The 122,272-nt window shown below is 48.5% G+C and overlaps 2 protein-coding genes across 4 annotated transcripts; one reads left to right on the forward strand and one right to left on the reverse strand.

The window, feature by feature from the left end:
• The first annotated feature begins 262 nt into the window (after nucleotides 1-262).
• RAB24 (RAB24, member RAS oncogene family) lies at nucleotides 263-5,658 on the forward strand. Its single transcript, XM_034778161.1, has 8 exons — nucleotides 263-561; nucleotides 1,114-1,182; nucleotides 1,492-1,570; nucleotides 2,058-2,125; nucleotides 2,583-2,682; nucleotides 3,315-3,365; nucleotides 3,961-4,023; nucleotides 5,158-5,658. Exons 1-8 carry the CDS (start codon nucleotides 445-447, stop codon nucleotides 5,220-5,222), a joined length of 612 nt encoding a protein of 203 aa, XP_034634052.1. The 5' UTR covers nucleotides 263-444; the 3' UTR covers nucleotides 5,223-5,658.
• Nucleotides 5,659-16,640: 10,982 nt separating this feature from the next.
• Nucleotides 16,641-91,235, reverse strand: NSD1 (nuclear receptor binding SET domain protein 1). 3 transcript variants are annotated; one of them, XM_034778163.1, is made up of 21 exons: nucleotides 91,106-91,235; nucleotides 79,767-79,939; nucleotides 75,676-77,491; nucleotides 58,060-58,181; nucleotides 57,590-57,908; nucleotides 52,316-52,425; nucleotides 50,019-50,094; nucleotides 48,494-48,612; nucleotides 42,347-42,490; nucleotides 41,734-41,857; nucleotides 41,292-41,492; nucleotides 39,936-40,115; nucleotides 39,058-39,214; nucleotides 38,494-38,699; nucleotides 37,548-37,660; nucleotides 34,988-35,257; nucleotides 33,257-33,373; nucleotides 29,251-29,392; nucleotides 28,175-28,281; nucleotides 24,370-24,574; nucleotides 16,641-20,420 (listed from the first exon to the last, which is right to left on the reverse strand). In XM_034778163.1, exons 1-21 carry the CDS (start codon nucleotides 91,110-91,112, stop codon nucleotides 19,081-19,083), a joined length of 6,048 nt encoding a protein of 2,015 aa, XP_034634054.1. In that variant the 5' UTR covers nucleotides 91,113-91,235; the 3' UTR covers nucleotides 16,641-19,080. The 3 variants fall into 3 exon arrangements, with proteins under 3 accessions (XP_034634054.1, XP_034634053.1, XP_034634055.1); XM_034778162.1 differs by having other exon boundaries at nucleotides 75,313-77,491; XM_034778164.1 differs by lacking the exon at nucleotides 16,641-20,420 and adding an exon at nucleotides 21,040-22,128 and having other exon boundaries at nucleotides 74,908-77,491.
• Nucleotides 91,236-122,272: the final 31,037 nt, after the last annotated feature.

Genomic DNA, 122,272 nt, shown 5'->3' on the forward strand with positions numbered 1-122,272 from the left:
GTGCCCCCCCCCCCCCCCCCCCCCGGCCCCCCCCCCCCCCCCCCCCCGGCTTCCCCCTGTCCCGGGACCCTGGCTCCCAGGAGCTGTGCGGCAGCCCCCGCGGTGCCCGGCCCGTGCCCGGCTTTGCCCAGCTCCTGCCCCGTTGGCGAGTGCCGGTGCCCGCGGGTGTCCTGCGGCCGTGGCCGGGGGAGGCTGACTGTGGTTTGGCAAAGGCAGCAGTTTCCTGCCCCCGGTCTGTGGTGTCCGCTCATCCCTTCCGTGCTGTCCCCTGGCTGCAGGTGAAATCTCTTTCCCTGGCTGCGTGCGGCGCCCGTGCTGGCCGCGGTCCTGCCCAGGCAGGTGGCGCGAGCTCAGGGCTGGCACAGCTCACCGAAGGGGCCCGGGATCGAGCTGCAGCCCCAGAGGGAAGCCCTCGGTCGGGCCCAGGCTGGCAGGGGCAGGAGAATGAGTGGGCAGCGTGTGGATGTCAAAGTAGTGATGCTGGGAAAGGAGTATGTGGGCAAGACCAGCCTGGTGGAGAGATATGTCCATAACCGCTTCCTCGTTGGACCCTATCAAAACGTAAGCGTGCCCCTCCGCCCCAGCTGCCTCGGGGAGCCCCTGGGAGGAGGCCGGCTGCCCGCCCCACTCCTGGGGGACTCGAATGGCTAAAGGGGACCTTGATCATGTTCACAAGGCAGCTGAGTTGTATGAGATTCCTCACAGCTGGGATGCCAGCAACTGGGAGCAGAACATTGGCCAGGTCCCTGGAGGCGGGTCTGGCTCCCGGGCTGCATCTGGCCTGTCACCCCACAGCCTGGCTTGTCTCGCCTACCCGTAGAAAGCTTTGCAAAGACTCCTTTGAAATTCCAGCTGAAGGTTTTCTTTCCAGCCAAGTCCCTTGGGTCGGTGCTTGAGAATCAGTGACCACAACTAGAAACAAAGTGGAGCTGTCCAAAGAGAGCCACCCGAGGGCTAGTGCAAATGAGCGTGGGCGAGGGAATTGGCCAGTAGGGAGACCAGCCAGGAAACCTACTGTCCCTCTAAGGGGCTCTTGGGATTGGCAAGCTGAGAGGCGAAGCCTAGGGAAATATTGAGCCAACTGCTGCTTCCGTCTCTTCTATTTCTGTTTAGACGATCGGGGCTGCGTTTGTGGCCAAAGTGATGTCAGTCAGGGGCCGGACGGTAACCTTGGGGATCTGGGTAAGTCTGATCTGAAATGGCTTCATGACCTTGCCAGCAGCTCTAGGGGCTTTGAAAGCGGGGAAAGCCCCACAGGTTTCTGATTGGGAACTACTGTGGAAAAGGGTGCCCTGGAAGCTGGGGGCTCTGCATGGAGCGCGTTGAGCAGCTGGCTTCTCACTGGGCCATCTCTAAGTCCTAGCTAGGGTAAACTTCCCTGTTCTCTTGTTGCTGGTGCCTCCGCTTGGCTGGGCGGAAGGCGCAGAGCAAGGCTGTGGGATCTCGCCCATGGGGCACGGAAAGTGATGGCTTTTCTATTGTTCTTCCTAGGACACGGCTGGGTCGGAGCGCTACGAGGCCATGAGTCGGATATACTACCGAGGGGCCAGAGCTGCCATTGTGTGTTATGGTAAGGGCTTTGCCCAGGGCGCCAGGCTGTCACTGCAGCCACGCTGTTCCCAGCACCTCTGTGATCCTCACCCCGGAGCCTGTGCTGGTCACTGGTCTGCAGTGGGGAGAGAGGGAGCGCCCTCTGAAGGAAATGAGGCAATCCACCCCCAGCCCTCTGAGCAGGGGAGGCAGAGCCCCTGGCCGTATGCTGCTAGCTCCCGTCTAGTTCTTTCTTCCCTGGAAGGGGAGAATTTTCAGTGTTCTACCCAGCCCACGACTGGGCTCAGCGACCAGCTGGAGGGTGGCACCTGCCCACACCCCAGCACTGAGGCAGCTTTCTGGCTGCTTGAGAGGGTCCCCAGTGCTGCCGAAGCGTTCAACCCTTAGCCGAACTCCTCCACTAAGCACCTGTTTGTGCTGGCTGGGGGTCTTGCTACGCTCCTTGCAGGCACGGGGCAGGCCGTGGCTTGGGGAGGGGCCAGCGCCTGACTGCTCCCATCTCCTAGATCTCACGGATAGCAGCAGCTTTCAGCGAGCTAAGTTCTGGGTGACAGAGCTGCAGAACTTCGAGGAGGTGAGTTGCTGTCTGCTCCCAGCCTGGGGCCATGGGTGGGAAGAAGCGGGAGGTTCTGAAGCTGCTCTGGGGAGTGGGGTGAGTGCACGGTTTCCTTTTGGAGACGCTGAGCGGGGCGAACAGTTGGAGGGATTTTCCTTTCTTTGAGGAGCTGTTTCCAGGAGCTGCCAGGGCAGTGAGCCCTGACGTACTCAGCCCAGCATGCAGCAGCCAACCCAATTCCCACCCAGTATAAGGCTTGGGGCTTCCCCCCCCTCCTCCTGCTGGCGGGCACGTCTGCCCCAGGCCAGGCTCGGAGACACACGGGTGCTGTGCTCCAGGGGCACATCGGGTCAGTAGGTGACTAAGTGGGGGCAGGGCCGTGTGGTGCGGAGAGGTGAGAGTGGCTGGTGTGGGAAGCGTGTGTGCATGGGGGGGTCCCCAGGGGCGCCTGCAAGCTGTTCTCTCCTTGCTCCAGAACTGCCGGATCTATCTGTGTGGCACCAAGAGCGACCTGTTGGAAGAGGACAGGAAGAAGCGGGGCATTGACTTCCATGATGTGCAGGATTATGCAGACGGTACATCTCTGCCTTTCCTCTGAGCACACAGCTCTGCCCCAGGCTGGCCCTGGAGCGCTGCCCTGTCGCTCATGGTCACCCTCGCGCTCCAGGGGAGGTAGAGCTCTGGAGTCCCAGGGACCACCCCCCGTGCTCTGCTCTTAGCTTCATTTTATGCCAGTCAGGCAGCGTTCACCTGCAGAGCAGGAGATGAAAGAGAAGGGCTTGGCTTGATTCGCCATTAGTTTTCATGCACACCTGGGGGGAGTTAAGCAGGAGCTGGGAATGTCACAGGAGGAGCAACTCAGTGCACTGAGCCTGTGCCCTGCCGCCAAGTTCAGAGCGTGTCCCCACCCCCAGAAGTGTCTGGGCGGGTCAGGGCCCTGGCTGGTTGGAGAGGGTGCTGACAAGTCGCACCAAGCCAGCTGGGGAGTGGCGAGGAGCCGGGCAGAAGCAGCATTTCCTGTCCTTGGGGGGCTGGAGCCAGCTTGTTCTGCCTGCTGGCTGCCTTGGTGACCCTGGCAGCAGCCCTTGCTTCGGGGTGGTTACCAGGAGGAATCCGGGGGCGGGTGGCAGGCAGTGGTGGGGAACCTGCCCTCTCCCCCATGCAGACAGCACAGGCACCCTCTGGCACTAACCTGTTTGTGTTTCAGAGATTAAGGCTGAGCTCTTTGAAACCTCCAGTAAGACAGGCCAGAGCGTGGGTGAGTTACCCCTTGGCACCGGCAGGTGCTTGGAGAACAGCAGCCACAGTGGGGTGGGGAAGGGGGGGTCGCTGTCTTGGCCATCTTCCTACCTACCTATCCCTGCGCATCCACCCCAGGCATGCTTGGGAGCTGCTGCTGCGGGGCTGTGTGGGACAGCAGGGCCACTGCGGGAGGGGAGGGAGGGCAGTTCAGCAGAATTACTTGTCTGTCCTGTCTGGGCTAATGCAGGGAGCAGTCTGTGGAGACCCCAGGTCCCATAATGCCACGCTCTGGCTTGGCTCCATGCTGGGACCCCCGGCTGCAGGCTGCACAAAGGCATTATAGGAGAAGGCCCGTGTGGGTCACAGCTGGCCCTTGGGCCTTGCCCCTTTGGCTGCCTCCATGGTGAAGCAGATTCTGCCCCACTCCTCTAGTGCTGGAGGGTGAGTGCAGTTTACCAAGTGAAGTTCCCTGCAGCAGGTTGTCTGCCCAGGGCTTCGCCTCAGTGCCCACGCTGGGGAATTGTCTGTTCCTGGGAGCTCGAGGGCCTGGCCCCACTACAGCTTGTGCTAGGAGTGCAGAGGAGATGCTCATTCTCCTCTTCCTGTCCCAGATGAGCTGTTCCAGAAGGTGGCTGAGGATTATGTCCAGCTCATGGCCTTCCAGGTGATGACAGGTGAGTGGCAGGAGAGGACCTGCTGCCTTATGTCCCACCCACCGGCTGAGTCAGGGGCAGTGCAAAGCTTTTCCACTCGCTCTCAGCTGGTGTAGGTTTGTCATGCTGCCTGAGGGGAACATACTCATGTAGTGGAGAAAGCGGGTGGCACTTCCCCTTCATTAATGCTCCCAGTTCAGCCCAGGCCAGGCCTATGTTCATGGCATTTGCTTCCTCGCAAGGTTCTGAGGTTGGGGGTTTCCTGAGCTCCCGGTGTGCAGGGAGCAGCAGCTGGCCGCTGAGTCCCACGGCGTCGCTGCAGGGTCTGTTCTCAGGGCCGCAGCAGGTCCAGAAAGGAGATGCTGGGACTCAGCCCAGTTAACATGTGGAAAGCTACAGCCTTCACTGCACCATCAGCACGGCTCGCAGCTGTGGTGCTGGCTCCCCCTTCCCCTCCATCTGTCAGCAGGGACTATGTCCCCACCCACTGCTGGAGAGATGCAAGACTCCTGTGTGCTGGGGTGCGGGAAGGAGGGATCCCCCAAGGGCCAGCGCCGGGGAGAACACTGTCACCAGACACCAACCTGAAGGGGGCATATGCTATGGCGGACGGCGCTGGCCGGACGAGCTGCGAGTTAGCTGGAATTTTAAGGGGCTGCTGTCAACCTGAAAATCCCATTTCCATCTGCACACACTGCACCTGCTGCTGTTCCAGGGTGACTAGAGCTGCAGGCTGGAGAGAAACTCTCTCGAGTTGTGGTTGTGTGTCAGTTGCATTTCCTATCCCATGCTCTACTAGCAGGGGGAGCGCTCGGCCTTGCGCTCCTCAGCCCTGGGAGGGGGGCTGCAGGCAGGCGCGGGCCCACAGGGGCCTAACCCAGAAGATCAGCAGGAAACCCTGCAGGAATTGTTCTTTAGGTTGAGGGCTCCCGCATTCAAGAGGCTGTGATCAGAGAAGTGGATTCTAAGAACTGTTCCACTCGTGTCTCTTCCCTAAGCTCTGTCTGCTGCAGTCTGGCACCCACCTTCACGTCCTTAGTTTAGGCAGAGGCTGGCCAGGTGGTCACGGAGGCTGGCTCTGTGGGCTGAAACCGAGCACCCTGCTGAGCTGGGCACAGAAGAGGCAGCAGCCTCTTTTCACTCTTCTCTTTTCAGAGGATGAAGGCGTAGACCTGAGCCAGAAGAACAGCACCTACTTCTACAGCTGCTGCCACCACTGAGCGCGCCTCCTGCTGCCAACATAAAACCAGCCCGCTGGGTTCGCAGGTCCTGCTCTTCGGACTGTGTGTTTTCTGCCTGCTGTACGTAAGCTGTAGGGAATGCCTGGCCCCTGGCAGCATGGAGTAGGGGATCCCCTGTGCCTGGCTCTCCCCTCCACTGGACTTGACAAGCAAAGCTGCTGGGGTCCTAGAAGAGACTCAGACCCTGTTCCACTTTCGGCAGGACTCGGCTGCCTTGTGATGGACACCAGGTGCCTGCACATTAGTGAAGAGTGTTTGGAATAGCTGCTTTCCCTGGCTGGCTCCTTGCAGCTCAGGTCACGTGTAGCTGTGGCTGATGTGTTCCCTGGGATATGTTGCCTGATGCTTTGTAGGTTATTTAAATGGCTTCTATTAAGTTATATACATGTAAATAAAGTGCATTGTGATCCATGAGGCCAGCTGGGTGTTCTTGGGGAAGCCAGGACAGACAGAGCTGGGGCTGTGGGACCTGTGGGGATGTTCTGCCTGCCACAGGAGGGAGGAATGTGTCCTTTCAGCAGCAGCTGGCCAGGAACCTGCGCCTCCCCCCGTGGCATGAGGACGTGGCCCCCAGGCCCAAGGTTTTCACCTCCTCCAGCTCCCTGTTTGCATTCCTGTCATGCCTCTCTAACCTCCTCTAGTCCCATCACCCTGGCGCTGCTGCACTTGCACCACAGCCAGGCTGAGTCCGGGTAGGAGAGATGCTTAGGCAAAGGCTCTGAAGAGCTTCCCGAAATCTGTCCCTCCCCTGGCAGAAGTTGTGCCTGAACTGACAGGGATGGCAGCTGGGCTGATTCACAGCTCTCCTGCCCCTGGCTGGCTTACAGAAGCCCAGGACTGGCCCAGTGCGCTCTTGCCACAATACTCCGCTCCCACCACTCAGGCCTAATCTGAGCCTTATCCACCAGCTGGTGGGAGGCTGGATCTGATGCGGTGCTGGTGAAATGCAGGAGACCAGCTTAAACAGTTCCCTCCCCGTGTAGGTGAGCCTGGCTGGTGCCTCAGTTTCTCACTGGGTAAGTGTCCTGGAGAATAAAATAAAGCTCAGGCTCAAAGCTCTGTGGCTGAAGCAAAAGCAGAGATAGGATCAGGTCCCTCCTTTAGCCCAAGCTCTGCCTGTTTCTTCTCCAGTACCACAGATAAGAGACGTTCTTGACTGATTGCCAGGCCAGGCCTTAGCTGAAGGCACGCTGAAGCTTGTGAGCCAATTCAACACCTTTGATGGCTCCCCCTGGCCACAGGCCCTTTGCCCGCTGCTTGGCTCTGGGGAGCAAGTGGGAAGCTTACAGTGGTCCATGCTGCCTTCAGCGCACACACCAGGATCTCAGTTCCTTTCCACATACCCGGCACTGTTCTTGATCAGCCAATCTTCCAGAAAACGGCCAATATACCCTCCCACAATGCTGCTTTGTAAACACTGGAGCACAGCCGCCCTGCCAAATGGGCAAGGGTGTTGTCAGTACCAACCTGAGCTGTCTTCTCAGACACGTGAATGGCTGCAGACACCATGAACATTTCTTCCTGAGATGGAGGCTGGGCCCAAGACACCCTGTGAGTACCAGGCAGTGCTGGTGTAGTGGATTCTTTTGTGCACTGGCAGCCTCGTGCTGGTGGCCCCGAAGACCTGGATGTTGTGCTGTTTCTCCCCAGGCTGCTGTGCCTTCTTTCGGAGAGGCAGAAGAGATTTCTCAGCATCTCATTCTGCAGATGTCATCTGCTCTCTCCCACTCAAACATTTCAGTGGGCAGTTGCTGCTGGAGTCGGAGCCTTTGGCATCTCTTGGAATAGAAACCTAGCACCCAGCCCGAGCTCTCGACCCTTGTTCTTGCCTGCACTAGTGTGCCGTGCCTCTGTCCCTGAGAGTTCGCCCAACCCATCTCAGCCAAGAGCAGCTGCTGCAAGACTAGCCTAGACCCCGGAGCTTAGTGACGACTGGCTCGAGGTGTCTGAGCTAGAGGCTAGCCCATCACAGGGGGGGTGCCTGAACTGCTGCCAGGCCAGCGCAAGGTAACTCCCACTCACCCCAGTAAGTCCTGCAGAGGAGCCAACAGGATGCACAACATGGACGTCTAACCCCACTCTTGCCCTTACAGGCTCAATCCCCAAGACCAGCACTTCCTGGGTGTCGACTCCAGCTGGGAATCCCAGAGACTGTCAGAGCCTCCAATTTTCTGGACTCCAACGCATTAGATTAAAAAAATGAAAACTCCAATGGTGGCAGTAACGTGACTCAGACTCACTCAATTCTGCTTTTCGGTTCAGCTCATTTGCCATGTAAACTCGGAGGCAGAGACTCTGCCGTTAGGCACTACAGAAATAACCATGTTGGAATGAGCCTACCATTACCTTCCCCCGAATGGCAGCTTGCCCTACTGGGGGAGCACTGACCATCTCAAAGAGCAGTGCTCTAACCTGGGGGGGGGGCACTTCTTCACAGCGATGTGTCCCCAGCCAGGAGAGTCTGGTAGCTGAGCCGACCTCTCTGGGTGAGACTGGAGGGGGAGATGTCCATCCACTCCCTGGCAGCACTCCTCGCAAGCCGTCACTGCACAGAGATACAGGGAGAATCTCATGCTGCTTGTTAAGCAGCATCTGCCTGACCTCAGTGAGACAAAACACACACGACAAAGTCAAGAGTAAAGTTAAACTTTACTTTACAGTAATTGTTTTCTTCTATATACAAAGAATTACAGTACATGTTCTGGGAGCACCTGGAGAAGGCCAACCCTCTTTTCATTATCATAAGTTTCACATACACAGCCAACAGTCTAAGGGGAGCAAAGTGATATTAATCAATGGTCCGAGACACTCCCCTTCTCCCTCTTCTAAAAATAATAGATATATACTGTAAATATAGACGCCTCTCTCGCTCCATCGCATGTTCTTTGTACAGGACATGGGGCAGGTGAGACCAGGCGAGTTCTGTGTAACACCATTACATTAGAAAATCTTTCACAAACTCCCATGTGCTGTGCTCATCCACCATCCACTGCTCCCTGCGCGCGCACAGTCATGGCAGACCACAGTGATACTTGGCAACCCCTTCCTGCAGTTGTTACTCAGGCACTATTCCCAGTTACTTCAGTGGAAGTTTTGCTACAGCATGGGCCCTGCACAATGTCCATCTCACCAGTCCCAGGCCAACCAGTGTGCGTGTGTGAGGTCTGACATGACGTTCGGGGTAGGAATGCTATCACGTATATTCTTCATTCAGCTCGTTAGCACTAATCACACTGGAGCAATTTGCCTCTGCCGCCCCCCCTCCCTGCTGCGTGACCTTGTGGTGTTAGTCTTAACCTTTTAGTTCCTGGCCCACGGGCGGAATATCGCGCTCCCAGCCGGAGCTGCAGCTAAGGAAGAGGAGTGTCGTTTAAGCACACAGCGCTGGCAGTGCCCCACACGGGGGAGGGGCGCTTCGCTTTTTACAAACATGACTCCCCTGTGCATACAAACCTGATCAATCCCTCGTGTTTCATCATTTATTCCTCCGGGCAAGGAGGGGAACCCCTCCCTGGGTCACAGCAGACAAGGGCCCTGCAGGGGCACATCTTGCTCCAGTTGCTGAACGTGGGGAGGGGTCAGAAGAGCTTTGCCCTGCAGGCTCTGACACCTGTTCAGTCCTGGGGGTCGCACTGCAGGCGGGGGGGGGGGGGAGGAGCTACTGGACTGATACAAGCCTAGTGCAGTGTTTGGGAGAACCAGTGCAACGGGAAAGCACAACTTCTGCCAGTTCTGCCATGGCGTGGGGGCTGCCAAGGGGGCAGGGTTAGGATCTTGTCAAAGCTGTGTGCACTTTACAGCAGGCTCCCACTGTCCTAACCGTGGCAGATTTGGGGGCAGGGGGCAGAGTGCCAAGGCCTCTGCTGCCAAGCTGCTCTGCCCAGAGCTCCGCGAGCAGCTCTCACTTGCTAACACACTAACAGCACTTCCAGCACCATTAGCCCCTGCCCAGCTCAAGGCAGTGATCTCGCTAACGCTCTCATTCTGTTCTCCTGTGTCTGACTGAGTGGTTCTCAAACTCCTGTATCATATGGGTCTGCAAGCAGCTTAATAGACTTCATTCCAACCCTTTATCCTCCCTGCAGACGCCAACCGAGCATGCTGACTGGTCAGTTTGCTTTACAGGTTCCCAGCATAAAGGTCCAAAATCCAGACTCTCTCGGTCAACGGTTCTGAAACACCATAAAACCGAAGCCAGCTCAGTGCCCTACAGTAACACAGAAGAACATGCAAGTCCCAGCCCATGCACAGGTCTTTTTTTTATTTTTTTAAAACACCGACTCGCTGGCACCTTGGTCTGGTTTGAAGGCATCTCAAATCTGGGTGTTCCTGTGAGTCCTGTCCTGTCTGTTTCAGCGACTAACAAAGGCCCAGCCCAGCTCCCAGAGAAGGAAAGGATTCAGCTTGCAAAGGAACTGCAGCCGTAGGGCTGGGGGATGTGAATTCAGCCCGGCTGGGCTGAGCACCCAAACTCTGTACAATAGCACCACGAGAGCCCAAGGCCTTAGCCAAGGGCAAATGTACGATTCCGACGTTCCCTAGCAACAGAACATAGCACTATTCATTGGTCGAGATTTCCCCAAGAGGTAGATCGAGTACTCCCGGGCCTGCCCCCCACAGCCACTCCTCTAGCCCCTGGTGCAGCATATCCCCCTGCTGCCAAGATGGCAGAGGGGTCTGGCTGGCTTCACTGAGAACATCACATTAGGACGTTGCTAAAGGAAGGAATCTGCTTTCACTTTATTACCCAGTTGCCAGGAGCCCGGCTAGCTCGCTACATGCAAGGCTCCCGCTGAAGCCAACAGGCAAGTGAAGGAACAACTGTCGATAATCTCCCCGAGATCTGTCCCTTCTCCAAGGGCGCAGGGAGGCCTGTTACATTAGACAAGTTAGTAACTGGATCCCAACAGCTGCTTCTAATGGTGCAGTACTAGCAAGGAGATGTGCTACTGTAGACAAGCCTCAGGCAACTTTGACAGCACGTGCTGAGCAGCTGTTCAGAACCGATGTCTGCACTAGTATCACGGCAAGTTCTGCTGTAACATTCCCGGCTCTCAGCCAGGTTCCGACGGGGTCAGGCTCAGTGTGCACACGGTAATGTAGGGTAACGTACAGTCGAGAGATGTCAATTGAGAGTGAAGTCTGAATTTAACAGAAATCCAAACACGTTAAGGTATTGAAATGCACAGTTCAGACTCCCATCCGCCCCGTAGGGATGTCAGCCAAGAACCATTCAGTTACCATTGATGCTCATCAAGGCCTGTGATCTCAGATTAAACTGAACTGACTTTTCCAGACAGAGTCTTTTCCTCATTTTTCATTTCTGCCTTTACAGGGATGAGTTAAGGTTGTTTACACAAGTTAACTGTGCATAGTCTCATCGTAACATGCTGTATTTCTTTTATGTTCAACATTAATTCCAAATTCCCTGGGTCTAATAATGCTTGTCTAAAATTAATCACAACATTCCTGTATTTTTTTACCCTAGTTTACTAATATGTATTCTCTACCTTAACTCCATCATACATTTTTCTCTGGGGATTTGTTTTCTTTTTAATTACTAAAGTTTTCATATGTGATCAGTAAACAAAACTCACAAAGCAACAGCTACCAAGGGATATTTTTAATGATCTGAAGATATGTAGCATTAGCCTTAACTACCTTTTAAAACTGTAATTTTTATGTCCAGATTCACCAGTGCGCTGGCTGCTTTATGCACTTGGGAGCAGTGCCGAGGTGGATAATTAAGCTGCATTTTCAGTTGTTTTTCATTATCAGAGTAGTGCAATGCCCCCTACCCCTTCCCTCCATACTCCCCGCTGCGTACACATGCCCCCATTTCTCCTGGCTGGATAGATTTGGTGCAACAGTCAGGTTTTGAAAAGACCTCATTAGTATTAAGCACCATTATTTTGCAGTTATTCTTCATAAAGGAAGGTTACTTATCATAATGGGAGAGCTTCGAGATGGCCCAGCGGGTATTCACCGTGGATGCACATGTGCTGTGTGTGTCCAGGACTGGAAATTCTTCAATAGTGGTGTCCGTTGGGCCACTCACGTGCCCTGCGTCTCCTTGTGCTGTGAACCAAGGGGATAAGGGGTGGCATGGACCGACGGCCTCTCCAGTTCCTACTCTACCATGAATCCCATGAGAATCCAAAGCCGGAAGGGGAGGCTGGGTCTGCAGAGACCACACAGAAGGAAGACCCTTCCCTTTTGGTCCCAATGGCTACTCACTGTGGGTGAGTCCCAGGCAGGTGGCCAGGGCAAGAAGAGTTCTGTACACAGCTCACAGAATGGCTGAGCCGAAGGAAGTGTCCTCAGCCGAGGCCTGATTCAGTGACTAGTGCCCTGTGAACACGTGACCGGAGCGCCAAGTCACCAGTCTACAAACTTCAGAGGGATCCCTTGGCAGGATGCCACTGCGGCACCTTGCGCTCTGGGCGAATGAGCCCTGACAGCCTGGAGAGGAGGGGCTCCCGCCCTCTCAGAGCAGAGAAAGATGCAGCTGGAAATCCATTCTGAGTGTCTTGGAGAAGATATTGCTTCTCCTTTCATCATCACAGCTATGGACACACAACCGTGGAGATCTCCTGCAGGGCCTTTTCCTATCCCGACAAAACAACCGAGCTATGCAGCATCCAGAGAGCAGCTCCTGCCCTCACTATTCCTGTGAAAATCTAGGTAATACATAGCAGGTGAACGGCTGGTTACAGTGGAAGTCAGTTGGAAATTGGGATACAATTTCAAGGACACAGTCTCTGTGAACGACAGGATCAGGCAGGTCTGCCACTGAGCCCAAACTCTCCTGGCCAAGATAACAGCTTTAAGGACGGTTACCTTCAAAGAGTAGGACTGAGGTTGAGGCTCAGGGTTCAAACAGTGCTTTCATGAGTTGGGAATGGACCAAGTTCAGGTCCCAGGACAGAGATGGTCTTGATACTGTGGGAACATTCTATCAATGCCTTTTAAGAACCTGATTCTTGTGGGATGGGTGAGAACTAACCAGTCCTCTACTGAGGATGAAAGGCATCGACAGCTCTAAATAAACCCTTAATGAAATGATGGCTAGGCCTGCTGACTTCCAGGAGAGGAGACAGTCCAGGATAAGAGGAACGCCAGACTCCTCTGGAGGCAAATTGTGCCTCTGACACCTCTTGGAGAGCTGCTTCCACTCAGCAGCGTAACACTTCCTTATAGAGGGTTTCCTGCTACTGAGAAGCATGGATCTTTGAGTAGGATCTCTCTAAGTCTGTTGCCCATCCAAAAAACAGAATGTCAGATGAAGAAATATGGGTTGGGATGGGTGGTCCTGTCCCCATTCTGAGATAGCAGGTCCAGAAATGGCTGCAGGCAAATGTATGGCAAAAGTAATAAATCCGGTACTTCCTGTTGTCCTGGGTTACAAAGAAGTTACAAAATGGGGATCCCAACTGGCAAAAGATTTGTTGGATGATGGACAAGCGGAGCTCCCCTTCATGGGCTGTGTGAGAATGCCTGCTGAGGCTGTCTGCTAGGGAGTTTTCATTCTCCCCCGTAGGTGCACTGCAGAGGATGAGCTGATGCTGGAGGCACCAGCTCCAAGCTGGACAGCCTCCCAGCAGGATGATGCAGACCTTGTTAATAAAGCAAAGAGTGGTCATGTTGTCTGATCGGACCTGGACAGGGTGGGTCTGATACAGGGGAGGACTTGTGTGCATGCTTTGTGGACAGCCCAAAGCTTGAACAGGTTGATGTTGCATGTGAACTCTTGCAAAGTCCAGGAACTCTGATCTGTATAGTCAAGCAGGTGGGCCCCCAGCCAGGCTGCATCTGTCACAAGTGTCTTTGGGAGTGGGGTGGGAGCAAAGGGAATCCCCGTAAATACCAACTCCCTTTCCATAACAGGTGAGAGATGCCCAAATGCTGGAAGGAAGGGCAACTCTCTTGTCTGAGGAGTCCTTGCGTTGACTTTCCTCAGCCAAGCCTGGAGATGGGTGTAGGTGCGTGCCGCCACATGTCCTAGGAGGACCAGACTGCTGTCTGATGCCTGAGAAAAGTTGGATACGGAGGTCTCTCATTGTTAGGAATCTGTCCTGTGGTAAATAAACTCTGGGTGCAAGCAGGTCAAGAACTGCTCCAATAAATTCTGCAGTCGTGGGTGTTAAATGGACTTTCCTGGGTTTACCTGAAGTCCCAAGGAGTGGCACAGGTCAAGCAGGGCAGCGAATACTTTATGCACCGCCTGATACGATCATCCCTTGAGAAGCCAGCCACCTAGACAGAGATGTACTGGCGTGCTGCACTCCTGTCGTGCTGCACTCGTCAGGACTTTTGTGCTGCACTCCTGTCAGAACTTTTGTAAAAGATGCCGATGCTGTGGGGCTGGGCAGTCTCTCGCTTGTGGCAGTTTACAATATTTTGGGAGAGGAGCCAGGGTGTATATTCCTGAGGAACGGAGGGTGGCCCAGGAGTCCTTGAGTGACTCATCAGTTCTTTCACTCAATAAGTTGTTGCCCCCAAATGATAGATCTTCTAGAGTGGCTTGGACCTCCTCGGGGAGACCCGACGCCTGCAGCCATGATGCCCATCTCATGACTGAGGTAGCCACAGAACAGGAAGCCATGTTCACTGCATTCAGGGATGCCTGCAGAGATGACCCCGTTACAAGCTTTCCTTTATCTGGGACAACCTGGAAGGTGGCAGGATTGTGCCAAAGGTTTTCAGAGGCCCCAAGGTGGCCTCATTTATAGAGAGTGCTTTGAAGTGGGTTTCAGAGCGCTGGAATCTCCTGGTACTGCTGGTGCCGGCTCTTGCTCCCTGTGAACTCTGGGTGCACCTGGTCTGGGGCATGGATTCTCACTCACCCCAGGGGGTGGGAAGCCATCCTCTTCTTTGACGACTTATGAGAGGACTTGTCAGTCTTCTGAGGAGTATGTCTTTCCCTACCCTCTTCATGCGTCCTCAGGTCTGCTGGAAAGCTCCATCAGGTGCCTGCGGAGTCGGAGCTCCGGGACTGCCCAGCACAAGGGGGAGAGGAAGGAGAAGCAGATCTCACACTTTGATGGGATGTGAGATTCCTGGAGGAAGTAGAGACAGGTCTTGTGAGCACTGGTTAACAGGAAGACTTGGCATGCAACACAGTGCTTGAAACCTGGGGCCTTGGGCATAAATGCCTTGGACGTAGGGGGAATAAAGTGGAAGGAACCTCCTGACCCCCACTAACAGCTACTTGAAAAGCCCTAGCTAACTAATGAAAAGAGCCACATAACCGATAAACCATTAAAACCAGGTTTAATGTTTACAGGCAACACTGAACTGAGGCTAAGAGACTAACGAACACGGGAACAAGAGGGCCCGTCCCAGAACGCGAGCGGTAGCAAGGAACTGGAAAGACAGCTGATCCACGCTGTCACTTGTATGCCCTCAGTTCATAGCAGAGCACAGACACGGACCAACGGACACGGCTATTGAAGAATTTCTGGTCCTGAGTGCTTGGAACATGTGCACCCCCAGGGCCAGACCACGAAGACGTACTGAGTGTTTTCTCCAGCAGCAGAGGCTGGTGCATAGCATCTTATCCTATAGAGAAGCTCACCAAAGGCTGCCCTTCCAAACAGGCATGCTCGCCCACTGACGACCTTCTCACCGCTCCCATTGCTCTGAATGGCACTGAGGCCACAGGTGGAGCGAAGTCCTCAGGGGAGACAATGGCTCTATGCAGTCAGGGGACAGGCAGCAGCGCTGGGAGGAGCAGAGGTGATGACCATCTCTGCTAAAGGCAGCTAATGGCCTCAGTCCCTTGGAGAACAATGGGAGCCTGCAGCCATTGTGCAAGAGGGCTTTTATTGGAGAGTGTCTATGAACCTTCTTCAGCGTCTTTCAAAGGAGAAACTTTCAGTTACGAGCAGACAGAAAACATGGCTCTTAACCCAAAACTTTTGTTTTCAAAAACCGCCTCTTGCACTAGATCTACTCAGGAGCCACCTCTTGCAGCAACACCTCAGCTGAGATGATTTTGGGGGGAAAAACATCCGCCACCTCTTTGCTATGTAGGTAGAATGTGTTTGTCCTCAACAATGAGGGTGGATTCCTGCTTTAAGTCCAAATCTTAACTCCACCTTACCTGTGGGGCAGCCCCTCTATCTGGTACTGATGTCTCTAGTGTAGGCGCACCCTGAGTCTCTCTCTCTCTCTCCATTAAATCATCTGATCTCATTAAATCAGTGTCTATGGCAAAGGCCAGAATGAATGGCCTGCACACTTCATTTAATTTACTTTAACACTGACCGTTTCTCTCTCTAGCTACTATCCTACATGAGCACTAACATGTTTGCAACGTTATTTTCTATATAAAGAATCCAGTGACTTGAATTATTGATGCAAATTCTAAAAGGTAGCAAAGGAAATAAATGGCATTTAAACAGCCCCAGTACAAATGTCTCCTCTGGCATCCAAGTCAGCAGATGCAGCTGGTTGCCACAATCTCAAACGGTGGAATTCAATTTTGTTTCCTTTCATGTGGATTTACCTGGCAGACAAAGTGTGCCAGTCTGACCCTGAGGCTGCAGTCACTTTAGTTCTCCCCAGATAAAGGCAGCCTTGGTTCCAGCAGAGCATGTCTCAGGGATCACACCTAGAGGCAAGAGAGCATTCTGTCTCAGAGATCCCTTCAGGCCTTGGCCTGTTTGCCGAAGTTGCCAACAGGGTTTGGACATAAAGCTGTTAATTTCTTCTCCATCATATTAACTTACAGAGATGTTCCCATCAGTATCAAAAGCTCCCTCCTCTAGCCTGGGATAACACAGAAGTGGCCAACTAGCCACGGTTCTTCAGTGCTCTACAGCTTGCTACCAAGGGGCTGGGGCACATCCCACTCCCGGGGAGTGGGGTGTTCAGCCCTGTGCAGAGAGGAAAACCCCACTAACTGCACAGCCCCTTCCACCTGATACAGAACAACTGCTTCCTGGTTTCCTCACTTCTCCTAAACACTCTTACACCTAGAGAGGCATTTGTATTAACTTCTAAACTGACACAAACACTGCCTTTAAGTGATATTTCCCAGTGCAGAGTTGTATTTAACCAAGCAGGTGCACAGCTATTCTAAAGTCAGCTCTGTGAAACGTGTCGGTTGGAAGATGGGTGGACTGGAAAACTGGATCTGTACGGAAAAGGTCTGGAGGGAGAAGGGAAGAGAAACAGTGGTGTAGTCAAGTGAGTGGCATAAGGCTGGGGGCTTAAAATATCATGCAATCTACTTTCACTATTCAAACGGGAGCTCCTAAATAACTGCCGAGAGTGCTGGAGGGATTCTGCTGCTGTGAACCTCGCCCTAGATTTAAACACATGATTTATAAGAATGATTCTTCAAACCTGCGCTCACTGAGAACTTCTCCATTGTAAAGATTTAAAATAGCCTGCACCAAAAATATTCACAGTTTATTTTTCATGAAACAAATAACTAGGTAACACATGACATTGCAAAAACAGAGTTGGACAAAGCAGTGCAGATGTCTTTTCTTGTTCTAGCTCCGCTGGCTGCGCGGCTGGCGCAGAGGACACCCTACTCACACAATCTACATGGCAAAGTCCAGCTCATGGGAAGGGCTATCAATGTAAATTAGAGATTTATTTTCCTTCTCACACATGATAAATACTTAACATACGGAACCTCATTACCTTTTTTTTTTTTTTTTTTGTAATTTTTTTTTTATTTTAAAAACTTAATAAAATGCCCTTAGTTTATCCTCTCTCAATGGCTCTGAGGAGACATCCTGATTCCCTCAGTGCAGGAGTCACGCAAAACAATAGCTGCTTGCATCTCCCCCAGCTCAGCAGAGATCAGGGACTGACCTGCAGGTCTTCATGGAAAAACAACACTAAACACTAAGATTCCATAAGCCATAAAGCTTTTCCAAGTCACGAGCTACACAGAGGGGTCTGAAGCGATTCAGACTGGAGAGGAGACACACGACAGCACTGCCCAGAGGGGGACTCTCTTGGGGAGCTGACTTTGGAAAGGAGACTGGAGCAGGATTTGCCTTGATACAGAGATCTCTCTCCCTATCACAGAAACCCGCAAAGCTAATTATCACCCTCTCTTGGAGCAGTGCGAACATGCGAGCTGAACGCCAGCCTTGACCTGTTCCCGAGTCAGAGGAAAGGGGCTAGTATCGAACTAGGGCTCCCCCCTCTGGGGAGAGACCTACTGCTCTCTCTGAAACAATGGGGGGGGGGGGGGACAGGCTGAAACTGGACTCCTGCTGCCCAGGTCAGTGGAGCTCAGGCGTGTAACGTAGGTAATGTGTTGGGAGGCCGTGCTGATCAGACAGTGCTTCCCGATGGCACAGCACACTGCACTAACCGTGGGCAGCACGAATGCAGACTGCCTGGCCACTGCTTCGCAGGTCACAAGTGTCACTTCCTAAGTCCCTGCCTGTAATTCTACCACACACCTTATCAGTGCCATAGCAGAGTGTATTTCTGCCTTAGCAGGCAGGTAATGTCACTACCTCCATCAGGTCTATTCGGAATATCAGCCTGGCAAGTCACCAGGCATAGCTACCTTTAGTGGAAAAGAGAGGAGAGAGAGAGGCCAGCCAGGCGCTAGAGCCATTGTGTTCCAGTGTGAGAACTATTACCTTGAGGGGCTGGTTTTCTGACACACAAACACTTCAACATAGTCCAGGTAATTCAAGTCTCCTGTGGGGATTTTTGGTTGGAAATACAGAGGCTAACCAAGGGGAAAGGGGTTGACATGGTTTTCCGTTCTGGATACACCATGCCTTCTGAAGTAGCTTCTCGACTCTGCGCTATGGAGTGAATTCCACAGAATTCACTCTGCTAGGGCTACCAGCCACTCTGCGAACAGGACTCCTAAGCATGTGGTTGAGATGGGGGAGGAAGAGACTATTTAGTTTGCTAGTTCATGGTAACAAGCAAGGTGAAGAAGGAACTGCCTGGAGCGTTCCGAGGGCAGTGCCTCTACCCTGACAAAGGCAGTGCTCGGCATCCTTACTCACGCTCCACCCTGCTACCGCTGCCTCCAGAGCTCACAGCTTTGTATGTGCAGTGGCAATTCCGCCTGTCCCACGTTACAGAGCTAAGTTCCAAGAGTGAGAATCCTGGCAGATGGGATCTTCAGAGACCTTCTCCCCCCACCCCCAATCACAGGGCCTGCGCAGGAGCGGTTCTCTTGCCCACGCTGGAATGAACTGTACAGTCTGGCAGGAGCAGGCTCTCCACTAACTCCACGGGACTCCGCCATTTTACAACAGCACCTGTGTTTTGGTAAGCCTTGCACTGGTGACACAGACCCATGCGCACAACCAGGCAAACACTTGCAAAGGAAAACCCTGTGGGGAAGGAGAATTGGGCAGCACAAGTGCTAAATCCCTTCCCCTCTTCAGAGTCTAGCAAAGACACATGTCCAATTACTCTGTGCACCATTTAATCGCTGGAAACGTCTGAGATCCCAGTTCAGACTAGTTGTTCTGCTTCCACTCAGAACAGTTAAGAGAAAGGAAATTGCTTCCTCAGGGCCACTTAGCTGTTTGGGAAAGCCCTTGTGGATGCAGACGCGCTAGATCAGGAACGTGACCATTTCAATGGAATTAGAGATTTTATCCGGAGTGGACTCTTTATTTCAACGTTACCGTTTCTAAAAGGAAGAGGAAAAGGTCGCTGATGCTCACTTTCCGTGGCTGGGCCACACTCCGGTTTAGGTAAACGTCCTTGCTTATGTCATGAGAGCGCCTGGGCTTGAGGCTGGGCTCAGGGACGTGAACAACAAACAAAACAAAGAAAATCCCTCTCCCCAAACAAACCGACTGCAGCCTGCCTGCCTCATTCACTGACTTCACTTCGGTTTCGATTCAGCCAATTCCTGACGGGGAGAATCCTGGTTATGGACTAGCACTATGTTTTGCTCAGGCAAAGGGGCCTGCCCCAGGGGTGTCTGTGCTTTTCCAGAGAGCCAAGAGATTTGCTCAAATGTCTGAATGTTCCTGGCAAGCCACGAAGCCTGTTCTGGGGGCACTGGTGCTTCCCTGGCAGGCCGGGGGATCTGTTCAAACGTACGTAACCTCTCTGCGGTCCAAGGGCTCTGCTCTGTGGGTGCTGATGCCACTTCCCGGTCAGCCTGAGTCGGTGGCGCAGGTGTCTGTAATTTCTCTGCAGTGTGAGGGGACTGCTCCGCAGGCGTCAGTGCTTCCACAGTGGGCCAATGGATTGGCTCATAGGTCTGCAATTTCTCCATGGGCCGAGGTGCCTGCCCCACGTGTGTCACTGCCTTCCCTGCAGCCCGAGAGGTCTGCTCCTCAGCTAAACAAGTTCGCTCTTTCTGCTGCGGCTCCACCGCTGACACTACTCTCTCTTTTGGCTGATCCCCGGGCCTCAGCGCTTTCTCAGACAGCAGCAGCCTTGGAGCTGCGGGAGGCCTGTCTACTGCCTGACACTGCAGGGCCCCGGCAGTGGGAGCCTCATCTGACAGCAGGGGTTGCAGGCCCTTGATGGGAGACTCGCCCAACAGCTGAGGCTGTGGGACCCTAGTGAGGGCAGGAGACTCGCCCAACAGCTGAGGCCACTGAACCTGGGTAGCGGTGGGAGACTCGTCCGAGGGAAGAGGATGCAGGCCCTTGGTTGGAGACTCATCTGCGGGAGGAGGCGGTGGAGCTCCAGCAGCGGAAGGAGACTCATCTGAGGGTGGAGGCTGCTGGCCTGTGGTGATGGCAAGAGGCTTGTCTGACTGCTGAAGCCTCAGGGATACAATGGTGGGTTGTTTATCTGACTGCAGCCTCAGAGCAACAGTGGAGCAGGGCTTGTCCGACGGTTGCAGCCTCAGGGCCACGGCGGAGCAGGGCTTGTCCGACGGCTGCAGCCTCAGGGCCACGGCCAGAGGAAGCCTGTCAGAAGGAGGACGCCTGAGGCCCAGGGCTGCAGGCTGATGGTCAGAGGGCTGCGTGTTTTGACGGCTAGCCGGTGGGACTGTGGGAGGCACATACTCACGAATTTCCCCTGGCTCTAGAGGGTTCGGTCCGCAGGGATCATGCTCTGTGCACGATAAGCGTCCATCCAGTTTGGAGATAAAGAGCATGCCCTCCCGGTGCTGCTTGCAGAAGGAGCTGGGACACATCTCACAGAAGGAAGCTGCTTCTTTGCCACACACATCACACTGATGCCAAGGGCACTCCCACTTCCCTGCAGCACAAACAGGAGAAAAGGCACCTTAGGAGGAAATGTAACAAAGCTACCCAGTTGGAAAGCTACGGCCCAGGGCGGGGGAGACCTGCTTGTAACGGCTCTCACTAAAACAGTGCCAGAAATTTCCCTTCTCTGCTCCTGCACCAGTTGCCTTGGAACCATTACACCAAGCACAGAAGGAAACCCAGACTCCCCCAGCACAGGGTAATGCAAGGAAAGTCCTGCTTTAGAGCTAACCCCCCACTGAAAGGTTCCAGATGTTTCCAGTTTCAACTAGGGCTGAGTGAATTTGAGGGCAACTTCCTCCCTTCACACTGATGTGAGAGAAGACACTGGAAGACAAGGAACAGAGGGCTTGTCTACACTACCGCGTGGGGTCAATCTAAGATACGCAACTTCAGCTACGTGAATAGCGTAGCTGAAGTCGACGTACTTAGATCTACTTACTGCGGTGTCTTCACTGCGGTAAGTCGACAGCTGATGCTCTCCCATTGACTCCGCTTGCGCTCCTCGTTCTGGTGGAGTACTGGAGTCGACGGGAGAGCACTCGGCGTGATTTATCGCGTCTAGACTAGATCGATCACTGGATCGATCGCTGCCCACTGATCCAGCGGGTAATGTAGACAAGCCCTGAGTTTCTCTGGTCTCCCCCTGTGGGCATAGGACAATAGTTCTTTACAGAAGCAGTTTGGAGTTTCACTCACTGCTAGTATCAGAACCATCCTGGAGAAAAACAATCACCCCCAACGTGCAGCAGAGTCAATTGCAGGCCTCTCTGGGGATTCAGCCTGTAGCGCTCCCCAGCTGGGCACACACAGCACTGGTTGTCACTGGCTACCGAAAGTCTCTAGTTTACAGATTCATAGAATCTGAGCCCAGAAGGGACCATTAGAACATCCGGTCTGACCTCCTGTGTACCACACACCATTACATTTTACACTGTTACCCCTGTATGGAATCCAGTCACTTGTGTTTGGCTAAAGCATCTTCCAGAAAGGCACCAGCCTGGCTCTGAAGACATCAAGAGATGGAATATCCACCACGTGCCTGGGAGTTTGTCCCACTGGTTAATCACCCTCTCAGTCAAAAAATGGGGCCTAATTTCTCATTTGAATTTGGCTGGTTTTAGCCACCCACCATTAGTTCTTGTTATGCCATTTTCCCATTAGATTACAGAGCCATGTAGTACCCAATATTTTACCTGTGAAGGTACTTATACTCCATAATCAAGTCATCTCTCAATCTTCTTTTTAATAGTCTAAACAATTGAGCTCTTTATGATGAGAGAGTTAAGGTAACTTCTCCAGCTCTCAAATCATATTTGTGGCTCTTTTCTGACCCTTTTCGATTTTCTAACATCCTTTTAAAAACATGGACCCAGTATTCCAGTATCTTCTCAGCGAGGCCATATACCGAGGTAAAATCCGTTGCTGACTCCTACGCACTACTGCCGTTTACGCATCCCAGGATCATTGCCCTGGGAGCTCATGCTTGTTCACTAGGAGTGCCTCAAACCTTCTCGGAATCACAGGCGCCCCACTCGGGAGTGATGGCCTGCCTTCCTTGTCCCTATATGTATAAGGTTGCATTTGGCTGTATAAAAACCCATTTTGATTGAATGGGCCTGCTTACCAAGCAATCCAGCTCCTTCTGTCTGACTCCCTGCCCTCATCACTATTTACCATTCTGCCAGGCTGTGTGTCACCTGCAAATTTTATCAGAAGTGATTTTATATTTACTTCCAGACCGCGGATAAAAATGTTGAATAGCGTTGGGCCTAGTACCAGACCCTACAGCCCACTAAAACACCTGCATTCAGTGACGAGTCTCCATTTATGGTTACTTTGAACTCTGTCAGTTAGCCAGTTCTTAAGGCATTTAATCTGTGCTGTGTTGCTATTGTAAAGTACCCATTTTCAAAAGCAGAATGTCATGTGGTCCTGTAATAGGGTGGCTTGCCCTTGGGATGGAGAGCCTGGGGCTACGCCAACCTGATAACAGGACAAACCCCACCTGTGAGGGCCCAGGGGATTTCCTGTATACAAAAAGCTGACAGGGCCCAGCTGGGGGAAAGAGCTGGAGGGAAGAGCCTGCAAGAACCAAGGTGGTCTCTGTGGGGCCCCGAGTCAGAAGGCCAGTCAGTGCTAGAAAGGAAGCTCAAAGTGGGGAGACAAGCTCCCCAGGCTAGGAGACCTGGGACTGACCTGATCAAAACCGGGAAGAGACTGGGAGCCCCAGAGGGGAAGTAAAGAGGCAAGGTAGGAAATGGCTGAGGGAAAACTGCAACATGGGAAAAGGACAGTACAGGGCCCTGGGCCAGAGCCCAGAGTCAAGGTTGGGACTAGGTTCCCTTACCAGCCCCAGCAAAGGGCGCTGCAGGCCGAACCTCGAAGACAGGTTGAAGAACAGAGCCATAGAGGGCAGGAGAATCGTTTTTTGCATTCAGACATTTTTGGGACTCCTTAGTTTGGACAAGTGTGACACCAGAAGGAGTGGACTTAAGACGGTGACCCAGTGGGAGGGCTGAGGTACTACTCCAGAGCTGGTGACCACTGGCAGGGCGCACGAGCTCCACGGGAGAGCTGAAATGCCGTATCTGGTCCTGACGGAGCGCCTTGGGTGAGAGGACTCGCTTACAGGTACTAAGTCAAACACCTCACAAAAGTGTAAGTATTTTAAACTTACGCAGTTACCTTTATCAACCAAACTTGTAATCTCATCAAAGAATGAAATCAGGTTTGTTTGATAAGACCTATTTTCATAAAACCACATTGACTTGCATTAATTATATTCCTGTCCTTTAATTCTTTATCAATTAAAACCTATATCAGCTTTTGTTTTATTTTGCTAGACAATAAATAGCTACATCATCCCGTTTGCCCTTTTTGAATATAGACACAACAACAGTACTCTTCCAGTTTTCGGCAATTTCCCCAGTATGCCAAGATTTCTTAAAAATGAACATCAGCAGACCAGAGAGATCCTCAGCCAACACTTTTAGGACTCTTGGGTGCTGAATTAAAAATGTTTATCCCTAGCAGTTGTTGTCTAACACTCTCCTCAGTCGCTAATGGATTGGAAAATACTTCATCATCCTCATGTGATACGAGTACATCATCCTGCATCTTTCCAAATACAGAACAGAAATATTTATTAAATACTTCTTCCTCTTCTGCATCAGTATGAACAATTTTACCATCTGCATCAAGTAATGGGCCAATACCACTGCTAGGATTTATTTTGTTCCTGATATATTTAAAAAAGTCTCCTCACTGACCTTAGCCCTGCCAGCAATGGATTTTTCCCTGCTGTCTTTAGCTTCCCATATTAATTTTCTAAACTTCAGAATAATAATATATAAATTAGAAGTTATATTTCCCCCTTTTTTCATATTTGTTATATATTGATTTTTTATTTCTAATTTGCCACTGAACCAGGATGGGCTTTTAACCAAACTTCTCCTCTTTCTTGATTGTGGAGTTGTAGCTTTTGGGCCATCTAATAACTCCCACTTTTCATTCACATTTTATTGCCTAAATGTGTTTCTGCTTCCCCAGCTCCCAATTTTGCTCATAATGTTTCTCTGCTCTGGGAAATGAGCCCTTTTGAAGCACCCAGTGTATATATTACTGGTTGGGACTGTTCTCTGTTAGCTCACATTGAATGTCAACAGTTCATGATCACTGGTCCCTAGGTAACCACCAACTTCCAGTCCAGTGATCAACTCAACTTTATTCAACTGAGGTCCAATATAGAATTGCCTCATGGTGGGTGTGATACCTCTTGTGTTGGAAAATTACTATCTATAATTTTTAGAAGCTCCAATTGTGAGTTACTGCTGGTGAGCAGAGAATGTGCTTTCCCCAAGCCAGGCCTAGCAGTGCAGGTCTATACAGCTCCCTTCCCATGAGCACAGCCCAGAGGAGTCGCCCCAGGCATTACTGACCTGCTGGCCGTTTGGTCAAGTTGAGGCAGTCTGCGTGGTACACTTTGGGGCAGCCTGTCTTCTTACACGAAACTACCTGCCCTCCATCTCCGCAGCTGAAGCACTCGTCCTCTCGCTCTTTCATGACCTCTGCCTGTGACCTGCGCTTCACTTGCTGCCGTCTTTTGAACTTCTTGGACTTCTCCTCTGTAAGGTTAGGGGGGTTCTGCAAGTAAGATCATACAAATTAACACTGGTCTCTGCCCCCTCTCCTTTCTCTCTGCCCCCCTGGCTGATTTAAGCAAGTGGCACAGGCCATGCCGAAGTATCCTGCTACAGGAGAGCTGCCCATCTAGCACACAACTGTCGTCTCCAAAACAAGGCAACTGGGGATACTCTGCATGTTCAAACAGAGGAAAAACTGGAATGAAACCCAAAGCAGAGTAACAATTCCATTTATACACAGCAGGGCCAAGCCACGTGAATTCCTGGGTTTCACGCCAGACTAACCTTCCTCCGTAGGCGTGGACCCAACCTCGTCTTTTTTTTTTTTTTTTGTAAACAAGAATCAAAAACGGATACGTTGGTGATTGAATGACAAACTTCAGGCAGTGAGATTAAACAAATGGAGAGATGTAAGTGTTTTTACACATTAAAGAATTAAAAGTAGATTTGCTTTCATCTTACCCTGAAAAGCATCAAAGCCATGGACAGTGATTCTTGGATGTTAGCCTCCTATTATGTAGTGCATTTTGATACCTCTCATGATACATGCCATGCGTTATGCTGAAGTGAACGTGATGTGAATGGTGCTTTCAACCCCATCTAGGGCAGTGAAAAGCATCCCATTCTGGGAAATAACTGCTTTGCAGAGGATACATACTTAGAAAAACAACATTGCCACTGAAACCTGAGACATACTGGCATCTGACACAGCTGTTTCTAAATGTTTCATGAAACCCACGTTAACTGTCTGTTGCTGCTACCGTATCTGGAAACGGTCTAGAAGCTTTGCACTGAGCGGGTTGGTAAAAATGTGCACTACATTGTATTTCGCAATGGCAAAGTAACACACAATGGAAATAAGATTGAGGATTACCAGACTAGATGGCTCTCTCTGATGAATGACGCTGATCAGAATTTAACAGAACTCAGACTGACGTATTTCATTATTTGGCTATGTTCTGACACGATGAGTCTCTCCCCTTTTCTGGTGTGACCGCTGGGCTATTACACCAGTTGTAACTGCTCTAGGTACAGTTGCAGCGGTTCCCACTCTTACAAAGCCTTTCCTTTTTCAGCTAACATTTTCCATACTTGGATTTTGCCAAAAGGTGATTGTTTCTGGACAGCTTGACATACCCCTGGGAAGTTGGTGAGTAATGAGAGGATTTATTGACACACATTGTTCCCCACTACAAGAAACCTGACCACCATCGAGGGAATAACTAAAAGACCAGCTGAATTTGAAACTTCAAACTTTAATGTAAATAACCCTCTCGGCCAGATTTTGACCTGCCCCTGAGCATGGGCATCTGAGGGGGGGGAAGCAGGAGGTGAATGCCATGCAGGGAGTGACTGCACGGAACACAGGGTATTTGAATAGCAAGGGCAGTTGTGAAAGCAGGTGATCACTCTAAGCAAGACCCTGCAATACTCTCTTGCTGTGAAATATACTCCTTGCTAAAGAATTATTCTGCACATTCCAAGGCCTGGTCTACACCTAAAAATTAGATCTAGCTACATTTCTCATGGCTGTGAAAAATTTTGCACCCTGTGCAACACGTAGTTCGGTCATCCTAGCCCCCACTGTCAACGTGGCTAGATCGATATCAGAATTCTCTGTAGCTTAGACACTTCCTACATCAGTGGAAAGGGGAGAGGTGGATTAACTACGTCCAAGGGGAGAGGTGGATTAACCCTTTCTATCGATGTAGGAAGCATCTACGCTACAGAGGCACAGCTGCGGCACTGTAGCCTCTGCAGGGTAGAAGTGGCCTGAGCTCTGACTTTTTTTTTTTTTTTTTTTAAAGTTTCCAGCCTTTATGGTTTTAAAGATAGCCTTTAAACCAAACAGAAGGATATGGAACGGCTTCCGTATGAGGAGAGATTAATAAGACTGGGACTTTTCAGCTTGGAAAAGAGACAACTAAGGGGGGATATGATAGAGGTCTATAAAATCATGACTGGTGTGGAGAAAGTGAATAAGGAAGTGTTATTTACTTCTCGTAACACAAGAACTAGGGGTCACCAAATGAAATTAATAGTCAGCAAGTTTAAAACAAAGAAAAGGAAGTATTTCTTCACACAACGTAGTCAGGCTGTGGAACTCTTTGCCAAGACTATAACAGGGTTCAAAAAAGAATTAGATAAATTCATAGAGGATAGGTGCATCAATGGCTATTAGCCAGGCTGGGCAGGGATGGTGTCCCTAGCCTCTGTTTGCCAGCAGCTGGGAATGGGCGACAGGGGATGGATCACTTGATGATTCCCTGCTCTGTTCATTCCCTCTGGAGCACCTGGCACGGGCCACTGTCGGAAGACAGGATACTGGGCTAGATGGACCATTGGTCTGATCCAGTATGGCCGTTCTTATGTTCTGTGCTGTCTTCCTGAGTCTGCAGATAGCCTGAAACAATCCCTCTGAGGGAGTGAACGACCTCAGTCATCAGACTGAAATGTTAATTCTGGATCCCAACAATGGCAAGTTAAGTGTCAACACCATTCGCTATTTCACTGCTGATTGTTTTATCAGAAACATCCATAATGTGCTTATCATAAAACTCCAAACCAACTCCTCAGGCCCAAAGCATCAGCTGCTCCCATCCAACTGCCACAACCTCCAACTTCCTCTGATTTCTATGATGCAGCAAAAATAGGAGGCACACCGGGCACTGAAAACGTGGCGACAGCATGCAATAATCTGAACTGAATATCAGAACAAGTAACCGAGGGGCTCACTGAGACAACTGTGCGATTCAGCTCTCCCGGAATGAGTGGACAAGCTGTGGTTTTCATTGAAACGAGGCTGCTGAAGAATTCCCAATCTGCTACACCACAAGGCCACAACACCTGGGATCTCGCTACAGCTTGCTGTGGCGAACACAGGGCCTGGCCTGTAAACTTGTGAGGCTTTGGTGGTGCAGCGTCTAACTCAACTCTCAACGGGGCAGTTTCTTGGTTGCAGCACGTACCCACTAACTCCACAGCACTGAGCTTACACGCTGCTTTGGGGAAGCATGTGGAACTACTCAACAGCTGCGTCTCAGACTCTGCTGGCGAAGACTGCGAGCCAGGCCAACCGGCTCTGCATGTTTTCATTAAGAAGTCCCCATCCCAAGCAAACAGTAACATTCAAAGTTAAAAAATTAATTCCTGTTAGTGCCACATTAAAGTTACGAAATCAAGTGCTCAAAAATCAGGACGCTCCAAAAGCTAACGTTTCCCCTCCGATGTTAGCTCATCCCTGATGCATGTACAGAGTGTTTCTGTTCCTATTTTACTAGTAAACTTTCATGTATTATTGCTAAACCCGTGGAGAAAGATACTTATGACTTCTCTTAGTGCAGACAAGACCTCTGTGTGGGTCCTCTGCTCTGGAATTTGGTTCCTACACTGATTTAACAAAGTCTACGATTCTGTGCTCCGGTAACTTAAAGTGATGTACTTGCATGTTTGCCCATCTCAACCCCAGCAGGATTTTCACAACCACTTTGAAAATACAGTGGCATTTATCATGGCATTTCTGTATCCCTGCAGCAAGCAGGCCACTCCAATTCAAAGAGCGCCCTTGGAATAAAAAGATGCCAGAGAAGGGCTGTCCTACCTTTGGCCGTACTCCTAGGAACCCGCTGCAATTCGGAGCACCACATTTGCAAACTGTCTTTCCATTCCCCAAACATTCCAGGTTGTAGTTGAAAGTCAGCTCAGTCCCTGGTAATAAAATAAATCAGTAGGCAACATCTGGACTGTGACAAACCACACGGCAAAAAGTTCTGCTTCTCCTGCTGAACTGAAGAAACACCAGAACCTACTCACGGCTGGCAGAAATATGGAGGGGCACCAGCTTCTTCCCCCTCCCATAGGGTAGATCTGCACGGATTGGCGACTAGATGTGGACGCCATCACCTGCCACATTCCAGGTTTTGACATTGCATTTGTTTGCTTGCCAGTGGCAACCCAGGAATCATATTGCTGGGCCCTGGGCGATTATAACTGTGCCACTCTGCTCAGGGGCACAGACGCTCACTGAGAAGGGGAGAGGTGGAAAGACAGGGAGCAAGGGGAGCTGCTACGGCTCAATGGGGGCTGCGGGAGCTGGAGCCGGGCTGTGACAGGGCATCCCGACAGTTCTTGCCATTCCTAGGGCAGTACCTCAGTATCTGGCTCCCCCTGCCCAGGTGCCCCTGCACCGTCCCCCAGCCTATCCCAGCTAGCGGGGGGGGCTTACACTGTGTCCCCGCACACCAGCGCTGGCAGGCCCAGCTGCAATAGTCTGCCGGGAAAGGAGAGCGGTTTCTACCTGCTCTCCAGCGGCCAACCCAATGCTGCGTGCCACTGGAGCTGCTCTGGCCCCTCCTCCAGGTCCCTCGCACCTCTGCCCCCCACCACGCATGCGCATGGAGATGGAAACACACCCGGGCCCCGCTCTTGCCTCCACAAGATATTGGGGGGTGGAAAACACGGGGCAGGTGGTGGAAACATACATCAGCCCCCCCCAATATTTCCATTGCGGGGGCCCTTTGCTAATCCCCCAGTTCTGCCGCTCCCGCCACGCTTGTGTGTTCCACCCTTTGCGTACTGAGGCTTTGCTCCAGACCCTCGCTAGAGACCCTTCCCTTTCCTGCCAGAGGCTCCACACCATCAATAACTCTGGGTCAGCAACAGAACAAGGTCCCTTACCAGCTTTGATATTGACAAGAGCAAAGAGCCCAACCCGTGTATCGCCATTCACAGACCATTTCTGAGTCTCACAGTTGGGCTGGCAGCAATGGTTCATAAATCGAGCGTAATTGCCCTTCGGTCCGGCATCGATGATTCGATCCTAAAATCACAAGGAAAAGCAACTTTTCTAATGCAACGTCTCCTGCTCGAGCCACCCCACAAAGGCCCTGCCCTGCCCCCAAAGCGTGTTACAAAATACTCTCAGTGCTGGCTTTAAGTGCCTGGGTATGTGTTTTACAACGCTCTACAGGCAATACCTTTTACCGTGTGCACTTCTGACACCTGGCAGAAGCCAAACAAGCTTCTGCACTCTGTTGTCCTTTGCTGAGGCTTGCAGGCAAAGTGTAAAATGCAGAGAACTGCCCTTCCCCGACCCCCCGAGCATCTCTTCCTCCAATGGAGATGGAGGCCTCCTAAGGAAAGAGACTGCTGTCTGGCACATCCAGCTTTTCCTTCCTCAGAAGGGTAAAACCCAGAGCTCATATCGGGCCAGCATGCTACGGCAGGGCATACCAGCACCACTCCTATGCTGCTCTCTTGTGCTCCATAATCATCTTCTTATTTATTATTTGTATCACTGAAGCACCGAGGAGCCCTAGGTGTGGACCTGAACCCCATTGTGTGAGGCGCTGTACAAAGAAAGAGTCACAAGATGGTCGGTCCTGCCCCAATCTATGTATAAGACAAGAAACAACAAATGAATAGACAGCTGGGGGCGTACAAGTAAACAATCAGACAATAATGGTCAACATGACAGGCGGCGGTCTCCGCGCACCGCTAGTCTAACTCTTGCCAACCTTTTTACAGCTGTCACAGCAAAGGAGATTTTCGAGACTGTATCTGCAGGTGGATAATGAGGTAGCTCCTCCCAGGCATGTGGGGCAGCACAGAGGAAAGCACAAGGGAGCTTGATGGAACATTTAACACGTGGGCAGCGCAGGTCATGGGCCAATCAGAGGTGAGCACTGATGGCTTGATAGCGAATATGAGATGATTGGAAGGTTAGAACAGGCCATGAAGGGCCTTGAAAGCAAAGACAGGCAGCTTGTGTTTGATGCCCTAGAGCAGGGGGAGCCAGTGGAGGGTGCAAAGGGAGATGTGACATGGTCAAGGCCTGTTCTGAATGGGTACGAGCAGAGTAAGGTCGCATTTTTCAAATCCAAAAAGAAGGAGGCTGCAGTAATCGAGAAGACGAGAGCTTGGGATGAGTATTTTAGCTGGAAGGATGGCTGGGAAAGGCCGTCTTTTAGGCGCTACACAGAAAGAAACAGCAAGATTTAGACACAGCCTTGATATGAGGCCCTAGCAAGAGTGCCAAGCCGAAGATGACACCAGGTTATGGGCTGGAGTGACAGGCAGGATAGGACAGTGTGGTTCACAGTGATAGTTTTCATTTGCCTTCCACGATGCCTGTTGGCGGAGCACTGATCAGGTTGTAACAATCACGCTAATGAACACGGCGTGTCTGTGGTGCAATTACCTCTGCCCACCTTCAGGTTTGGGACTGTGCTTTGGTGCAACAATGTTGGTGAAAAGACCTGAGATGCCACTGAAAGAAAGGAGGCTTCAGGTTCCATCCTGTCAGACCCATGCTGCTATGGGCCAGGTCACCCATCAACACCTAACTGGGGAGCTTGACCTGTGCTTCTAGAGACTCTGACGCCTTTCAGGCTTCTGGGTCAGCTCTGTGCAACTACTGGAAAAGTCGAAGCCCAGGAGGGCTTTTGAGGCGCTCACTCTGGGACCTGATTGCTCATGGAGGCAGGTGCGAGCGCGTCTCAGTCAGGGCCTCGAGACGCCACGCACGAGGCATGCCTGTGCACAGAGACACTGCATGGCTGCAGTTGATAAGCACTTGAAAGCTCCTGAGATACTTCTGCTGTCTCTGAAAGGCAAACGAGAAGGACAGAGAAGCAGGCAAGACAGCACGAGTGCAGAGAATGACCAAAGCCTCTGCTTGGTGCTTTGAATTCAAGTCATGAGGAGCCTCAGAAGCTCAATGATGCACCTAATAGTGGAACAAGGGCAGAGCGCGCTATTGATCCCCTGTGATCAAGGGAGGCCTGGAGCCAGTGGAATCCCCTGCTCCCAAACAGTGCCCTAAGGGTCTGTCTACACTGCAATGTAAGCCCAGGGTTAGCAGAACTTGAGTTAGCAGACTCTGGGTTTGTTAACCTAGGGCTTGAACTCATTTGTAACCCCAGGTTAGGAATTGTTGAAACCCGAGTCCCAACCTGGGGCTCCAGCGTCTACACTGCACTATGTGGGCCCGAGTACAAGCACCAGGCTTCCTAGCACCCTCCCAAAATGTGGCCACTCTAGCCCTTTGCTCTTGGTGCAGTGTGGGAAAACTTGACTGTCCAGAAGCAGTTGGACACCTCTATAGTTGCTCCAAAGACACCTGGAGAATTCGCCTCTGCTGGGGTGGGTATCGCCACAAGCAAACAGGGCACAAGGCCAGGACCTGAGGCTGGAGAGTAGACAAAGGGCGTGAGTGGGAAGGGGAGCAGTGCTGTGAGGTCTGTGAGTTGACAATCAGCAAGTTACCGTTCTAGCAGGCTCCTTCTCGGACTATAGCCAGAAAGGAACTGTGCTCTGGTGAACAGAAGGCAGCCTCAGGATCTTAGCAGGGGTGGCCTGAGACACTTTAGGCTGGATCCACCATGGACCCAGGAACAGAGAGCCATTAAGAGCAGAAATCATATTTAGAGAAACCCTATTGCCTGTCTGCCTATATGGCCTCTGTGACCATCACATCTGAGCACTGGGGAATCGTGGAATGGTAGAATTGGAAGGGACCTCGAGAGGTCAGCTAATCCCGTCCCCTGCACTGAGGCAGGACTAAGTATTATCTCGACCATCACTTCTCAAACTGGGGTCTGCGAGGGTACTCCAGGGGGTCCGCGGACCCCGCTGATCAACTCCTTCCCCTCCCCTTCTCCCTCCCAGCGCCTCCTGCACAGGGGAACAGCTGTTCCGCAGGTGCAGCGGGCACTGGAAGGGAGAGGGAGGAGCAGGGACAGAGCGCTTGGGGGAGGGAGTAGGAAAGAGAGGGAAGAGGAGGGGCAGGGCTGGGGCCTTGGGGGAAGGGCCTGGGGCTGAGCAGGGGACTTGGGGGTTAGCAAAAAAATTTAAATTAAAAATGGGGGTCCACAGGTTGCTAAAGTTTGATAGCCACTGATCTAGCCCATCCCTGACAGCTGTCTGTCCAACCTGCTCTTAAAAATCTCCAGTGATGGAGATTCCACAACCTCCCTGGGCAATTTATTCCAGTGCTTAACCACCCTGACAGGAACCTTTTCCTAATGTCCAACCTAAACCGCCCTTGCTGCAACTTAAGCCCATTGCTGCTTGTCCTGTCCTCAGAGGTTAAGGAGAACAATTTATCACCCTCCTCCCTATAATAATTTTTTACGTACTTGAAGACTTATGTCCCCTCTCAGTCTTCTCTTCTCCTGACTAAACAAACCAAAATTCTTCAGTCTTTCCTCATAGGGCATGTTTTCTAGACCTTTCATCATTTTTGTTGCTCTTCTTTGGACTTTCTCCACATCTTTGCTGAAGTACGGTGCCCAGAACTGGACACAACATTCCAGCTGAGTCCTTATCAGTGCGGAGTAGAGTGGAAGAATTAATTCTTGTGTCTTGCTTTCAACACTCCTGCTAATACACCCCAGAATGATGTTTGCTTTTATTTTTTATGCAACAGTATTATATGGTTTACTCATATTTAGCTTGTGATCCACTATAACCCCAGATCCCTTTCTGCAAGACTCCTTCCTAGGCAGTCATTTCCCACTTTGTATTTATGCAATTAATTATTCCTTCCTAAGTGGAGTACTTTGCATTTGTCCTTATTGAATTTCATCCTATTTATTTCAGACTTCAGAAAGGGGTACAGTACTCTGGAAAGATTAAGAGCCACTGGTCTAAGATACTGGCAAGAGAGAGGCCCATCATGTACCTTGTCCAAAGTCAGCATATAGAAGTTGGTAATATCATGCTCCTGTGCGTAGCGGATTCGTGCCCGACACTCCTCCTCATCAATCAGCTCTCCCACGTATTCGTTAACAAACTCACCCTGCAAAAGAAAAAGTAGCGGGCGGCTGCTCTGGACTTGCTGCTGACGGAAGCAGAACTCTTTGGGGGAGGGGGGGAAGGCACTTCTGTGCTAACAAAGCTTGCTATCCATTTCCTCTCTGGATACTTTCATTTCATTAAAGACTAGACCCCGGGTACTTTGCAGCACTTTTCACCTAGATTCTGCAGCAACTTCATAAATTTCAAAAAATTTATTCCGTAGGACTATTAATAATATAGTCACCCATTACCCCGTTCTATTTGAAAATAAAACATGTAGGGACAGCATAAAGAAAAGTGAATTTGGGTTTAGTGTGTTACAGAATCCCGTACTGACACCTGCTCCATAACCGAATTACAGCTGTCGGTAGAACGGATACACAGCCTGGGTCCTGGAACACAATCAGCAACAAGCTTTGCAACATCGCAGAGCACAGGGCACCTGGTCTGAACACTGCTGGCATTTATCCCATGCAGTAAAACCTGTTCAAGAGGCCACCAAACACAGTGAGTACAATGCTGCGCCACCTTTACCAAAAGACACCCCCATTTCAGCATCTGAGTTTTGCTGGTTCCTTGTGTGGTGGTTACAGACAGGTTACATGGAAGGTTTTCAGGGATAACCACCTACACTGCATCACGGGCAGCCCACAGAGGCCAGGTCAGGGGCCGAGTTTGGCCTTCCTTTCTCTGGAGACGCCAACCCCACCTTTGCTAGTCTGTTCTGCTGTCTAACAGCCCTTACACATACGTCTCTGTCCTCTATTCAACTTAATAGTTCTCTGCTTTCCTTTGTTGTTTAACACAACCCTCTTTACTATGGAGAAAACCTCTCTGACCAGCAGCAGATCTAGACTTCTGGATTTTAGAAAGATAGCGGTTTGGGAAGTAGGAGGATTCCCCCACATCCAGATATGCTAGCTTCAGCCATCACTACAGCTCTCCCAAAGACATTGCCCTTTTTCTGAGGGCTTCCCTAACAGACACTAATTATGACCTGGGTTTCTAAGTAAGATCCCCATGTGAAGAATGCCTGGAGATTCCAGAATGGAAGCTCAGTGCTCCCTGTCTGGGAAATCTCAACCCAGTCTAAGGCCTGCTATCTTAGTGCCCATCACTTTAGTGCAGGGGTTCTCAAACTGGGGGTCGCAACCCCTCAGGGGGTCGCAAAGTTATTACATGGGGGGGGGGACTCACGAGCTGTCAGCCTCCACCCCAAACCCTGCTTTGCCTCCAGCATTTATAATGGTGTTAAATATATTTAAAAGTGTTTTTAATTTATAAGGGGGGGGTCACACTAGGAGTCTTGCTGTGTGAAAGGGGTCACCAGTAAAGAAGTTTGAGAGCCACTGCTTTAGTGTCTGAGGGCCATATAAGCAGATGGACCAAACCATCTTCTAGGCTATCACGGGGAGTATTAGATCCCAAGGCACTTCCCCAGCTAAGCTAGAACATCCCTGCCACCTGGATGAAAGCAGGTCAGGAAACTAAAGTCAGTCATGTCTCTTCTATATGGGCTCCTTTGGTCAGACAATTGAAAGTTATGGAAACCATAAGAAGAGGTCTATTAAGACCAGTGTTACCACAGAGTAAAATGAAGACACATAATGGGTACCTTTTTAATGTCCCTTTTGGCTTGCAAGCCCCAGCCTCGTGCCAGCGTGCGGAAGATTTCTACCTCTGGGTACTGCCTCTTGGAGAAGCACTGGTTCTGACAGCGCTCCCCAGCCGGACAGACCAGGGGATGGCACTCATACAGCAGCATGCGATTGATGCATTCCGAGTCCAGGCCACAGGGGTTTTCATCGCTGTGTTTGCAGTTGCACCGTGGTATCTCAGACAGGTCTGCTGTGAAGATTTGCACCTTGCCCACTGGTCTGTTTACCTTGGAATGTGCACACACAAGGTTAGCTAGCTAGGAACAATCGACGCTGCATTTAACCCCACCCTCTGAGCATACAGGTCACAGTGCATATCAGTTCTAGCAAAGGACAGAAGGCCACACAGGTCTAAGCATATACATAACTTGTAGGCATCCCTCTAATTCCATTCACCCCTAGCCTCTGGCTACACTCAAGAGGTGCAGCTTTACCACTGCCAGTCTGTGGCACGCCCCACGCATCATCCGTGTGAAATAACATGTTCTCCACTCCCTAGAGACAGGCCTTAATGTAGCTTCTCTTTGTGGCCTCTTGGTTTTGAAGAAGTATGGGCTGGATGAATGGACTGTAAGGTGGATAGAAAGCTGGCTAGATCGTCGGGCTCAACGGGTAGTGATCAATGGCTCCATGTCTAGTTGGCAGCCGGTTTCAAGTGGAGTGCCCCAAGGGTCGGTCCTGGGGCCGGTTTTGTTTAATATCTTTATTAATGATCTGGAGGATGGTGTGGACTGCACTCTCAGCAAGTTTGCAGATGACACTAAACTAGGAGGCGTGGTAGATACACTAGAGGGTAGGGATCGGATACAGAGGGACCTAGACAAATTAGAGGATTGGGCAGAAAAAAACCTGATGAGGTTCAACAAGGACAAGTGCAGAGTCCTGCACTTAGGACGGAAGAATCCCATGCACTGCTACAGACTAGGGACCGAATGGCTAGGTAGCAGTTCTGCTGAAAAGGACCTAGGGGTCACAGTGGACGAGAAGCTGGATATGAGTCAACAGTGTGCTCTTGTTGCCAAGAAGGCTAACGGCATTTTGGGCTGTATAAGTAGGGGCATTGCCAGCAGATCGAGGAACGTGATCGTTCCCCTTTATTCGACATTGGTGAGGCCTCATCTGGAATACTGTGTCCAGTTTTGGTCCCCACACTACAAGAAGGATGTGGAAAAATTGGAAAGAGTCCAGCGGAGGGCAACAAAAATGATTAGGGGTCTGGAGCACATGACTTATGAGGAGAGGCTGAGAGAACTGGGATTGTTTAGTCTCCAGAAGAGAAGAATGAGGGGGGATTTGATAGCAGCCTTCAACTACCTGAAGGGGGGTTCCAAAGAGGATGGAGCTCGGCTGTTCTCAGTGGTGGCAGATGACAGAACAAGGAGCAATGGTCTCAAGTTGCAGTGGGGGAGGTCCAGGTTGGATATCAGGAAAAACTATTTCACTAGGAGGGTGGTGAAACACTGGAATGCGTTACCTAGGGAGGTGGTGGAGTCTCCTTCCTTGGAGGTTTTTAAGGCCCGGCTTGACAAAGCCCTGGCTGGGATGATTTAGCTGGGAATTGGTCCTGCTTTGAGCAGGGGGTTGGACTAGATGACCTCTTGAGGTCCCTTCCAACTCTGATATTCTATGATGATTCTATGATAAGTTGCCTCCCAACAGTTCTGTGCCATCCACCACCCCAGACTGCACACCTGTGACAGGTTGCAGGGACTATGCCTGAGCACTGGCAAACAAGCAGTTAACTCCCTACCCAAGTGTGACCAGACAAGGCTGGGGTCTGAAGGCCCATTCTGAAACTCAGAGTTAAGCCAGGAAGCTCTTTAAAAACATCTCTGTGAGGAGGTAGAGGGCAGCACCAGATGGAGAAGAGATTGGCTTGTTTGTAGCACAAGCGGGGCCTTTGACTTGGTTAAAGACAAGGAACTCTGAAAGGCAGGCAATAAAGAGACGCTCTCTTGTGAAAAGCCCTTTGCGGTTCTTTGTACCAACTTGCAATCCCTTCTGAATCCACTCCTCTGCAATGAACACCAGTAGGTTACTCACTGGTAACTAGAGCTGTCCTCCGAATCCCTCAAGACCCACCTCTATCGCAGTGGTTCTCAAACAGTGGGTTGGAACACAACTGCACAAAACTGTGTTTTCCTGCACCACTGGCTAAACCCACATGGGGGAGAGACATTTCCGGGACTGTATATGACTGGCCTTTAGCCCTGAGACGTCTCAGTAAATCAGAGCACCTCTGTCACTGATGTCCAGCAGTGACAACAGCTGCTACATGAATTCAGGTAGCAGAGAGGACAGATGAAGTGCTTCAATATACTGCTGGAAGCTGAAAACCTTCCTGTCAATCCTCCCTGGGGGTAGCTAATCAGCCTTCAGAGCATGCTCCACAGTGCAGGACTCTGAAAGCAGCAAAGGCATGTCTGTGTGTCTGTAAATATCCTGCACCAACAGCTCCGTGCAATGACCCAGGCCTCCCTCTAGCCCCACCAACTGGTGATGATGTGAGGTCCTCACCTTGATATGTTTGTAGGGAGGAGGCTTCTTATCATTCTTTCTGTCTTCCTGCAGCTGCCTCAGTTCTTTCTGTGCCTTCAGCTCTTCAAACCTCACAGCCGCTTCCTGCAAAGCTGAAAGAAAATAGACGCTGTGTTACAAGAAACCCCTTGCGCTAGTGTTGAAGTCAGGTAGCCTGAATATTCTCCATGGCTACGTTTGTGCTCAGATGTTTGTATGCATGTTTCTGAATGGGCAGGCCACACTCCAGTGGCTTGCTACCTTGCCCCAAAGAGAGATGTTCCCCAGGTGGAGTAACAGCACCCCATCGGAGGGGTCACTGAAGAGAGCTACCAGGAACCGAGTTGGAAGCATTAGCAGCCCCACTGAGGGCGGTGGGGGGCGAGGGCGGTATTAGCTCTGCCCCGAGATGCTAGCCTTCCATCACTACTTGTCTCAGACGGTCCCCTCCAGCACAACACACCGCTGCATCCAACACCCACAAGCAGGAATCAGGAAGAGGTAGTTTGGAAAAGGCCAGACTGAAGGGGCACAGAGTAGCTGTAAGATAGGTGCCTGTGGATTGTTAGTGGCATCCCTTGTCCTTGAGGAGTTGTGTTAGGTGTTTGGTGTATTCTGCTTTACAATATTGTGTGTATATGAATTATTCTCACATTACAGAGGGTGAACCTGAGGTGCAGAGTTTGTGGCAGAACGGGAATAAATTGGAATTCAGGAGCTGGGTGTCGCTTGTTACCCTGGCATAAGCTCAGACCTCTGACTATTCTGGGTGGGATCACTTATGGGTATGAGGCACAAATCAGAGATACTCTGCAAGCCTTGCTTCAACCTTGACTATGGGAGGACCATCGTTTTTCCACCCTTCGTGGGACCATAGAGGAACTGGCCCAAAACCATCTGAGAGCAGACACCTAGTGCCTCCCTAGAGCACAAGGAAATGTGTTACCTTTCTTATAAATGCCATCCACTCCCTTGCCCATCTTGTCCTTGCTGCTCACATCGCCTTCCATGTAGGGAAACACCCGAGCCTGGTGCGTCCAGAGATAATCGTTGGACCCAAAAAACAGCACAGGAAACTCGCCAATGTCATGTTTCATCTTTTGGATATTTACAGGAATAGTTCTAGGATGGCAAATCTCAGCTGGCCACCACCTGTCACAGGGGATAGGGACAGGAAAAGCAGGTCAAAGCTTTGACACCACTGCCCCTAAAAGCTGGCAACAGCGATTTTCCATTCTTTAGGGGCACTGAGAAGGAGAAAAGGAACTTTCCTGGGGCTTCCAGTACTTCACACAAAGCAGCAGTGTTGGGCAAAAGCTTGGCTTGGGGAAGAGGAAAAGAACAGGGAGGAATGGTGCGTTCTACTATCAGGTGCCTACATGGATTTAAAAACAGACCCAGCTGCATTAACATGAGTAGAAACCAGCGCTCTCCAGATCTCCCCAGCATAGTCAGTGCTACACAAGGAAGAGCTTTAACATGGACATCAGCTACATTTATTTTTACCCACCTGTAGCGCCCAACTTTTACCCAGACCACCTCCTTGTAATGTGGTTTCTTGCCAGCTTTGCAGTCGTTACAGTACCAGCTTCCCTCAGGCATCTCGATGTTCAGACACTCGCGGTGGAAAGCAGCTGGACATGACTCGCAGCACAAAAGGCTGCCCCCTGCATCCAGGAGCGATACAGCAGTGAGAGCCACATCACAAAAACACGGGCCCCTATGCTCCCAGAGAGAATCAAACCGCCGGGAAGAGGGACCAGGCTCTTACACAAAGCTCGTTCCATCTGCCCAGCCAGCCGATCTCTCTTCACCTCTCCCATGCAGAGGGCCAGGTTAAGGCTTAGGCACCACTGAAGTCCCTCCAAACAGGATTAGAGTAGCCTACAGGCTTTGTACTCCGTACCCGTCACCTCGCTCAGGCCTGACAGCGATGGCCAGATGCAGCTGAGCCGTCTCTCAGCTCCTGGGGTTCCTGCAGGGAGGTGTTTGCAGGAAGACTAGGTGCAACCACATCTGAAAACAGACTCAGGCTCTTCTGCGGAGCTGGTCCAGGGGCAAAGTCCTTCCATCAAGAATATTCTCTCATTTCCTGCCCTGAGCAACTTCCCCCAGCCTGGATACAGAGACCTGGGAGCACAGCTGTCCAGTGAGTGGAACGGCGGTCTCGAACACAAACAAACCCTAATCCAATGAGGCCTGGTGGCAGCAAGACAAGTACCCTGACCTGGCATTGGACAAGAATGGGGGCCTCAAACTGGCCTGTCCTCAGTAGTTTTATCCTGCTAAGTAGCTGGTTCCTGCATTCTGTCTCTACCCGCATCGCCCCAGCGCAGGCCCTGCCCCGCAGTGCTCACAGTGCACTAGGCAGAGAACAGAGGGTCTCACCTTCTGAGCAGACAAAGCACCAGCTGACATTGACGTGCTCATGGTTTCGGCAGCCCCTCCGTGCAGAGAAGTGATTGGGGCAGATGATGCTGTTGGAGGCGAGGATCACTGTCCCCGCAGCCAGACAGAAATCGTTGGCGTGGTATGCCACTGGACACCGAACACAACGCATCAAGCGACCTTGCGGTGGAAAAGGTTGGACACAGGTAAACACTTGAGGGAAAGTGACAATTATAATTTGCTCCTAGAACTTAGTTTTGTCAATATTCAGGCTTACAACAAAGGGTGAAATGAGTCACTTGGCGAAGACACACTTTGCCTCTACTTACCCCTTCCCTGTGTTTAAACTAAGAACGGCCTGCCCCAAATGGTGGGTGCTGCGCCCCATACAGAGGGGCTGGAGAGCAAGTCCATCCTGCACACGGCCTGCAGGACAGGCTCCCGGCACTGCAGCATGGCACCGGCTCACAGCTGGCTCCCCCCGGCTGTCAGGTGGGCATCGGCTCACAGCTGTGAGGTTTCCCCCCTCCCCCGCCTGCCTTCACGCTGACAGCCCGAGCCCAGATGGGCTGAGTTTCACAGCAAGGAGCCTCCCAGCAGTGAAATGGACATTCTCGCAGAGATGGCGTTATGATATCGGTGTAGTGGGCCACTTGCTGCAGCAGAAGCAGCACTGTGGTGCAGACACTGACATAAATACGTTGATGTACGCTGCCTCACATCGACCTAACTCTGTAGGGTAGACCAAGCCTCAGTTTTGGCCCAGCTTGGCCAGAGGAGCAGCTGAGACAAACCCGAATGGCACTGCCATCCTGGGCGCCAGGTTGCCACAGCCAGAGCGGGGAGCTGGCCCCAGCCTGAGCATCCACACTGCACTATAAACCTGTGGCTACAATTGCTGGACCCAGGTGTCTCAGCCATGCTAGTGTGTCCGTACTGAACTACACAGACCTTCTGACTTAGGGCTGTGTCCACACTGCAAATGGACGAGTGCACGTGAGTTTCAGAGGAACTTGAGCTCTGCCCCCCGCACCCCCAGCAGGGCCCTAGGACCCAGGTCCTGAGTCAGACTGATGGATGTGTGTGTGGATGGAGCAGGGCCAGACTCAGTGTGCAGGGTAGACATACCCCTAGAAAGCAGCAAGTTCACCGGCTGGCACCTTCCCCTGCTGACCAGATCTACACAGCTCACAGAAAATGTCCCACAATGAAAGATTAAAGAACAGGCACTGGGCGGGAGACACCGAGCACTTCAAACTGCTCCCAAATTAAAGATGCTTTGGACGCAGGAAAGGGGCGCCTGCCTTTTTTTCCTGACTAGCCCCAGTAACTGCAGGCACAGAAGGGTTTCTTTACCTTTAGACGCAGAAAGGTTCGCTGGGTTAGCGGCATGACAGGTCATACAGATGTGCAGTGAGCATCGAAAGCCCTTGTTCTGCATGACCGTGGGTGGGTACTTCTGCACACACTCTTCATGGTAGTACTTCCCACACAAGGGGAGCAAGCACCGCCTCACGTCCTCCCCGCTGCTCTTGCACACAAAGCAGGTGTGGACGCCTGGAGGAGAGAACACTGGTCACATGGCGAAAGGGAAGCAGAACTCTCAAAGCAAAAGTTACCACCTCCGGCCAGACTGGCTGGCTCCTTAGGAGCCCCCGGCCTGGACTGCACAGCTACCCAACCCTCTCCATGCTCTCCAGCCCTGGCCATTTGTCTCATGCCTTCCGCCAATGGCACACTTGAAAGCAGCCCCACGCGACCCCCAGCAAGCGGCCTGCCCTCCCACCCGGCGCCGTACCTGTCGAACACTCATTGCAGATGAACTTGCCCTTCGGCATTTCTGAGAGCCCGAGGCACCGCAGGTGGAAAGCACCACAGCACTGCGCTTCACACAGCAACAACTCCCCCGGCTTCTCACAGATCTGTGTGGGGAGGGAACACAGCGTTACTTCTGGGACAAACCCCTGGCTAGATACACACCAGGCATGCAGCTGGCTGAGACTGCCACAAGAAAACCCTGCCGAAATCCCTTCACGCCAGCTCAGAGTGCCACCGCGACCACTTCTTCCTGAGTCCCCACTGTGGGGCAATGGCTTAAATACATCCCACTTCATTCCCAGCCACCTCGCTCCCACCCCACCGCTGCAGGAGGGACGGGCACTGCAGAGCAGTCATGCCGCATCTACACACAAGGGAGGTGCAAAGTGTCCAGGCAGTGCAAGGCACATGAATAACTGGACAGCCAAGGCTCCGGACAAGAGGGGCCATCACCAGGGATCCGGAGAACATTAGTTAACTCAATCAGATCTGCTTCAAGGTTGCCTTGTTAGACAGGGTATTAGTGTGCTGCACAGCTGCCCAACACCACCGGTAGTGCTGCAAAGGTTCACCCACAGACCTTAGCTCCCTACCTGACAAACGTTCTCCTTGAGGGCTGCTCCTCCTCCTCGCTCCCCCTGCATCCTTTTGGATGAAGGCACTCCATGGTCATTCTCAGACCCATCCTCATTGAGCTCCTTGGGGCTTGCAGCACTCCCATGGATAGGTATCTCCCCCTTTAGAAAAGAAATCCAGAATTCGGACTGTCAGTATTTCCTGGCCCACCCTCTGGACTGTTAGTTTGGCTATCAAGCACATACAGGTTTTCAGCAGGACAAGCTCCCGGCACTGCAGCATGGCACCAGCTCACAGCTGGCTCCCCCCGGCTGTCAGGTGGGCATCGGCTCACAGCTGTGATCCCCCCCCCTCCTGCCTAACGCTCATCCTGCCCGCAGAGGGCCCTTAATGCCCTGGGGAAAATGCCCTCCGCACTGTTCCACTCTGAGGTTTCATGAGGGAGGAAGCTTTGGTTTGTGCTTTAACCACAGGTATTCAATTTGGCTAGCTTGCTGCCCACGACCCATCTTCATGGGGCTCTCTTTGGATTAATTCTGCTCCAACCTGACCCAATAGAAACACTCAGTTTGGTGCCAGAACAGTCCTGGACTTGCCGATCTGGCCCAGAAAGCTTCCTCAAGGCACTGCGTACACATTCCACTGGATGAGATGCAAATGAGCAGAGCATGGTCAAAGCAACCATTATTTCATTCTGCGTGTCAGAGCGCCAGGAACACAGGGACAGTATTTTAACTAGGGCGGTTGGCTGTAGTGATGCTAGAGAACCAGCTTGCTAGTAACTGATCCAGTGGAACTGCGCCAGTGCAGCGAGTCCACCCGAGCCGTCTGGCTTAGGGTGCAGTTCTATTCCGCATCCACGTGCCAGGCTGGATTCTACGGCCAGAAGGGACCCTTCTGGTCATTTTGCTTGGTCTCCTGCACAGCACAGGCCACAGCTGCCAGTGGCACTAAAGCATCGTTCAGAAAAAATCCAATCGTGCTGTAAAGACTTCAAGTGATGAGAATCCAGCACATCCCTTGGTGAGCTAAGTCCACAGTTCCTTGCAAGGTCTGAGACGAGCAGCAGCAGCTGCAGAACTTCCAAAGCAGGTGAGATCTTTTATTGGCCCCACCTGTGTTGGGGAGAGAGACCAGCTTTCGCGCTCACACAGAGCTACTCTTCAAGCCCTGGAAGGAGAGCCTGTCTGCATCTCTGTGGGGAGCTGGCCCCCACACTGCAGCAGCAGACCACAAGGAAAGGAGAGTTCCAATTCTCCTATGGAAGCCAGGTCCCTGGGGCACTGCCTGGGGTTGGGAATGTCCCGTGGGTGCCATGGGGATGAAGGTGTGCATGGCAATACACCAAGTGTGGCAGGGGCCTGGGAGCAAGATGGCAAATGTGCCTGAGATCCTTGAGGGATCTGAGCAATTGGATTCACTGAACTTTGTTGGAGCACAGGTGCATTGCACGTGCCTATCCTGTGCCCATTCCCATCTAGCCCAGAAAGGCTGTCACTCCAAGGTGGGCAAGCCCTAGAGGAGTCCTGTGCCTGGTTCTGACAGGCAATAAGATGGCCTGGCACATGCATCACGCAAGGATTTTTGAGAACTCTGCTCTTTTCAGAAGCAGACAGACTCGCACTCTTCCCACCGCATAGACAGGGAGGTGTCACAGAATCACTGCATACCCGCTGCTCCCCCGGCTCACCAAGCCATAACCTGAGTACATCTGCACACTCAGAAGGCACAGAGTGGTGATCCAGTGTGCATTTGGAAAGCTCAAAGCAAGAGGAAGGTGCTGCTGACATGCCAGGACAGTCAGGAACACGAGGCCCCTCACAGCCGTCTGCTGTATTCTTGCAGCAATCATTCGCAGCCAGACTGAAAAGCAATGCCACCCAAAGCAGTGACTTGCACTTGGTGTGCCAACAAAACGTGAGACGCTGGGGCCACATCTCGTCTGGGCAGAGAAAGCAGCGGGGATGGATTATGTTGAGGTGTGCAAATGTCAGCGTTCCCTGCTGTTAAATACCATTGCTAGGGCTGCAGGTTTGTCATGGTAGTAACAATGTCACAGATACTGTGATTTTTCTGTTTGACGAGAGCTTTTCCTTGTGTCTGTGACTTTACTGAAGCAGGTTTCCCAAATGCTGGGTCGCTGACCTGGTGTGGAGCGGAGGGTGAGCCCCAGGGAGCGAGCAGTAGCTCCTGTCCCATGAGGCTGAACCTGGCTCCCTGCTATGGGAACTGCAACCTGGGGCATGGGTTGGCAGCGCGGCTCAGGTTTGGTCTGGCCGCCCTCTATGATGACCGAGGCAGCTGGGCCAAATCTGAGTAAGTGGCACTGCAAACTGACATTCAGGGCTGCAGTGCCACTCACTCAAATTTGGCCTGGCTGCTGCTCTGTTATCGTGACCGAGGAATGGCTGGGCCAAACCTGAGAGGGACTGCAACCCCTGCACCAGTGCAATGGCTGGAAGGGGAAGCCAAGCCCAGCCCCGGGGAACAGGAGCTGTTGCTGGAGGGTGAATGCAGGGTGGATTCAATTTCCAGACCCCCTCCCTGGGGCCCTCTCCTCTGCACCAGGCCAGGATTAGGGTTGTGGTGCCGGGGCAGAGGGTGCTGTTGTGAGTGGTCAGTGTCCCCTCAGGAGCGGGGGGGGGAAGACAGCGGCAGAGGGGAAGGATGCTGGCCTGTTAGGGACTCCCCCAGGAATCTGGACCCTGGGTGGGGCACAATAAAAGACAATATGAAGTGGGTGGGTCACCATGCTAAAAAGTTTGGGAACCACTGTCATAAAGTGGATTGAACTTGAATACTTGAATATAAAGAGCTACAGAGAGTTGACTTTTCCAGCCTGTGATGTCACACACCATTTCCCCAGAACTCTCTGGTTCTTACTAAATTTCCCAGGGCTGCTCTGTGATTTTTGATTTAAAAAACACCACGAGAGATCTGCAGCCCTAATCACTGCCTCCTTTGCTAGTGCGTTTCTCCTTGTGTAGATGCCACCGTCACTGCAGACATTTTTAACCTGACAGGAGTTTGCAGGGAGGAGTTCAGGAGCGAAGTAGGGATGCACTGACAGCACACTGAAGTACAGGACAGAGATAAATGGAGCAAACCATGTTTATTAAGCACACAAAAGTGGAAGCTCAGCAGCAACAACAAACTAGATCAAAACCACAATACTACACACCAGGCACTTCTGCGGACGATAGGGTTCGAGTGCATGTCCCAGGGAGCCTGAGCCGCTCTGTCCAGCTCGTTGGCAGGGATAGAATGCCATGGGAATGCACAGGAAGGAACAGCCCAGTATGGCACAGACCAAAATGAGTTGCCACCATCCTGTACTGCAGCACTATACGAGGAGGTGGTATGTACAGGGCAGATGCAAGGGCCTGTTAATGGGATAATGGCACTAATTGGCTGTGTCTTTGAATGTGCTTTCTCAGGCATTCATTCTCTCTGGAATGCTTGCTCCTGCCTCCTCCTTTCTCTGCCATGAGGGACGTATTACGTCAGAGTCCTCTTCCCCCCACTTGGCTTCTTCTGCCTGGAAGCTGCACATACGAGCAGAGTCCCCTTTGCACATCCCCCTGCAGCTCCAGGGACAGATCCTTTTGTTCTCCATTTCCCCCCAAGGACTGGTGAGGCGTTTAGCCCCCTGATGTTCTCAGATGCCTGATCCCTCCCTGTAACGAAGAAGAAGAAGAGGGTTAATAGGTTTACTGACGCTGGAAACCCTTGGAATACCAAGGAATGCAGTAGTTCTGGTTCCTGCTCACTTTGGGATTCCAGTGCCACTCACAGGACCTATCTGAGCAAGCGAGGGCAAGGACTTGGGTTATTCTCCTGGATAACACATGAGGACATGCTCAAGGAGCTGGAGAGGCACCAGGCATTTCCCTGAGGGATCTGGAAATTAGTATTACTCCTGATCTGATTACTCATCTAGCTGGGCAAAGATTACCAGAGACTGCTCTGAAATCTGGGGGGAAATTCTCTCTGCTGGACTGCTGCCCCATGTTTGCAGAGCACTGTGGGCTTTAGATAGGGCCATCACTCCAAACCTGTTGCTCATGGCTGACCTCGAGCAGTCTGCTATCTATAATGCTTATGCCTGCATTTCATGCTTTCAGTGGAAAGCAGAATGAAATAGGTGTGCAGCTAGACAAGAACAGATAAATAGTGCACTGCTTTGGTGTGGGGCCAACAGAGACAATGTAGCCTGTGTGTGGGACCATGCTGCCCCCGGTGTGGTTTACTGCAGTAGAATGCTCCTGCCAGGACATCTTGTGTATTTCAGGGTTTGACCGAAAAACCCATCCTGCTTGGCTGCCCTTTTTAGTCCAGGCACATGCATGGCTAAGCCAGTCACTGTACACTGAGGGCCTGGGACTTCTGCTCTGGCTTGGAACAATGCTCCTTGCAGCCAAATGTAGAAGGGGTGGCTGAACCTGCTGGAGCGGACCCAGCTGGGCAGGGGGTGGAGTAGGAAGTCGCCATGTGCACAGTGGGAGGGAGACTTCTGCTCTCATGAGTTTGCAACTGAACATTTCTCATAAGAACCAGACACATTGCTGCCGCCCTCCCCCCGCCCCGAGTCTGCCAAACCAGCCCTGGTCAGTGAAAATAAAGAACACTCACATACCTTGTGCAAAGGGCAGGCCTCTCTTCCTGAACCTTCTGCCGCGGTCTCTGCAGCCTACGATTCACTGAAGAGTCCTGGGGAGCCTGAGCATATCCTGGACTTGCCCACGCCAGCGCTGTCACCCTGCCCTGCCTGGCGCTGTCCACCAGTGCGTCAGGTTTCACAGCCGGGCGAGTGCAGAAAATACAGTCTTGCACGAAAGGGGCAGGTTTCCTCTGCCCCAGAGCAGCTGTTATTCTTCCACACTTTACTGTACTGGACCTTCAGGTGCGTCCGTCTCCCCACACTGTGCACCCATCTGGACACCCACTCACAGTCCAGGGCACTCTGAATTACAGAGTTCAGCTGTGATGGGATCTCCTTGTCACCCTAGATACTCGCAAGTGTCCAGACATCTCTCTGAGGCCAGATGGCACTATGGCTGCTAGGAGACCTGCTCTGAAACTGGCGTGCTAGAACACACAGCAATCACAAGCAAGTGGAAGCTGGCAGGAAACAGCGCCCAATGAGCTGTACAGGAAACTGTACTCAGAAAACTTGTTCCCAGGCCAGTAGAAACTACCGCAGAAAGGACACCACTGCCATGACTGGGGCCCGGCGAGGAAGAGGTGGGAGGGCTCCTGCACACCTGTGCTTGCCAGCTCCACTAGCACTGCACAGCGGGGACTGCCACGGCAGGGGACAGCAAAGTGGTTAGCCTTGCTCGGGTGAACAGCTATGAACCACTGGGAGCCATTACAGCAACAGAGTAATAAGAAATGCCGACAACTGGCTCCTGACATACATCCTGAGAACACTGGGTGCTGTTCACGTTGTGCCATTTGAAGTGGGAGGCCCAGAGGTGTCCCTCCTCTCCCAGGCCACGTCTTGGTGAGACCTGGCTCATTCCTAAAAGGCAAAATGTGGCTGTCAGAGATACTGTTATGAGCAGCCTCTGGCAGGGTGCTTTCAAAGAGGGAGTGACCCACTGGGGGCAGGGGAAACACCCCAACTCTGACCTCTGGATTGGGGGCAGAATTTTAACAAGGGGTTGCCAGAAAGCAACCAAGAGCCCTGACCTCGCAAATGGCTCTCAGGACCCTCTTCCACAACTCCGCAGCTAATGCTGGAGTGCAGAACGCAGATGAAAGGCGAATGCAATGTATGATAAGTTCGTACGGTTTATCAATAAGCAAGAAGGCAGCATTCCCAGAAGCAGCAGCCAAGGCCTTTCATTTGAACGAAAAACCTTCCAAACTGGCAAAGCAAAACTACCGATGAAATTCTGCTGTCATTGCTTAGAACCGTCGCTCACGGTGAAATTAGCTGAGCAATAGCCCCAAAATTAAGCCCAAGCTTCAGTGGTCCTTAAAAAACAACTGCTAATTCGAAGTGATACATTCCGTTTAAACTCAGAGCAACGCTCTTCTCTCCCAGCTAGCCAATCAAAGCTGCAGAGTTTGTTTTTCAGACGACACTTTGAGGAAGGAGAGAGGAGGTTAAAGGGTTCCTTGATTAAGTTTGCAACACCTAGGAGGACTGGCAGTACCTCAGAACCGGGAGCTTCCCCCAGTGCATCGTCACTCCTCCCTTTCTTGTAATGCGCTGTGGCTGGGGAGTATCGCTGTCTCTTGCGCTTTCTCGGCTTCTCAGGGAGTCTGTCAGGAGCTGATGGGAGAGACACGTGTCAAGACAATGGAGAAATAACGGTTCTCCTGGCCACGAGCAGTGCAGTGAATCCTGCAGCTCAGGCTGGGAAGCTCCGAACTCGTCCGACTGCACGAACAGATAATGAGGCCAGGCCCAGTACAAGCCTGCAGGCAATGCCTTGGAATGCAATTCCCAAATGGCTGTACTGGTGACACCACCTGTTCCTGCAGCCCCTCACAGGGGCATGGACCTGGGAAATGGGGATTCAGATTGAGTTTTTCTGCTGCCATGCCAAAACCAAACAAAGCCATTCCTGCTCTCGCTGAGACCCCAGCGGGGAAGCACTGCAAGAGGTTTAGAGATTTTGAAGTTATTAATCCAAATGCTGATCAATTGTCCCTCTTCCCCAAGTGTTGCAACTCAAACTTCCTTGACTTTGGCTCAAGGGAGGGAAAAAGTGCAATACAACTGCAAAATTCTCTGCTGGCAGACCGGCCCCCGCTGAGCCTGGTGCAGGGCTCCCTGGGGCACAAGGCCCCCACAACAGCCACAAGAGACGCACTCAGTAACACCCTCACTTTGGGCCAATGGCTAGGGGTGTGAATCCCACACTGGGTCTTGGCCTGCAGGGGCACTGAGCAGTAGAAACGCTGCCTTCCATGGAAGGTGTTTGTGTTCTGTGTCTCCACCGCCCACAGGAAAGGGAAGATGCACTGCCATCTTTTGATAAATGAAAGTAATCAAATTGGGAGTCCAGGGCATTACTCCTTCGGTCGCTGCCCAGGCAGCGTGAGAGCGATTACTGAGCGCACAATATCCACCGTCCATATTCAGTCACAGCAGTGTGTAACGTGCTGACTTGGCACCTGCATGGTGACAGGTGCTAGAGAAAAAGCCAATCTGGTGCCACAGGCCACCGTCTTTGGGGGGGCATGGAAATTCCCACTGCCTCCTCCCTTCCAGAATACAGGGCTTTCAAAACTGGCTTTCAGGAGAGACAGAAATCCCTAAATTTCAGTACCCCAAAAAACTCATCATCAGTAACAACTTGGCAGAACCTCAGGAAAAAAACTGCACTGAGAAACCTCCATCTGAACAAGCCAAAAGCACCCATCTAACCCCAGCCCCACCCAGACCAGTGCTCTGCATACGGAGTGCCACTCACAGCTGTACCGTGCTCTCTTCACCAATTTCACACTTTACAGAGCTTACGGGGGGGTTGGGGAGGGCACAACTCTGAACAAATCATTCAGTTCTCCTGAGAGGTAAGTGCCCTCTGTAGACCCTGACTGGGCGCGACACACACACACGCTCTTCTGCCACAGGCACTAACGAACGTGGTTTGCCAAGAGCCCTGGCACACACCACCCCAGGAATGGCACCAGGAGATCCTTGCTTCATTGCAGATGCCTAGTGTTTCCTACCTTCTCCGAGATCCAAAAACTGGGGTGTGGCATAAAATTCAGAAAGGTCACTCTCCAGAGGGCCAGCATCAAAACACTGGGAATAAACAAGATTGAAACAATTTACCAATTGCATTCAGATACGAGCAAGGAGATGTGTTTTCCTGAGCAACTCAAGCTGAACATTTTTATGAACTGCTGTTACAAGTAATATCTCAGATTCCAACGACCCGAAAGAGATCAGAGAAAACAGGACCCTGTCAACTTTCAATTCATTTGCTTTGTGTCGGACAAATCTTTGCATATAGCAAGTCAACACTGGCTGGGCAGCTGGAGTGCTCTCGCTGCTGATCATGCTGACCAGTGTCATCTCACTGGTTCCTTGTGCTCCCCATCTGTTTGTTGAATCCACCTGTTGTCTCTCATCGTACACTTAGCCAGCGAGCTCACTGGGACAGAGCCTGTCTCTGCCATACATTCGTACAGGGGTTAGGACAACGGGGCACTGATCTCATGGTGCTACCGCACCACTAACATTAACAATCCCATTGTCTGGGGGACTTCACGCGGCAACAAAGGAGAGAGAAACATCTTTCGAAACAGGAAAATGTAATTATAAACCCACAAAAATTGGCAAGGGCTCTTGGGTAGGCACAAAACCTAAAATGCATGCACAATTCTGGTCTCCTGTGTGTAAGAAAGATGAATTCAAACTGGAACAGGTGCAGAGAGGGGCTACTAGAAAGATCCTTATGAGAGGAGACTCACAGAGCTTGGCTTGTTTAGCCTAACCAAATGAAGGTCTAGGGGAGATCTGGTGCCTCTCTATACATATATCAGAGGGATAAACACCAGGGAGGGAGAGGAGTTATTTAAGTTAAGGGCCACTGCTGGCACAAGAACAAATGGATATAAACTGGCCATCAACAAGTTTAGGCTTGAAATTAGATAAAGGTTTTTAACCATCAGAGGAGAGAAGTTCTGGAACAGCCTTCCCAGGGGCGCAGTGGGGACAAAAAAGAACTAACAGGCTTCCAGACTAAGCTTGCTATAGAAGGGGTGCTATGTTGGGGTTGCCTGTAAGGCCATATGGCTCATCCACGACCGCTATTAGTGAACATCTCCAAAGGCCGGAGTTGGGGCACTAGAAGAGGAAGGCTCTGAGTTACTACACACAATACCTTCCCAAGTGTCAGGCTGGTGGTTCTACCCCACTGATCACCAGATTTTGGGTTGAGAAGGAATTTTGCACCAGGTCAGATTGGCAGAGACCATGGGAGGTTTTTCGCCTTCCTCTGCAGCATGGGGCATGGATCACTCGCCGGTTTCGGTGGATTCTCTGACACTTGAAGTCTTTAAATCATGATTTGAGGACGTCAGTAACTCAGCCACAGTTTAGGGGTTTATTACAGGAGTGGGTGGGGAGGTTCGGTGGTCTGCGATGTGCAGGAGGTCAGACTAGATGATCATGATGGTCCCTTCTGCCCTTAAAGTCTGAGTCTTTTTATCTCATTTTTTGAAATCCTGTTGCCTGGTGAACATTAGAGACCAATGGGTGATTCTCCTTTAAACATCAGAATCCAATGCCATAGAGAGCAATTTGAATATTTCATACCATGGGAAACCCCATCAATTTAAAGTACAGGTTTGAGGAGACCCAGCTAAGACACAGTCTGATGTTCACCAGCTCACAGAGGAGGGTAATGAGAGAAATGTCATCCCCACTTCAGAGAAAATTTGGTATATGAAAATTTTGGGCCAAGGACCTCAGGATCAAGATCAAGCAGCAACAGAATAGAATGCATGGAGACTCCCTGCTCTCCAACCGGAAGTCTACTGTAGAGCACTTCCACCTGGGTGTCCTGCTGAGCTCCTGGAATTTCCTTTGCCAATGCAAATTAAAGGAGAGGGATGTTTCACAGCAGAAACTATCCAGTCCCCATAAGAAACAAAGTTGTTTCCCTCCTTATCTAACTTCAATTGTTTTATTCACCGTAATACGCAGACCAAAAACTGGCGACTCAGCACAGGGCTCATATGACCTGGTACTGGCAGGTTTTTGTTAGTACTGTCGGGAAGCGATGCTAGTTGGGATGAATTTATAAGGAGATTTTGTATAACATGTTCTGAATCAATTTGCACTGAGGATTTCCTAAAAATCATGAGCTGTCACTGTAGCCGAGGACATACTGCTACCCCAAGAGCCTGAGATCCACATTATTACATCATAGTTCATATCTGCAGCCAGCTAGAGACACAATCTGGCGTCTGGTATTTAATTGCCAGCTAGCATTCAGGGTCCGCTGGAAGGAATGTACCTTCTTTGGAGGAATCCACCCCTCCTTCTTTGGCATAAACACAGCATCCAAATCATTGGATTCCAAGAGCTTCTTAGTTGGCTTCCTCTGACGCTTCCTCTCCAAGTTCCCTGCAATAAAGTTCTAGTTAGGAAAAATACAATTTCTTTAACTGGATTCAGACTAACAAAATCCATTATCAGATACCAACTGACATTTAAAACCTCATCTGCCTGCTACCCCTTGTGTCTCAGACTGTAGGCTCTCTGAGGCAGTGACTATTAGGTATTTTACATGTGTGGAGCACCCAGGGTTACACACCTCAACCTGGCTGTGCTCTTTAGGTTTTACCACAATATTGATGTTTAAACAACAACATCAAACTCACAGAAAAATTGGAGCTGTCAGGTCAGACAGCACACGCCAGCAACACAATTTAGAGACAGCCAGGCAATCAACAGCTACATCATTCAACAGCCCACTGACCACCCCTCACCAGTCCCCTTCTCCACCCACGTATCTCCACCTTCATCCGGAACACCAGCTGTCTGTACTGTTATGTGTTCACATATTACCATCAGGTTGGTATGGCTTCAAAAATTACATTTTATGTACTTCTATATTTGATTCTGTATTGGTGCATTTAGGTGAGTGAGGGTCCAGTTGCTGGTATAAGTGTTTGGGGCAGTTTCTTCAGACCATAGCTACAGTGCTTCTGGTCGTGCAATCACGGGGACAGATCAAGTCTAACTCAAGCACCTGCTTCGTACAGATGCAGCAACTACACTATGATCCTGTTTATCCAAAATGTTTTGGGGACATCAAAAAACTTTCAGACTAACAGGAATATAACTGTTGCAAGCAGCATCCATGCAGAGATAAACATGATCAGAAAAAACGGTTATCTTCTCATAACTGTTGTTCTTCGAGAGGTGTTGTTCATGTCCATTCCAATCAGGTGTGCGCGCGCTGCGTGCACGCCAGCCGGAAGATTTTTCCCCTAGCAGCATCCATTGGGTCGGCCTGGGCACCCCCTGGAGTCGCACCTTCATGGTGTCCAATATAGAGCTCTGCCAACCCACTGCCCCCTCAGTTCCTTCTTGCCAGCTGCTCCGACAGAGGGGTAGGAGGAATGGAAATGAACAACACATCTCGAAGAACAGTTACGAGAAGGTGAGTTTTTTCTTCTTCGAGTGCTTGTTCATGTCAATTCCAATCAAGTGACTCACAAGCCTAAGTTCCGGAGGTGGGGTCGGAGTCTTCAACTGACTGGAGCACGGCTCATCTCTGGCCTGCTGGGTGATCGCATAGTGCGTGGCGAAAGAGTGTATGGAGGACCACGTCGCTGCTCTGCAGATTTCCTGGGTGGGAACCTGTGCCAGGAATGCCGCTAAGGAGGCCTGAGCCCTGGTGGAGTGCATGGTGCTTGAAGAAGCAGGCACCTTTGCCAAGTCGTAACACTCCCAAATGCAGGACATGATCCATGATGAGATACGATGAGATGAGACAGGAAGACTTTTAATTTTGTCCGCCACCGCCACGAATAACTGGACGGACCTTCAGAACGGCTTCGTTCTCTCGATGTAGAAGGCTAGTGATCTGTGGACTTACGAGTGAAGCCTCTGCTCCCTGGCGCTGGAGTGCGGCTTAGGGTCGAATACAAGGAGGAAGATGTCCTGGTTGAGGTGAAACTGGGAGACAACCTTTGGGAGAAAAGCCGGGTGAGAACTGAGCTGAACCTTGTCCTTATGGAACATAATGTAAGGGGGCTCTGATGTTAGGGCCAAGCTCAGACACCTCCTGGCTAAGGTTATCGCTACCAGAAACGCCACCTTGTATGAGAGAGAGAGAGCACGCCACCAAGGACTCGAATGGCGATCCCGTAAGCCTGGAAAGGACCAGATTGAGCTTCCAAGCCGGGACAGGTGAGCGTCGGGGACGGGAGGTGCTGCTCCAACCAGACTGAAAATCTCTTCCACTTGGCAAGGTAGGTGGCTCTCGTGGAGGTTTCTTGCTGCCAAGGAGAACTTGTCTGACTTTATCAGGGCAGGAGAGCTCCCCTGCGTTCAGTCATGGAGCTTCCACGCGGTAAGGTGGAGCGACTTGAGGTTCGGATGTTGGAGGCAGCCGTGATCCTGCATTATTAGGTCCAGGAAGAGTGGCAGGATGACTGGGGTTTCCATGGACATGTCCAGGAGTGATGTGTACCAGTGCTGGCGGGGCCACGCTGGAGCTATCAATATCACCAGAGCTCGGTCCCTGCGAATCTTGAGGAGCACCTTGTGAACGAGAGGGACGGGCGGGAAAGTGTATAGGAGATGGTCTCCCAATGGGAAGAGAAACACATCTGCAATGGAGCCTGGGCAGTGACTCAGGAAGGAGCAGAATTGCTGACACCTCCTGCTGCGTCGCGTGGCGAACAGATCTATTTGGGGAAAGCCCCACTGATGGAAGATTGAGTTAACAACATCCGGGCGAAGGGACCACGCGTGGCCATGGAACAACCTGCTGAGGCTGTCCACCAGCTCATTCTGTATTCCAAGGAGGTACAATGATTGCAGGTGTATTGAGCACTCTACACAGAAGTCCCACAGCATGAGGGCTTCCTGACACAGGAGAGAGGAGTGTGCACCCCCGTTGGTGGATATAAAACATTGCCATGGTGTTGTCTGTTCTGAGTGATACACATCTCCCTGCTAGGTGGGCTCTGAAAGTCTGGCATGCCAGGCACACCGCTCTCAGCTCCCTGACATTGATGTGTAGAGCGAGAGCCGCCTGAGACCAGAGGCGTTGTGTCCTGAGCTCTCCCAGATGTGCCCCCAAGCCCAAAGTCTGACATGTCTGTCACTAGCAAGAGGGATGGCTGGGGGCTGGTGAAGGGGACCCCCCTGCACATACTACCTGCGGGTCGAGCCACCACAGGAGGGAGTCAAGTACCGGGCAAGGCAGGGTTACGATCCTGTCCAAACTGTCCTGGGCTGGCCGATACATTGACGCTAGCCATGACTGAAGAGGTCGAAGTCGAGTCTGGCATGCTGTACTACATAGCTACACGCAGCCCTGTGTCCTAGAAGTTTCGGGCAATTATTTGCTGTGGTGATGGGGAACTGCCTGAGACCTCGAATGATGTCGCTGAGGACTCGAAATCTCACTTCAGGAAGGAACGCCCTTGCCTGTGTTGAGTCCAGCACTGCCCCTACAAACCCTATGCTCTGAACCGGGGACAGCTTTGATTTTCTCTTGTTCAGTAGGGGGCCCAGTTCGTCGAATGTCATTCTTATGAAGGCGACTTGCCTCTCTACCTGAGTCCTGGAATGGCCCTTGATCAGGCAGTCATCGAGGTATGGGAACACCTGTACCCGTCGCCTGCGCGCACTTGGTGAATACTCGGGGTGCCGCTGATAGGCCAAACGGGAGGACTGTGAACTGGTAGTGGGTGTTGTTCACCACAACCCTGAGGTATTTTCAGTGGGACGGAGTTATCGCTATGTGAAAGTACGCGTCCTTCAAGTCAAGGGCGGCATACCAGTCTCCTTGATCCAGTGAGGAGATAATGGAGGCCAAAGATACCATGTGGAATTTGAGTTTCTTCACAAACTTGTTGAGTTCTCGCAGATCTAGGACGGGCATGAGACCTCCTTTGGCTTTCAGTATTAGGAAGTACCGGGAATAGAAGCCCTTGCCCTTCTGCTCCTGAGGAACCTCTTCCATTGCCCCTAGCGAAAGGAGCGAGTGCATCTCCTGTGTAAAGAATTGCTTGTGAGAGGGCTCCCTGAAGAGGGACAGGGAACGGGGGTGGAAAGGCAAGAGGGCACAGAATTGGATGGAGTATCCCCTCTCTACCGTGCGGAGCACCCAGCGGTCCGAGGATCATGCACAGTAGAAAGGGGATAGTCAGGACAAGAAGGTAAGGTGGGGTAGATCCAGTTCTCGATCTGGTAAGTCGTCCTCATGCGCGCCTTCAAAAGGCCTGATTCTGGCCTGCAGAAGACTTTGTCTGGCCAGAGCTCTGGCCTGAGGATGGGTGTGGCCTCTTCCCGCCTCTCCTATTCCTCCTCCAGGAACTGTCCTGTCCGTTTGGCTGGTAAAACCGCGGACGTTGCGGCCTGAAATGCCTGCATGATGTCGCCAAGATCTAGACCTCCTGCTGCTGGACCTATCTGAACGACAGGACTCTGAAAAAGATGACCACAGAGGAGTGGTACTGGCTGGTGCCGAAGAGCGGTGCCAAACCTCTGGGAACTGATGCCGTTTTCCGCCCCGTGGGTGGTCGGCGCTGGGGAGTGGCATGCTGGAGATGGGGAGCAGCATGACATCATCAACGGCTTGCCCCTAGAGGGATAGGCAGCCTGGCTGACACTGGTGCCTCGCCCTTCTTTGGGGAAGGTGGAGCTGTCAGGCAAACAAGGTCCTGCGCTGCCTCAAAAAAGTCTCCGGAGTGGAGGAGAGTTGAATGTCCCGTCCTTGACAGTCCGGAGAACGGTAATAGGCCGGATTCGACTGGACTCCTTGTGGGCCAGGAGTTGATGAGCCCCTGGGAGCTGCTGGGCCCAAAGTAGGCTGGACGGGCTGAAGCCCCCCTGCCGTTGGCTCCTTAGGCTTAGGAGGGGGAGAGCGCCCTCTCTCCTGCCTCTTTTTCTTCTGGGGCACCGGGGATACAGATCAGCACCTACCAGAAGTCTAATGTTCAGTGCTGTGTTGGTGCCGGGAGCCCTTAGTCTCCTTTCTAGGAGCCGACTCGCGCGCTGTCGGCACTGTTACTGCACACGGAGGAAGGACACTGCTAAAGGCGCTTGCAGAAGCAGGAGCGAGGAAAGTTCCAGCAAGCCGTCACTGACGAGAAGAAGGAACTCAGGGGGTGGCCGGTTGGCAGGGCCCTATATTGGGCACCATGAAGGCGCGACTCCAGGGAGCGCCCAGGCCGACCCTACGGATGCTGCTAGGGGGAAATCTTCCGGCTGTAGTGCATGCGGCATGCACACACTTGATTGGAATGGACATGAAACAAGCACTTGACGAAGAAGAGGGAGTTCTGAATACCCAGGTTTGGATAAACACGTCGTATGCGGAGAGCACATCACGTTATGGACAATGCTAGGAAATGCGAAGTGAGCAGCTGATTCATTTGGCTACCAAGTTTATCATTTATGCGTGCTCGCTTACAGCCACATTACTGAGTTCAACAAAACAAATCAGAGAGCAGCTTTCCAACCCAGCTCTGAGTCAGAATTCCTGCCGCTAGACGCAAAGCAGACTCAAGCGTTTCAGAAGGGAGGCATGTTGCCTATCGCTTACCTGATTTCAGGAAACGTTCCTCTGCCTCCAGAGAACAAGCAGAAACTTCAGACACATCAGGGGAAGATAACATCAGCTCCGGCAAGTCTGAATGTCCATCTATGAGTAGGTCAGTGGGCTCAGAGGAATGGGATACTGGCTCTTCTAACAGCAAATGTTCTGCTTCAAGGACTGGAGGAGCATCTTTGGTTGAAGAGGAAGATGGAGTTGACACCAGAGGGTTCTGCTCCAGCTGCACATTCCGGAGATCACTTCCACGACTGCATCGTGCTGGAAGCCTTTCCTCTCCCTTGAGCTCAGACCTCTCCCGGGAACTCACCTAGCAGCAGCAACAGATACAGATGGAAGTGGGTTTAACCTGCCCCTTGCTATGCACAGCGAGAACACAAACAACATACTGCGGGGATACAAACCAGGGCCCGAGAGCAAAGCCACAGAACGGGAGTTAGCAGCACAACGCTCTCACCTACCCTTTGCAATTGCTCCTGGCCCTTCTTTGATTTTTTCTTAGGTGCAAATATCTGATCATATTCTTCTGCATATTCCAAAAGCCGTTTGCTCGGCTTCCTAAGGCGTTTCTTTTCTGAATGTGCTATGAAAAAAGAAAACAGCTTCAGGATGAAGTGTCTGAGAAGAGCAAAAGGCTGGCATGAACTCCCCATCTACCCTGTCCGAAGAGCTTGCTCCAGCACTGGTTTCCGGAAGCGCCGTGAAGAAAGGGTAGTGTAATCCAGAGGAGAAAAGTCCTTCACTTGATTCTCTTGGACAAATCGTTATCTTTAAGGCCTGTCTGCACGGTGACAGAAGCCTTGTGGCACAGCCGCAGCTGGCTGGGTCAGCTGACTGTCTCGCTGGGCTATAAAAATGCAGTGTAGACATTCAGGCTTGGGCTGGAGCCTGGTTCTGGGACCCTGCCCCTCCCAGGGCCTCAGAGCCCTGAGTCTACACTGCAATTTTATACCCCACAGCCCAAGCCCGAGTTGGCTGATCCCGGCCAACTGTGGGTCTTTCACTGCAGTGTAGATTCTAGTTCCTAACTTATTAACCCTTTCTTAGCACAGTGGATGAGATTTTCAAAAGTGCCCAAGAGAGCCAGGCACCCTGAACTCTCACTGGCATCAGAGAGAGCTCACCAGCAGATCCTACACACTGCATGTTCCTCAGGGCACAGACCTGCCTTCCATAGTTTGCAAAGCATTGTAGTATTACAGAAAAATAAATGATAAAAACGCTTTCACTCATAGATTCCAAAGCAAGAAGGAATCATTGTGGTCATCTACTGTGACCTCCTGCATAGCCCAGGCCAGAGACCTGCCCCACAATAACTGCTAGAGCAGTACTGTTAGAACAACATCCAGCCTTGATTTAAAAATTGCCAGTGATGGAGAATCCACCACAACCCTCAGTAAATTGTTCCAGCGGTTAGTCACCCTTCCTGTTAAAAAAAAACATATGCCTTATTTCCCATCTGAATTTGTCTAGCTTCAATTTCCAGCCACTGGATCATGTTAGAGCTCTCTCTGCTAGACTGAAGAGCAAATTATTAAATATTTGTTCCTCATGTAGATACTTCTAGACCGTAATCACGTCACCCCTTAACCTTCTCTTTGTTAAACTGAACAGATTGAACTCTTTGAGTCTGTCACTCTGAGGCAGGTTCTCTAACCCTTTCATCATTCTTGTGGATCTACTCTGAACCCTCCCCAATTTATCAACATTCTTACTGAACTGTGGACACCAGAACTGGGCACAGGATTCCAGCAGTGGCCACACCAGTGCCAAATACGGAGGTAAAAAAAAAACTAATCCTGAGGGAATTCTGCGCCAAAAAAATAAATATTCTGCACACAATATTTTAAAATCTGCATATTTTATTTGTCAAACTAACACAATATAATCACACCATTTTCAATTATTTGCTGACAAGTATTTTGAAATAAATTACCAAAAGAATTGAAAATGATGTGATTATATTGTTGTGTTTCTGTCTTATTTTGACTATTAAAATATGCAGAACTTAGCAAAATTTAATTTTTCAGTGCAGAATTCCCTCAAGAGTACCACGGTTGTGTGTGGCGCAATCTGGAGGCAGACAGCTCTGTCGGGGGGTCTGGGTGCAGGGGGGAATCTGGATGCACGGGGGCTCAGTACGGGGTTCTGGGTGCAGGGGGAATGGGACTCTGCCGGAGAGTCCAGGTGAAGGTGGTTAGAGCTCAGTGGGGGAGGAGGGGAACTGGGGTTCAGGGTGCAGCTGGTTGAGACTCATTAGGATGGGGTTTGGGTGTGGGAGGCTCCTGATGCAGGGGGTGAGGCTCGGCAGGGTGGAGGTTTGGGGGGCTCGGTGGTGGAGTTCTGGGTGCAGGGGGATCCTGATGCGGAGGGGGCTCAGTGGGAAGGGGTTCCGGGTGCAACAAGGGGTCACTGTACAGGGAGCTGCTCCACATCCACCCAACCCCTATGCATCCAGATACCCGACCCCCCGCACCTAAGCCCCCCCCAGCGCAGCCAGACACACACACATACATCCTGCGGTGCAGAGCTTCCTGCAGCAAGGGGAAGTTTCTGGGGCTTGATCTGACCCAGCCCGGACTGCTCCATGCAGGGAAGGGGGAGGGGGAACTCAGTCCCAGCCGGGGGGGGGGGGGGGGAGAGAGAGAGAAGGAGGATGGAGATGAACATTCCTGGGTGGCCAGGGAATCCCCAGACCCCTCGCCCCAATTGATTTACCTCTCCCCTCCTGAGCTACCAAGGAGGGGTGAGCGAGTACTGGTGCAGCTTCTCTTTGCTTCCCCACAGAAACCATTTGATCTGCAAGGAAGCAGAGGGAATCTGCGGGGTGGGGGACAGGCATTTTTCTGCTGCGCTGCAGGGGCGCAGACTTTTCCCAGAAGTAAATAACCTCCCTATTTCTACTTGAGATTACACTGTTTATGCATCCAAGGATCACCTTAGCCCTTTTGACCACAGCATCTTACTGGGAGCTCATGCTCAGCTGATTATCCATCACGACCCCCCAAACATTTTTCCGTCGCTGTCTCCCAAGATAGAGTCCCTTATTGTGTAAGTATGGCCTACAGTCTTGGTTCCTAGATCTATCATTTACATTTAAGCGTATTAAAATGCATAGTTTGCTTGGCCCCAGTTCACAAAGAGATCCCTGTCGCTCTGTATCAGCAACCCGTACTCTTTATTATTTTCCACTCTGCACTTAGTGTGTCATCTGCAAACTTTATCAGTCAAGATTTTTGTTTCTTCCTGGTCATTGATAAAAATTATCAATAGCGTAGGGCCAAGAACCATTCCCTGCTTGACCCCTCTAGGAAGACACCCACTTGATGGAGAATTTTCCATTTACTATTATATTTTGAGACCTATTAGTCAGTTTTTAATCAGTTTAATGTGTGTCATGTGCATTTTATGTCATTCTAATTTTTAATCAAAATGTTCTGTGATACCATCTCAAATACCTTACTGAAGTCTATTACATCAACACTACTACCTTTATCAACAAAACCTGTAATCTTATCAAAAAAGATAGCAAATTAGTTTGACGGGATCTATTTTCCATAAACCCATGTTGATCTGCATTAATTACACTTCCCCTGTTAAATTCTTTACTAATGAGTCCCATACCAGCCACCACTGGTTTTTGAGCAATGCTGTTCTACTGACTTTCCATCTTTCCTCATTGAATCATTAAACAACCTTCTCAGGAGATTCCCATTAGTCACGGAACGTTTAAAATCTGATCACTTCAGTCTCTCCAGAGCTCAGAATCTTAGGAACGAGCCAAAAATATCTTCCTCCTTCATGCGCTTTTTGTGCACCTCCATGTGTGCGTAGGAGGGGCTATTCTATTTATTTTTTAACTGAGGCACTTCATAACAAAGTGGGAACAGTGGGAGGCAGGGCAGAATCTCGGTGCCTTATTGAGGCTTCATGCTTACATAAGTACAAAAAAAAAATCTACCTGCGCCACAAGTGAAGCGACAAACCCTGTTTGCTTACAACAGCTCTCTCCAGCAGGCAGCAATGCACCATGTAGGGTGCTGCCAGGGTGAGGTGCAGGCCCTGGTGCATAGCTGGCCTGGAAGCCAAGCACGTTCTATGCCACCACCACCACCCTGCACACAGCATGTAGCACTGCACTATCAAATGGTTATTTAATATTTTAGCTCACAGGATTGATCTGTATGAAGAGACTCAATTGAACAATCAGACCACCTCATTTGCCAGCCAGATTACTTTCTTAAAAATACCTGCCGTTAGCAACTTCCAATCGTCCTCCCTTTTTACTCATTTGGTGTAGCAATTACACTGGTACCAGAAATATGTCGAATATTCCATTTGAATTGAGAGGGCAAATAATACTGTGCTGAGAACTTCCGCAGCTCAGGATACAGCCTGTAATTATAGTTATATGGGAGCACTACTATAGTTAAGGTTGCATCATGACATCTGATTAAAGGTGGACCATTCTAAGTCCTCTGAAATCAACATGCTTAGTTAGATTTATTTGAAATTAGGTGTGCCTCAGGAGAGCGCAGGGTAGGATTAGTGACCCAAATTTGGAGTCATATGAGCCAAGGGTTCCAGAGATTTAAACCCCAGCAATAAAACAGCCATTAAAAAAAAAACCTAAGTGGCATGTCTTTGCCTAGAAATCGAACTACTGATGTGATGCAGGTCAGAACTGTCTCAGCGGAGTATTACCCAAGGTAGTGCATGGCACCCCCTGAATCTCTGGGGACCTAACTTGTGAAGTGTATTTAAGAAAATGGACATTTTTACACAGTCCATAACAGACACATAGCTAGAGGGTTTCTACTCCTGCCATTTAATATGCTTTAAAGCTCAACTCTTGTAAGTGCTCTAAAATCCAAATGATTAATTGAAGTGCTTTGAAATCTGGGGTGCTTCACAGGGGTTTAGCACAGCATTAGTGATCCAAATTTGAGGTCATTAACTGAGAGATTCCCAAGTTACAGACTCTCCCCCAAAAATAGTTCCCTTCTGCTGCCTTATAGTGTTAAACTGAGCAGTACAAATGACTGCATGAATCACAGGCCTCCTTGAGACTGATGAACTCACCCTTCCACAGACATATCTAGGGGTAAATCAACCAGAAGCCGGCTCCAAAGACAAAAACATTTTGAAGTGAGTGGCTGCAATTTGAGAGTCGTGGGTAGCAATTTCATTTTGGGGGAAATGTAATCACAATATTTGGGAGGGAAATTAGACACGTGTTTGCTTCCTGGGACGGGGAGGAGGAGTAAGGGGTGAAGAAGTGGGGGAGCGGGGGAGAGGGATTTGGGCCTGCAGCGAGGGGAGGGAGATTCTGGGGCAGGGGATAAATGGGGATGGAGGGTAGGGGAGGCAAAAGGGGTGGGGGGCTCAGGTGGGGGAGCCATGGCATCCCACAGCTCTGCCAATGCACCCTGGCTCCCTGCACCACCAGCTCTGCCTGTGACCCAAGAACCCCTGTGCCAACTGGCATGGGGCACTAAGAGGATGCCGAGCGGTTACAGGAATCTCCTGAGTCTGACATGTGCACCCTAGTTCAAAGAACGTCGGGCGAGATCTCAAACGAAAGCCGGGGTCAATATTATGGCGAAATGGATGGATGGTTGTGTGAGGAGTTACATAAATATACTGGAAATACGTCCCTAAAGTCTGTGTCTAAGGAATGGTCCCAGCAAAGGGGAAAACCAGATTTTCGGTCAGACAGGAGTTAGCGAGCAGGAGCGCAAAGGGGAGGTTTGTGAGGGAGTTCTCCAGGTGAAGGAGGACCAGCTACAGATTGGGGAAGGGGGGGTTGTCTGCTAATTTGTCTATTTGTTTGCCATTTGCTTGCTCGCTTGACGATTATTATGTGGGCTGTTTTGGGGGCAGTGAAGGAGTAAACAACACTTCCTTAGTCACTTTCTCCGCCCCAGTCATGATTTTATGGCTTCTATCACATCCCCTCCACCCCCATCATCTTTTCCAAACTGAACAGTCCCAGTCTTTTTAATCTCTCAACATATAGAAGCTGCTCCACACCCGATAATTTTTGTTGCCCTTCTCTGTACCTTTCCCAATTCTAATATATATTTTTTGAGATGGGGTGCCCAGAATTGCATACAGTATGCAAGGTGTGGGCGCACCAGGGATTTATATAGTGACATTATGATATTTTCTGTTTTATCGTCTGATCCCTTTCTTAACATTGTTAGCCTTTTTGACTGCTCGGAAGACAAATCCTACTGAAGAAAATCATAGAATATCAAGGTTGGAAGGGACCTCAGGAGGTCATCTAGTCCAACCCCCTGCTCAAAGCAGGACCAATCCCCAACTAAATCATCCCAGCCAGGGCTCTGTCAAGCCTGACCTTAAAAACCTCTAAGGAAGGAGATTCCACCACCTCCCTAGGTAACGCATTCCACTGCTTCACCACCCTCCTAGTGAAATAGTTTTTCCTAATATTCAACCTAAACTTCCCCCACTGCAACTTGAGACCATTGCTCCTTGTTCGGTCATCTGCCACCACTGATAACAGCCAAGCTCCATCCTCTTTGGAAACCCCTTTCAGGAAACCTGCTTTCAGGTTGTTGAAAGCAGCTATCAAATCCTCCCTCATTCTTCTCTTCTGCAGACTAAACAATCCCAGTTCCCTCAGCCTCTCATAAGTCATGTGCTCCAGCCCCCTAATCATTTTTGTTGCCCTCTGCTGGACTCTTTCCAATTTTTCCACATCCTTCTTGTAGTGTGGGGCCTAAAACTGGACACAGTATTCCAGATGAGGCCTCACCAATGCCGAATAAAAGAGCGGAATGATCATGTCCCTCCATCTGCTGGCAGTGTTCTTACTTATACAGCCCAAAATGCCATTAGCCTATTGGCAACAAGGGCACACTATTGACTCATATCCAGCTTCTCGTCCACTGTAACCCCTAGGTCCTTTTCTGCAGAACTGCTACCTAGCCATTCGGTCCCTAGTCTGTAGTAATGCATGGGATTCTTCCATCCTAAGGGCAGGACTCTACACTTGTCCTTGTTGAACCTCATCAGATTTCTTTTGAAAGAAGCAAATTCTGACAAGTCAAGTGTAAACGTATAATTAATCAGGCCAAAAAAGAATTTGAAGAGCAACTAGCAAAAGATAAACAGAAGAAAAAAAATGTAAGTCCATCCATCAGAAGTAGGAAGCCTGCCAAACAATCAGTGGGGCCACGGGACAATTGAGGAGCTCAAGGAGCACTAGAGGAGACAAGGCCATTGTAGAGAAGCTAAATGAATTATTTACATCAGTCTTCACGACTGAGGATGTGAGGGAGATTCCCAAACCGGAGCCATTCTTTTTAGGTGACAAATCTGAGGAACTGTCCCAGATTGAGGTGTCAATAGAGGTGGTTTTGGAATAAATTGATAAATTTAATAGTAGTAAGTCATCAGGACCAGATGTTCTTCACCCAAGAGTTCCGAAGAAACTCAAATATGAAATTGCAGAACTACTAACTGTGGTATGTAACCTATAGCTTAAATCAGCCTCTGTACTAGATGACAGGAGGATAATTAATGTAACAGATTTTTTAACAAGACTCCAGAGGTGATCCTGGCAATGACAGGCTGGTAAGCCTAACTTCAGTACTAGGCAAATTGGTTGAAATTATAGTAAAGAACAGAATTATCAGATACATGGATGAACATGACTCTTGGTGAAGAGTCAACAGGGCTTTATATAAAGGGAAATCATGCCTTGCCAATTCTTTGAGGGGGGGGGGGTCAACAAACATGTGGACAAGAGTGATCCAGTTGATCTAGTGTATTTAGATTTTCAGAAAGCCTTTGACAAGGTCCCTCACCAAAGGCAATTAAGCAAATTAAGCAGTCTCATAGACATTAAAGACAGAAGGGAACATCATGATCATCTAGTCTGACTTCCTGCACATTGCACACCACAGAATCTCAGCCAACCAGTCCTGTAATAGGCCCATAACCTCCGGCTGAGTCACTGAAGTCCTCAACTCATGATTTAAAGACTTCAAGTTACAGAGAATCCACCATTTACACTATTTCAAAGCTGCAAGTGATCTGTGCCCCACGCTGCAGAGGAATGTGAAAACCCCCCAGGGTCTCTGCCAATCTGACCTGGGGGGAAATTCCTTCCCAACTCCAAATATGGCGATCAGTTAGACCCGGAGCACGTGAGCAAGACCTACCAGCCAGACACCTGGGAAAGAATTCTCTGTAATAACTCAAAGCCCTCCCCATCTAGTGTCCCATCACCAACTTTTGAAGATATTTGCTGCTAGCAGTCGCAGGTAGGCCACATGCCACTGTAGGCAGTCTCATCACACCATCCCCTTCATAAACGTATCAAAGTCAGTCTGGAAGCCAGTTAGGTTTTTTTCTCCACTGCTCCTCTTGGGAGGCTGTTTCAGAACTTCACTCCTCTGATGGTTAGAAACCGTCACCTAATTTCAAGCCTAAACTTGTTGTTGACCAGTTTATATCCATTTGATCTTGTGTCCACATTGGTGCTTACTTTAAATAACTCCTCACCCTCCCTGGTATTTATCCCTCTAGTGTATTTACAGACAGCAATCATATCTCCCCCCAGCAATCATATCTCCCCCAAGCCTTCATTCTGCTAGCTAAACAAGCCAAGCTCTCTGAGTCTCCTCTCAGAAGGCAGGTTTTCCATTCCTCACACCATCCTAGTAGCTCTTCTCTGCACCTGTTCCCGTTTGAATTCATCTTTCTTATGAGGTCTCACCAGTGCCTTGTACAATGGTACTAACACATCCCTGTCTCTACTTTAAATACCTCGCCTGATGCATCCTAGGACTTCATTTGCCTTTTTCACTGCCGTATCATATTGGCAGCTCATAGTCTTCCTGTGATCAGCTAATACATCCAGATCTTTCTCCTCCTCTGTCGCTTCCAGCTGATACGCCCCCATCTTATAGCAAAAATTCTTGTTGTTAGTCCCTAAGTGCATGGCCTTTCACTTTGCACTATTAAATATCATCCCCATTTCTATTACTCCAGTTTTCAAGGTCGTCCAGATCTTCTTGTATGGTATTCCAGTCCTCCTCCGTACTGGCAATACCTCCCAACTGGCTGTCATCCTCCATTTTATTAGCACACTCCCACTTTTTGTGCCAACATCATTAATGAAAATATTAAATAAGATTGGTCCCAAGACTGATCCCTGAGGAGCTCCTCTAGTAACCTCCCTCCAGCCTGACAGTTCACCTCTCCGTATGCCCGTTATAGTCTCCCCTTTAACCAGTTCCTTATCCACCTTTCAATTCTCACATTAATCCCCATTTTCTCCAATTTAACTAATAATTTCCCATGTGGAACTGATCAAATGCCTTATTGAAATCCAGGTAGATTGAATCTACTGCATTTCCTTGACCTAAAAAAAATCAGTTGTCTTCTCAAAGAAAGATCAGATTGGTCTGGCATAATCTACCTTTTGTAAAACCATGTTGTATTTTATCCCAGTTACTGTTTACCGCTATGTCCTTAACTATTTTCTCTTTCACTTGAGGTCAAACTAACAGGCCTGTAGTTTTCCAGATCACTTTTCTTCCCTTTCTTAAAAATAGGAACTATATTAGCAATTTTCCAGTCATGGCGTACGACCCCAAAGTTTACAGATTCATGAAAAATCCTTGCTATTGGGCTTGCAATTTCCATGTGCCAGTTCCTTTCATATTCTTGGATGGAGATTATCTAGGCCCTCCCATTTGGTCCCATTAAGCTGTTTGAGTTATTTAACCAATTATATCCCACCACCTTAATTGGTTTACACCCAACAAAATTAATTATACAGCAAACAAAAACAATCACAGAACCACACAAAAATTATACAAACAATAAAAAAGTAAAAGCTACAGTAATAAAACAATACAAAAATAAAAATTTCACATCCCAGCTATTGGTAAGTGAGTTCTTGCCAGACAGGATCCAATCAAACTAAGTTTCCTTTTACATCTTCTAGGCTCTTCCCTTTCTCTAAAGGTAATAAAAAATATCAGAACAAAATTGTATTCCTAACAGCCCAATAGCACCTTATTTCCATGTGACCGTTCACTTCTCAGCTTACGGCTGCCTCGGCTGCTTAGCCAAAGGCCTTACTTAGCCTAAGAACAGGGCCTCAATCCGTCTCAGTAAAAAAAGGCCCTTACACGAGCAAACAGTAATTTTAATTCTTTCTTTTATACCTCTATAACTAGCTAAGTAATAAAAATACACCTAAATTCTTAAAGTATAGGCCTTTGCAAACAGGCCTAAATATCTATTTGCTCTCTGTTCATGCGAGAAGGACCAGGGAAGTGAGAGGGTAAAGGAATAAGCCCCCTAACACAGCCCACCACTGATGTTTCTAGTCCCACCTTTGCACACCTGTGCTAGTGTCTGCTCCAGTGCATAGAGGTAAGGGGGCGCAGGCCACCCTTTTTCTTCCCTTTAATAGTGTGGGATGGACTCCCATGGGGGAGTGTGACTGGGCTGTAAAAGGAGGTGAAAAGCTTGTACATTTCAGCAATTGTGTGGTTGTCAGCGAAAAGGGGTGTGTGAACAGGGCGTACTGCAGCACTGCTGGAAAAGGGCAGAGCTAAGGTTGCCTGGGTTGTTCGGGGAAGTGGTGACAGAAAAACTATGCTGACTATACTATGCTGACAGAAAAACACCTGCTGGCATACGCTGCATCTACACTAGGGCTCTGCTGGCACGGCTGTATCAGTAAAGCCTGTGAAGCTGGACTTCAGAAAAGCAGACTGACTCCCTCAGGGAACAGATGGGCAGGATCCCCTGGGACAATAACATGAGGGGCAAAGGGGTCCAGGAGAGCTGGCTGTATTTTAAAGAATCCTTATTGCGGTTGCAGGAACAAACCATCCCGATGTGTTGAAAGAATAGTAAATATGGCAGGCGACCAGCTTGGCTAAACAGTGAAATCCTTGCTGATCTTAAAAGCAAAAAAGAAGCTTACAAGAAGAGGAAGATTGGACAAATGACCAGGGAGGAGTATAAAAATATTGCTCAGGCATGCAGGAGTGAAATCAGGAAGGCCAAATCACACTTGGAGTTGCAGCTAGCAAGAGATGTTAAGAGTAACAAGAAGGGTTGCTTCAGGTATGTTAGCAACAAGAAGAAAGTCAAGGAAAGTGTGGGCCCCTTACTGAATGAGGGAGGCAACCTAGTTACTGAGGATGTGGAAAAAACTAAACGTACTCTATGCTTTTTTTGCCTCTGTCTTCACGAACAAGATCAGCTCCCAGACTGCTGCACTGGGCAGCACAGTATGGGGAGAAGGTGACCAGCCCTCTGTGGAGAAAGAAGTGGTTCGGGACTATTTAGAAAAACTGGACGTGCACAAATCCATAGGGCCGGATGAGCTGCATCCGAGGGTGCTAAAGGAGTTGGCGGATGAGATTGCAGAGCCATTGGCCATTATCTTTGAAAACTCATGGCGATCGGGGGAGGTCCCGGATGACTGGAAAAAGGCTAATGTAGTACCCATCTTTAAAAAAGGGAAGGAGGAGGATCTGGAGAACTACAGGCCAGTCGGCCTCACCTCAGTCCCTGGAAAAATCATGGAGCATTCAAGGAATCAATTATGAAACACTTAGAGGAGAGGAAAGTGATCAGGAACAGTCAGCATGGATTCACCAAGGGCAAGTCATGCCTGACTAACCTAATTGCCTTCTATGAGGAGATAAGTGGCTCTGTGGATGAGGGGAAAGCAGTGGATGTGTTATTCCTTGACTTTAGCAAAGCTTTTGATACGGTCTCCCACAGTATTCTTGCCAGCAAGTTAAAGAAGTATGGGCTGGATGAATGGACTGTAAGGTGGATAGAAAGCTGACTAGATCGTCGGGCTCAACAGGTAGTGATCAATGGCTCCATGTCTAGTTGGCAGCCGGTTTCGAGCGGAGTGCCCCAAGGGTCGGTTTTGTTTAATGTCTTTATTAATGATCTGGAGGATGGTGTGGACTGCACTCTCAGCAAGTTTGCAGATGACACTAAACTAGGAGGCGTGGTAGATACACTAGAGGGTAGGATCGGATACAGAGGGACCTAGACAAATTAGAGGATTGGGCCAAAAGAAACCTGATGAGGTTCAACAAGGACAAGTGCAGAGTCCTGCACTTAGAATGGAAGAATCCCATGCACTACTACAGACTAGGGACCGAATGGCTAGGTAGCAGTTCTGCAGAAAAGGACCTAGGGGTCACAGTGGACAAGAAGCTGGATATGAGTCAACAGTGTGCTCTTGTTGCCAAGAAGGCTAACGGCATTTTGGGCTGTATAAGTAGGGGCACTGCCAGCAGATCGAGGGACGTGATCGTTCGCCTCTATTCGACATTGGTGAGGCCTCATCTGGAGTACTGTGTCCAGTTTTGGGCCCCACACTACAAGAAGGATGTGGAAAAATTTAAGAGTCCAGCGGAGGGCAACAAAAATGATTAGGGGTCTGGAGCACATGACTTCTGAGGAGAGGCTGAGGGAACTGGGATTGTTTAGTCTCCAGAAGAGAAGAATGAGGGGGGGATTTGATAGCTGCTTTCAACTACCTGAAGGGGGGTCCAAAGAGGATGGAGCTCGACTGTTCTCAGTGGTGGTAGATGACAGAACAAGGAGCAACAGTCTCAAGTTGCAATGGGGGAGGTCTAGGTTGGATATTAGGAAAAACTATTTCACTAGGAGGGTGGTGAAGCACTGGAATGTGTTACCTAGGGAGGTGGTGGAATCTCCTTCCTTAGAGTTTTTAAGGCCCAGCTTGACAAAGCCCTGGCTGGGATGATTTAGTTGGTGTTGGTCCTGCTTTGAGCAGGGGGTTGGACTAGATGACCTCCTGAGGTCCCTTCCAACCCTGATATTCTATGATTCTATGCGTAGAGAAGGCCTTACACTGGCTGCTGCAGACAAGGTTTAGCGGTACTCTCTCAAAGCGCAGCTACTATGAGGAAAACTAGTCTCGTTCATAAGCCACCAACCATTCTTTGCCAACCCCCTGCGTGGTTATGGACTGGGGAAAGGTCATAGCACGTACCATTCTCTCAGCCTTCCTAACAGCCAACCTTTGTCCAATACCATGGAAGGCAGCATAGCTTCCATGTGTGTATTGTTCACAACATGACACGTTTACTGAGCACCAACACTACATGGGTGATCTCACAGCATTCTCTGTGCTCCACTATATACAACGAATCTTCGGCCCCTGGGTCTGAGAGAGGCAGAACCTATGTCCTTCAGGGCATGCTGCAAAGCCTATGCATTTCCCCAGGGGTGAGGTTACAGGCAGGTAGGTGAGCGGTGGGGGAAAGGCTAGGCTGGGGTTAGGCTTCACTGTGGACATCGCTCTAATTTGTAACTTATCATCAACACACCTGTCCCTGCAGCTAGAGTTCTCCTACCCAACGCAGCTCTCAGCCAATGTCCATGGAGGCCTCCCCCGCCCGCCATCCTTTCTGCCTCCCTTGCTCATGAACACCTCCATGCGCTATCTTTAAGGCTACGATTTAGTCAAGGGTATTTTTAGTAAAAGTCATGGGCCGGTCACGGGCAATAAACAAAAATTCACAGCCCCGTGACCCGTCCATGACTTATACTATAAATACCCCTGACTAAACCGGGGGGGTGGGGGACTGTCAGTGGCACCAGCTGCCGTGGGCCACTGGAACATCAGCTGCTCCAGCCACCTTGGGGACCACCAGCAGCGGCTGCTCCATACATCCCGGAGCCGCTGCTCGGCAGTACTGGTGCCAGCTGCCCAGAGCAGAGGCTGGTGTGGCTGGCCCTGGGGCCGCCCAAGCGGCTAGCTGCAGAGCTGCTCCAGCAATGGCAGGTCCTGGGGACAGCTACTTGGGCGGCCCTGGAGTCAGCCACACTGGCCTCTGCAGAAGTCACAGAGGTCGTGGAAAATCATGGAATCCATGACTTCCGCACCCTCCAGGACTGACACAAAGCCCTAGTTATCTGCAAGGGCCCTCCAGCCTCTTTACCGAGCCCCCACCCTCACTTTGTTCCAGTCCCTCCTACCATTTCACCTTAACAATATGAGGGGTTCACGTTATGAAAGGATCACCCAATCATCAGGACATGGATGCCCCTCAAGCAACCTCGAGGCCTTCGCACTCATGTCTCTCCCTTTGCCGGTTTGTGACTGTTTCCTGTGTCATTGATAATTTACATGGCACCGCCTTGGGGTGGGGATTACACCTTTGTTTTTGTGAAACACCAACACACTGCTGGGTGCTCAGAAACTATGCAACAACAAACAGAGGATTCAATGAATTACTTAAGATGTCACCATTTTGAGACGGGACCATCACAGGGTCACCAGTGTATTATACACCTGTTGTGCCTATCTACAGATGCCCAGTGGGGCAGCAGCTGCCTGTCTGTTTTGTGCCGTGGCACGCACAGATGGGAATCAGGAAATAACGACTAATATAAAAAGGGCAAGTGGAAGAGTAAACTGACATGAACAGTAAACACACGGCAAAATTAGTGGAAAGTAAACTCAAATTCTAGAATTCTTGCGGTTATAATAATTGATGGTGGTTTTGTAACACTGGCTGCTGGATCGGACTTCTGCCCCACAACGCAGATTGGTGGATCAGGTCGTTTCAAGGGAGGACAAAATAATTAAGATTTTATTTTCATTGCCACCAAATAACCTTTATTTGAAGGTGTTTTAATTTACAGTTGCTCTCTGGATGATGAAGACAGTTGTGTTGGACCCTATTTGCCCCCTCAGTCCCCTGGTTTATTACTACTCTTATTTCAAATAAAGCTGTCTGCACAAGGTGGGGGAGAAAACAGACATTTTATTTAGAGGCTAACGCTAGAAATGGGCTAAATACACATATAGAAAAATAGAAAAGGAAAACTGAATCAGGCTTGAAACAGAAGGTACTGTAAAATCTTTACATACAGGAATTAAAAATCTAGTATTGTACTGAACTGTAGGTGATAAACACAACAAAACCACAGGGGTTCCTCTGCCCTTGTCTCTGCATTAGCACTGGAGATGCTATCCCTTGTTAAAGTTGTAGTTACCATTCCCTTTGATCTAAGCATTCGGCTGTCCACTCCACACACTAACCAGACCAGAGCTCCCCATCCAGGCTACCGTAAAGCTCTCTTTTGCTCTGAGAAGGGACTATGTAAAATTGGCCTCTTGGAGGTTCCATGCTCATTGTGTCTCAAGGACTCTCTATTAAATTTGCTGCGATCAATGCTGCTTTCCTAATGGCCAAAACTGCAAGACCCATAGATTCCAAGGCCAGAAGGCACAATTGTGTGGACCTCCAGTAGAACAGAGACCAGAGAACTTTCCCAAAATAATTCCTAGAAAAAACATCCAGGCTTGATTTAAAAGTGCTAATGATGGAGAATCCACCATAACCCTTGGGAAATTGTTCCAATGGGGGATTACGCTCATAGTCAAAAATTTGCCCCTATTTCCAGTCTGAATTTGTCTAGCTTCAGCTTCCAGCCACTGGATCATGTTATCCCTCTCTCTGCTAGACTGAAGAGCCCATTATTAAATTCCTGTTCCCTATGTCGATACTTCTAGACTGTAAACAACTCATCCCTTAACCTTCTCTTTGTTAAGATCAATAAATTGAGCTCCTTGAGTCTGTCACTATAAGGTATGTCTTCTAATTGTTTACTCATTCTTGTGGCTCTCCTCTGAACCCTCTCCAATTTATCAACATCCTTCTTGACACCAGTACTAGACACAGTAGTAAAACAGTGGTCTCACCAGTTCCAAATACGAAAATAAAATAACCTCTACACTCCTATTCGAGATTCCCGTTTATGCATCCCAGGATCGCATTAGCCCTTTTGGCCACAGTGTCGCACTGGGAGCTCATGTTCAGCTATTTATCCACCATGGCCCCTAGATCCTTGTCATTCACTGCTTCCCAGGAGAGAGTCCCCCATATGTAAGAATGATCTACATTCTTTGCTCCTAGATACACATTTCTAACCATATTAAAATGTCTATTGTTTGCCTGCACCCAGCTTACCAAGAGATCTAGTGACCTGTCCTCTTCATTATTTTCCACGCCCCCAATTTGTGTGTCATCTGCAAACTTTATTGGTGATGATTTTGTTTCCTTCCAGGTCATTAATACAAATGTTAAATAGCGTAGGGACAAGAACTGGATGCCGCTAGAAACACACCCATTCACTGATAATTCCCCATTACAATTACATTTTGAGACCTATCAGTTAGCCAGCTTTTAAGTCATTTAACATGCACTATACGTTCATTTTATATTTTTCTAGTTCTTTAATCAAAATGTCATATGGTACCAAATCCAATGCCTTACAGCTCACTCTGGGATCTGAAAGCCAAGCTGGGTTCTTTCTGGTTCATGCATCACCAATGGAAATCTGAGTCTGCAGACAAAACTCTACCTCAGCTACATCTGAGCAACTCCACTGAATTTCCTCAGTGTTGTCAAACTTTTCAGAACTATTGAATGATGGGAGCCCCTGCAGACCTCATGAGCTCCTCTACATTCCATCCCTCTGCAGATACCTCCCTCCTGCTTCCCAGACCACCTCACCTGAGCTGAAGCGTCCATCTACCCTCTCTTCCAGATCTAATTCAGCCCCTGCCTCCCATGTGGTTCTCTCCTTCCTGCTCCTTGCCTCACGGACAATATGAATGTCAACACAGCAACATCCATTCCAAAATAGCCCATGGGTTAGGAACTCCACAAGCTTTTAATTAAACTCTTGTAATAGTTAATTAACTCCCACCCTAAAACACAGTCGGGGCATCAGCCCTTCTTGAGACCAACAGAACAAAGCAAATGTGGTCACTAGGCTCAACTGTGTGAGAGAAAATGAGCCAAAAACAAACTGTTCAAAGAGCAGAACCTGTTTTCCTCCAGACTTTCTGGAACCGACTTACTCAGTGTAAGAGCAAGTTGTAACCTTTCAGGGAGAGGGTGGAGGTGAAAACCAGCTTATAAGAGACACTCACTTCTCCCTTCACTATGGAGAAGATAATCTCTCCCCACAATATATTTCAGCTTTTAGACCAATATGTCAAATAAATCATCATGTAATCAAACCACCTCCTCTCTACTCCACACTTTATTGGGAGATGTCTAAGAACACGACATCAGACCCTGCGTGCAGCTAGCTGCCCTCAACGTTCCGTTTAGACCAGTCAATAACATGATGCTTTACATTTTTAAAGTACAGGATTACAGAATGCACACATGCATGGCCCCCCCCCCTCCACACACACACACTCTCTCTCTCTCTTAGGTGTAAATCGAACTCCTTACCTTGTGAAGAGAACTCAGACTGGGAAGCAAAACGGCAAAGCTCTGATTCTGAATGCATCACATCATTGTTTGGCTTATCACATACATTCAAACTTTTCACAACTAAGTCTAAGTGATTCTCCCAGTCCTGGTCTGTCAGGTCTCCCTCAAGCCCCGGGGAAAGGGTGGGAGGCCTGTGCTCCAGGCACTCCTTTCCCTTTAGTGAAAAGTCACTAGAATTCAGGCCCCCAAAGGCGCCCCTGGAGCTCTCTTCGTCCCTAGATCTATGGACGTGCCGACTGGTTCTAGCACTGCTTTGGTTAAAACGCTGCCATCGCTTCTTGGGTGCTACATGGTTTACATCATTAGACTCATCCCCCAGGGAGCTTTCGCTATTCACTTCTGAATCCAACTCTAGGCCCTCACCATTTTCAGCAGAAGTGCAACTCTCAGTATTTTTATCAGTTTCAGTCCTCTTCCTGATATGATCTAAATTGTCATCAGATGAACATGCAGAGTCTTCATCAGTGGAGTGCTCCATTAACTCAAGAGACTCTTTCCTTGCAGTTTCTTCTATTTCATTATAAACAAGACTAGGAACCAATCCCTGCCTAACCCTGCGTGGGAGGGATGCTTTCTCCGCTATATTACTGGAGACCTGATTTAGAGGCTTGCTCAGCCCTTCTAGCTTTAAATCCTTTCTGACTGATGTTGCATTATCTACTAGCTTGGATGACTGCTTAGATTGTGAACAGTTGTGTCTTGAGATGCAGTTTGTGCCATTCGTACCAGAAAGAGCAGGATCTGTGGGCTCCCTTTTGTTAGTACTCCGCCCAGTTATCTTGGCTGTAGTGCTGCACGAAAAAGAGGAGTCACTCGCACTAGGGTTCTGACCTGTTGCTTCCAGAATGCAATCCCCATTTTTTTCTAATTTATAAGTGGGTCCTTTTGTACCCAAAGCCTTCAAGCCACTTGCAGAATTACTTCCAGAGGAGCTGCTCATGCCAGCATTTCGATACGGGACCATATTCTGAGCTGACATCAGCTGCTGCTCTTTTGTCTTACTATCATGCATATCTTTCAACATCATTAGCAAGGTGCTGAATTTGTAGTCTGGCTCAATGGGCAAACGACTCTGCCCAGAGGCAGAAGAGAAGAGTAAGGGTGCTGTGGTCTTAGGTGCCCCATAGTCACTAGCTTCATCACCAAGGGACCTAAAGGACAGTTCCTTCAGCTCTGAGAGGACATGCTTCACCACGGCGGTCTCTATTTCAGCAGAATCCCTGGCTCTCTCATGCACATTATTTAATGGTTCCTGACTATCAACTTTCCCGCTCTTGGCAGGTGGACCAGTGAAACCTTTGGTGTCAGAAGAGCAGCAATTCACACCACATTCCTCTTCTAGCAGAGGGGGTTCTGTCCCAGCAGCACTCTCCTTGTGTTTGCTTCTTATACTTATGAGCCGGGGCACTTTGATGTTTTTCAGGTGTAGATTCAGTTGATTTGTAATCCCAGTGTGGGAGCTCTCCCGGCAAACATTCTGGGGTGTAGGGTGCTTATCTGCAAGGGAAAGATGGTCATTTCTCATAGCTGAAGTACACTCCAGAGCAATAACAGGCATCTCAGTGTCCGAGACTGCTCCTTGGAGCTCCCCATCCACAGATTCAGCATCACTTCTGCCACCTATAGGGCCTGCTGGAGTTCTGTGATCTCTAGATGACCTTTTCCTAGCTCTTCTGTTGCTGTTCTGTGAGAGATGGAACATGGAACATTTACTGCTTCCCCTCATCCCTGGAAAGAATTCCTTTTCTTCTTTATCTGCAGAGTCACTAATCTCCAGGGCACTGCAGGCTGCCTCAGAACTTTGGTCCCCGGTATCTAAATCACTAGTCCCATCATCTGAGAAGGAAGTCAGCGAATCGGACTCCGTTTGCTTTTTCTCAATAGAAGTGTCAGCTGTAGAATAGTGTACCTGTAATTTGGAACTGCAAAGAATGCCTACGGGGCTTTTCTCTTTCTCTGTAGAGCTGCTAGAAAGCAAATCCACTTTCAGTGTGTCCCGTAGGGAGTCACCATGAGGAGCCTGATACTCCTGTTTCAAGGTTGTCTTTTCAAAACGTCTTTCTCCAAAAGAAGAGAGCAAGTAGTTTTCCACGGCACCATTGGATGCTGTTAGGCTGTTTGCTATCCGGCAAAGTTCATGTGATGCATGTTTATCCGGCAGGTCCCCAGCAACCCTGTTTCTAATTATGTTCTCTGGTGCCTTTCCTCCAATTTCTCTCCTAGATGCTTCCAGTCTGGTGCTGCTCTTTTTTACTCTAGTCCTTTTCCTGCTGTCTGAGCTCTTTTTCGCTTGTGATTTAGTGCATGACCTTCCCTTCTCCCTGGCTAAGTGTTTGGAGTCAAACGCCAGTGATTTAAAACAGCCGTTCAGCTGCCTGTCCAGTTCCATTACAGGGCCATTAGTGCAGGATTCCAACAGCACATCCTCACTGTTCAGCTTGCTGGGATTCTGACCACACTTTTGATCCTCAGTCCCCTTGAGAAGGAATTCTTCCGCATGTCCAACACTGACTTCCCATTTCGCCATAAACCTCTGAGGAACCTGAATGTTTGAGAGGAAACAGAGTGAGGTTACCATCCAATAAACATTTAGCAGAATCATAAAGTGAAACAACACGTAAGAGATGACACCACCCTGCTCTAGTGTATGCAAAATGCAGCAGCAGTCTCCAGGACAGGAGTCCAGCACCTCCTGGCTAACATGGCTCCTGGACAGCACATCCATGGAGCACAAATGCACAGGACTCCAACTGAACCCAACTGAAATCCCCCAGGAACTCCCAACTGCAGAACTGTTTGGATCAGAATACTAGGACATTAATGTCCTGTGTACTTTCCTAGTGCTAGCGAAGCTTCTCCAATAGCAGCCCTACAGTGTTCTCTAATGTGGCACCAACACTCTCAAGCCTGAATCATGTCCAACATCCTTCTTCCAGCAAAGGAGAGAGGGGTGCAATTCCCCCCCAACCTGTCACTACTGACAAAAGGGGTGCCTGACAGCACTGGCCTCCCAGCATGCATCTAATGCAGCAACCTGCACAGCAGCCAACAGGAAGGAGAATCCAACACGGGCCCCCTGCATGGCAGGGCAGAGCACCAACCACTGGGCCATCAGAGGGGCCTCAGCATGCATCTCTCTAAAACATGCCATAAAGAACGCGCTGGTTTGCTCTGTCCTGACCCTTCTTGCTTCCATTTATTTCACACTGCATCTCAACTTGTTCTCCCCACAGCATCCCCCTTCTCTGCCACCCCACGTACAAACCCGCCACTTCCACAGGGATGTGCCTAACCCTGTTTTCTGCTTAGAAGGCTCCCAGGATCCATATTGAGTTTTGTACCCTTAACACAAAAAAAGGTGCCCAGGGCATTGGACAGGCGCATCCTGTAGGTGCTGACTGAACATCAGTCGTTTTAAAGAAGCCTGGCTTTCAATCAGGGTTTGTTGCTCTTAGCTGAGCAACGACAAACTGTAGGTTTTTCATTACTACTCCTGAACCAAAATGAACCCCAGGTCACGGGAGCAGTCTGAATTCCCACCACTTTTCTTTTAAAGGGTGATCTACAGAATCTCAGCTGACTAAAGAATGGCAAGTAACCCAGTGGCACAAAGCAGCCAGATCCTTTGCAGCTTTGCGGGAGACCCTGGCGGGCAACCCCCTTGCTGATACAAACCCAGAATATCAAGTAGGCAATGTGTTTGGTTTACAAAGGTGCAGCCATGCCAGCACTACACCCCAGCAATTCACAGAACTGGACTCAAGCCAGGGACCTCCTGCGTCTTGGGCACAGAGCTAACAGACACGAGGCTGGGAACAAAGGGCGAGAACTGCAAATGCTGAATGAAGAGGTGAGGAATATCCCCCACACAAAAGGAACGAGGAGAAAGGAAAGCGTAAGAGTAGTGAATCCTCTGGTGCTTTTTACTACAATCACCCAATCACTTACACTGAGACAATTACACCTGTCCCACTAACAAAGCAGCCACTACTGTCAGCAGTTAAACCATCAGTATAAGATACAACTGCTTCCCTCTGGCTGCTCACTTGCAACCATCCAGTGGCCTTCTGTATTCCTTCACTTTAATAATGCTGAACTGGTGAATTTCTTCAGTCATCTTTATAAGGTTGCAGGGCAGGAAGCTTGTATTATATTATGTTGTACAAAGGCATGTCTGCTCTAGGGTTGTACCTTTGAAATAGAGGCTGCTTCACGAGCAGATGATGTGCTTGACTGTGCAACTCCCTCCCAAAGTATGATCGGTGAGGCACTAAGTCAAATCAGGAAGAACTCTAAATGCTTATACAACCTATTACAGAAGCAGGGTTCAAAACACGGTTATTGTATTTTATGTAGTGGTCTAATACAGAATGGAAGCATGGTCTGTCCCCGAGTCAGCCAGGAGAGGTCACTGGAGAGCAAAGCAAGTTACTTCCAAATGCACACTTTTAATGATCATAACTGATATTTCACATCAATAGAACTGTACTATTGAATAAAACAGATAGATAGTGAGTATGTCAAACTGTGACAACTTCTCCACCTCTCCGAATACTCTCTATGGTAACTTACAAACTACAGACCATGCCCTTAAATAAGAGCAAGTCTGGAAACTCCTTGTGGCTTAAAAACCTCTGATTATCACAGGAATTTTGCAAATCCATTTACCAGCTGTGCCCTCACAATTATCACTCCACAAAAATATTTTTAGGGTGCGTTTCCAGACATACAAGAACAATTCGACTGTGCAAACGCAAGCTACTTTTTAATCTCAGAAAAGAGTGAACAAACCAAGCTATCAAGAACAGAAGCTTTACCTTGTGCTTGTAGCCTTTTTCTTTTTGCTTCCCTCTTCTCCGAAGGACAGGTAGCTCTTCAAACTGATATCTGCCTTCAAAAAGTACAATAGCTTTTCCTGCAACCCAGGCTTTCTCAGAAGGGTCTCCTAAGGCATCTACGTAGTACTCTCGATATGGTCTCCGATTGGAAACTATTTAAAGAAATTAAACAGGATTATTGTCTTGCTTAAAACAGTATACTAGCGTGGGAAAGAAAGCACAGAAAGTGACAGCAGGTTTATTAGTAGATTCTCCACACATTCTCCTAACATCTTCCTAAAATCCTAAACAAATGCCAGCTAGGAGAACGCCTAGTCAGAGGGTTGGTGGGCATGCTTTTGTCTTAGTTTTCCTTGCTTTTGGTTGATATTTTGCATCTTGGAGCAGAGTTTGCTGTTAAATAGTTGATAGTCAGGCTTCGGGGACTCTTCCTCACGGGAGCAAAGACTTGGAGTTGGGTGAAAACTAGTCAATCATCTCCCTCTGTGACCGGAAATGAATGTAAAGTGCAACGTACTTCATTTTAATCCCCTTAACGATCAAACTGTCTAGTCCTCTAGATCAGCGGTTCTCAAACTTTAGCAACCCAAGGACCCCCCATTTTGATTTTAAAATGTTCACGGACTCCCAAGCCCCCTGCTCAGCCCCAGGCCCCGCTAGGGTTGCCAACTTTCTAATTGCACAAATACCAAACATCCTGGCCCCACCCCTTCCTCAAGGCTCCAGGCTGGGACCAAGGGGTTTGGAGCACAGAAGTGGGCTCAGGGCTGGTGCAGGGGTTTGAGATGCGGGAGGGGGTGCTAGCTACAGCTGGGGGCACAGGCTCTGGGGTGAGGCCAGGGATGAAGGGTTTGGGTGCAGGAGGCGGCTCCGGGCTTGGGCCGAGGAGTTTGGAATGTGGGAGGGGGCTCAGGGCTGGGGTAGGAGATTGGGGTGTGAGGTCTGGGTAGGGTGACCAGACAGCAAGTGTGAAAAATCGGGGCAGCTGGTGGGGGGGTAATAGGAGCCTATATAAGAAAGACCCACAAATCGGGACTGTCCCTATAAAATCAGGACATCTGGTCACCCTAGGTCTGGGAGGGAGTTTGGGTGCGGGAGGAGTTCCGACCTGGGGCAGGGGGTTGAGTGCGAGGTGTGGGAGGGGTTGGAGTGCGGAAGGGGGTTCCGACCTGGGGTGGGGGTTGGGGTGCAGGGTCTGGGAGGGGGTTCTGACCTGGGGTAGGGGTGCAGGGTCTGGGAGGGAGTTTGGGTGCAGGAGGGGGTTCCAACCTGGGGCAGGGGGTTGAGTGCGGGGTCTGGGAAGGGATTCTGACCTGGGGCAGGGGGTTGGGGTGTGGGGTCTGGGAGGGAGTTTGGGTGCGGGAGGGGGTTCCGACCTAGGGTAGGGGGTTAGGTGCAGGGTCTGGCAGGAGGTTCAGGGTGCAGGCTTCGACCAGGCAGCGCTTATCGTAGGCAGCTCCCAGTCACTGGCACAGCGGAGCTAAGGCAGGCTCCCTACCTGCGCCCTGGCTCCACGCTACTTTCAGAAGCGGCCATGTCCAGCTCTATGGCACATGGGCAGCCAGGGAGGTTCCACGTGCTGCCCTTGTGCCCACAGGCACCGCCCCCGCAGCTCCCATTGGTCGCTGTTCCCCGATGTGCAGGAGGCGCTGGGAGCGAGGGGGAGGAGTTGAGGGAGGGAGGGGCAGGACTTGTTCAGTGGGGCCTGCAGACCCCCTGGTGTACCTTTGTGGGCCCCAGTTTGAGAAACCCTGCTCTAGATGGTTGTGAAAACTGCAGGCAGGTGGGATGGAGATACGTAGAAACTAGATACTTCTGAGTCATTCATATATTACCTCCATCTCCTAACCCCCCCTGAGAGATGAGCCCTTCTGTCTCTGTGCTGGAATTTGGGAGAGGAAGCCCTCAAACATCATCCTAGGCCGGGGTGGGCAAACTACGGCCCAGGGGCCGCATCCAGCCCCGCTCCACATGTACCCTGGCGCTGCATGGCTCGTGGAAGCAGCAGCACGTCCCCCCTCCGCATCCTACGTGTAGGGGCAGCCTGGGGGCTCCGCATCGTTCCCCCTCCCCAAGTGCCGCCCCCGCAGCTCCCATTGGCCAGCACTCCTGACTCTCTGCCCCAGCCCTGATCCCCCTCCCGCTCTCCGAACCCCTTGGTCCCACCCTCCTGCACACCAGAGCCTTCACCCCCAGCAGAAGCCTTCACCCCAACCCCCTGCCCCAGCCCAGAGCCCCCTCCTGCACCCTGAACTCATTTCTGGCCCCATCTCAGAGACCGCACCCCCAGCTGGAGCCCTCACCCCATCCCACTCCCCAAGCCCCAATTTCATGAGCATTCATGGCCCACCATACAATTTCCATACCCAGATGTGGCCCTTGGGCCAAAAAGTTTGCCCACCCCTGTCCTAGCCCTTAATTTCCAGCTTGTTCAGCAGATCATTGCCTGACCCTGAACATCTATCCTGGACTCAGAACGTTGGTGGCAGCAGGTGTAGGAATCTAAGGAGCAGACTATAAAGGTGTTCCAGCTAGTCCTTACTCGGAGCCCGCAGGCAATAGCTGAGACGCTGCGCAGTTATACTAGACACCTGCATGCTCTGGGGGCACTGGGAGTGCAAGGCAAAGGCAGGACTCTATTACAAGCACGGATCTGGAAGCATGTGACTATTTAAAAGGTGTTTTCTTGATAAGGGCATTCAATGAGCTCAGCATGGTGAAGGAATGAGAGGCATTGTAACACTGGGCTACACGGCATGCTGAAAGGAAATGCTGAGTGCTTGTGAAAGGTCCTGGACTGAGGACAAGAGAACAAACATTACAGGCTTCTTCCCCACGCTGCCCCACCCTGTTCTGCAGGGACCACCTCTAACGGTGACAGGGCAGGGCAGTGCTTGGCTTCTCTGCTGAGATTGCCAACAGTAGTGCCAGCCCCAACGGTGTTCTAGAGATATGGGCATCAGGGATTAGACTGAGACCACCCACTCACTTACCCGATAGGACACAGTACAGCACTCGGAGCATGGTACAGCATAAAGACTTCTGGCAAATACTGACCTGAGCTAGTGTCAGGCCAAAGACAGAGGCAAAAGACTGCACGTATCCTATTCCCAATCCCTGGACCAGCCAGTCTCACTGAGCAGAGGGAAATGGCTTTAAACAAATCACAGCGTGACAGGAGACAAGCTCTCTGGGTAAGGGATGGGTTTGAACAACCCAGTGTTTGTTTCCATAACAACAAGCACCGGGAGCAGCAGCCGGGTGGGAGAACTTGTACATTTCAGAAGTAGGTGGAGAATGCTGGAAATTCCATTTGCCCAATAGCACCAAAGATCTAAGGTTCAGTTGGTACCTCACGTCATGACCTGTTAATTAGGGGAGGAGACGGGAGAGCACAATTGGGGACAAAACAAAAACAAACAAAGAAATCAGGGAGAGAGATTGCTCCCACACCTGTTCTGATCTGAGCAGGAGCAGCATGTGTGGGGAGGGCTGTGCTCTGAGATTATCTAGGACAAGCACATCAGTTGGACCCTCTTAACCAGCATGTTACCTCCATTTCAAATTCCCATTTTAGAAATAATGGCACACAGCTGTAAGAGGATTGTCAGACAACCATTCACACTAGATCCAGCCAATAAGGAAAACGCCCATTACATGCTCTCAGGAGGTGTCACAATAGCAGGAGTTTGGACATTTAAAAAAGAACATAATGGCCACACTGGGTCAGACCAATGGTCCATCCAGCCCAGTATCCTGTCTTCCAACAGTGGCCAGTGCCAGACACCCAGAGGGAATGAACAGAATTGGCAATCATCGAGCGATCCATCCCGTCATCCACTCCCAGCATCAGGAAGTCAGAGGCTTCGGGACACCCTGAGCACCCTGGCTAATAGCGATTGATAAACCTATCCTCCATGAACTTATCGAATTCTTTTTGGAGCCCATTTATGCTTTTGGCCTTCACAACATCTCCTGGCCATGAGTTCCACAGGCTGACTGCGCATTGTATGAAGAAGTACTTCCTTCTGTTTCCCTCAAACCTGTGGCCTACTCAATTCATTGGGCGACCCCAGGGTCTTGCGTTATCGCAAGGGGCAAGTGACACTTCCTTAGTCACTTTCTCCAAGTGGTTCATGATTTATAGACCTCTATCATCTCCCCCATTAATCATCTGTTTTCCAAGTTGAACAGTCCCAGTCTTTTTAATCTCTCCTCATGTGGAAGCTGTTCCATCCCCCTAATCATTTTTGTTGCCCTTCTTTATATTATTTCCAATTTTACAATATATTTTTGAGTTGGGGCAAAGAGAACTCACACAGTATTCAAGGTGTGGGTATACCATGGATTTATAAAGTGGCATTATTTTATTTATTGTCTTCTTATCTCTCTTTCCTAATGGGTCCTAACATTCTTTTCGTTTTTTTGACTGCCGCTGCACACTGAGCAGATGTTTTCAGAGAACTATCCACGACTCCAAGATCTCTTTCTTCAACCCCATGTATAGATGGGATGCATTCCAATGTTCATTACTTTCATAGAATCATACGACTGGAAGGGACCTCAAGAGGTCATCAAGTCCAGTCCCCTGCCCTCATGGCAGTATTTTTGTATTTATCAACACGGAATTTCATTGCCCAGTCATCACGTTTTGTGAGATCCCTTTGTAACTCTTCCCAGTCAGCTTTGGACTTAACTATCTTCAGTAATTTTGTATCGTCTGCAAACTTTGTCATGTCTCTGTTTACCCCATGTTTCAGATGATTTATGAATATGTTGAACAGTACAGGTTTCAGTACCGATCCCTGGGGGACCTATACTGTTCAACATATCCATAAATTCATGGATAACAGGTTCCTCCATGGCTATGAGCCAGGATAACAAGGGATGCAACCCCATGTTCCACGTGTCCCCATTCTGAAAACTGACCATTTATTTCTACCCTTTGTTTCTTATCTTTCAACCAGTTACTGATCCATGAGAGGACCTTCCCTCCTACCCCATGACTGATTATTTTGCTTAAGAGTCTTTGGTGAGGGACCTTGTCAAAGGCTTTCTGAAAGTCCAAGTACTCTGTATCCATTGGATCCCCCTTGTTGACGCCCTCAAAGAATTCTAATAGATTGGTGAGGTATGATTTCCCTTTACAAAAAGCCCTGTTGACGCTTCCCCAACATACTGTGTTCATCTCTGTGTCTGATAATTCTGTTCTTTACTATAGTTTCAATTAATTTGCCTGGTACAAAAGTTAGGCTTACGAGCCTGTAATTCCCAGGATTGCCTCTGTAGCCTTTTTAAAATATTGGCGTCATGTTAGCTATCCTCTAGTGACCTGATAGAGAAGCTGATTTAAATGATAGGTTACATACCACAGTTAGTAGTTCTGCAATTTCATATCTGAATTCCTTCAGAATACTTGGGTGATACCATGTGGTCCTGGGGACTTATTACTATTTAATTTATCAATTTGTTCCAAAACCTCCTTTATTGATACCTCAATCTGAGACAGCTCCTTAGATCTGTCGCCTAAAAAGAATGGCTCAGCTGTGAGAATCTCCCTCACATCCTTTGCCGCGAAGACTGAGCCAAAGAATTCATTTAGCTTCTCCACAATGGCCTTGGGTCTTCCCGGAGTGCCCCTTTAGCACTTTGTTTGTCCAGTGGCCCCACTACTTTTTCACCAGGCTTTCTGTTTCTGATGGACTTAAATAAATTTTGCTGTTAGTTTTTGAGTCTTTTGCTAGTTGCTCTTCAAATTCTTTTTTAGCCTGGCTAATTGTATTTGTACATTGACTTGCCAGAGTTTATGCTCCTTTCCATTTTCCTCAGTAGGACCTGACTTCCAATTTTAAAATGACGCCTTTTTTGCCTCTAACCATCTCTTTTATTCTGTTTAGCCATGGTGGCATTTTTTTGGTCCTCTAACAATTTTTTTTTTTTAATTTGGAATATATATTTAGTTTGAGCCTCTGTTATGGTTTTATAAAAAGTTCCCATGCAGCTGGCAGGCATTTCACTCTTGTGACTGTTCCTTTTAATTTCCATTTAACTAGCTTCCTCATTTTTGTGTAGCTCTCTTTCTTAAAGTTAAATGCTACTGTGGTGGGCTTCTTTGGTATTTCCCCCCTACAAGGATGTTAAATTTAATTATATTATGGTCACTATTACCATATCCTGTGCTCCACATAGAATCACAGAATATCAGGGGTGGAAGGGACTTCAGGAGGTCATCTAGTCCAACCCCCTGCTCAAAACAGGACCAATCCCCAGACAGATTTTTGCCCCAGATCCCTAAGTGGTCCCCTCAAGGATTGAACTCCCAACCCTGGGTTTAGCAGGCCAATGCGCGAACTAAATCAAAAACTGCCTCCCTTTTTGTGAGATCCAGGACTACAGCTTCAAGAAACAGTCATTAATAGTGTCTAGAAATGCTATCTCTGCATCCTGTGCAGAGGTGACATGTACCCAGCCAATATGGAGATAGTTGAAATCCCCTATTATTATCATCATCATTGAGTTTTCTATTTTTATAGTCTCTCTACTCTCCCAGGGCATTTCACAATCACCAGCACCACCCTGGTCAGGCGATCGGTAGTACATCCATACTGCTATACTCCTATTATTCAAGCACAGAATTTCTATCCCGAGAGATTCTATGGTACAGTTTGATTCATTTAAGATTTGTACTATATTTGACTCGACGCTTTCTTTCACATACAGTGTCATGTCCCCCACCAGTGCAATCCGCTCTGTCATTCCTATCTAGTTCCTACCCTGGTGTCACCGTGCCCCACTGATTATCATCATTCCACCAATTTCTGTGATGCCGACTATATCAATAGCCTCATTTAATACCAAGCACTCGAGTGCACCCAGCTCACTATTTACACTTTTAGCAGTTGTATACAAGCACTTCTAAAATTTGTCACTCTTTAGCTGTAGGCCTTCACGTGAGGTAACTGAACGGAACTCTTTCATTTGACTGTTTCTTTTCAGTTCCTACCTGCAATTTATCAACTTCTATCCTCTCCCCTTTACTAGGACAGAGAATCCCTGTGAAGAGATCCTCCCCTAAGGGATGTCTCTGTCCGAACCATGTGCTCCTCCGTACCTGTCAGCTTCTCACAGCCATTAGTTTCAAAACTCCTCTACCACCTTTTCAATGTCACATGCAGCAATTTGGTTCAGGCTGAGCCCATTTCTCCTGGATAGGCTCCTCCTTTCCCAAAGGGTTCCCCAGTTCCTAATAACCCTAAACCCCTCCTCTTACCTAGCAGCCTCTCTTCTAGCTTTCCCTAGGTCACTGGTACCTACCTGTACCACGACCACTGGCTCCTCCCCAGCACTGCACATAAGTCCGTCTAGATGTCTCGAGAGATCCGCAACCTTCACACCTGGCAGGTAATTCACCAGATGGTTCTCCCAGTCATCACAAACCCAACTAGCTATATTTCTAATGATCGAATCCCCCATTACTGTTAACTGTCTCTTCCTAATTACAGGGGTTCCCTCCCCTGGAGGGGTATCCTGAGTGTGAGACAATACCTGAAGAAAGGTCCCAGCTATGGGATTGTTTCCTTCTGATCCAGTTTTATGTTCTTCCCTGAAACTTTCATCCTCCTCAACAGCACAGAGGTTGTCAACCTGGAGATGCAACTGCACTACAGTGTCCCAGAAAGTCTCGTCTATGTTCCTCTCTGTCTCCTCCCCTTCAGCCACTCTAGTCTCAAGAGCCTGTACTCAGTCCCTCAGGGCCCTGAGCTGCTTAAATTGCTTCATATTTAAACTGTATGTTCAGATATTATCCAACACTAGGGTGAAGGGATTTAGGGGAGGGAAAGGGAGTTCGAGAGACAGAAAATGAGAATGTGGTGAAGCTGCTGAACCTGGGGGGAATGTAATATGCTGTCTATAGAATTATGTATCACAGAATCATAGGACTGGAAGGGACCGTGAGAGGTCATCTAGTCCAGTCCCCTGCACTCCTGGCAGGACTAAGAATTATCTATACCATCCCTGACAGGTGTTTGTCCAACCTGCTCTTAAATATCTCCAGTGATGGAGATTCCACAACCTCCCTGGGCAATTTATTCCAGTGCTTAACCACCCTGACACTTAGAAAGTTTTTCCTAATCACCAACCTAAACCTCCCTTGCTGCAATTTAAGCCCATTGCTTCTTGTCCTATCCTCAAGAGGTTAAGGAGAACAATTTACCTCCCTTCTCTTGTAACAAACTTTTATGTACTTGAAAACTGTTATGTCCCCTCTCAGTCTTCTCAAGACTAAACAAACCGCATTTTTTCAATCTTTCCTTGTAGATCATGTTTTCTAGACTTTTAATCATTTTTGTTGCTCTTCTCTGGACTCTCTCCAATTTGTCCACATCTTTCCTGAAATGTGGCATCCAGAACTGGACACAATACTCCAGTTGAGGCCCAATCAGCGTGGAGTAGAGCAGAAGAATTACTTCTCATGTCTTGCTTACAACACTCCAGCTAATGCACCCCAGAATGATTTTCGCTTTTTTTGCAACAGTGTTATACTTTTCACACATATTTAGGTTGTGATCCACTACGACCCCCAGATCCCTTTCTGCAGTACTCCTTCCTACGCAGTAGTTGCCCATTTTGTATGTGTGCAACTGATTGTTCCTTCCTAAGTGGAGGACTTTGCATTTGTCCTTATTGAATTTCATCCTATTTACTTCAGACCATCTCTCCAGTTTATCCAGATCATTTGAATTTTAATCCTGTCCTCCAAAGCACTTGCAACCCCTCCCAGCTTGGTATCGTCCGCAAACTTTATCAGTGTACTCTCTATGCCATTACCTGGCACTCTGATGAAGATATTGAACAGAACTGGACTCTGAACTGATCCCTGGGGGACCTCACTCGTTATGCCCTCCAGTTTGATTGTGAACCACTGATAACTACTCTCTGGAAACATCTTTCCATCCAGTTTTGCACTCATCATCTAGGTTGTATTTCCCTAGTTTGTTTATGAGAAGGTCATGCAAGACAGTATCAAAAGCCCTACTAAAGTCAAGATATACCACATCTACCCCTTCCCCCTATCCACAAGACTTGTTACCCTGTCAAAGAAAGCTATTAGGTTGGTTTGGGATGATTTGTTCTTGACAAATCCATGTTGACTATTACTTAGCACCTTAGTATATTCTAGGTATTTGCAAATTGATTGTTTGATTATTTGTTCCATTATCTTTCCAGGTAATGAAGTTAAGATGACTGGTCTGTAATTCCACGGATTGTCCTTATTTCCCTTTTTATAGATTGACACTAGATTTGCCCTTTTCCAGTCCTCTGGAATCTCTCCTGTCTTCCATGACTTTTCAAAGATAACTGCTAATGGCTCAGATATCTCCTCAGTCAGCTCCTTGAGTATTCTAGGATGCATTTCATCAGGCCCTGGGGACTGGAAGACATCTAACTTGTTTAAGTAATCTTTAATGTGTTCTTTCCCTATTTTAGCCTCTGGTTCTACATCATTCACTATGTTAGGCGTCCAATCACTACTAACCTTTTTGGTGAAAACCAAAACAAAAAAAAGACCATTTAGCACTTCTGCCATTTCCACATTTTCTGTTATTGTCCATCTCCCCCACCCCTTATTGAGTAAGGGGTCTACTCGGTCCTTGGTCTTCCTCTTGCTTCTAATGTATTTCTAAAATGTTTTCTTGTTACCCTTTATGTCTCTAGCTAGTTTGATCTTGTTTTGTGCCTTGGCTTTTGTAATATGTCCCTACATACTTCTGTTATTTGTTTATATGCATCCTTTGTCATTTGACCTAGTTTCCATTTTTTGTAGGACTCCTTTTTGAGTTTCAGATGGAGATTTTAACAGTCTGAGCTGATAGTCACTAACACTGCATGCTCTCAGCGTCTAGCCTTTCAGACTGGTGAGGACCACAAAAGTTGCAAAAGCAACATGAAAAACAGCAGCCTGTCCTGCGTATAGAGCACTACCCCAGACGGACTGACATTTCAAAGATGTTTAGTTACCAAGGGAATGTGGAGAGAGAGAGGCTGGAAGGAAAACAAGGAGAAAGAAATACTCAGAAATATACAGGTCCCCCCATTCATGATATGCTGGAATAAAATAGTCCCCTGCTGTAGCTAACTTTACATGGACAGCAGCTTAAATACATCTGAGTGAAGTGCAAGGTTTCCAAATCAAAGGGTCTCTTCTCTGTTCACCTGGCCTCTTTGCTAACTCTGTCACCACTGACCACTCACCTTGATACTCCCTCTGTCTTGAGCTCACAGGACTCTGTCCTTTCCTGGCCCTCTCCTCTTTCTGACCATTACCCAAGGAGAATCCTCTTCCTGTTTCCTTCCCCCAGTGCATGTGCCCCAGGGATCTGTCCTTGGTCCCCTTCATTCTCCTCCTCCACACTCACCCCTTCTCTGCTCCCCTGGTCCATTACCCCTGGGGTCCAACGTCCCTCAGATCTACCACACAATCTCCAGCTCTCACGAGGCCTCTTGGATAATTCCCCACAGATGTCCCTTCACTTCCTTATACTAAACGAGGCAAAAACTACGCTTCTCATCTTTCTCCCAATCCTTTGTACCAGGAATACTTATCTACTGCTCCGTAGGCCTCTCCCTCACATCCAGCCGCTAAAACAATCTCCCTGTCCCACTGCTCTGTTCCTCTTCCCACCACCAATTTCCTCGAGTCCATTCACTGCCTCCCTGTTTCTTTCCACGTATAGTTCAAATTCCTCACCCTCACTTGTCAGGGTCTGTACAGCTGTGCCTGGCCCCATCCCACTCCTAACTCCCGCAGTTCTTCCTGGCACTCTGCCCAACCCTCTCATCTTACTCCACCCTCTCTCCTCCCACCTTGTCCTTTGTGCCCCTTTTCATGCTGCTCCCTAGGCCTGCAATGCCATCCCTCTTGGTCTGCGCCAGGCACCACTGCTCTACTCCTCAGAACGTGCATTTCTTGCTTAGCACAAGAATGGAGGTCAGTGGTACAATCGACTCCCCACTTCGTCCTACATCAATGTTCATTTTAAAACGACACAACCTACAAGATCCAACCGCTATCTGACCCCCACCACTCTCATGTGTGTTAACCTTCATCTCCCCATCCCTATACTTTCTTTGCTATCTTCAGATCAGTAGTTGTCTAATCTACACTGTGGGGTTCTCATGGCAGGGGCCATCTTTTTTAACCTCTATGCCCTGCCCTGCGGTTAAAGGGTTGCCCAAATGCTTATTAGTAACAAAGAACACTGCAGCAACTGTGGCACTCAGTGTCCTTAACTGTGTCGTACAAGTGGGTACAGTACCTTTCATTTTTGAGTGACAGTCGAGCACTGGATCATGACAGATTGTGCAGGGCCACCACGGTCGTCTGTTGAACTTAGCCCAGACTAGATCTCCAACTTCATACTTCACTGGAGCAGGTTTCTTCTTGGCTCGATTCTTTGGACAGAAATCAGAACACGAGGAATCAAGTAAGCGACAGACACCTTTGAGGAGAGTCTCACATCTCGTTGGAACATCATCGGACAATCACCAGTGGTGGCAGTTCTATTTTTAAAAAAAGCTAATATTTCTTGCTCCGACATCTTTCACGGGACACCAACCATTTCCTCCCACCCACTCCTTCCCAATCCACTGTAGCCAGACATCACACCGTTCAGCAGTAAAAGGTTTCAGCTCACAGCCAACACTGATTACTATCCAGCTCAGTCAGATGTCCTAGTTCACAGACAAGGAAGCAGAATATCTTGAGATATTTCTGTCTGGAAGGTGGTGATCAGAACAACGGATGCACAGTATCTGCCACTATTAGTAAAGGAAAAGTGCTTGGCACATACAAGCTAATACTAGTCTGCTTCTCAGATAAATGCAGGAAATGGAGTTTGCTGATAAAACACTTTACACTGAACGCACGTATGGTCATGACATCTTTACCATTTCTCCTGCAGTTTGGTTTATGCACGCAGAGCCACTGCTGCTCCCAAAAACCCCACAAGAGAGAGTGAGAGAGCAGGCAAGTCTGCATGGTCAGTCTGTCGCCTTTATGAAAGGAACCAAACTATAAAACGCGAGTGCAACTGGCTGAGACATGGCTCACAGGGAGAGGCAGTAAGACAGGCGCCACACCTGAATTTCTGTTACTTGTTAGGAAATGGAATGCCCAAATCCACATGGTAGCAGAAGTCTACACATGGGCGGGCAGGCTATTTCAGGGGAGTCAGAGACCAGCCTACTTGGGACAAGCTCCACTAAGGAAAATGAGCCAACCCAGATCCACCTGCCAGTTATTAATTACCAATGTGGCTTGGTAGCAGGTAAGTAAGGAACACCCAGGCCTTAGAAAGGTTCTGAGAGCTCAGGCAGGGGGACCCCAGAACACACAAAGGCAGGTCCTGAGGAAAGGGGCTTCTCAGGGGAGCTGTGTTAGAGAGCGCACCAGAAAAGGGGACCTAGGAAAGAGGCTCCTGAAGGGAGCAGGATCCAAAAGTGCTACGAGGGGCAAAGCCCTAGGGAGGCCTGGTCCCAGCAAAAGGACCTTACCAGGCAGCAGCAAGAAGTCCAAATCGCTGAGGAACTACGTACCGCTCCAGAGAAGAGCTGCAGCAGTTTGACCTCTGCAGGGCCCTGAGTCCAGAGAAAGAACCCTTCCCTAGGAGATGGCAGGAGCCTGACTCTAGAAGAGGGTCCCAGGTCAAGGGGGCCTTACTGGTGAACAGCCTGGACGAAGGAGACGGATGGACTCAGGTGGGGAAAACAGACTAATATTAATTCGCGCCCTGCCCATTAGAACACTGGGGATGACGACTTGCTTGCCTGTCTGTTCAGTCTTTGATCAAATGAAATAGCAGAACACTTGCATTAATACTGAGCTAAGGTAGCCCTGTGGTATCCTGTGCCCTTCTGGAACACTGAGTTCAGCAAAACTCAAACGCCTGAAAACCAGGAAATAGAGTTACGGTAAAAGCCCGTGCAACCTTAACTCAACCCCTGCCTTCCCCCCATCCCCGAGCTCACAACAGCCACTGGGAATTACTTGCATGCTCTCCAACTACACTCAGTCTGTTAAAGACAGCTGTACTGAATGGTGGAGGAATATGTTGGAGTAGCTTGGAAGAGCTGTGATTGTGATATGAGGAGATCTAGATCTGAATCAAAGAAGGAGGTGGATCTGTACCTTGAGGTTCCAGTCTGCATCATGTCAATCAAATTGCATGGATTGTGTCAGCAGCAGGGCACCGGGGCACTCTTGCCATGGGTACTGTCAGTAGTGAAGTGGGATAGGAGAGCAGTCCAGATTTAACGATGGGTAGGGGAAAGTATAGGTTTAGCTGGTCTGCTGTGTGAAGGGACCATAAAAGGTGCAAAAACGGTTATTAAAAGTGACACGTGTGATAATTCGGTGGGGGGAGCAGGCACAGTGTTTGAGCACAGGGCAAGTGAAGGTAGCGCCCGTTCATTACAGAGACAAGGCAGAGTGGGAGTCCAGGTGTTATGGACATGTTGGGGCATCACTCCAAGAGAGCAGAATTAAGGTTGTGTGGACTTTTACCTGAAGTCTGTATGTCCAGGTTTTAGAAGTCTGAGATCTGGTGAACTCGATATTCTAGAAGGGCACGAGCTCACACCGGGCAGCCTTAACTCTATCAGTGTTTTGGCCATTTAATTTCTTAGGTTTTGTTAAACAAAGAAATGTCTGTTGGCAGGAGTTAGTAGTCATTGAGACAGTTTCAGTTCTCACCCAGATTTGCAGGATATTACCTACCACAGGAGCCTAAGTACCTGGCTTTCACACAGTGCTTTTCAGAAGCAGATTTCAAAGAACTTTCCACTTTACAAATGGGAAACTGAGTCACAGAAGTGACATGACTTACCCAGGCTGTGGCAGAGCTAGGAATAGTCCCAGTTCAGTGGTCTTTCCACTTGGCCATACAGCTGCTGTGTGATTCCATAGTCTCCTTCGCCCCCACCCCGGTACATTTTGTTAGAGTGCAATGGGGACAATGGTGGGTCAGAGCCAGGGAGAGAAACCTCACCCCTGGTCTCGGTCCCAAAACCTTGCCAGTTTTATCACATGGCTGTTAGAGTAACGTTAAGCACATGAGAAAACTGATGTCTCTCTCCACCCCTACCCACCATTCTCCTGAACATGGATCACCCCACCCTGCCAACACCTCCAGCTCCCCCTCCCCTGAGCCACTAGCTGCACCGCAGAAGCCAATCGCATGCAAGACGGTGCTCCTTGCTGTCTCTTGCCCTGTGCTGCTGCACACAGTCATCACAGGCAGCAGCTCACTAGAGGGCCGTCCGCTAGCCAGAGCTCCACACTGGGCCCAGCCCCTCATTCCCACTCCCCATCCCAAGTGGTCAGCCAGGCTTCCGCCATGCCCCAGACCCACCCGGTCCACCCCTCCTCCAAGCCACCCCCCACACAAAGGGGGATCTCTTAACTACTCACTTTTTGGATTTCAAATGTGTAAATCTGTTACCTAAGGTCCTGTCCCCCATGAGATCCAGGCTCACATGGAGGGGCAGGAGGAGGAGCTCAGACCCTTTCAGGGGGGTTGAGCTACCGGACATCCCACATGCACATGAAGGTGAGAATTCAGGACCGACATCCCCCACTCATAGCCCCCCAACTTCCTTGGCTAGCCCTGATTCTCCAACCCCTCCTGTTTTCCCCCAATCCCTCCCCCTTGCCCCATAACCTAAGCTCCCCGACCACCCATTCCCATTTATACCCCTCTTCATATTACCCCCACCCCGCACTGTACACCTAAATCCTCACCCACTCTTGCTCCCCAATCACCCCTCCCCAGTGAGAATTCACATGTGGAAATTATTTGCTTTTCAAAAATAGTTTCAGCGCCTTCTGAATATTTGTCTGTGCTCAGATTAAATTTCTCCTAAATAAATAAATCGAATTTGACAAAGGCAGATTTTTCCCACATGTACAGTTCATTCTCAAAAACAACAAGGAGTCTGGTGGCACCTTAAAGACTAACAGATTTATTTGGGCATAAGCTTTCTGATGAAGAAGTGAGGTTTTTACCCACGAAAGCTTAAGTCTTTAAGGTGCCACCAGACTCCTTGTTGTTTTTGTAGATACAGACTAACACGGCCACCCCAGATACTTGAGTTCATTCTCAGATTTCCTCCCAGGATGGGTTCAGAGCTGCAGACTCAGAGAAGTGTTAAGTGGCCCATTCATCTCAATGAGATGTTTTCAGCTGAAGGAGAGCACCTGATGGAGATGACTACAGCCTGAAACAATAGCTATGAGACATGTGGATTGTTCCACTCATGTCAGTGGGTGTGCCCATCTCTCCCTCCCCCTCCCCCCGCCCATTCCCACATGCGTCAAGCATACCTGTTTTCAGCTCAGGAGTACTTGTGGCACCTTAGAGACTAACAAATTTATTAGAGCATAAGCTTTCGTGGGCTACAGCCCACTTCTTCGGATGCATATAGAATGGAACATATATTGAGGAGATATATATACACACATACAGAGAGCATAAACAGGTGGGAGTTGTCTCTCTGTATGTGTGTATATATATCTCCTCAATATATGTTCCATTCTATATGCATCCGAAGAAGTGGGCTGTAGCCCACGAAAGCTTATGCTCTAATAAATTTGTTAGTCTCTAAGGTGCCACAAGTACTCCTGTTCTTCTTTTTGCGGATACAGACTAACACGGCTGTTACTCTGAAACCTGTTTTCAGCTCCTCACCCCAGTCTCAGCAGTATGTTCTTGGTGCATGCTCTGAGTATGCCTGTTCTCAGCTCCCCAGAGGGACAGGGCTTCCCCAGCTCACATAGGGGCTGAGGGAGAGGGCTCAGATACTCCTGGAAAAGCAAGCCACCTCCAGAACCTGGCTCACATGAAGGGGAGAGGGAAAGGAAGGGTCAGACCCCAATGGATGGGCAGGAGCCCCCCCAGAGCCTGGTGCATACAAGGGGGCAGAGACCAGGGCTCAGGCCCCATTGGGGGCGGGTAGGGACCCCCAAATCCTAACTCACATAGGGAGAGAAAGGAAGCCCCTCCCCTCCCAAGAACCTGGCTCACATGAGGGGAATCTCATCCCCGGGCACAGCACACATGTGGGAGGAGTATATGGGACTGACAGGCACCCCTACTCTTACTTTCCCTCAGCCTCCCTGTCATTCACCTTTATGTCCCTCTTCCCTTCCTGCCACTGCACCTAGTCCCCATCACCTGATCCCCCAACACCTGTCCCCCACTCCCAACTACTCTTCCACCTCTAATCACCCTCCCCTCCCCCCCAATCAGCGATTGCATGTGTAGCTCATTTTCTTTTCAAAACACTTGCAGCACCTTCTGAGCCCTGGTCTATACTAGAAACTTATGTTGGTATAACTGTCACCTGGGGTATGGAAAAATCCACCACCCTGAGCAACACAGTTATACTGACCCATCCAACTCCTGGTGTTGATGGGAGGGCTTCTCCCGTTGACACAGCTACTGCCTCTCAGGGAGGTGGAGCACTACGCCAATGGGAGAGCTTCTCCTCTCGGCACAGGTAACGTCTGCGCCACTACAGTGCTGTAAATGTAGACAAGCCCAGAATAACCGGCTGCACCGAGATTACATGGACGGAAACCCCCCGACGTTAACGTAGACAGCGTGGACACCACAGCGCTGCAGCAGCCGTGCTGCTGTACCACAGATGTACCCAGAGGGCTTGTCTACACACGGAACACTGCAGTGACACATCCAACGGGAAGGTTCCTCCTGTCAGCATAGGGAACCCACCTCCCTCAGAGTGGGTAGCTAGATTGACAGAATTCTTCTGTCCCCCTGCACTGTCTACATCAGGGCTAGGTCTGCTTAACTACATCCGAGCGACGGAGCTATGCAGAGGGAAGTTTTCGGTGTAGACCAGCCCCTAGACTCTCTGGAATCTGGAATTCTGACCAACATGTGCCAATGACACTGTGGCTAATTGAATTCATTTGAAGGAAGTGTATGTTTCTAGCAAATCTAATCTTCCCTCTGCTCTCTTACCGTGAAGTAGTAATGATATTAAATGGTGTTAGAGTTAGGCCTGGTCTACACTAAAAAATTAGGTTGACCAACTATGTCATTCAGGGGATGTGAAACATCCACCCCTCTAGTTAAAACGACCTAACCCCCAGGGTAGACAGTGCTAAAATGCATGTCGATCGACCTACCTCCCACCTCTTGGGGAGGTGAATTACTATGCTGATGGGAGAACCCCTCCCATTGGCATAAGTAGTGGTTACACCAGTGTTTCTGAAACGGGTCCCCAGGCCCCACTGATCAACTCTCCCCCACCCTCCCTCAACTCCTCCCCCTATCTCCCGGAGGCTACTGAAGCCAAACCAGGAGATTTTAGGTGCTAAAAGTCCAGCAGCGCAGTGGGATTAAGGCAGGCTCCCTGCCTGCCCTGGCCCCATGCTGATCCCGGAAGTGACCAGCACATCCCAGCGGCCCCGGGGGTGGGAGGGGCAGAAGGGTCTCCGTGCACTGCCTCCGCCCCCAGCGCCGGCTTCACAGCTCCCATTGGCCAGGAACTGCGGCCAATGGGAGCTGTGGAGGCGCCTGTGGGCAGGGGCAGCACACGGAGACCCCCTGGCCCCACCCACCTAGTAGCCACTGCCAGAGAGATGTGCCGGTCACTTTCGGGAGCCGCCCGAGGTAAGCGTCACACGGCCGGAGCCCGCACCTCCCCCCCCATAACTCAACCCCCTGCCCCAGCCCAGAGCCCACACCCTGCACCCAAACTCCCTCCCAGTGCTACAATGGTGCGGCTGCAGTGCAGCAGCTGTGCCGCTGTAGCAGTTTAAGTGTAGACATGCCCTAGGCAAAGGTGGGTACAACAGGCTTTCACATAATACAGGTGTAACCATTAGCCCCAATGTGCTAGCTATTTGCCCCTGCCTACAGGCCTCACCAGTGACCTGCCTCATGTCACTTCAGCAGTCCAACTGCTCTGAAACATTCCAGATGTGACACACTACACATGCACCTCTAGGGCTGCAACAGCAACACACAGAGAGTGGCTTCCAATGGAGTTGCCCTGGGGTTCCAGGCAGAACACAGATGCAGAGGGTCCTATGCTAAGCCTCTCCCTTTGCACTTTTAAGTCCTGCAACTAAATTGTTCATTCAACAGTAAGATGACAACTGTTTGGGCTGGAATATGGACAGTTCCAACTATTTATAGGTCAAGATTTTACTAAAACGTTAGTTCTCTCTGTCGCGAACTGAAGAAATGCATTATACTTTTGGAAAGAACTGTCCAGGTTTCATTTGCAATTGTTAAAGAACAGAATTCAAAGCAGAAAGGCTTTTTGCATGTTACAGCTGTTGGGAAAGTTCCACTAGTAATTACATTACAGTAACTCCTCACTTAACATTGTAGTTCTGTTCCTGAAACATGCGACTTTAAGCGAAATGACAGTAAGCGAATCCAATTTCCCCATAAGAATTAATGTAAATGAGGAGGTTAGGTTCCAGGGAAATTTTTTTTCACCAGACAAAAGATTATGTTATATATAACATAATATATACACACACACACACAGTATAAGTGTGTGTATAACAATTTAATACTGGTACACAGTGATGATGGTTGTGAAGCTTGGTTGAGGTGGAGGAGTCAGAGGGTGGGATATTTCCCTTACTGCTAAATGATGAACTAGCACTCAGCTGAGCCCTCATGGGTTAACTCTCTCACTCCACAAGGCAGCATGAATGGAGGGTATGTGTTAGAGAGAGAGAGATGCGCATTCCCCTTTAAGTACACTACCTTGTTAATTAGATCAGCCTGCTGAGACTGCAGCTGCTGCAAGCTCCCTCCCTCCTGAGCCCTGGTGTGTCCCCTGCTCTATGGAAGATGGGGTAAGTGGGGTGCAGGAGCAGGGGGACACCCTGATATTAGTCCCCCTTTTCCTCCCCCCCCCCCCGACACAGCAAGCAAGCGTCTTGGGGAGCAGCTCCAAGGCAGAGGGCAGGAGCAGCACATGACAGTGGGGGGAGGGACAGCTGAACTGCCAGCAATTGCTAGCCTGCTGGGTGGCTGCCGCACAGGGAACTTAGGGGAGTGGGGAGCTGATGGGGGGCTGCCGGTCCACCCTGGTTCCAAGCCCCCACCAGCTAGCTGCAACGGGCTGCTCTTCCTGCAAGCAGTAGACAAAGCAGGCGGCTCCCAAATGACGTTAGAAGGGAGCATTACACAACTTTAAATGAGCATGTTCCCTAATTGATCAGCAACGAAACAATGTTAACCGGGACAACTTTAAGTGAGGAGTTACTGTACAGACCACATTGCTCAGAACCTTATAACTCAGCCACCCAGATACCACAATAACGAGCATAGTTACTCATCCAGAGAGGCAGCACAGCCTAGTGGACAGAACACTGGACTGGGAGACAGGAGACCTGCCACTGGCCTGTTGTGTGATCTTGGGCAAATCCCTTCCCCTCGGAGGGCAGTCACTTCCTCTCCTGTGTTTGTCTTGTCTGTTGTACTGTGAATTCTTTGGAGCAGGGCCGGCCTCTTACTGGGTCTGTGTGTGTCTGTGTGCGTGTGCGCAGCACCCACCAGGATGGGGTCCCACCCTTGTGGGCCTCTAGAGACTACCATAATATAAATGAATGTTTGTACAGATACAAAAACACATTCATCTGACTGTACACGTTACCACCTTATTTTAAGTACTTCAGGTTGTTTAAATAAAAATGAAATTCTATAAGCGATTAATCTCAGATGAGCAAACTTTTGTTATGGCGAAGTGAGATTTCTCTCTCAAGAGTGCAGCCATAGATGCAGTATTTACAAAAATACTTTCAATGCACACAGTACATGTGTAATCTATCCACACAAGGCTCACAGCTTTGGGCTGGGCAGGGTGAACTGCAGCAGTGTAGCTACATCAAAATGTGCCTACGCCAGGGCCAAAGTCCCTCCTAGAGACAGGGCTTAGTACAATTCCTCAAAGGCATGTTCTAACTTCTCTAGTGAAAACACCCTGCAAGAAATTATCCAGGTTTTAGGCAGCTATGAAATAGTTAACCCTGTTTCATTACACTCTAGAAACGTTTCAGCAACCTTCAGTCCACTCCACAATTATTTTAATTCTTCACCAATTTACTTTATTTTTTCAGCACCAGGAGTCAGATGTTGGTCTTATAATTAAGCATCGTCAAGGCTCCATCAATGCCCTCATGAAGGGAAATTGAGCTAGTGCAAACTGGGACAGTGCCTTCATGACAAGCAACAGAGCCAGCTGTCCCGACACCGGCTGCCTCTAGGCACTGTCTCTTTCCCGCCAATTCCCACAAAGCCAAGACAAAGAAGCAGCAATAAGACTCCTCTACATTTTCAAAAAACATATTTCCTGTGAGACAATGTCCAGAATATTAATGACAAAGAATTAAGGTTGGAAATTAAATAGCAGTGATTAGGCACTTACAGAAACAGAGGCGGCTCTTCTGTTAAATTGTGCCATATAACGCCATACTTATGGTCCCCAAAAGTACACATTTTTCTGGGTCAGACTACCATAAGTTTTATTCGTAGTGCAATATAATTACGACATACAGTTTTAGGTTAAAACTGACAGAATATACTTGTGCCTGGAACGGCAAGACTTCAGAGAGGACCAATAATTTTTTTAAATGCCAGTTTAAATTGATTTTTTTTTTTTAAGGGACATAGGGGATCCCAAAACACTGAACTTCTAGGCATAATTTCCATTCCTGGTAATCTAGCAATGAACCCCATTCTACCACCTATTAGCATGGGAGAGAACATGGAATTTTAAATAATAAAGCTGATGATTTGCCCCATACAAGGTAGATCATACATTTTATCTCTGGCAGTGATGGACAGAAGTCACTCAGTGATTGGAAACAGAGTACACGGGGAGGGAAATTATATTACCTAGCTCTCTTTGAAAAACATCACAAGGAACATTGTCTATTAAGTCTGACATTCTCTTTCAAGTTGGATTAACACTGCCTGCTGTATATTCAATCATTTGGAACATATTACATTGATTTGTGTTGAGGCTGGGCAAAAATCCTGGATTATATGTAAAATTACAAGTAATTTTTTCAGACTATTTCTGGATGAAGCAAGAATGACTTTTTGGTGGCTTTAAGTGGTCTATATCTGTCAAAGCACAGACCCAAACCTCAACTGCGGAGAGAGGGTCACTGTCCCAGAAGCACAGCCTTGCAGGACGTGTGTATGCTTCCACCCTGAACAAATGTAATCTCCTCGCACTTGTGTTTTAGGAGACGAAAGAGCTGTTGTAATTCATTGAGTATCACTGTAGGACATCACTATAACGTTCTGAGGAGGCTCTTACAGACACTATAGCAATAATGTTATATAAATGTGTGTGAACTAGGTAACTCCCCAGACCTGCAGTTCCCATAAATCAGGTGTGAAATAAATAGCGAGCAAAGAAACTTCATACATCTAAAGGATTTTATCAGAATGACACAAACACAGGAAAATTCCATGAGTCTTGCTAATTTTCCTTTTAAAACAGACAACTTATTAAGCAGTGGTAACTACTGCGCATGTCCCATAACCACCCTTCATAACATCACTGTGAATTGCTGTTCATCTCTATTAGTCTTGCTAGAAGGAGGATAAACCACAAATCCACACAAACTAATGCACATGCTGATAGCTATCGGGTGCGTCATTTCTGCAGCCATTACCCTCTCAGTCTGACAACTGCAGTGTGCTCAGATCATTAACACAGCATGGCAAGATCAGATATCCCTAGCATTTTATTGGCTTTTTTCAGCCTATTACAGGCAATGACCCTCTTACTAAAGATGCAACAATGAAAGACTGCAGGCCAAGTGGCAGCTGAACGTGAGGCAACAGGCCAAGATTTTCCAAAACTGGGCACTATAGTTAGCCTCCTAAATCCTTACTTAGGTTCGTGAACAAGTCACCTGATTTTCCAAAGTGCTGAGCACCAAGCAGCTCCAGTTAAAGTGACAGGCACTTCCGCCTGATACCGGCTCCATGTCTAGCTGGCAGGCGGTATCAAGCGGAGTGCCCCAAGGGTCGGTCCTGGGGCCGGTTTTGTTCAATATCTTCATTAATGATCTGGAGGATGGTGTGGACTGCACTCTCAGCAAGTTTGCAGATGACACTCAACTGGGAGGAGTGGTAGATACGCTGGAGCAAGGGTCGGCAACCTTTCAGAAGTGGTGTGCCGAGTCTTCATTTATTCACTCTAAGGTTTCGTGTGCCAGTAATACATTTTAACGTTTATAGAAGGTCTCTTTCTATAAATCTATAATATATAACTAAACTATTGTTGTATGTAAAGTAAATAAGGTTTTTAAAATGTTGAAGAAGCTTAATTTAAAATTAAATTAAAATGCAGAGACCCCCAGACCAGTGGCCAGGACCCGGGCAGTGTGAGTGCCACTGAAAATCAGGTCACGTGCCACCTTTGGCACGTGTGCCATAGGTTGCCTACCCCTGCGCTGGAGGGTAGGGATAGGATACAGAGGGACCTAGATAATTTAGAGGATTGGGCCAAAAGAAATCTAATGAAGTTCAACATTTGGATGATTTAGCTGGGAATTGGTCCTGCTTTGAGCAGGGGGTTGGACTAGATGACCTCTTGAGGTCCCTTCCAACTCTGATATTCTATGATTCTATGATTCTATGATTCAACAAGGACAAGTGCAGAGTCCTGCACTTAGGATGGAAGAATCCCATGCACTGCTACAGACTAGGGACCGAGTGGCTAGGCAGCAGTTCTGCAGAAAAGGATTTAGGGGTTACAGTGGACAAAAAGCTGGATATGAGTCAATAGTGTGTCCTTGTTGCCAAGAAGGACAATGGCATTTTGGGCTGTATAAGTAGGAACACTGCCAGCAGATGGAGGGACATGATCATTCCCCTCTATTCGACATTGGTGAGGCCTCATCTGGAGTACTGTGTCCAGTTTTGGGCCCCACACTATAAGAAGGATGTGGAAAAATTGGAAAGAGACCAGCGGAGGGCAACAAAAATTATTAGGGGGCTGAAGCACATGACTTATGAGGAAAAAGTGAGAGAACTGGGATGGCTACAATGCTCTAAAATAGTTTATCTATACGTTAACATTTGTGACTATTGTAAACTTGTAATAAATATAGGAGGGAAACACACTTATGTTGTGCTCCAGATCAACAGTACCATTCTGCCTACCTAAATTTCCCAGTGGCATCTTCACTTCCTGGACAAGCTTTGCTGATTCCCACATGAGAGGTAACTCCAATATAGTGGAAAGTCAAGTGATCCCTGTATGGATTGTTTGCAACTCTGAAGAGCACCTTGATGCTTGTAAAAGGTGCTATATAAACAGGATCTGAAAACAAAATTCTACTCATGCAGGGCAAGCATGACTCTTTCCTACACAGGCACCATCAACTTCTGCAGATTTTAATCTTTCAGTTTAAAAAAAGTAAGATTCTCACCCTCATGTTGGTGCCGATAACCATCCAAACATGAACTGAGGGCTTGTCTTCACTACTGGGGTAAGTCGACCTAAGTTACGCTACTCCAGCTATGTGAATAATGTAGCTGAAGTCAACGTAGCTTAGGTCGACTTACCTTGGTATGTTCACTGTGCTGGTCGATGGGAGACGCTCCCTGGTTGACTTACCTTACAATACTTGGAGAGCTAGAGTACGGGGGTCGACTGGAGAGTGCTCTGCCATCGATTCAGCACTCTTCACTAGACCCGTTAAATTGATCCCTGCTGCATCAATTGCAGCAGCACGGATCTCTCCTTAGTGAAGACTAGTCCTGAGTGTAAACAGATGCAACAGCACCTTCCTAAGTCTGCAAACAGTCAGCTTCCATGTCTATTCCACAGCAGTGGAGTGAAGCTAACAAGACTGGCTGGCTTTACAGTGGCTATTTAGAACCAGCCAGGTAGCAGGGAAACGGTCAAGCATCAGGCAGGCTACTGGTGTCCAGAAAAATTACAGGCAGTGACAAACCCAGGAGTTATTCACTGGGGAACTGGAATTATATAAACACAAGGCACTCAGGATCAGGAAGGTACAGATCAGCAAACAGCTCCACCACTGCCTTGCTGCAGCCAGGATGTTCTGGGGCCAGAGGGGAGAACAAAGAATGCTCCTTCCTTCCATCAGACAGTGTGGTTGAGAGCCTTGAAAACCAGCGCCTACCCAGTGGTGGTAAGGTTACACCCTGAATGAGACGCAGAGAGAACAGCCACATAGGCATCCAAGCATCAATTTACAGGGGCTGTGACTTCTTATTTGGGTGCTGCCCCTCATGTTGAGTATTTACTCCTCTGGCTATTAGATGTTTGATTAATTTTTCAAGTCCTTTGTGTGAAGGTGCTGATGGGATGAAGGAATGTGTTAGTGTGTGGATGCATGTGAGGAAGAGACAGTGGCACTGGTGGGTTAAATTGAAAAGAGAAGCAGGGTATTGAGAAATTTGGGGGAGGAAGGAGTAAGTAGAACAGACAAACGGTAACAGGCAGAGGAGGAAGATAAAATGATGCAGGGATCAAAAACAGAGTCTAAAGGCAGAGAAAAAGGAAACCATAGACACAGATTAATGCAGGAAAAGATACAGCTCTGATCTACTGTAGGAATGAAAATAAAAAGTGGAATAAAGACAGGAGGGGAAAGGCAAAAAGCAAAGGACAGGAATTATTTGGGGGAAATCCTATGGCATATGTTCTGCAGGGGACGAGATGATTACCATGGTCCCTTCTGGCCTTAGAAGCTATAAAAGCTACATAGAAATGTGTACTGAACAGAAAGGTGATTGAAAGCATGTTGCCTATTCATTGGACACAAACAGTACACAACTGTTTATTTCTTTAAACCACAAGAAGAGGTTGCAGGAGGCTGTAGTGGAATAGGTATCTCCATCTGGCTAGTAAGCTTAGTCAACAGACTAGTACATGCCACTTAATGTAGCCCTGTAAGGCCAATACATAAATAAGTGTCATGGGTTCAGAAAGGTAGCCACTATTAGCACTAGGCTGAAAGCTTCCACTACTTCATTTCAGATGTACATGATTGTGTATTCATGTTACACCTTTCTCTGCAAGACTGAAGAGTCCATTATTAAATATTTGTTACCTAACTCTTTTAAGTCTCTTGGATGCAGGCTATCTGGACTAGCTGACTTTGAAATGTCTAAACTTAGAAGCTACATGTGTCATATAATGTCAGCTGCCTATCCAACTTGGTGTCCAGTATTGCTAGAGCTAGCAAAGACAAAGAGGCACTTGCTGCGGCAGGTAACTTCTGCAAAAAAAAAAAAAAAGCCCTAATGTAGTAAAGGCTCACAGGAGCTCAGACTGCTAGGCTCAGCAAAACCAGCAGCTTTCATTTACATGAAAAATGGCTGCCCCATGTAGGTGGCACACATACCCCCACCTAAAATCCAGAGAGAGACACAAAGCTCATGAGTACAATTGAACCATGGCCAACCTGAAGTTACCAATTCACGAGGACTCCCAGAACCTTTCAAAGACATGGCTGAAATCATTCAAGCTTCTTTGGGAGCAGGCTGAAGCTCTTAAGGGGTCCTCATTCAATCCTGAGGCACATTGGAAAGAAGTCTGGGACAATGCTAATGTCCCAAACAAATTGCTGGCTCCATTAAAGAACTTCCATGCTTCAACAAACCCCAGAAAAAATGGGGCACAGTGAACAGTGAACTGTTAGAACATTGCATGGCAGATGCTGTCATCTCTTACAACCTTGGAAGATGAAACACAATCCACAGCATGACCATGGACATCACTCTCAAACTATGGACCACAACGTAAATCAGTGCTCGAATCGATCATTTGCTGGTGGCATCTCAGTCTTACACCAAGCTCCTCCTGAAGCTACCCACTACAATAGAACCTCAGAGTTATGAACGCCAGAGTTACAAACTGACCAGCCAACCACATGCCTCATTTGGAACTGGACGCATACAATCAGGCAGTAGCAGAGACCAAAAAAAAAGCAAATACAGTGCAGTGTTAAACGTGAACTATTTAAAATAAATAAAGGGAAAGCAGCATTTTTCTTCTGCATAGTAAAGTTTCAAAGCTGTATTAAGTCAATGTTCAGTCGTAAACTTTGGAAAGAACAACCCTAACATTTTGTTCAGCGTTATGAACATTTCAGAGTTCTGAACCACCTCCATTCCCAAGGTGTTCGTAACTCTGAGGTTCTACCATAGCTCACTAACCTGGACTTGGTTATCCGAACGATGCTAATCACCTCTCTTGGAGTACAAAAGATGATGTGATTCCATGGATCATTATTTCTTTCAGTATGGAGAAACAATAGAACAGAGAAGAAAAAAAAGGCAGGATTGTGAAAATGTTTGTTTGGTATGACTTGCTTTTTCTTTAGTGAATTTTCTGTTTTAAATAAGCATTCTGAAATCTCTTTCAATCAAATTGAATCTACTAGCCAAAACACATGTAAAGGGAAGAAAAGTAAATTATTACAAGTAATACAAGTAAAGAAATGTTTGAATCCAAGCAAAAAGAGCCCATCTATTGACGTTTCTGCACATGAAGTAACACAAAGCACATTAATACTAAGGCCTTGACTAGACGCACAATTTGTATTGTTTTAATATACCAGTACAGATAAAGTGATACAACCACCCAAGTGTGCTCACAATTACACCAATATAAAAGTGCTCATAGCACTACAGCTTATTACCACAGCAGAAGAGGAGTAAGCTATACCAGTATAAGCACTTTTGTATAGGTATAACTGCAACCACACTATACCAGTTATACCGCTATAAGTATTTCTACTATTTAAAAAAAAAAAAAAAAAAAAAAACACCTCTCAACCCCCTAATCAAAATAGTTATACAGGTATGAAAACTGTGTGTAGCACACACCTAGAACAAAACACAGACATTACAGAAGCCCACAGAACCTTAAATAGACTCACTTCTCTAGCCTCAGGGCCTGATCCCGGAGAACTAAAATCAAAGGGATTTTTGCCATTAGCTTGGGCTCTGGGAGTTCAGAGCTGCCCAGCATGTCAGAATGAGGCCCTCAGTGACTGATGGTCTGAAGTTCTAAGCTAAAGAACCCAAATGTGCACCAACAACTGGACAGGAGTTTGCCTGTTCTACCCATCATGCCAGATTGGATGGCTGAGGGTTTTCACTCTTCTATAAAAGCCAAGCATCCTGCATTAATCTCTGTTCAGTTTGGTGGTAACTGCAGCAGTAAAAAGTTAACATGCAACTGCTTTACATTAATGTCCGAAAACCTATAGCACCAGTGGCATCAAACCCTGGATAGTTCACACAGTTCTGAGACAAAACAAAGAGCACAATAAATGACATACCTAGATTTTATTCATATTATCTTATATTTATTCTTTTATCTGAGGCCTATTTTTAGTATTTTTGGTATATATTTTTTAATTAGTGGACAGCACCCAGACACCAAGGGGCAAACAGAGAGAGTGTTTATATATAAATTGAAAATGACAAACAAACCAGCTGACTGGGTTATTTATAATAACCTGAAATTATATGTTTCAAGGGAGCTTCAAAATTCTAGAGTAAAAATATTCTGATTTAGTTATGAAGGAGATGCTAATAGATAAGAGTTCTCTGACATAAAGGGGTTTGGGTTAATTGCATTACTATTTTACCAGTGGTGATTTTAAGTGTACTTACATATTCTGGATCAAGTATTACCAATGCGATACTGAAGTTTGCACCTCAACATCACCATAGTAACCAGAAATCCAACTGACACCATGCAACAACTGCAGGAGTTGGAGGTTCTCAGTCCAGTTTCCTAGTGGACGAAAGTCCACACCACAAAAAGGACTCTTCGAGTGGCACTTTTATGAGCAGTCTCAGAGGCAAAGCCAAGAACTGAATGTACAGGAAGACTTTTTGGCCTGAGGGCCACATCTGGGTATGGAAATTGTATGGTGACCCATGAATGCTCATGAAATTGGGGGTTGGGGTGCAGGAGGGGGTAAGGGCTCTGGCTGGGGGTGCGGGCTCTGGGGTGGGGCCAGAAATGAGGAGTTCAGGGTGCATTAGGGGGCTCCAGGCTGGGTAGGGGTGCAGGTGGGGGTGTGAGGGCTCTGGCTGGTGATGTGGGCTCTAGGGTGCTGGTAGGTGGGACCAAGGGCTTCGGAGAACGGGATCAGAGCTGGAGCAAGGGGTTGGGGCCCAGGAGGGGGTTGGAGTGCAGGCTCCAGGCAGTGCTTACCTCAAGCAGTTCCCGGAAGCAGCAGCATGTCCCCCCATCTGGTTCCTACGTGGAGGTATGGCCAGGCGGCTCTGTGCACTGCCCCATCCGCAGGTGCTGCCCTTGCAACTCCCATTGGCCCCATTTGCTGGCCAATGGGAGCTGCAGGGGTGGCGCTTGGGGCAGGGGCAGCGCGTGGAGCCCCCTGGCTGCCCCGACATATAGGAGCTGGAGGGGGGGATGTGACGCTGCTTCTGGGAGCCGCTCAGAGCAAGCCCCCGACCCCACTCCCCGGCAGGAGCTCAAGGGCCGAATTAAAACGCCTGAAGGGACGGATGCGGCCCCCGGCCGTAGTTTGCCCACCCCGATGTAGTCCCTCCAGGTTAGAGATAAAAGAGTAGCAGTGGATGAATGTGGGGATGCTTACACTTGCTTTTTGCTGAAACTGTATGTTTTCAGGGTAAAGAAGACTTCACTTTCCTGCTCTAGCACCTTTATTACAAATAAATTACTTCAAAATTAGAGAAACAGCATACAACATTTCCTGCATTTTGAATAAATGCCTTACGGAAGAGTCTTTTCACTAAACACATGTTCCAGTATTAGAGAACTCATAAAAAATAGGTCACAGTCCTGCTCAACTTCCCCCTTCCCTTTATTCACAGAGTTATAGTCAGAGTTGAAGCCCAGAAGGGAGCACCAGATCAACCAGTGAAATTATTAAGTGAGCTATACCCAAATAATCCTGGCAAGTGATCTGCACTCTCATGCTGCAGGGGAAAGGGAAAAATCCCCTAGGTCACTGCCCTTCACCCTCCCTGGTGTTTACGCTCCCAATGTATTTATAGAGAGCAATCAGATCCCCTCTCAGCCTTCTTTTTGCTAGACCAAAACAAGCTCAATTTCCCTGATCACCCTAGTAGCTCTTCTCTGCACCTGTTCCTGTTTAAATTCATCTTTCTTAAATATGGGTGACTAGAACTGTACACAGTATTACAGATGAGGTCTCACCTATGTCTTATATAATGGCATTAATACTTCTCTGTCTCTACTGGAAGCGTCTTGCCTAATAAATCCTAGGACCACATTGGCCTTTTTCACATCCCCATCACACTGGTGGCTCATAGTCGTCCAGTGATCAACCCACATACCTCGATCTCTTTTTCCTTCTCTGTCACTTTCAACTGATAAGTCCCCAGCTTATAGCAGAAATTCTTATTATCTGACCCTAAGTGCATGATCTTGCACTTTGTGCTATAGAATTTCATCCCATTTCTATTACTCCAGACTTCAAGATCATCCAGCGCTTCCTGTATTACGTTCCGATCCTTCTCTGTATTGACGATGCCTCCTACATATGTATCATCAGCCAGTTTCATTGGCACATCCTAATTTTCATGCCAAGGTCTTAATAAAAATATCAAATAAGATTTGTCCCTAAATCAATCCTTGAGGAACTCCACTAGTAACCTCCCTCCAGTCCAATAATCCACCCTTCAACACAACCCGTTGCCTTCTCCCCTTTAGTCACCTTATCCACTTTATTTTGCTTGTACTAATCCCCATCTTCCCCAATTCAGCGAATAATTTCCCATGTGGTACCGTGTTACTGAAGTCAAAGTAGATTAGATCTACTGTACTTCCCTTAGTCTAAAAAAATCAGTTACTTTCTCAAAGAAACTAATCAGGTTAGACTGGCATGATCTACCTTTGTTAAACCCATGTTGCATTACATCCCTTTTACCATTTACCCCCATGAATTTAATTATTCTCTCTTTCATAATCTGTTCTAAAGCCTTGCATACTGCTGAGGTCAGACTAGCAGGTCAGTAATTGCCCAGATCACTTTCCCATTCCTACACATAAACATGACATTAGCTATTCTCTAGTCAGGGGAGGGATAGCTCAGTAGTTTGAGCATTGGCCTGCTAAACCCAGGGTTGGGAGCTCAATCCTTGAGGGAGCCATTTAGGGATCTGGGGCAAAAATCTGTCTGGGGATTGGTCCTGCTTTGAGCAGGGGGTTGGACTAGATGACCTCCTGAGGTCCCTTCCAACCCTGATATTCTATGGTTCCGTCTTAAGATACTACCCCCAAATAGATAGTTTTATTACAAATCCTTGCTACTGGACAAGCAATCTCATGTGCCAGTTCTTTCAATATTCTGGGGTGGAAATTATCCAGTCTCCTGATTTGAGCACATTAAGCTCTTTAAGTTTTTCTTCCATCTTCCTTGATGTTAAGAAAAATGCACATTTTTTTAAAAGCAAAAATCTGCATAGATTCAACATTAAGGTTGCACAGTTAAGTGTGAAAAGTCAGGAAATGGAAAACATTCAGATAGCAAGATTAACTTGGCTGTGTTGCACTTCCTGCAAGTATCACACACGTACAGGACAAATTTTATGACCTAAACAGTAACATTATTAAGCTACAGATTTAACCAGAAAAACAGGAATAGAAAACATATGTACAATGTAGTCAAGCAAGCACTGCTGCTGAAACCTTGACTTCTGCATTCCATGACTGAATGATTGGAGTGTGCAATTACATTATTGCAGCTTTTGGCATGAAAAATGCAACCTAGGAAGTTAAGTGTGCACCTCTAGATTTCAGAAAGGTTTTCAATGTGCATGTGTAGCATGACATTGTCAAAAAGTCTTATATTTGTGAAATCAAGCTTTTTTCCAATCCAAGCAAAGGCATTAGTCCTTAATGAGGATTATGTTCATGCCAAATTTTAAGTTTAAAACTTCAGCTACTTCTGTTGTATCCCAAAGAAGTGAAGTCTGAATTCTTTATATGACCCGTACAAACTCACCCCGGTTGGTTTACTTCTAGAACAGACCAGTAAGTAATGTGCCCTGGAGAATAACAGGGCCACAGCCATCAGTTTCTACAAATTTAAGATTTAATTTAAAAAAGATGAATCTCCTAGGCCTTATGGTTGTGAAGGTAACTTCATGAATGTACAGACAACTCTGGTGCTGCTGCAGAGTAGAAGGACAGCAGGGTGAAATTAACAAGACTCTAGTCTCTTTCACTACTGCTATTCAGAAATCTGTGGACAGCTGAGACACTCATCCAGAATAATGTAAAGTTCAAGCAGCTGCCTGGGAAAACAAGAAACAGGGTCAGGGGCAAGGGCAGGCATTAATTATCGACAGAGAAGGAAGACCAGTAACATCATAAAAATCCTTCCCTGCCCCTTTCTGCAGCAGCTAGGAGGCTCTGGGGCAGAAGCAGACTAGCAGAGGCCCTCCCTGACCTCCTGCTGCTACAGAGAGCAGACAAGTTTCCTTCTAACAGCCAGAGTGGAACAGAGCCCTGAATGTAAACGATGGACGCTCCATGAAGGGCCCAAGGACAGCACCCTGCTAGATATCCTACAACCTGAATCTAGCTAGCCTCGAACTGCTGCAAGATTTTTCATCAGAACACTGCTGAAGGCCAGAATGAGCAGGAGTTCCCCATTCCAGTCTTTTATATCAAACTCTGGCTACGAAGTGGTAACATTTTAAAGTGCTACTTCCCCCTTCTCACACAACTCAAAACTTACACATGCAAAAAATCAGAAAATGGAAAATTTAAGCCCCCAAATCAGTATTTTGGAAAATTATGAGCCTATGAGACTAGGGGAGAGTTACTAATGGAAGCTAAGTATCGGGGGGTGGCCGTGTTAGTCTGTATCTACAAAAACAAGGAGTCTGGTGGCACCTTAAAGACTAACAGATTGATTTGGGCATCAGCTTTCGTGGGTAAAAACCTCACTTCTTCAGATGCAATGGAAGCTACTTTGCTATGTTAATTACAGCCATCACTACCAAGTGCAGGAAAGTTCGTGACGTTTTCTAAGTTATGTTACTGAAATCCCATCAAAATAATGTCAATGCCCAATCTCAAATGGAGCTCGTAAGTGTCCAGCATCATGCTCTTTTAAAGCCACCAGAAAGGGTTATTATACTATTACGAATTAACAAAAAACAAAACCCCACAATTTTCTTTTGCAACAGCAGAGATCACGTCAAGACACATTTCACCCACCCAAAACCCTGAAAGGATGCAAAACGACAAGGAAAAAGGCTCAAACATCCCTTGCCACCTTTCTAGTGCCTATAGCGTTGTGGATGACATGCTCCAAGAGGCATTCACTTCTGTCTCCAGTGCATACCAAAAAACAATATGTACCCCAACTTCATCCAACAACTCGCTATCTACTCCACACACACCCCAGACTCCCTCTCTCAGCCAGCATAAAGCAGAGTTCTCCCCCTTCCAACCTGCCACTGTGATACCAACTTTCAGTGTGTCAAACTCCTGAAATGTTACAACACACTTTCCTTTTGGCCTTGCCAGCTCTGCGTGTGGAAATAACATGATTGTACCTTGTGGAAGTCCTGACTGACACCTCCCGAGCCTCCCCACCCCAAACACAATACTTCTGATAACATCCAGGTCACCAGCACATTTTGCAAGCTCAGTGAGGTTCGCCAGTCTGCAAAAGGAAGCAGGAGTCAGCTGAAAGGGGTCAGAATTGGCGTTTGGTGGAAGAGTCATCGGGGGGGGGGACGACACATGGAGGGGCTCCCACAGGAGTGACTGAGCCCCTCACCTCCCTGTCACCTGACAGCCAGAGCCAGGAGTGACAACCACAGAGATGACACTAATACATGATCATCAATGTTTAATATAAAAAGAACTTGTGGCACCTTAGAGCCTAACAAATTTATTAGAGCATAAGGTTTCGTGGACTACAGCCCACTTCTTCGGATGTTTAATATACTGACCGCAAGAGGCAATGGTTATTTCAAAATGCCCCAAACCTCCTCTTTTCCTGGAAGCATTCTGCATCCCATTCCAACACAGCATGGGGCTGTCTCTCTCTGTAGTGGCTACATACATACTGAGGTTTCGGAGTCAGCTCTACGTCAAAGGCAGGAGCACTGGTCCTTTAGCTCAAAACAGCACCAGTTCAAAACCAGAAGTACAGGGTTCATTCCCCAATAAGTGACCCAACGGGGGCATCATTACACATCATCTAGCCTCTAGAGGGCGACAGAGCCACATTGTTAGCATAGGTCACACTCCCCTGACGGGGGAAGACTGTCTGAGCGGCAGGAGTACATAGCAGTGTAACCCCCCAGACACATCTGTGGGGACTGAACCTAGGACAGCTGGACTGAAAAGCACAAGGGCTCTGCTGCTTGAGCTAATAAAGGATCAGAATAGAGTCAGTATCCAATTCAAACCATTATCTGCCGTCCAGCCTCCACAGGAGGAGGAACAGTCCCGCTGGGCTAGGGTGGATTACAGCTGCCATCTCCTCAAATCCTGCTGCCTGGCAGGGAGCAATATGTCCGAGACATTGTGTCATCTTAAGCTCTCTGTCCTTGTGCGGAGTAACTCCTATGCTGTCCTCCACCTGGAGTCATCAGTAAGAATGTCAGACATGAGCCTTATATTGTATCAATGTCAATGTTCAAAGAAGTAACTTTTTAAACCTTAAATAATTAATCAAAACATGTCACTTATCAAATATTCTTGCACTGTGCTCCTAGCAAAGAATCACACATTTAATTGCATTACTGGCTGCTCTAGTATATCTTCAAAAGGGATCCAAAGAAAATGTCCAACACTAGAAACATTTTAGTTACGTGGCACTTTTTAAAAGTTACAATTAACATTTTATTCACTACAAACTACTACAGGAAATTCTAGCAGTTCAGAAACTACAAGTATTTGCAACTGATCCGCTAACTCAAGACAGACTTTTTTATTAAAATGGGAATCCTAACATAACCTTAATGATGGTAGTGCTACTTCCCCACGGTCAAACGACTTAACCTGCATCTTCCCTAGCCAAGACTGTATAGACAGGACAGACGGATCAGTACAGACAGGACCAAACACAAATCACCTTTCCAGTATTAAAGTGACACCATCAATATTCCATTTTTTTTTTAAATGAGTTTAAAATAGTTCCAGGTCCCACACCATCTCTGAACCCTTCTGCCCTTTTTGTGGTTTTACAATCATATTTTTTAAAATCAGCGCCTCATTCCTGTGTTGTTAATGACCCACACAAAGAACAGGAAGAATTTACTGAAGGACTATTCAAGAGAAACAATGAAACTTATTGTATACAAAGTGCTATCAAATGCATCAAGTAACAAGATTTTTTCTTCTAATCTTTCAGTAATAGTAATCTTCAATGTTATTTATAACAGAGGTTCTCAACCTTTTTCTTTCTGAGGCTCCCTCAACACAATATAAAAACTCCGGGGGGGGGGAGGGGAAATGAGCCCTCAGAGCTCCTGGGTTCAGCCACAGGGGGAGGGGCGGCCTTTAGCCCTGCAGGGCTGGGGGCTCTTGGCTTTAGCCCCCAGGGCTCAGGGCTTCTGCCCCGCAGGGTGCCAGGGCTTGTGGCTCAAGGCTCCCAACTTTAGCCCCATAGGGTAGGGGGCTCAGGGCTCCAGCCCCATGGGGGGCACTGGGTCTCAAGGGTGGGGGTTCCAAGGCTCGGAGCTCTGGGCTTCAACCCCAAAGGGGTGCAGGGACTTGGGGCTTCAGCAGCAGAGCCCACAAAACCAGAAACTGGTCCACAGACCCCTGGTGGAGAACCACTGATTTATAACAATGCAGAAGTCTGATTTCTAAGTTGATGGTGTCCCTTTAAGAAACACTATGAACTACTTACAGTTACTTCAAGAAAATTCCACTTGGGTTCTTCTTGTGCCTCAATTCATTAGTTAAAATTCAGAACTCATTAGGTATAAAACAAACCAAAAGTCTACATCTCTCCATTGACCCTACAGATCTGTGTGTATTTCTGATTGTATTTGCTTTATTGGTACTTTAAAGACTGTCCAGTTTATACAGCGGAAGTAAGAAAAACAAGAGATCACCGAACTCCTGCTCATACAATCAACTGTCTTAAAAGAAAACCACAAGTTCTAACCTACCTCTGGAAATAGTCCACAAAGGGTTTCAAAGGCAGCTCTTACATGAATTTGCTAATTTCTTGCTACTGTGTGACTTTTTTGGATCAAAATATTTGGGTTTTTTTGCACTATGTCTTTGAGATTACTGTTCCATAATCAAACTGAAACATTAATCTCAACCCTTGCCTAAAATTTATATGAGTTAATAAGAACAGAACTACAGTCATGTTCAGTTATATACATTTGTAAAAGGCACAGTTTTGGAAGAGATTTTCTAGAAGAAAAATCACATAGCTAAATAATAAACATAGTACTAAAAGAAGCTGAGTCCAAACACATGGTTAAGAATGAGATACAAGTGGGAAGAATAGACAAAGTATTTTGTTTAAACAAAGTTTCTGTTACTCAAACAAATATTAAAGTAAGAGGAAATACAGTAAACAGAAACGTGTGTGACGGTTTTGACATTAAATTTGACTTCAAAATAAAGTTCTGAGACAGAAACATACATCACTTTCAGGACTCTGAAGAACTTAATGCCAATGGCTTTTGTGACCCATTTCTAGCAACTTGCAAGACAACACCTGAGGTTTTGCTATTCACAGCTGTAGCATCTATTCAGCTTCAAACAGTTGCATGACCCTGTATGACCAGAAGATCACAAATCAAACACTTTTTGAGGTGCATTATGTGTGATATAAATGTACATACCAAGTGATAACTCATTGTTTATAGCCACAAGGCAAAGGAAAGTAGTTGACACCTAATTTCCTGATCACCACAAGTATCAGGTGGAAACAAGTAGAGGTGAAACTGGAACAAAGAAGATTACTGCTAAAGAGTGCAATATTGCCAAGATCCAATCCATTGCAATGGAAATCTCTACTTCCTGAATAACTATTCACAAGCCCGCAGAGACTGAAAATAAAATTGTACCATTACAGCAGCCTCTACCTATTGTACTTATCTGCCCCACACACAGTATCTATGGGTACGCCTTCACTACCCGCCGGATCAGCAGGTAGTAATCGATCGATCAGGGATCTATTTATCGCATCTCGTCTAGACGCAATAAGTCAATCCCCGAACGCGCTCCCCGTCGACTCCGGAACTCCACCAGAGCGAGAGGCGGAAGCGGAGTCGACGGGGGAGCCGCGGCCGTCGATCCCACGGCGTGAGGACGCGAGGTAAATCAATCTAAGATACATCGACTTCAGCTATGCTATTCTCGTAGCTGAAGTTGTGTATCTTAGATCGATCCACCCCCCCCCCCCCAGTGTAGACCAGCCCTATGTGCCTTACAATCTTCAATGTATTTATCCTCACAAAAGCCTTACAAGGTGTCTATCCTTACAAGGTAAAGCACTGCTATTATCCCCATTGTACAGATGGGAACTGAGAGACAGAGATGCTAAGTAACTTGCCTAGGGTCACGCAGGATGTTTGTGGTGGAGCAGGAACTGAACCTGGCTCTCCCAAGGCCAAGGCTAAAGTTCTAACGACTGGACCACCCTTCCTTCTGTACAATCATCACATTTGAAGATTTTTGCATAAAATGTAAACAGCATTTAAAACATTAATGTGTACATTAATAGGTACAGTGTAGTCACTTCACAAGTGTGGTACCCTGGCAACTTCCATGGCATTCTACTTCACAGTAAGCATAAGATCCAGCAATTTCCAAGAAAGAGCCAGATCTTCCAATCCAGACAAGTTTCAGTGTTAAAAAGAGGCCATTGAAAGAGACAGAAGAAGGATAGTGCCTGGTGGATAGACTCTTCTTTTCAGAGGGTATATGCACATGGAGCATGTTGCCTGTTTTCAATATGGAAAGACAAACCGATCTGATTACTGCACCAGGGGAAAATCAGGGCTGACAGAAGGAACTTATACTCTGAATACAAACAAACACTTGCACCTAAGGGACAGTGTACTATCATAATCATTTAAAATTTAAATCAACATGTAATCTTAATTGTTCATCCTATAATGAGGGGTTTATACTAGAAGATTCTTCTAGAGATCTCTCCAACAGCAGTACACTTAACAAGATACTAGTATAGAATAAAGGCGTTAAAAAGAAGGGGAGGTGTGGGGGGGGAAATCACAGAAGCCATTCATTATATAGCAGCAGCAGCAACTCCTATATTTAGGGTGCCTAACACTTTTTATTAGAAAAACTATTGTTATTTTTTTCAGAAGGAGTTCTCACTCCTCCATGCTTTGCAGTGGGATTCTGAAGTTTAGCAGGGATTAGTTCTGGAGGTCAGAAGTGCTTTTTGCTAGCCTCATGAAAATCCTTTCAAATTTGGCCAAGTTACAAGCAGCTGAAAACTGCCATTGCTTGTCCATGTTTCACACAACATAGCTATTTTCTGGCAACACAACTCCCCTCCCCCCTTCGTTCCACTAGCACTTCATATGCACCCTAGATGTCTCAAGTGGAGTATAATCACCGAATAACTCACAGTTAGTGGTGACTTAAAAAATTGGCCCAATACATTAGCTCCTCATCAGTAAAACGGGAATACTACTATCGTCTCTCACTGAGGAGTGTGACAATACATTCATTAATGTTTGTGATGACCAGATATTACAGTAACGAGACCCACAGAAGAGCCTATGAGGAAATCAATAATTCTGTATTTAGTGCAGGGTTTGGATGACGTGCAGAAAAGAAGACATAAGGCCACACATTAAATGATAAGGAACACTGAACAGATGCCTCATTCCCTGAGCACTGGGCATCCTGTACCCTGACCCCAGCCGAGTCATGTGGAAAATATATCACGTGACCATGTAATGAAAGGCAGTATCAATGAACGTACACTAAGGTTGCACGGGCAACCTTAAATTCAGCATTTCCTAAACACTTAATATGACAATCCAAATAATTTTCTTTTAAGAGTTTAGTGTACTTATTATAATTAACTTTAACAAAACATTGAAGTGAAGGGAAAATAATCTAACAAAATGCATATAAATCAAAACAAAATGTAAATGAAGGGTTTTTATGAGAACAAATGTACTGGCCCTGCAATGCTCTGCACATAGACCTGGCCCTGCATCTACACAGAGCCCCGTGGAAGTCCATGAGACTCCGAGGTTTGCAGGGGTCCACCATGCACAACGCCTTCCCGGATCAGGGCTGTACTGTCTATGTAATTCCCACCATGCTCTCACCAGATTTACTCAACTTGCAAAGACCAGAACAACTGTGTTTAGAATTTCTGAAATGAGTAACTATCACATATTAAAATGACAAAACCTCAGCAGAAGAACCAGACACGGCTACTCATCTGAAAGTTAAACAATAAGCTGTAGTCCAGTATAAGTAACATATGTGGCAGGGGGACCACAACAGCAGCCACTAGGTTGAGCTGACTTTACTGTGCCAACAGGTTTGAGATGGTGTTACTACACTTGGTACCCTTACAGCACCTGCAGTAACTCTGATGGATAAACTCCTATACTAACCTTCACTTAACATGTAAAAGACATGAAGAAAGGTGCACATCTCTGCATATACCTTAACTCTAAGGAAGAAACCTCTCGCCCATGTGACATGGACAGTGTGCAAAGAGATCAGAGAACTATTAACACATCATCAGGCAAAATGGTACATGCTTTCTAATCTCACCTATATAATAAAGGAATTTACCATGCACCAAAGTGCCTATTTTTAAATGTGACTTTTTGTCGCCAACCAAAAAATCCACATCTTTTCCCATCAATGCCATTGGGGGAGCTACTGTCATCTTAGAAACTGTCATCCCTTTGAAAGTGAGTGCCCAAAGCTTCATTTAAAAAACAGCTGAACACAGGCACAAACAAGAGGCCCTATCTTCAAACAGGCTTTATTCTTAACAAAACAGGAAGTCTGAGAAGCTGTGGGCATGCTCAAAGCAGTTACCATCATGAACAAAAGCTCCCTGCAAGTTCTGTATAAGGTGGAGCTCCGTCCTTGGGGGCAGGGTTGAAAGGGCTTACAGAGTAGTCTCTCTCTGAAAAGCAGCTCTAAAAATAGTAATGTGAGCTCCTGATTTTTAAATCTTTCAGCAACTCCAAAGAAAATTGGCTCAATTTACAGGTAAATAGGTGGAGTAAGGAGTTAAATGCTAGCACCACCAACTCAGTTTGGAATCTGAGGATCAAGCTTGGTTATTTCTATGTACGATCATCTGTAGTAAAAGATTCTGCGGTTGGACTGCAGTAAACTATTCTGTTGGGAATGCAATGCAGACTAAAATCTAGCTTCCTCTCCCAGAACTGCAGGACTAGCAAATGTAAACGCACAAGAATTTACTTTTGCCAATAAAGAAAGCAGATAAGACCTCCACAATGCACAGAGGAAGATGATCGGTTGGTTAAAAGGTGCTTTTTTAAAAAAATATTATTTTTTCCAAATACAAACTACTCTTTAACTGCACTGAATTATTTTAAGGATTCAGCCAGAATACAGCAAAGAGGATTGTATTTTAGTAGAAAGCCAAGCCTTTGAGCCTCCTGTTTGTACATGAAAAAGCATTACAAATCCAATACAAAAATTAATTGATTTGATTTCTGCACCTTTCCAAATTCTGCACTGCCTATGTAATTACTGATCTCCACTTGAGTGCCTCAGTGCCAAGTGCTGCTGTGAAAACTCCTCTACACAGCTTCTGTTTACAAAGTGAGACCCCTCCCATTGCCGCATCACTGAACACATCTGCTGTAGGTAACTCCTTTGATTTTCAAAACAAAGAAAGTTGCAGGAAATAGAAAAGAGACAGAGCAGCAACAGGATTTCCCCAAAGCCCTAGAAGGATAGTGGTCCCATGCGCTACCTTCCCTGAAAGCTTTGTTCACCCAAAGCTCATTGCAAGGTTTGGGCCTAAAACAGCAGCATAAATAGTTTAAACTGACATTCCCAATTTTCCAAGATCATCCCTTTCTATGGGCACAGAGACCTTCCAAAAGCCTACTCCCCCACCTCTGAACACATCTTAGGAGAACCCTCTGCAGGTTTCTCAATTTATAGCTCCACTTCCTACAGCAAAGAACACAGACCTAAACATGAATCAATTTTCAAGCGTACTGTACACATGCATAGCATGTCACACTATAGTACCTATAGTTAAATGAAAAAAGTCTTCAGGGGTGGATGTTGTCGTATTAAGTAATTTCCCCAGCACAAGCGTCAGAAAATATTTAAAACTCAGACACAAGACATGTTTAAAGCAAGGGGAAGTTTTAGCCAAATTCTCTTTAAAAAACAAGTGGCAGGTGCAATTTGAATAATATATTTCAGTGCTGCAGCAACTGTTTATAAAACACGCACTTAGAAATGAAGGAAAGTGACCTACAAATGATAGGTGGCACATGTAAAATACAACACAACAACAGTTCCATAAGTAGTTGGATGTGTGTAACGCAAAAGAAAGGTTTAAAGCAGTTTTGCTTCTTTTGCTCTGACAAAGTGGGCATTCACCCACGAAAGCTTATGCTCCAATACATCTGTTAGTCTTAAAGGTGCCACAGGACTCTCTGTTGCTTCTAGGGAGTTCTGAAAATTGACAGGGTGATAAATCAAGGAGATATAATCAAAAGTAATGGGATTTTTTTCTGCTCTCGGAATTATTTTGGAAGAAGTTCTCTGGCCTGTGTTATACAGAACATCAGACTAAACGATCACAATGGTCACTTCTGGCCTTGGAGTCTATGAAATTAGAAAGGAAAAATGTAGCCTGACTAGCTAGAGACTTCCTGACAGTGAGCGCTATTAAGCCATGAAGTAGGAAAATCCAATGGCTTGGGTTATTTAAAACTAGACTGGACAAAGCACTAGAAAATGTACTGTAGGGAACAATTTTGCACTTGTAAGGGGTGGACTAGCGGGTCCAATCGCTCTTTTCATCTCCAGCTTCTAAAGTTTTAAAGAGATAACTCTACTTGCAATGTCAAAAAAATGTCTCTGAAAATAAAGTTTTTAATTGCAAATGGCATTTCCAATCTTTAAAACATCATCATATAGGGAGAAACAACCCCAGAGGCCAGCAACTATATCAATCCTGCTTTTATACTGGTTTAATATCTCAAAAAACGTGAATGTTTTAAGAACTGTTCCACACTGAAGAGAGACTAAAAATGGCACCACCCGGTTCCAGTATCTATCATCTCCATGACTGCCAGATCAAATCCACTCAGTTTACAAGTAAAACAATCTTTTTTCTAACCGTCAGGACCTGCAAACTAAGCCTAAGTCCTAAGAGGCCAACTGGGCTCTTCCTGGCTCACAGGTCACAGACAATAAATATTCTGCAGAGGCCTTAGTTAAAAACTCTGCTGATGATACATAAACAGGTAGAAAACACAGCTCCACCATAACTGTTCTGGTCAGCAGCACTCCCAGGAGTAAAGACTGGGTCAGCTAGTAAAGTAAGCATAAGGACAATGACTACATACAGGGACAGGTCTTGCATGTAAGAAGGTGCCATCTTTAAATAAAAACTTTCCAGAATAAAACCACACTTGCCAATGTTTTTAATTTAAGCAAAGTGACTGCCAAGGCTACCGGGCAGCTCGGAGAGGTCAGCTACTATCAAAAGTATAAACCTCGTCCAGTTTCTAAGGTGAGCCGAGGGGTTCTCCTTTGCCAACCTCCAGGACTCTGTGCCATGCAAGATGGCAGCAGGTTTGTGTTACCTGTACAGGCCCCGACCTCGGTCCCCCCACTTGGTTTTGTGCAGCGCAGTAAACACTAGGAACCGGCATGTTTACATGCACCTGACATCCTGTTAGCGCCACCCCCCACCCCACCCCACCCGCCCCGCCAGTGACAAGGCGAGCACAGCTCGCCCCTAAAGCGCTCAGCCGGGACCAAGGGCTGCTTACAAACTGTATTCCCGCTGGTGGCTCAGGTCTTTCCAGGGCGCTCCGCACGGTGCCGGGCCTCGGATCCGGATCGTCCTTGTCGGACCCGTCGGTGGCGCTGAAGGGCTGCTCCGCTGTCCCACGTGTCTGCCCCACAGGCCCGGGCACCGGGCGCAGCTCTACCCGCTCCGTCCTTCTCCCCAGGCCGGCGTCCCGGCCGGCCTGGCCCTGCCCCTGCCCCTGCCCCGCGCCCGGCGGCGAGGGCGAGGGCGAGGGCGAGCCCAGGACGGCCGCGCTGGGCTCGTGGTGTCCGCGCTCTGCCCCCGGCGGCTCGCAGCAGGTGGCTCTAGCGAGGCTGCTCCCGCCCAGCTCGGCCTGGGCCGCGGCGCTCCCGGCGGCCGCCCCTTGGCCCGGCGAGTCGCGGCCCCCGCC

Source organism: Trachemys scripta, chromosome 8, assembly GCF_013100865.1.
Source record: "Trachemys scripta elegans isolate TJP31775 chromosome 8, CAS_Tse_1.0, whole genome shotgun sequence".
Classification (NCBI taxonomy): domain Eukaryota; kingdom Metazoa; phylum Chordata; order Testudines; family Emydidae; genus Trachemys; species Trachemys scripta.

Excerpts from the sequence above, each read along its gene's own strand:
- RAB24 (XM_034778161.1), top strand. The coding sequence starts at position 445 with ATGAGTGGGCAGCGTGTGGATGTCAAAGTAGTGATGCTGGGAAAGGAG. Across the intron at positions 562-1,113 it reads TCGTTGGACCCTATCAAAAC|ACGATCGGGGCTGCGTTTGT; the intron begins GTAAGCGTGCCC and ends ATTTCTGTTTAG. Across the intron at positions 3,366-3,960 it reads TAAGACAGGCCAGAGCGTGG|ATGAGCTGTTCCAGAAGGTG; the intron begins GTGAGTTACCCC and ends TTCCTGTCCCAG.
- NSD1 (XM_034778162.1), bottom strand. Across the intron at positions 41,493-41,733 it reads CTGCAATGAGTGTTCGACAG|GCGTCCACACCTGCTTTGTG; the intron begins GTACGGCGCCGG and ends TCTCTCCTCCAG. Across the intron at positions 40,116-41,291 it reads GAACCTTTCTGCGTCTAAAG|GTCGCTTGATGCGTTGTGTT; the intron begins GTAAAGAAACCC and ends TTCCACCGCAAG.